Below are 144,179 nucleotides of genomic sequence, written 5' to 3' on the forward strand. Positions count from 1 at the left end.
TACGCCAATATGAAGCCAGGAGCGAGGAGCTTCTTCCGGGTCTCCCATGTAGGGAAGTGGCCCAAGAACTTGGGCCATCTTTACTGCTTTCCCAGGCTATAGCAGAGAGCTGAATTGGAAGTGGAGCAGCCAGGACTCAAATCAGCGCCTATACAGGATGCCAGCACTACAGGCAGTGGCTTTACCTGCTCTACCACAGCTTCAGTCCTCACCAATCATTTTTCAAGGATGTATTTATTTATTTGGAAGGCACACAGACAGGAATAAGCAGAGAGAAAGACATTTTCCATCTGCTGGTTCACTACCCGAAGAGATACAATGACCAGGGCTGGGCTAGGCCCAAGCCAGGGCCCAGAATTTCATCTGGGTCTCCATACGGGTAGCAGGGGTCCAAATTTGTGGGCTTTCTCCTGCTGTTTCCCAAAGGGCATTAATTAGCAAGGAACTGGATTGGAAGAGGAGCAGCAAGGACTCCAACCAGCACTGATGTGGAATGCTGGCATCACAAGTGGTGGTTTAACCTGCTGTGCACAGTGCCAGCCCCTAAAGGAGTCATTTTAAAAGATGGAATGATTTTTTTTTTCACGAGAAGAATAAAAAAGGAAGGTTACATGATCGGCTCAGTACAAATGCGTGTCCCCATGGAAGATCCTCTGCATGCAGTTTCCTGATGATGGGTCTGCAGGACAATTCCAGTGTAAAGCAGCTCTGGAATATAGAGCAGGAACCATGGATGCCTGGATGGTCAGCCTTGTCAAAACCTTCAAGGATGGATGAGTTTCTTTTTTTTTTTTTTAAGATTTATTATTAATTCGAAAGGCAAAGTAGCAGAGATAGAGATTTTCCATCTATTAGTTGCTCAAGAGACTGAGATGAATGGAGCTGTGTGTGGTCAAGGCAAGGAGCCAGGAACTCGATTCAGGTCTCCCACAAGGGTAGCAGAGACTCAAATCCTTGAGCCATCATCTTCTGCTTCCCAGGTACATTAACAGGGAGCTGTACTTGTGCCATCTTCTGCTATTTTCTTAGGCTTATTAGCAGGGAGCTGGATTAGAAATTGAGCAGCCAGGATGATAATGTTATCTAGCTACAACAAAGAGCTAGATTCATAAGAGAACTTATTACCTAAATGTTTTCCTTTTTATCTTGCAACAGGACTTTCTGTGAGTAGCACATCAGAGAGATTGCAAATACTTCTAGAAAAATAATTCTGTATTGATATACTTTTAATGTTTTCAGCTATAATTTAATTCCTGATTATTTTGTTCACTGCTGAATTCAACATGATCATTCAGGGCAGAGAAAAGCAAAGCTTCTGCTGTGACATCCTCCTTGGGACCATCATGCCAACATTTGTGGCAAGCACAAGCTGATTCCAAGCTCTCTTGGAATTCTTTGTGGGACTGTAAAGGGCTCATGCAGACCAGCAGACTGGAATTTCTGGGCAGGCAGGAAATGTGGCAAGCTATAGAATGCTGCTGCACAGTAGGCACATGAAACTACCGAAGAGAAAGATTCGGTTACCATGGTGTTCAAGTTTTGAAGATAAGGTGACAGAAAATAAATATATCAAGTAAAATACAAGTTTTTTTGGCCAGGCAGAGTTAGAGAGAGAGAGACAGAGAGAGAGAAAGAGTTATAGACAGTGACAGAGACAGAGAGAAAGGTCTTCCTTCTGTTGGTTCACTTATGGCCGTTATGGCCGGCATGCTGTGCCAATTCAAAGCCAAGAGCCAGGTTCTTCCTCCCGGTCTCCCATGCGGGTACAGGGACCCAAGCACTTTTTTTACACAGTAAAAGTGAAGCATCTATAGAATTGTCTTTATTCTTGGCTTGTCTGATTTTTTCCTCTGGGCAGAACTTTACTACAGCGGTGATTGTGTTTCTTGCCCACTGCTTCGCAGGAAGGGGTGCATCCAAGTACCTACCACTGATGAATACCGTCTGGATTATCCGGCTACAGGTACACTTGGACTTCTTGGTAAATGCACTTTTTTTCCGCTTTGTCATAAGTAAAGAGCTTCCAAAGCAGTGTAAATATGCTATTTTCCAACTCCTTCCCCACAATGAGTTTAGCAATAAGCTGTTATTCCTCTGTGGGAGAATTGGCAGCATTGGTGGTTTCCACAGGAGATTCCCCCCCCCCCATTTCCTTTTGTTCTGTTTATATTAGCTACTTTCATTTTGTCAAGAAGAATTAGTAATTTTTGACGGCGGCAGATGGTACGATCTGAAATTTTCATCGACCCATTAATATAGAAAATCCTCAGTAGAGGATCGATTGATTTAAAAAAAATCCTCAGTAGAGGTAAGTTAGGTTAATTAGGAAGTAAAATCCTGTGGTTGCTAAGTCATGAAAACGCGACTTTGGTGTACACCTCACCTCTCTTTCGGAGGGCGGAACATACAAGCTAAGGGACATGACTTGATACTGGATTCCTTATTCCCTCTTCCATTCAACTGATCTGTCTTCTCCCTGCTGTTTGTCAACCTTGGCTGTCTGCACTTTCACCGCCTTCACTCCACTACATAGATTCCTCAGGTTTTGTGACGTAGTTGGAAGTGCTTTCAGTAAGACGCAGGCCAAAGCACTGAACTGGGAGAGTAGGATCACGGTTGCTAATGCAGACTCTAACTCTAACTAGCCTTGTGACTGAGATTCCTTCAGGTTTATGTGGGTTTGTCCTAGGACCTGTACCAGCTTTCCACAAGATGAGTTACTGGATTCCTGAGTATTTTCTTCACTCCTATTTATTTGCAAGTCTTTAAAATAATTTTCAAAGTTTGTTTATTTCCCTAAAAGAAATTCCTTGAGATAGGCTACATTGTAAGTGTGATATCTCACATCGTTGTCTTTAGCAGCATTTGTTGAGGGCTTACTGTGTTGCAAAGTTATGCCAACTGCTTTGCATATGTTATCTCATTTAGTCATTATAAACTTCTCTTGCTATGATATGAGAGATCTACTATTTATGTGATAAAATTGCAATTCAAAAAGAGCTCACACAAGATCACTTAGGGGATCTTAGACTCATGGCGCAAACTCAACGTTGTCTTTTTAAAGCTCTCTGATTTATATCCCTGGGCTATATTGCTCCTGTGTGGGCTCAAGAGGAATCATAAATTACTGGGCACCTTTGGATACTTCTTGCTATATAATTAAACTTCCAGGAGGCATGGATTTCTGTTCTCAGATTTCCCTCTACAATACATACTCAGAGACTTGCCAGTAGTAAGGTTCCCTTAAATGTTTCAAATTTCCATTTTTAAAGAAACCACTGGATATCTTCTCTGTTTCTACAGCTAAAGAAGTTTTTTTTTAAAGATTTATTTTATTTATTTGAAAGAGTTACAGAGAGAGGTAGAGACAGAGAGGGAGGTCTTCCATCCGCTGCTTCACTCCCCAGATGGCGGCTAGGGCTAGAGCTGCGCAGATCCGAAGCCAGGAGCCAGGAGTTTCTTCGAGTTTCTTCCGGGTCTCCCACATGGATGCAGGGGCCCAAGTATTTGGGCCATCTTCTACTGCTTTCCCAGGCCACAGCAGAGAGTTGGATCAGAAGAGGAGCAGCCAGGACTAGAACTGGTGCCCATATGGGATCCCGGCGCTTCAGGCCAGGGCTTTAATCCACTGCGCCACAGTGCCAGCCCCAAGAAGTTGTTATTTTTGTTAAATTCAATCACATAATTTTTTTTTCAGGACTATGAGTTTCAATAACTCATGAAAAGATTGAGATAACTAGCCACAGTAATCCATACATAGAAATGTAAGCATAAGATGAAGCTCTGTTTTATATTAAATTACAACATTGGAATAAAACAAATTCACTTTTTTGCCTCTTGAAAGTGGTCTATTTTTTCCTTAGTTGCATTTTTTTTTAACCTAAAGGAGGAACTAGCTATATGTGCTCTGTACCATTCCTAAGGGAAAGACATTGAGTTGCCTGGGCGTCCTAGTCTCCTTGTCACCTCCTTTCTCCTCCCAAACACGTCCTTTCTACTGACATGCAGATTTCAGCTGGTTGCCTGCTGGAATGAAACTGTGCCTTCTGGCTTATAGATGTTAATAGAATGTATATCCATACTTACTAGCTATTGTCACCATGCTATACAATAGATTGCTAAAACTTGTCTTATTTAAATTATGCACCTTTTATAGAACATCTCTCAATTACCCAACCCCACCCTTCAGCCTAAGGGAACCACTATTCTACTCTCAACTTCTATGTATTTTTCTCTTTTTTTAGATCCACATAGGAATGAGGTCACTCCGTACTTGTATTTCTGTGTCTGGCTTATTTTGTTCAGCATGATGTCCTCCGGGTTCATCTATATTGTCTCAAGTGACAGAATTTTCTTCCTTTTTAAGGATGAGTAATATTCTATGCTTATATATGCTACATTTTCTTTATTCATCCATTGATGGATACTTAGGTTGCTTCCATTTCTTGGCTATTATGAATTAACATTGCAATGAACATGGGAAGGCAGACATCTCTTCAACATACTGATTTTCATTCTTTTGGATAAATACTTGGAAGTGGAATTGCTGAATCATGTGATGATTCTGTTTTTAGTTTTTTGAGGAGCCTCCATTTATCATTTCCATGATGGCTGTGCTCATTTATAGCCTCATATCACTCTACCTGATGTTTTCCCTTTTTCTGTACTGTTGCCAATAATGTTGTTCTTTTTTTGCAATACCTGTGGAGTGGATGTGATTGTGATTTTATTTGCATTTCCCTGATGATTAGCAAAGTTGATCATTTTTATGTTAACTTCAGTATTGGCATGCCTACTATTGATAAGCCCTTTTAGGCAATAACTTAATTATTCCTCCAAATAATACAACAGGCAATAAATACAAAGCATTTATATTCTTTAATTGTACACTTATTGTAAACAGTATAAACTTTATGGACAAGGTGATTCAGGAATGGAGGCGGTGGATGGGTTTACTATCTATCTGGAAATAGAAAAGAACTCACATATAGTGGTAGCGAGTAACATGGGATAGTGTGTTATCAAACACAAGGGTAGGTGATACAGAATGTTGTATGAGGTTAAGTGGAGACGGAGTCTCATTGGAGGCAGCCTCTCAGGGTACTGGCAGAGCTCTAGAAAAGGCTGTTACACCCCCCAGTATTTCATATATGGATGTAAAGAGGACAAGAGTGAAACTAAAGGAATTGCTGTGTAGAAAGTAGTCTCCTTGGAGATACTTAAATGGACTTTTCTTATGTGGGTTTGAAGTAGGCAGGCATACAGGTTAAAATTGATCAGATTTGTGAACTGGAAGACCACGCCCCTGTGTGACCTCATGCTCCAACATTAAGAATTCCTGAACAAGCCATTCATAAGAAGATCCTCTTCGGATCAGTTTCAGCTTAAATAAAAGGGACCTTACCAGGTGCCAGTCAACAGGACTACTTCCGTGAAATTAGGACTAAACTTCTACCTCTTAAGTCTTCACAGAATGCGAAAGACATTCCTGACTGTTCCTATAAGCCAATCAGAGACCTTAGAAATCAACTTCTGGGAGTAACTGACTATGCAGGGACACAGACTTTGGCAATGATCGAGACTGCTCCAACCCACAAAGCAAATTTGTTAGACAGGATAGACAGAGACTCACAGACACTGGACAGGCAGGACCTGCACTACCAGGAAGCAGTTACAGAAGAGATGATTCGACAGCCATCAACTCCCCTTAGGATTGAGGGGATAGAGTCTCTGGGGGGGGAATGAATTAGGCAGGTGTACCCTAGTAGGCCAGACCTTCGAGATGAGCCCCTGGAAAATCCAGATGCTGAATGGTTTTCTGATGGCAGCAGCTATCTGAAGGAAGGAGCTAGAAAGGCAGACGACAGAAGCCCAAGCATTACCACACAATACTTTAGCCCAAAAGACAGAGCTTATTGCATTGACTAGGGCTTTACAACTGGGAAAAGGCCAGCGAGTTTATATATATATATATATATATATATATGCAGATAGATAGATAGATAGATTCCAGATATGCTTTCCTTGTGTTGCATGCACACGCAGCAATCTGGAAAGAGAGGGGTTTACTGACTGCAAAGAGTTCCCCTGTTAAATATGGAAAAGAGATACTGGCTCTACTCCAGGCAGCACTGGAGCCTTTAGAAGTGGCCATCATCCACTGCAAGGGATATCAGAAGGGAGATAGTTATGTTAACCAGGCAAATGCGTTAGCAGATAGAGCAGCTACACAGGAAAATTTGGAAATGGCCCTTATACGTCAATCTGTGGAAGTGGTTAAGGAACCTCACTATACGGAGCCTGAGAATGAATGGGCCCAACAGCGAAGTTATACTAAAAACGCAAATGGATAGTGGGTGCTAAATCACAGAATTATGCTACCAATGGCCACTTAATGGAAAATTACACAACTCTACCCACTTGGGAAGAGATGCCTTAGTACAACTGGTTTCCTGATCTTTTGGAAGAAAGGGACTAAATATGGTCATAAAGGAAGTGACTTGCTCTTGGCCTCTATGTTTATAGAATAACCCTCACCACGTAAGGCCACCTGCCCTGTTGACTCCTGTGCAGAGGAGGGGAACATAAACAGGTGTAGATTGGCAGGTTGATTTTACCAATATGCCCCCAACAAGCAATTATAGGTACCTTCTAGTCTTTGTTACTTTTACAGGATGGATAGAGGCCTTTTCGACCCGAACGGAGAAAGCACACAAGGTGCTGAAAGCCTTGTTGAAAGACATCGTGCCACGCTTTGGACTCCCACGGTCACTCCAGAGTGACAATGGACCTTCATTTATATCTAAAAGAACCCAGTAGAACCCAGCAGCTCCTGAGAAAAATGATGACCATGCAGGAGACACTGAGAATGCCAGTGACTGAAAGAGCTCTGGCTCATGAAGTGAACTCTTTAGATGAAATAGGCAGAGACTTCCAGACCGAGAACAGGCAGGGTCTGTGCCCCTAATCAGCAAGAAGTAGCTACAGAAGATGGAGACTCGATGCCCATCAACATCCCCTTAAGATTAAGGTCTGGAGTCTCTGAGGGGGGAATGAAGTAGGCAGGCATACAGGTTAAAATTGGTCAGATTTGTGAACTGGAAGACCACGTCCTTGTGTGACCTCATGCTCCTACCTGATGCCTTTGCCATGCCCCTGTGTGGCCTCATTCCCCTACCTGGCCACACCTGGGTGCCCACCAGCCAATCAGGTTAATTAAACACTCCCCTTTGGAGTGGGTTAAAAGCCTAGGGCCCAGTGTGCCCGGCCCCTGCTCTTCTTCCCTGGCCTCTTGCCAGGACAGAGCTTGCTGTAGCCCTGCGCCTCCAGGGTGCATGGCCTTCGGGCCGTGTGCTCTAGGTTTCCTGGCCTAGATGCTCATCCAAGTGGCTGGTTCCTGGTGCTTGGTATGAACCCCTATTCACCTCTCTCCCCTAAATAAAGCTCTCACTCTCTTATGCACCTTTCTTACTAAATAAAAGCTTAAAACGTACCATACTGCCTCGTTTATCTGTGCCGTTATTTAGAATTCTTCTCTAAATATTGGCAAGAACCCTCTCGGGCTTATTAATATTGGGGATTTGGTGATAAGCCTGTGGTGAAATCGTAAGGCACCGCAAATTCCGGTAGCACATGTGGCACCCCGGATAGCATTTCTAGGGAACTTTAAGGGGCCACATTTCAGGGTAAATTTTAGGGGGTCTTTTCCGATTTCAAGTTCATAAATTTTAAGGACAATTCAGGGCTGAAGCTGGATAAAATGACAATTAGAAATAGAGACTATCTCCGGAGATATCCTTTAGATTTGCTTTTGTTTATTAATCTTAAAATACTCTGAGTTAAACTTTATTTTGTCACTAATAACAAAATTAATATTAGATAACATAAGGGCCCCTCATTATGGAGCAGCAGGTTAAACTGCTACATGCTGGAATTGGAATCCTATATTGTAATGTAGGTTTGAGTCTTAGCTACTCTGCTTCCTTATCCAATTCCCTGTTCTTGCACCTGGAAAGCAGAAGGTGATGGCTTAAGTACTTGATTCTCTGCTACCCATGTGGGAGTCCTGGATGGATTTTCTGGATCCTGGCTTAGGTCTGGCTCAGTCCAGATGTTGCAGATATTTGGGAAGTGAACTAGTTGATAGATATTTGATCTCTCTCCTCTCTCTCTCTCTCTCTCTCTCTCTCTTTCTCTCAATCTGTCTTCCCCTTCCTCTGACACTCAGCCTTTAAGTACAAAAATCAGCAAATCATAAAACAAAAACTAGTTAACATGGCATAGAGGAAAGGAAGGGGTCCTCAGGCAGAGGGGTTGGAAAAATGATAGAGAATGAATCTTCCTAATTTCATCACATTGGTGTAGGAACAACTCCTTTGACTTTAATTGCTCAGTCAATAACATGCTATATTGTTATCTCCATCTGAAAATGTTTAGCCTAGACTGAGTAAACTTTGAGATCACCAGGTAAAAGATAAAGTGGAAGGCTAATATTTATTATCTAACAACAGACACCAGTGTTCTTTCACTTTATTTAGAAATATTAACACTTTTGGCCGGCACCGCAGCTCAATAGGCTAATCCTCCGCCTCGCGGCACCGGCACCCCAGGTTCTAGTCCCGGTTGGGGCGCCGGATTCTGTCCTGGTTGCCCCTCTTCCAGGCCAGCTCTCTGCTGTGGCACGGGAAGGTAGTGGAGGATGGCCCAAGTGCTTGGGCCCTGCACCCCATGGGAGACCAGGAGAAACACTTGGCTCCTGCTTTCAGATCATTGTGGTGCGCCGGCTGCTGCGCGCCGGCCGTGGCGGCCATTGGAGGGTGAACCAACGGCAAAAAGGAAGACCTTTCTGTCTCTCTCTCACTGTCCACTCTGCCTGTCAAAAAAAAAAAAAAAAGAAAAGAAAAGAAAAAATAAATATTAACACTTTCTACATGCTAGACAGAAGTGCATTTTTCAATAACTAAGCATTTATTGAACTAGAACTGACTGTGATATGATTTGTTTTATTTATTTATGATTTGTTTAGCAGCTGTTTTTTGATAGACTCTGCCTCTCTTGTATGCATCATTTCATCTCTCTGTCCATTCATCAGTTAGTGATCTTACATGTTCCTTTCTCTGTCTGTTCCTTTCTCTCCCACTTTTAGAAAGAGATAGAAGAAAAGGGAGAGACAAAGACGGGGGTAGTGGGATGGAGGGAGAGAGGGGAAGAGAGCGATAAATATGAATGTGAACATGTGGAAACTAGGCAAATGACCAACTGATAGGCAACTTGCAAATTATTTTTATAGGAATACTGTGATATTTATTTTGCTGTGCATACATGAAATGCCACATTTTCCATTATTTATTCTACACATAAACTGAAAGCAAGCAATGATTTGTTTGGCATCACATCTTAAATGGCAATAAACTTTTCTATGAAGCTCGGGTTTCTGAAGCTCATATCTTACTCTAATAAAGATGGAGCAAATGAGTGGAAGGGAGGTAAATTTGAGTTTATAGGATGATCCTTTATCACTCCTGACAGATTCTGTGCTCTGAGTAGGCAGTAATGAAATAAGGGCCTGTGGACTCGTAAGAGAAAAAGCATAAGTAAGCTTCTTGGTAACATATCCTCATTTTAACTAATCCAGGGTTAACTCCAGAAAGACCAGTTAGGTTTCTTGTTGCAGTAATTTTGTGGAAATTTCTCGTTTTGTGAGGAATTTGGAAAAGAAATAGTAGTGTCCATTTCAAGGGCATCTCTTTCCTCCAGTATTCTCAGAAATTTTGGAGAGGTATAAAGACAGCTATTGTGCTACAAATGCATTTGCAGACTGGATTATTTAGAAAGGTATGTGACTGGCATGATTTAGAGCCGTGGTGCAGAAGGGAGGTGACTCCACGGAAAGGATCATTATATATAATCAACAAATGGCAAGAGGAATCTGAATGGAAAAAGCTTTATAAAGGACATTTAAGCCATGCATTAAAGAAAAATAACAGCTAGCATTCTCTTCATTATTACCTTTTCTCTCCTTAGTTGCACAAATGAAGTCTTCAGTCATTGTGAGTGAGAAATCTAAAGATTTTATTGGAATAGCTCTGTATTCATGATAGTAAAAGGACTCTGAAGATGTTTGAAGGAATATCAGTCATCTTTTTGGTTATTATCTTCTCTCCTATCTTCACTCTATTCATGTTCTAAAATTCAATGCCTACCCTGAGGTGTGATTCAGAAGACTGACGTCAGACTGAGTTTTCATGAAATGCTGTTAAGTAGATTTCTTCTGGTGTGTTGTAATTGATGACTGCAAATATTGCAAAGGATTCTAAGATTGGTCTGACCTCAGAAAGTGTGCTGGTGACACCCTGAACACGGGTTTGTACCATATATTTCTCAAGCCTGCTGTTTTAAAACAAGATATTTATTTATTTGAGAAGAAAAGTGACAGAGAGAGAGGAAGAGACAGAGAGAGAGATAGAGATGGAGAGAGAGAGGGAAATCTTCCACCCATTGTTCTTTCCTCAAATGGCCACAACAGTCTGGAATGGACCCAGCAGAAGCCAGGAGAACTCCATCCAACTCCCATTTGGGTGGCAGGAACCCAAGAATATGATTCATCATCTGATGCTCCCAAGACACATTACGAGGAAGTGAGGAGTAGCCAGGACTTAAGTCAGGACTCTAAAATGGGATGTGGACATCCCAAGCTGTGGTTTAAATCTCTGTGCCACCATGCCTAGGAATACACCTAGGGAAAAGCATGACTGAATATTGCAAAAACCGTTTGTCATCAAACTTGGTGCAAGAGATTTGGACCCAGCAACCAGACTAGCATTAATCACATGAATGACAGTTGTCCCTGGCCATTATTGTGAGAACCTATTCAGGAAACTTCCAGATCCTCAATCTTGGTAACGGTGGTTAGCATTCATTAAGCATTTACTACATGCCAGCCACTGTTCCAGGTATACTTATTTTCTTTTTTCATCTTTAGAACTCCCTTGTGACCTAAGTGCCTTTATATATGGAAACAGGAATTGAGAAATGAAGTGTTATTGATTAGAAAGCATTGTAAGCTCATATGCTCTCAGATAATAGCACAAATTGAGATAAAGATGCAGAATAGTTAGGCAGGGATAATTATCAGTTCATAAATCACTCTTTCATACCAATGAGTTATACTCAGCACTAACTCATTCAAATTCTGCATAGACATTTTGCATACACTGTGTCATTTTATCTCCACAATGATTCTATTGGGTAGCTGTGAAAATTCCTAAATAGTGACTGTTGGGGGTCAATAGTGGATAGTTAAAACTGAATTTATACACACCAAGGAATACTTTTAGCCCCAATTATATTTCATGACTCTCATACGAAGATTACCTTTTTGAAAGCAGAAAAGCAAGTGGGCAAGGCATCAGATGTCCATGTTCATTCTTGATAATGGAACAATTCAATGAAGCTCTTTCCTGCAATATGGAAGTGATTTGAAAGTAAAGAAGTGCTACATTTTTGGCTTCATTATCAGAAAATGTAAATCATAATTTCAAAGCATATGAATATTTCATAAATCTCACTTGTATGTATAATTCTTCATGTAATATCTCTTTTGAGAAATTCTCTTATGGTTTCTTTTAAGGACCAAACCAGCCATGGAATTAAAACATCAGCTGACAGGAGTATAATCTGCCAACTATGTCTCTGCTCTTTCACATAAATTATCTCTGGAGAATCCAGTTCAGCACAATTTATTTTCATTAAAACTTAAAATCACCATTTCTGTTTTGGTCCAGTGAGGTCAAACTGTGCTATGTTCATCCTCAGTTCATTTACTGGAAAAATATGCATACAGATGGTCAGTAATTCACACGATTAGGCAACAAACCACAGAGATAAGCCCTTAAATTCACACATGATCTTTATGAATGCAATAGAGTCTGGTAGTTTTCACATGCATCCTTTGTGGAAAAGGAAGAATTATAAACTTGAATTCCTGTCATTGTTTTGCCCCTTCATCTGAGAGATGGTAAGAATCCTAGGAAGAAGCTCTCCTGGCATAAGCCTTGACATTTCTGCACAGTGCTTCTATAGATAAAATGTCTTGTAATGAACATGTGGCAGGAAAGAATATAGACTGGTTTACTAAATGGAAATAACCAAAAACTTCTAGGCATAACTATAACTGCAGGTGAGGATAGCAAGTACTGTGGTACAATAAAATAGCATCAGATCCTCACAGGCCCGGGATCCACATCCTGTGAGTGGTTTAATCTGCTTGGTGACTCTGTGCCGGTTAGGTAGACTTTCTAAGACTGTGTACACAGCATAAAATGGAGACAATAACAACTCAAGGTTGCAGTGATAATTAAGTGAAATAATGTGTATGAATATCTGGTACAATTCCTGGCACATAAATGTTTAGTAGAGCAGTCCTTCCCTTCTAACACCCTAGTCCCTCAAAAGGAGATATAGAATTTCCTATTTTTTTCTACAAACCCATAATACTTTAGGAAAGATCCCATTTTTTTCTAAAAAGATGAAAATAAAAACAAAGCACATGCATACACAAACAGAAATAACTTCTTTATACAGGAAGAAGCCATTGTTCTTGGATGAGGGTGTTGGTGTACACAGTAGAATACATTAAGGTTTGTTCAGCTTTTTTAATTTTTCCAAGGTTACCCACAGTCAGTTTAATCCAATTCCTTTAATTGTTTGGCTATCCTCCTTCATTTATAACAACATATAAAAGAACCTTTAAGATTTCCTCTCTTCCTACCTATTCACCCTTCTCTCTGTTCAAAATATTCAACTTGTGGGCTGGCGTCATGGTGTGGTGGGTTAAGCCACCTTTTGCTATGCCAGCATGCATGATACAGGGCTGGCTAAAATTCTGGCTGCTTGACTTCTGATAGAGCTGCCTGCCAGCACACCTGGGAAAGCAGTGGAGGATGACACAAGTGCTTAATCCCCTGCCACCCATGTGTGGGACACATGTCTAGAGCTTTAGGATCCTGACTTCCACCTGGCCCAGACCAAGCTGGTGCAGTCATCTGGGACATGAACCAGCAGGTGGAAGATCTCTCTCTACTTTTCTTCCTCTTTATGTTGTGCTGCCTTTCAAATAAATAAATGCATAATAATTAAAAATAAATAATAATAAATAAATGAAAAAAGATGCAGGTGGGTTGGATTATAAGTCCTGGTTGACAAGTAAAAAGATTGGGCCATTAAAAATTTAAAGAATATCTTATTTGAAACTATTGCAAAGAAATTATCTTAGTTAAGAGACAATATGCTGGAGCTGATGCTGTGGTCTAGTGGGTAAAGCCACCACCAGCGGAACTGGCATCTTCTTATACAGTTCCCTACTAATGGCCTGGGAAAGCAGCAGAATATGGCCCAAGTGCCTGAGCCCCTGCAACCAAATGGGAGTCATGGAAGAAGCTCCTGGCTTCTAACTTAGGATTGGCCCAAGTCTGACCATGGCAGCTGTTTGTGGAGTGAACCAGCAGATGAAAGATTCTCTCTCTCTCTCTCTTCCCAAATGGAAGTGTTTCATCTGAGAAGAAGCCTAATAGAAGCAGGGGCATGTAGCACACATATGTTCACATATATAGAAAAGATACTATGTATGAGCACACACAAAGGGTGTCTGTCGCTCCCCCACTCATGGAGGAACGACACCGTCCCGGGTTTGCTGCCGCCCCCCCCCCCACCCCGACCTCCGCGGAGGAGTGGCACACTGCTGGCCGGCTCTCTCAGGGGTCTCTCAGGGGTTCCTCAGGGGTTCCTCAGATGTTCCTGATGCATGTTGTCTCTCTCCTCCTTTATAGTCCTCTTCCACCAATCCCAACTCTGCTGCCCACACGCGGAGCACGCTGCTTTCCTCCAATCAGGAGCAGGATCAGCTCCTGCAGCTTGTTAGTCGAAATGGTGAGGCAGCCGTGCAGAAGTTGTTTACTCTCTCTCAGTGCCATATGGTGGGAGATCAGATGCATAGAATTAGTCTTAGTTCCAGTAATTTAGTCTAGTCTCGGTTGCTCCCCACAGGTGTCTGGGTGTCTAAGTCAGCCTTCCTTTTCAGGAAATCACGTGATCTTTCCAATAGTAAAGGTGTGACTGAGTTAGGTAGGAAAAACAACAGGTAAATGGGTAAAGCATGACATAGAGAGGAAAAGGCATTTGTGAAGATGTGGTGTGAAAGAGATTGGAAATTTTGGAAGTCGAAAGAAATTAAGAATGGCTGGAGACACAGCTTGTGAGTATGGACTTCACAATCTATAAGATTTTAAATTTAAAAGAAAGTTAATTTCTTTAAATTTAATTTTAAATATTCATGGCTTTGCAAAGGTAAACTGTGATGCCAAGGGCAAATCAGTAAAGCGAATAATGGAGCTCTAATTGCTGAGGAAGGAGAGCTGGGGAATTTGAATGACAAATATTTCAGAGATAAGCTGGGACACAACTCTGAAGAGGTTTGGTTTTGAGAATACACTGCTAGTCAAATGGATCCACATTTCTTGTGGGGAAAGAGAGAAACATGCTTATACTTGTAGAGTTTTGCTTACTCTGTCCTTGTGTGTGTGTGTGTGTGTAAAATGCACTTTATGCTCTGAGTCTATTGCACATCTTTTCATTTCTTTAAGCTTTTTCAAGAAATCTCTTGTACTGAGATATGGGTAGATAGCCCTCTTGGTACCTGGCCCATCATTATGATTTGTGTGTTCCACAAGTGTGTTTTGTAATTTTGTTTAGTCGCACTCATGGAATCTATACAAGAAGAATCTTTCTTAAGAGAAAGAAACTGTGTGGGAATCGCTCTGGCAGAAATCTCCAGTGCTAGATATGCCTTTGGCTCCTAGGATGCCCGTTTTCACTTGATCTGTGATCTGGCCACTACACACTTCTTCCACTGTAATATTTTCCCAACAAATATCTATTGACTTTCAGTTCTACTGTGCATTTCGTAGTGTCAAAGTAATTTAGTTCTAAAGAAAGACAACAGCTACATAATTTCCATGAATATATCTTCTGTCTTATATAGAGTATATCCTTTAATGATATGGTAGTATTTTCATTTGAAACAAATTTTATAGTTAAAATGAACATGGGTTTTATAGACAGGAAGTTCCAGGTTCAAATTTTAGCCTTAATGCTGATACATTCATAGACTTTAAATATTTAACTTTTCCAAATCTGTTTCCTCATTTTAAAAATGGAAATAATAATGTTTGCTTTGTAGCAGATGTTAGAGAAAGAAGACACTAGTTCATCCCTTAGCTAGAAACAATCCACAGATATTGGCTTTACCTTCTTCCAATCCTGAATATTTCTTGTGGCAAGAATGTTTTAGGGTTTATGCAAAATGTCTTTCAAAGTATCCAACTGAGTGCTGAACAAATGTTGAGGTCAATGAGAATGAGATGAATAGCAAAGAAAAAGTAACAGACTCACTGCCACTGTGACCTATACAGAAGGGCTGAGAGCAGGTGTAGGGTGGTGAGAGAGTGTTTCTATGCATGCATCTGTGCATGTGTGCATCTGTGTGCATCTGTGTGCATGCGTGTGTACATATATGTGTCATGGGTGCTGAGAACGAGATGCCAAACTAAATAGAGCTGTGCTATTTCACCAAAGCCTAGTTTTAGCCATCATCCTTCTAAATGAGAGTCTGAGCCGCCTTCTATTGTTCAGTTGAGGAAAGAGGACTGTGTTGCTCTCAGAACTGAAGACCAGCATCTGGTTACACCCCAGGAACCAGATGTGACGGTGACATTTTCAGGATCGTGTGCTGTTCTCAGCTGGGTCAGAGGGCCATGGGAGAGGGTACATAGTAGGGCATGCAAGCACATAGTCTGCCTTTGATCCTCAAATCAGGGACATGTCTCAGAGAATTGGGATGTTCTTTTCTGGGGTGCTATCATCGCCAATCCAATCTCCCTGAGCTAATCTTTATCCCTCGTGCCCCTGATGCTACTGTTAAATGCTTGCAGTGGCTATGGAAATTATATGACACAGTAACTAATTACAGGTTATAAAAATAAAATAGGAACAGGTAAGTGGCCCTGACGTAACTTCTGAGCCGGCAGAGTCAGGGGTGGACCTAAGCTGATTGGCTTCCTGACAGAGTTCTTCAAGGTCCCCAGGCGGCCTTTTATTTTAATGAGTGCTTGCCAAGATTAGAGGCCTCTGGAACCCACAGGTACAGCGTGGACTGTCTGAAGAGCATAAACTCTGTAATAGACCCTGAGGCTTCTGCACTCACACAGGATGGCATCGAAAACAATACAGTGCGGTTGAGTTTTAATTATTTTCCTTCATTTCTCCCACTGCTACGGGCAGCTGGCCTTATTTGTACTTTCCAGGTAGCCTGAAGGTGGTGCTCAGAAATATTTGCTCTTTCATGGATTTCTTAGATTAAAACTTGACTGTCCTAAAGCCTAAACCCAAGAGTCTACCTATGATATTTCAGATCCCTATAATTAATTTATATTGTATTCTGTCCTTTCATTGTTCGAATTAATTTTCTCTGATCTTTTTAATCAATTGATCAAAGCCATATTGTTTTTATATGCATAATACATATGATATATACATACACACACACATATATGTATATATCAGTTCCTACCTTGAGGACCTTCTTATCCTGTTGTTTTAATAATAATGTATATTCAAAATGTCTAACAGTATATTCTGGACTGAACCAGTTATAGAAAGTAGTTATGCAGAGATAATGATAGGATGTAATTCTAAGGGACATTTTCCCAAAGAACATGACTTGTAAGTGGAATCTTTAAATAAATGCAATTTACATAGGTAGAAGAAATGGAATAAGAATATGCAAAGCTGAATAATATGTTTTCTGATTTAGAGTCTTAAATGGTATACTAGAAAGGGTCAGTTTGAGTCCATTAGAGGCTTTGCTGTAGGGAGAAGACATGAGTGGCCAGCATGGTTATGCCACATGAGGAAGGCTTGATGTTGGGCTGAGGGTGTTGGATTTTTATCCCATGGGTGAAGGGGAATCATTATGTGTAGGAGCAACAACTCTGGAAGATAATCCTGGCTTGTTCTTCTAACTGAACTAAATAGAAAAACCAAAACTTGGGGCTTCAGGTTATATGAAATGTCTAGTGATTCACAGATGCACCATGGAAATCTAATTCAAGGAAGGAAACAGAAGGAAAGGGATTCCAGGCTCGTAAGGGACAGTCTCTTAGAATATATCCTCTTCAGTGCTCCATTCTTTTTGTTGTTCCTTTCTGCATGAAATCTATTGCATGTTGAATATCTGGTGAACTAAGCAAATACTGGTATTGCTGAAAGGGAGATACTTTTAGAGAAAAAAAGTGTTGGATAAAGACAGAAGGACTTGGTTCTGTAAAATGTAATACTCTTTTTTTAAGATTTATTTATTTATTTGAAAGGCAGAGTTAGAGAGGCAGAGGCAGAGAGAAGCAGAGAGAGGTCTTGGCATCTGCTGGTTCACTCCCCAGATGGCCCTGTGCTGATTTGAAGCCAGGAGCCAGGAGTTTCTTCCGGGTCTCCCACATGGGTGCAGGGGCCCAAGGACTTGGGCCATCTTCTACTGCTTTCCCAGACCACAGCAGAGAGCTAGAATGGAAGTGAAGCAGCTGGGACACGAACCAATGCCCATATGGGATGCTGGTACCGCAGGTGGCGGCTTTACCAGCTCTGCCATAGCAGTGGCCCCATAATAATCTTTTATAACTAATACTCCTGGATTGAAACTCTTTGATTGGTAGTGTTGTTGGTACTTTACAGCTCCACCTTCTTCCTTGGGAAATTGCGTTTATACCCTGGCTACTGTCACTATCCACATAATAATCATTTCCAAACTAGGTCTTCAGTCTGCATTTATCTCCCAAATTCCAGATCATTGGATTCGCCTGCTTTCCTGGCCTCTCTACACACTTCTCAAAAATAGTAAATAAAATAGGAAAAACAGGATTCATTGTTGTGGTGCAGTGTGAAAACTGGCTCTTGAGATACCATCTTGCCATATCAGAACATTGATTAGAATCTCAGCTTCTCTACTTTTGATCTAGCATCCTGCTGATGTGCCAGGGAATGCAGCAGATGATGGCCAAGTTCTTGGGTCTCTGTCACTCATATGGGAGACCAGGATGGAGTTCTTGGCTCCTGGCTTCAGCCTGGCTCAGTTCTAGCTGTTGCAGCCATCTCGGAGAGTGAACCAATTCTGGCTGTTGTGGCGAATTGAGGAGTGAACAGCAGATAGAAGAACTCACTCATTCTCTCCCTCCCTCCCTCTCCTTCATCTCTCACTCTCACTCCACTTTACCTTTCAAATAAGTAAATAAACAAATCTTTAAAAAAGAAGAAAAGAAAATTTCTCCCCCCTATTCCTGCTGAACACAACCAAAAGCCTACATCCTCTGTACCCTTTTACTGAATAGTAACTTGTCTAAACATTTCCTTTCCCAAAGGAACATGTGCCCTATTTTCCTGGGGAATAAAGAACTCACATTAAAAGCCTAAAAGCTGTTGAAACCTAACAGGTTAACACTTTAAATAGCAGTTTTATGTTACTAGGCAAAATGATGCTGCTATTGTCTGATGGCTTTTTCCCTGCCTCCTCCCGTAGTGATGGTGGTATTAGAAGGTAGGGACTTTCAAGAAGTAACTAGGTCATGAGGGTAGAGCCCTCGCGGAGGGGGTTAGTGCCTTATGAAGATGCCTGTAGAGCTTCCTTGCTCCTTTCATGGAGTGAGCACACCCAGAAGTCACCATCTGTGAGGAAGCATGCCTTCAATAGACTCTGTGGCTGCCTTGATCTTGAACTTTCCTGCCTCTGAACTGTAAGAAATAAAGTTCTGTTGTTCATAAGTTACCCAGTTAACAGTATTTTGTTACAGCAATCTGAATGGAATAAGACAAGTACCTTATACTTTTATGACCCTGTACAATCTATAAAGTGCGTTTCCAAAGATACTATGGTTTAAAGACAAGAGAATCAATTATAGGATTTTTGTTAGAAAAACCACCCAACATCAATTACACTTCAATATTCACATAGCCAGCTGCCTTTTCTAACCCAAAACGTATGGGACGTAATTGTTTTGTAGTTTCAGTATATTGTAGTTGTTTACATTGTGTTGATGTTTTTGTGAAGGTGAATGTTGGCCTAAGAGTCACTGTGTCTATATGTGACTGAAGGATGAAAGGATGCATGTGCATACAGAAGCCACTCCCGTAAGCACAGCTGAAAGCTATTTCCCAAACAAGACTCCAAGATGCCCTATGATGACACAGAACGAGTGTACTGGGCACTGTCACCATCCTGCATATTTTCTTAAGCCATGGTTTCTGTGCCTTTACTTACTTGTATCAAAGGATCACAGGGATACATGATTCTGAAGAATGCCAGGAATCATAAAATGGCAAATCTAATGAGCACTGGAGATAAAGGGAGAAAAACTGGGCTTCCTTCTAAAAATGCATTTTTAGTCAGCTGTTTTAGATCCAGAGTGGAGGATATCATGATAAAAATCTTGTAACAAGAATTGGGTCAAAAAGATTGTTAGCTGTCATTTTATTTTTTGAAAATTTGTTTTAATACTTGTATTAAAGACACAATTCACATACTATAAACTTCATATCTGCTTTAAAGAGTGCAATGCAATGTTTTTAATATGTTCACAAAATTACTCAACTATCTACATGTTGTATTTTATAGCAGAATCTGATTTTGTGACTCCACAAATTCACTATACACATTAATAGTCACATCCACCTACCTCTCCTTCCTCAGCTTTATAAAAATCTACAGGTCCCACTTATATCAAGTCCAACATAACCCTGGGCACTGTTCACGGAACAGAATAGACATTCAATAATAGCAACTGATTTGACGAAAATGAATTAATCCAAACAAATTTTTTAGATAATTCTATCCCATAGTAGGTTACTTTTGCTCTTCCCAGTTTTTGTAGCACCTGCCACTGGTCCTACTCATTATGTACCCGTGTGTACCTCTTTCTGTTAGATCTCATTCTCTCCATATGCGGTATCTCATCAGCTGCCTATGATGCTACTTAAACACAAAGATTTGTTAGAAATATCTTGTATTCCCCATGACTTCTATATAGCAAATCCTCCTGCTTATGACTGGCACTAAAGAAAACGGTTCAGATTGACACAAATAATTATGAACTTGCCACAAGATCCCTATGTACACTTGTATCCTGCAAATGGAAAAGGATCATAGTAAAAACAAGTGTATTTGAATACCTAAAATAGTTATTCACTATGCCAGTGAATACTTCCATTACTTCTTGCAGTCCAGAGACACTGGCATTATTCACTTTGGAAGAAACTTCAGCCAAGGAATTTTATGTAGCATCCTAAGAATATACAATCCACATATGATGAGGCCGACCTCAGAATCCTTCTAAGAAACTAGAGGTCAGTGTTTCCAGGGGTGGGGACCTGCTTCCTTCTCTCAGGCTGCTGCTTTTTCATAATGGAACCAATTCCTTCTCATTTTTCCCAGAGTCTGGGGTCTGGAGGTTGCAGGGCTCCATTCATTCTATGCAGGGAAGAGAATTGCACGCCACATTGCTGAGCAGCACTGGGTCCAGCTAAATATCAGAGAGGGCAACAGAGATCACAAGACGGTCTTGATCTTGCTCTCAGAATTTGCTTACCTGAGCCTCACACAGAAAGAAGCTGCTGTAATTGTTCTTCCAGGTGAAAAGGCCATGACTGATGAAAACAGACCTGCACTCCTGGCGCTCCCCCAGCGAGGGCTGTGTCAGTACTAATACCTGTTGACTAAGTCTTGTTAGCATTCCATTTGCTACAGGAGATTTTATATCTCAGCCTGTGTGTCAGAGAACTGGCCATAACATCACCTCTTAAGACAGTTTTTTTTTTTTCACTATGTTCCTAGACCTGTATATATGAAATACACAAAACTTATATAACTTAAAAATATTTTAAAAAAGAAGCCCCCCCCCCAAAAAAAAAAGACAAGTCACTTGTTTTTCACAGAGGTTTCTTAGCCTCTCAAGGAATCCTAACTTTTTAAGCTAAGAATGTGTTTTATACATTTTGAATTTCAAAAAACTTACATGAATTCATTACTAAATAATCAATTATAACATTTAAAATTTTTTGTAGAGTTCAGTTCAAAGCAATTTTCTCACTTTTAACAATATCACTGTTAAAAGTACGTTTTGTATCACTTTTTTAACAGATTAAAAAGCACAGCCTCAGAGACTGTAATTTGCACAGTATCACATGGTTGAAGGGGCATTCCCAGGACTTTAGTTTAAGCTTAATCTATGTCATTCTGTTATACCAAAGTTTCTATTCGATAACAATGTTTAGCATTTAGTGTTTCATTTTACCTTTATTGAAACTTTGGAAAGTAGGAATGGCTGGCAATATCTACTTTACAGACGTGAACCTAAAGTCAGCATGATTAAATTATTTACCTAAAGAAAAATGAGTTAGTGGCTCTATTACAACAGGAAGTTGTTCTCATGAACATTCTAGTATGACTGTTTATGCTTCCTTATAACATGCCATTGTGGCTAAAGGGTCATTTAGTCTGTGCATCTGTCCTCTCAATGACAGGGAGACACTCTAGTGTCATTTCTCAAGTGAGAATATCGTCAATCGATATTACAAATTAAAGGCCCTGGGTGGCCATAATGTGGCAAGCCCTGGGTTCCCTGAAGCCAGGGCCTAAGGAGCTTCAAGGCCCTATGAGATAGCCTTGGAGGTTCCCTGGTATCAGCTAAGTCTCCATTGGTTTGGCCTGGCTTGGCCAATTGTAAACTAAGTGGCCTTTGGCATTGACTTTCTGATTTGTAAACTGGGACACTGACAGTGCCCACTTTGTGAAAACCCTGTGCTAGTTAACTGTAATACTGCATAGGAGGTATTTAGCACAGTGTCAGCACAAACAGAGATGGATTAGAGAGGTGAGGGAATTTCTAACCCTGGAGGTATTGATAGGGTTGGGGCTAGAAGGGAAATAAAAGGGCAGAGTGTTGACTATCGGATTCAAGTTTTGTTCTCAAAGTTGATTCTCAGATGTTACTATCAAATTTATCTTATTTTCCATACCATTTCCTTGACACAGTCACAGAGAATTCATCAGACCTTTGCAAAAGGAATTAGATCACAGACTCCTTCAAAACCAGGCATGAGAGACTTACTGAAGTCTCTCTTGAACAGCCAGCAGAGATGTGGACACAGATATCCCATTTATCTCTTCATCTCCATTGTGGTAGCACATCTTTGGCTCTCCAGGGGAAACCCAATAAGGTTATGAATGTGGGCATTAGAACATGAAGGTCGGCCAGCGCCATGGCTTACTAGGTTAATCCTCCGCCTGTGGCACCGGCACCCTGGATTCTAGTCCTGGTCGGGGTGCCGGATTCTGTCCCGGTTGCTCCTCTTCCAGGCCAGCTCTCTGCTGTGGCCCGGGAAGGCAGTGGAAGATGACCCAAGTGCTTGGGCCCTGCACCTGCATGGGAGACCAGGAGAAGAACCTGGCTCCTGGCTTCGGATTGGCACGCTGCGCCTGCCGTAGTGGCCATTTGGGGGCTGAACCAATGGAAGGAAGACTCTCTCTCTCTCTCACTGTCTAACTCTGCCTGTCAAACAAAAAAGAACATGAAGGTCATGCGCCAGTCTCACTGCACCCAGTGCAGGGCTTCCCTGTGACAATGTCATTGCTGGGGAGAGCTCTGTGAGACTCAAGGCTGAACTTCAATGGACAATCAATTTTTACACTTTGCTCACACTTGCCTTTAGGTCTTAATTTCACCTTGCATTTCCATCTGCTTTTTCTAAATAAGGGGAATATGCTACATACAAGAAAGTCCACTCATTGTTGCATCAGTAATGTGCCCCTTATAAAACCATATACTTGTTTAGTTCATTTCCTTGGAGTTTAGAATATTATTTCCCTCTATTTTTTTGGTCAAAACAAATTATACCTCCTATTACACACTCACAGCCACACACATGCACATGTACACATTTGTGTATATGTATATATCCCATCCTAAGTCAATATATATTTGATCATCTTGCTCATCCATGAATCTTACTGATTTTCACTGAGCCTTCCTCCTTGAATGCAAAGCATTTATTCTCTATGTCCCAACTGACCATTCAGACTGGTGACATTATTTGCATATTCATACTTTACTTAACTATCTATATTGAGTTCTCTTCAAGGGCGAGAAAGTGCTGTCTTTATGTGTGTGTCATCTCTATTGTCCAACCTTGTACCTAGCACATAGCAAGAAGCTCAATCATATCTTCAAAGCAATTTGATTAGAGTATCACATTCCATGGAAATGTTTAGGATTTCACATTCTTCATATAAATAGTGTCTTTTATTGAGTTACCACCACTGAATAATCTTCACACATACCATGATTGAACACTTGGAAGAATCCAATGTCATCCTATTTTACTTATTTATGACTAAGCTGAGACAAAAAATGGTTCATTTTCATAGATGTATAGACCTGGTAAAACCTATGAGTCCTTCCTAACTTTCACCAACCCCCTCTTCCTTTCACTGTAAACCATTTATTGTCTGGGAGCTAATCTCATAGACAGACCTGTGACATTGCTAGAGTCACACTTTGATCCCAGAAATCTAATGATAAATGCATACTCTTCACTCATACTTTGTACTGTTTCCAGGATTTGGTTGATTTTGTGATTCTCTCCACACAGCAGGAACACAGTAAGAGTATTTTGTTGTTGATAATGATAGCAGCTGCTAATAATGTTAACTAATGAGCTTTTAAGGAGGAAAGCTGTTCGCACCTGAAGTTCCAACAAAGTGAGATGTCCCTAAATACAGGGTTTCTTACACAGGTTAGACTCTGTCAGCCTAGAGTGAAGGGGGAAGAAACTCACAATGGACTTAGTGATTAGAAGTTAGACTTCAGCTCTTGAATTGTTCATCTATAAAACATAGAAAAATATGCAGAACTAAATAAAAATTGTAATGACAGATAAAGAAAAATATAAAATGTACTATTTTGGTCTTACTGCAACATGCAAAATCTGAGAACCCTTTTGAATCTTAAACACTTGCACCTTGCACACATGCAAATATTTAAGACACCTTAGTTCAGTTTCCTGCTCCATAGCAGTTCCTTTTGGAGCATAATTGGCCAGCTGGTGATTTTTTTTTCCCTCAGGGTGAGCCTAAGACACACACACACACACACAAATACACACACTTTATGTCTTTTAATCTCTGATTGGACTGTCACTTGTTATTTTCTATAATGCAGCAGAAGAGATAGCCCAACTTTAAAGAGATAATGAAAGAAAAAGAGAAAATGGAAACACTACTTAGGGTGAACTGTATTTTTAGAATACTTGACACCCCTTTTTTGCCTCAAACAAATGTTTCATGTTGTGGAATTTCTGAGCTGGTAGTTCAGTTTTTGTTTCGAATTTTAAAATTTGTGGTGTTAATTATTTGGAAAGTTTTGTATCATTTTGATGTGTTTGAAACTCAAAGTGCTGTGAAGAAGGAAAAAGAGGCCAATTATGCTTTACTGACACCTTTTGATTTAGATGGTTAATGTTCTTTCTTCCTTGAAATTAATTAGGCTTTGATAGGACAACAATACAGGTAGTTGTAACTCAGCTTTCATAGTGAATATGACATTGCAAGAAAAGTTAATTGACTTACTATAGTGCTATTATCAAGAAAAAGCTTGGAATGATCAGAACAGCAAATGTACTCTTGGCTGCTTTAGCTATGAAGGTCTTTCTTGTATACATATTCTGACACAATAAAGGAAGAGTTACACAAATGAAGTTATGTCCCATGATCTTCAAATTGTTTAGTCTTCTCCACATTTCTCCAATCTTTGTTAAGTTGGATTCATTGGGACATATTTTTAAATTAGAGAGGAATGGATTCCAGGATTCAGATATCACAGGTGTGTGATGGCTGGGACCTGGGATTCTACGGTTTTAAGAAACATCCAGCTGAATCTGACGATTAATCAAGTGTGTGTGTCATGGGTTTAAGTCATGTAGAGCAGTCCAACTCAGCCCACCTGAGAGACGATTGCTAGGGAATAAATAGCTCTGAAGAGACGGCGTGAGAGAGCTCCATCTTAACGCCAGGCCTGGACTCTGACTTGTGGGCTATAGACAGGCACACACTGACTTTTCATCATAAAAAGGTAAGACTTGGGCTAAGTGATCCTAGTGATCTTTTTAGCACAAATTTACTGTGACAAAAAAGTCTGAGTTGGAGAGAGAGCGGTATCATAGCCAATTTTATATTCCCCTTCTGCAACCTTCTTCAGTCCTCTGCCTTTGAGGGGTTCTGAAGCCGAGGAAGGTCCCACAGGTGAGAGCAAAGGAAGGAAAGACCAGTTTTAACAGACTTTCTCTCTACGTTCATGGCTCCAGGAGCAGGAGGAAATATACTGGAATTATAGACAGAAAAGAGATCAACGCTGGAAAAGCTCAGAGTCTATTGTGGAATTTTGAAGATATATCTACCTTGAACCAACCCTTCTGAAAAAAATGAAAAACCTTAGATTTAGGGAGGTCTCTTTGGCCTAGTTTCCACCTATAATGTTTTGAGGTTTTGTTACATACTATGGTTGTGTACTAAAAAGCTAAAGCAACCTGAGGGGGTAGAGGGGTTAAAATAGGAACATTAAAAAAAAATGAGAATAAGTGTTCTGTTTTTTTTCAAGTAGTCCGTAGGAGATAAGGATATTGTGATAGGGCCTATTTTTCCTTTGAAAAATACTTCTCCAAAATTTGTGCCATGGATGTTGTGAAATTCTCTGTCGATTCCCCTAGAAAAATCTGTTTGCATTTTGGCAAAAAGAAAAAAAAAGTGGAGAATATTATCATCCTACATGAAACTCCCCAGCGTTCACTGAAATACTAACGCATCAGTTAAGTCCAGCAGTTTTAATAAATGTATGTTTAACTTAATCATCTCATGCTTTTATTTTCCCAAAAAAGCATTTACCAATTGCTATACAGCTGGTCGTGTTCTGTGGAAAACAGCCTATCACTTCAGATTGGTTTTAGTTGTAAACCACAGCTGCAGATCGCTAGGGGCTATCTCTAACCCTGGAGTCATTGTATGTTTGCAATTAGAACAGTCTATTTTTCTTGGGGAGCAGGGGTGGCAATGAGGCATGCCATACCCAAGGAAAAATGCAGAGTTTTTTCCGAATTCAGTGATTTACCTTATATGGTAGTAGTAGCAGGATGAGGGAAATATTATTTTTTAAATGTTTATTTTATTTGAAAGGTAGACCAGAAGCCAGGAGCTTTGTCTGGGTCTTCCATGGGGAGGTAGGGGCCCAGGGATTTGAGATACTTTCTAGTGCTTTCCCAGGCATATTAGCAGGGAGTGGCATTGGAAGTGGGGCAGCCGGGACTCAAATTGGTGCCCAAATGGGATGCTGACACTGCTGGCAGTGGCTTAACCCACGATGTCATAGCAGCAGCCCCTGGAAATATTATTTTAAACACAATGGAGTACGTACCCATGACGTGGGTTTAGGAAAGGATTATCTCTCGTCTTGGTGATAGTTCTTTAAAGGTATTGAAATGAATTATATTATTCCAGATTTAGTAAAAGAGAAGTTTATTTAGCTTTATTTATTTGAAAGAGAGAGGTAGATATTCTGTTGCATGGTTTACTTCCTAAATGTCCACAACAGCTGGGGCTTGATCACGCCTGAAGCTAGGACGTTGGAATATCCATCCAAGCCTCCCAAGTCAGTGATAGGGACTTAAGTACTTCAGTCATCTGCTCAATCTGGGGGTGTGCAATTGTAGGAAACTGGATAGGAAGAAGTGGACTCATTCCCTGACACCCTGATATGGACGGAGGCAGTCCAAATGGCCCTTTACCCTGCTGCACCTCAATGCCCACCCCTTCCAGGGTTTTTAGTTGATAGCTAATTTTTCAGTGAATATGAGAGTTGACCATCTAGTATCTCCCGTAATTTCAGTGGGATGAACTTGGAACAATTGACTATAATTTGCAACTTGGGGAAGATGAGAATTCCAAAGTTTCCAGTATCATTTCTGTGGAATGGTGAGAGACATGAAATCAAGTAGCGTTAGAGAAGCCTCATTGCCTGTCAGACTTGTTTGCTGTGGCTACCGTGGAGGTGACAGAGTTTCCGTAAGACTGAAATCTGTGTGACTTTGGATGTAGAAGTATCATACCCTCTATCAGCATGGGAAACCTTTTTTCTTCCCAGGCCCGTGTGGATGTTTATAACATCATTTGTGGCCATGCAAAATTATCAACTTAAAAATTAGCCTGCTGTGGATTTATTGCCTTTAAAGTCCTGCTTGCACTTGCCTTGGCAGGGTCACACCAAATGATTATGATTATTATGCAGACTGCAGTCAGAACCCCTCTAAGTCTAACCTAAGTTTTTCACATGGAAAATGTATTATGTTGCCATGTGGAGATCAGTGCACTAAATGACATTTATGAAAGAAACCTGTACACTAAAGCACACCCATGTCTAAATGACAATTTAGGTAACCTGATTATTACTTTCTTATCTCCCAGCTTTGAACTCACCCTTACATATGCTAATTAGTGATGCCAGGGCTGAGAAATACATCACACATTTGGTTTCTGTTAAATTCTGCTAACAGGGCAAACTAATTGGAGATTAGAAAAAAGAAGAGATTTGCTTTGTACTCTTTCTGCATTCATTTTACTGATTTTCTAGCTTCATATCCTTTGAACAACACCCTAGCAAAGTTTCTTCATTTTCGCAGTAGCTATTTATTACAGCACCAGCAGTTGATTCCAGGAATTGCAGAACTAGCCAGAGACTCTGGCATCATCCTGGTAGCACCTTTACTTTAAACTTCTAGGCCCAGGTGAAATGGGACTCCAGTTAGTTAAGTCTTAGTGTCTAACAGTAGCCTCTTCTTTCCATGGGTCTGAATTCCTCTTCAGTAGATGGCTGAGTTTCCAAATTTTACAGTTGAAATGGTTCCAGCCTCTTCCTGTTGTTCTTCCGGTCCTGGGTCATAGCTGCTTTGTGCAGTACCTTGAATCTTACTCCCTTCATGGTACTTTGTTTTCTTTCTGCTTCCGCAGCTCTTCGGCACCTAAGCAGCACTGTTAAAATGGTATTTTTATTCTGTCTCCTGAACCCATAACTGCAGAGGGAATTTGTGAGTCAGGATTGTTGTTATCCACCAGATAATCACACACAGTTTGTATAATTAACCAAATAATCAGACTCGACTTTTGTGAAAAATGGTCTCTTGATTGTTCATTTATTAATTTACAGTTCAAATCCTATTGTCTTAGCTTAGTGATTCCACTTCTGCTAGAGAGATGATACCAATAACTCCTTTGCTTTGATAATTTCATTGGTTATAGGACAACTGCATCAGACTTGAAGTTCTGGAGGGGTTGTAATAATGACTATGTGATTAGATAGTGAACTTTAAAGAGATGTCTCTCCTCAGCTACAGGTTACTCTTTTTTTAAATTAAAATCCAAGTATATTTTGATGCAAATTTTTTATATCCATGCATAGTTTTTTTCCCATTTTTTTATAGGTGGCTCTTAACAAGGGGAAATGTATAGTATTTCTGAGTCCTGATTTCTTTTCCTTATAAGGAGCCAGAAATGCAGATTTTTAGAAGCATTTCCTGATTTTTTAGTACTGTTTTTAAGTACTATTATTTTAATTTATAAAACAGTGCACAGGCTACCTGTGTGCAGAACATATAAAGCACACCTGTGATCCAGAGTTGATCCTCTGGGTATCAGATGACAACTTCTCTTTAACAGAACACAAGACATGTGACTCAATCTGGTTTGGGTGTGTATCTTCATACTACTAAGTGGTGGTGCAAAAAACAGTAAAAGAGGGAGGAAAAATATCCCCTAACCAAGAACACTTAGTTATTAATAGAAACAATTGATCACATAATCTTGATTTCAAAAATACCTATTGACTTAATACATGTTACTTCTAGAACAATTTGGGAAAGAATCACATGAGTCTCTGAGCAATTTGGGGAATTACATTTTTTAAAGAAACCCATATAAAATATTATTTTGTAATTATTTGAAGGCAATTAGTATTTCCTTCCAAATGTAGAACTTGTAATACTAACATGACATTTGAGACAAATGAATGGAGAACGATTTATTTATGGTAAGTCATTGCAGTCCTGCAGAGAGTGCTGGAGGAGCTCTGTTTCATATTGATGAGGCATCGGAGATTGGCCTCTTCAGGAACATGCCTTCAGAACTTACTCTAGGCCACTGAACAGAATCAATGTAAACCAAGAGATTTTTTTGTATATGCTGACTGTAGTATTTATATTGAAAAGACTCATTTTGGAGTGAGTTAACGTTTGATCAATCATTTCGTAGCAAGTTGATCACTTCCTAAGTTCCTGTTTCTGTTAGCTGCTTCAGAATTATCTAATGCACTATGCTGTCTCTCTGCTTTAGCTTAAGTTGCATTTACATGAATGTCTTCCCCCCTCACCGCTGATGTATTTGTGAGCTTTTGAAGTGTTTCTTATGGCAGGGTGTGAGGTGTGTGTGTGAGAGAGAGAGAGAGAGGCAGAGAATAAACATGCGAAATATTTATACTTCACAAATATTTAGCATACAGTAAAATATTGCTAACTATATGTGCATTGTTGTACACACCTTTATTTCTAAATCATTTTGTCTGCATGACTTAAAATGTATAGCATTTGAATGGCAACTTTCCAGATACTCCGCCTCTTAGGCCCTGGATACTGACATTCTGTTTTCTGCTTCTGTGACTTTAACTATGCTAGATCCCATGTAAGGGGAAGCACAGATCGTCTGTCCTCCTGTGACTGGCCTTTTTTCACTTAGCATAGTGTTCTAAAGGTTTGCTCATGTTGTAACATGTGGTAGGTTTCCTTTTGTTTAAGATGGGAATGTTTCATTGTTCATACCATATTTTATTTATCCATTTATTCACTGATGGACATTCAACCTTTTGGTTACTCTGTATAATGCAGTGGAACATGGGAGCAGCAAAACCTCCTGGAGATCTTGATGTCAATTGTTTTGGATAAATACTTACACAAGAGACTGCTGAGGAAGAAGGTGGTTCTGCATTCATGTTCTTTTTTTTTTTCTATAGTAACCACATGATTTTATATCCTCCCGACAGTACTCAGAATTATTTCTCATCATCCTAACAGTTACTTATGCTTTTCTGTATGCCTTCCTGATAGGCAATGTCTTATTGAGGTGATGATTTGCATTTCTTTCTTTCTTTTTTTTTTTTTTGACAGGCAGAGAGGACAGAGAGAGAAAGAGAGAAAGGTCTTCCTTTGCCATAGGTTCACCCTCCAATGGCCACCCCGGCCAACACACAGCACTGATCCGATGGCAGGAGCCAGGTACTTATCCTGGTCTCCCATGGGGTGCAGGGCCCAAGGACTTGGGCCATCCTCCACTGCACTCCCTGGCCACAGCAGAGAGCTGGCCTGGAAGAGGGGCAACCGGGACAGAATCCGGCGCCCCAACAGGGACTAGAACTCAGTGTGCCGGCGCCATAAGGCGGAGGATTAGCCTAGTGAGCCGCGGGGCCGGCCCATTTGCATTTCTGACATTTAGTGGTATTGAATATCTTTTCCTACACCTGTAAACTAACTATTCACATGTCTTTCTTGGTAGCAGTGTCAATTCAAATGTTCTGCTGTATTATTTTTTTTTTAGAGAGTGGGGTTCGTAACTAGATTTTTTTGACTTCCTTATGGAGTTCAGATTTTAACCCCTTCTCAGATGGATGGTTTGTAACATTTTCTCCCACTTCATAGATGACTGTTCTCTCAGTTCATTGTTTCCTTTGCTGTGCAAAGCTTCTTAGTTTGATGTAGTCTACTTATTTGGTTTTTGTTGGCTGTGCCTTGAGTATCATATGCAATAAATTATTGCCAACACTACTGAGATAAAGCTTTACTTCTGTTCCTTCTAGAAGTTTTATAATTTTAGGCTTTTGCTAGTCTTCAATGCAATTTGACTTGATTTGTGTTTATGATGTAAAATAATGGTTGTTTCATTCTTTCACATGTGGGTATTTAGTTTTGGCAAAACTAATCTAATAAAAGGACTATTCTTTTTGCCATCATATTATCTCGATACACTTGAGAAAGATCATTTGACCACAGTTTCACAGGAGTATAAACAAGGGCTAAAAACAGTCATATCACAAGCTAAGCATTTAATTGCTATGCTTTTTTTTTGTATTTTACATTTTCTCTGATATGTAGAAGTTAGACCCCCAAAGACAATTATATTAACTCAATAAGCCTACTGATATCTAGTTGCATCCATTTTGTTGGAAAAGGCAGAGTAACATTCCTTTTAATGGCTGAGTGATACCCCATTCTGTGTATATACTATATTCTTTATCTAGTCATCAGCCAAAGGACATCTGGGTTGATTGCATATCTTAGCTATTGTGACTTGAGCTTCAATAAACATAAATAAGTCTTCCATGTGCTGATTTTGTTTCCTTTGGATAAATTCCCAGGAGTGGAAGGCTGAGTCATATGGTAGATCTGTTTTCAGATGTCTGGGGAAACTCTGCACCATATTCCATAATGGAAGTTTACAATCCCACCACAGTGTATGGGGGTGCCTTTTTCTACACATTCTTAATGGCGTTTACTTGTTTTTGGATGATAGCCTTTCTAACTGGGGTGAGGTCAAACTTCATTGTGGTTTTTATTTGCAATTCTCTAATGGCTAGTTACCCTGCACATTTTTGCAAATGTCTGTTGGCCATTTACATTTCATCATTTAAAAAACACCTGTTCATTTCCTTTGCACATTACTTAACTAGACTGTTTTATTGTTGAGTTTGAGCTCTTTATAGATCCTGAATATTAATCTTTTATCAGTTGCCTAACTTGCAAATATTTTCTCCCATGTTGTTGGTTGCCACCTCTCTTTGAGGGTTTGCTTTGTAGTACAGAACCTTTTTAGCTTGATGTAATCCCATTTGTGCATTTTCGCTTTTATTGCCTTGCTTCTGGTGTCCTTTTCAAGAATTCTTTTCCTATACCAGTATCTTGGTTTCCCTGATATTTCCTCCTAATAATTTGATGGGATCGGGTTGTACATTTAGATCCTTAATGCATTGTGAGTTGATTTTTATATAAGGTGTAAAATACTGTTCTTGCTATCTTTGATAGTACAATGCTATTTTGATTACAGTAGCACTGTAAAGTTTTGCAATTCATTTTATTTTGCTTTTGAAAGGCAGTTAGAGAGAGACAGAGAAAGGTCTTCCTTCTATTGGTTCACCCCCAAATGGCCGCTGCAGCAGGCGCGCTGCTCCGATCTGAAGCCAGAAGCCAGGTGCTTCCTCCTGGTCTCCCATGCAGGTGCAGGGCCCAAGCACTTGGGCCATCCTCCACTGCCTTCCCGGGCCACAGCAGAGAGCTGGCCTGGAAGAGAAACAACCGGGACAGAATCCGGCACCCCGACCGGAACTAGAACCCAGGGTGCCGGTGCCGCAGGCGGAGGATTAGCCCAGTGAGCCACACATCGGCTGCAATTCATTTTTAAATTTCAGATTAACATGTGATACTTGTATATTTTTAAAGAATACAGTGTAACTTTCCAGAAAAATTCATAGCTTAAACCAATCATGCTGGACGGCCAGGCTTTCTACTTTATTGTCTTTTGTTTGTTTTGAAGCCAACAGGCTCATATATTCTAATTTTTTACATATAACTTACGTCATCGTGAAGTGTCATAACACTGTGCTGCAAAGCATCAGAACCTATTAATTTCATCCTAGTGTATTTTAGTTCTCCTTATCCAGCATCCCCACATATTGCACCCTCTAACTTTCTAAGCTTCTAATAATCATTATTACAGATTTGGATTAAATATATATTATCTTCCACATATGAAGGAGAACACGTGGTATTTGTGTTTCTGTGTCTAGCTTAGTTTGCTTAGCATAATCTACAATTCTGTTACTGCATATTAGAATTTCATGTTTTTATGGCAAAATAATGTTCCATTGTGCATGTGTTTATTTTTGTATCCAATTTTGTATCTAAGTCAATGACATATCTTGACTATGGTGAATGGTGCTGCAATGATCATGGACATACAGGAAATGTTTCCATGTGCCTTTTTCATTTCCTTTAGATATATATCAGATTGGGGAAACTGGTCGTATTTTTAGTTGTTAGAGGAACCTCTGTAATATTTTCCATTACAGCTGTACTAATTAACATGTTTATCAAAAATGTGTTAGCATTCCTTTTTTTTTCTACCTCCTTGCCAGAGTTTATTTTCTGTCTTTTTGATAATAGTCATACTAACTGGAGTGAGAATACATCTCATTATGGTTTTGTTTTGCATTTGCAATGTAACTAGTGATACTGAGTGTTTTTATATATTTATTGGCCATTTATATTTCTTCTTAGAAATGTTTATCCTGTTTATCTATTTTTTAAACTAAAATTTTTATTTTTTTCTAGTAACTGTGTATTTTAGGTATTAATGCCTTGCCAGATGGAAGGTTTACAAGTATTTTTTGAGATTCTGTCGGTTGTCTCTTTATTCTGTTGATAGCTTTGTTTCGCAGAGGTTTCTTAGCTTAATGTAATCCCACTTATCTATTGCTTTTGTTGCCTGTGCTTTTGGGGTGTATCCAGAAGGTCAATCCTTCTGTCAGTGTCTTGAAGTGTTTCCCTTACATTTCCTTGTAACGGTTTCATAATTTCAGCCCTTAAATTTAGATCTTTAATTTATTTTGAGTTGATTTTTGTATTGGGTGAGAGGTGGTAGAGGATCTTGTTTTAATGTGCATAGTTAATTTCCTCCATAACATCTACTGAAGAGACTATTTCTCAGAGTATGTTTGTAGCTCCTCTGTTAAAGTTAAATTGGCTGTACATGCACGGATTTATTTCTGGCATTTCTATTCTGTTCCATTTGTTTGCGTGTCTACTTTTACAAAACATTGTTTTTTTGGTCACAAATAGCTTAAATGTAGTATTGTTATGCCTATAGCTTTGTTTTTACTGTTCAAGATAGAGTCAACTATTCGGGGTCTTTGATATGTCCATATTTTAGGATTTTTTTCCTAATCCTGTGAAGAATACAATTGGTATTTTGATGGGGAGTTCGATAAATATGTAAATCACTTTGGATAACTTGGACATTTGAACAATTCTGCCAATGCATGAACAAAAGCTATTTTCTCTGTGTGTCTGTGTCCAATTTCTTTCATAAGTGTTTCGTAATTTTCCTTGTAAAAGTATTTCACATTATTGGTTAAATTTATTCCAAAGCATATCTTATAGTTATTGTAGATGGGATTGTGCTTATAATTTTTCTCTGAGCTCATCATTGTTGTATAAAAATAATACTGTTTAATGGTGGTGACTTCTACATTCTGCAGCTTTACTTTCTTATCAATTGTAATAGTCTCTTGGTGAAGTATTTTTTGGTCTTTCTATACATAGAATCACGTTATTGACAATGACAGTGTGATTTACCCTTTTCCTATTTATCTTTATTTTGTATCTTCATTTCTTTCTATTGTCTGTGTCTAAAAATTCCAGAACTGCGTTGAATGAGGTTTGTGAGAATGGAAATCCTTGTCTTGTTGCATATCTTAGGAGGGAGAGTCTTCCAGCTTTTCCCCATGTAATATTATGTAGGCTGTGAGTATATCATAGGTATGTTCATTCTATATGCAATTTTTTCAAGGTTAGATTATGAATAATTTGAGTGATTCTTCTGAACAAGTTTAGTTGGCCATTATCCTTAATTCTGTTGGTGTGATATATTGAATTTATTGACTCTCTATGTTGGTATCCCTAAGATAAATCCACTTAATTAGGGTGAATTTTTTTTTGTGAATTGTTCAATTCAATTTGACAGTATTTTTTATCTATGTTAATCAGGGATGTCAGTGTGTATTGTTTTTACTATGTTCTTGTCTGCTTTTAGGATAAGAGAATTGCTGGCCTCATTGAATTGATTAGGAAGGGTTCTCTTCTGTTTGAACTTTTAAGAATAATTTGTGGATTACAAGTATTCTTCCTCAAATTTGCTATAATTTGGCAGTTAAGCCATCTGGTCCTGGATTTTTCTTTGAAAACATTTAATTATGATTCAGTCTCAATGCTCATTATTGATCTGTTCAGATTTTCTATGTATTGATGGTTTAATTTTAGTAAGTTATATGCATCTGGAAATCTTTTCCAATTTGTCAGATAGTTGTTTATAGTAGACGCCATTGATTACTTGTATTTTTGAAGCATCAATTATAATATTTCCTTTTCATCTCTGTCCTATAAAAATTGTTTCCATTTGACCAAATTTTAATCAATTTCTATTTTTTCTGATATTTTACTCATTTGAGTGTAATTATCATTACTTACAATAAATGTACTTATAGACACACAATTTATTAAATAACAAAATTTTAAAGTTCTCAAACTTGGATACATGCAGTATTTCACTTAACATATACAGAAATTTATTAAATAACTAGGTGCAACAAAGAGGATTGAGGTGGGCTAATAAGCTCTAGTTTCCTTTAGACTTGATCTCTCTGGCACAGGTCATACAGAATTGATAGGTTAATATGGAGCAACTAAGATTGATAAGACTTTCTGGCTAGAATTCTAGTTTCCTGTGGAGTGTTAATATGCTTACATTGTTGTATGTGTCCACTACCCACATGTGTTTAGGATTCTATTTGCTGTGAAAAGGGAAACAGCCTTTCATGGCTAGTGGCCTCATAACTACTCTTACTGGCTAGCTGTTAAACTAAGTTTCTGTGTTATGGTGGAGTTTAGTATTTTACTTCTAATGTCCTGCCAGCAGAGAATGAATTTTGTTGAAAAAGCTTCACTGAAAATAATTCTCATTGATATTTCCATGAGTATCCCAATATTTATGGTATCTCCCTGATGTGAAATACCCATACCCTTGTGTTACTTGGACCATCTTCTACGGTTGAGAAAGTGTTTCTTAGCATGAGAAAATTAGAAAAATACCATCTGAATTTGGGTTGGCAATGATATTGTCACAAAGGACATAGGTACCTAAAATTGAGAACATAGACTCTCCTGTCTAATTCAGTACAAAGAAGTACCTAAAGATGTTGGGCACTGGTCTAAACAGTTTACTTTTGTAAATCTTTTTGAATGCACTTAATAATATATATTATTCTTGTTAGTAGATGAAGAACAAAAAACAAGAGCAAAGGGAATTAGTATACAGTAATATACATGAGGAAACTAGATACGAGAGAAAAATGTCAGTCTTCAAGTTTTCTATATTGAATCAGTCTGTATCAAACCCCCAGCTAAACACTTATTTTAGGGATTGGTCTCACAGTAAAGTCTTTGGAGTAGAAATTAGAACATCTGGATGTATTGAAAGTTTTGGCAGGTTAGGTTCTCCAAGATGGATCTGTTGAACAGAGTTCGAGTATACAGAAGCACTGGTGAATATTAGTTACACAGAGAACTGGAGAGGGCAACAGGATTTGGTAGAGGGAGATATCGGTCATTGGGTGAGGGCCACTGATGCAAAGCTTGCCTACTACTGCTTTTCTCAGTAATTCATTGAAGTCACTTCATAAATAGAGTAATGTCAATGTAAAGCAAAGATGACCCTTGAAAAAGTTATTTGGAGGTTCCAGCTACTGCATTCATAATAGCTGTCTATCTTATGCTTTCTTGAAGAGAAATAAGAAGGTTACATTTCCACATTGACCAAAGATAGTTAGCATTATAAATGGATATAAGTCTAATTTGCTCTCGTCTCTCTGGTAAAGTAATGCATATATGTTTTACATGATTCTCTCTCAGTAGGAGAAAGGGACAAGGTTTCAGAATGCCTACATTGATCTCCAGTTGTTCTGTCTTCTTTGATAACCCTGAGTGAATCCTTTTCTCCCCTGGAGGCTCTGCTTTTTTATAGAAATTTGTAGCCAAACATCAACCATTCTTGGTGTTTCATTTAAAAATTAAAGTAAGACTTAATAGTTATCTTGGTAGGAATAGTGTTAGGAGGAGGACCTAAGAAGGCTTCCAAAGTTAGGCAGTGTTCATTTGCTTGATCTAGATGTCGAGCACATGGATATATTTATCTTGGTGGAAAATACATCATGTGTCATGTTTATTATTTGTGTATCTTTCTGTACATGCTTTAATTTTTAAAAACTTCATATCTAGTATCCACTGCTGATCCTTATTTGGCGAAAGACCAGATAGCAATATGTATTTATTTTCTGCCTCCTGATTCCTGAATCTGATTTGTGTTTGTGAGGCCTGTTTTTTCCCCAGAGGAAACCGGAGGTGAACAATAACTATTAGAGTCCTGATACTGTTTTCCTTTTTCTACGTGCAAAGTCAGAATGGACTATTGTTGGTAGTAAATCCTTATTTATATGATCACTTAGCATGAGGTTTTCCTTAAAATATGGCCTGACTACATCACTGCCTAGTTTGTTTTATTAAACTCTGCTCCTGGGATTACATATTTAATAAATTCCAGTTACGGGACATTAGCTGAAGCCTATAGTTAGCAAGACCTTAACATCTCAGCAGCTATGTCATCACCCTGCGGAGCTGTTATTCCCCAGTACAATGAAAGGGTATATTAAGCTTGTCAAGACACCAGGAGACAGGAGCATGTGAATCCGATCACTCGTTAACAGGTCACGTGTAGATAAATGAAGTCCTTTATTGCCACTAAATGAAACTTTCAATTATAGTGGAAGCTGTGTTGAAATGAATGAGCTCTAAAAAGTGGAGTTTTTAAAAGAAGGAGTCTTGTACTGTGAACAAGGAACAACCTGGCTCCTTCGGATGAGGAAATAAATGCAAAGATGAAGGAATCCACTCAAATGGAGAACCTGAGTCCCCACCCTCAACTAGATAGAACTAGGAAGTTGGTGATACAGCTCCCTGAGCAAAACTGACAGTGAAGAGAATCTTCACATAAATGTTAGCATGAAAGGGCTTAGGAGTTAGTGTTGGAAAACTAATTTTATAAGATGAAAACTTAGAGAAGTGTAAATTGTATAGAAGTTGGACAACTATTTGGTTAGCTATAATGAAATTGGAAATATTCATAGACTGTGACCTAATATTTCTATTCCTCAACATGCCCTATCCCAACCTGCTTCTACTTGCCCTAATAGACATCTATATAAAGGTTCTGGGCGAATGTCTAACAAATATATAACCTATTTGTATCCACCGTTATATTTATTGTGAGGAATGCCTTCATTGTCCTAAAACTCTTGGCTTTGCTTATTCATTCACCTTTTTCTTTGAACCATGTCAACCAGTGAGTCTGTCTTTGATTCCAGCTGTATGATACTCCAGCACACGCTAGCAAGCCATTTTTTTATTGTTGTAAAAGTGAAAATTGGAAACCACCTAGGTTTCTATCAACATAAGAAACAAAGCAAATTAGTGTGTGTGTGTGTATTTGTTTGAGTAACCAAAAGTAGTCAAAATGAATGTACTAGAATGGTATGAATGATTGCTTCTCGGCCTTTTGGCTAAGATCAAGTGTAGAATGGTATGAATGAGCTGAATTTATTGCACAAACATCCTTAAATTCAGAAGAACAAGTTGCAGAGACTCCTTAATAATTTTTACATTTGAAAAATATATAACAATAGGGCTGGCACTGTGGCTCAGTAGGCTAATCCTCTGCCTGTGGTGACAACCCCCAGGGTTCTAGTCCCGGTTGGGGCGCCGAATTCTGTCCGGGTTGCTCCTCTTCCAGTCCAGCTCTCTGCTGTGGCCCAGGAAGGCAGTGGAGGATGGCCTAGGTGCTTGGGCCCTACACCCGCATGGGAGACCAGGAAAAGCACCTGGCTCCTGGCTTCAGTTAGGTGTAGGTCACCAGCCATAGCAGCCATTTGGGGGGTGAACCAATGGAAGGAAGACCTTTCTCTGTCTCTCTCTCACTGTCTAAATCTTCCTGTTTAAAAAAGAAATATATAACAATAAAGCTGTATGTTGTATGAGAGTTAATACATGTGTAGGAAAGATATAAAGAGGTACATGGGATTGATAAATACCAGGCTCAATATATTAAGTACCCCTGAGAAAAAGGGAGGCAAATATTTAAGAGTGCACAGGTATCAACACGTGACTCAGTTATTCATTGTATTAGCCATGGTAAATTTGTAGGCCAGGCATTATAAAGGCATTAAAAATTTTGTTAAGATCAATTTTGGCTTTACCAACTTAAGCAGTTACTCTCACATCTGTTCAATTAACAAATATTTGTGGTGCTTTAACTTTGAGTGAGGCCCCTTCTTGAGTCTGAGAAAGCATTAACAGATGATAAGCCATCATCACTTTTCTCAACATACATTGCAAGTGAGGGGATTGAAATGATAGAAAAAATAGGCATTCAATATCTAAAACGTTCACTAGATATTTCTGTTTAAAATAGGCACTTTTTAGTACAGTTATAGTTTACAGCAAAATTAAATGAGAAGCAGAGTGCTTACATACCCTGTGCTTAACAGTCTCCCCTACTATTGAAACTCTGAGATTTACATTTGCTTCAATTAAGGAACAAATATTGACACATTACTATCAAAGCTCAGTTTATATTCAGTTCATTTTTGTGCTGTCATATTCTATGGGTTTTGACAAATCCATAGTAATATACACTTGAATTCACCGTAGTAGTATCATACAGAATAGTTTTCTTGCCCTAGGCGTTGTCTGTCTTTATCCATTCATCCCTTTCCGCAAACACTGGCAACCCATGAAACTTTTGCTATCATAGTTTTTGTTTGTTGGATTGCCTTTTCTAGAACGTCATAAATTTGGAACCATATAACAGGAAGTCTTTTTAGATTGGCTTCTTTGACTTGGTAATAAGATTTTAAGGTTTCTCCTTAAAATTTCGCAGCTTTATAGCTCATTTCTTTTTAGTGTTCAATAATATTTGAGTACCTGGATGTACCACAGTTTGCCTTTGGTTGCCTTCAAATTTTGGCAATTATGCATAATGCTACCATAAACATGAATGTTCAGGCTTTTGTGTGGGCATATTTTTTTCAACTCATTTGAGTAAATACCAAGAAGTGTAGTATTCTGTTGACACTACCTTTTAAGAGAAGTAAGTTAAAACAGAAATATTTGAATCTTCCTAAAGTCTTCAGTGACCAATTTCAAGCCAGAGTCTGAACCATGGGTCAAGGTACCTGGTTTCTAACCCCTGTTGTCTGCTATTGGAACCAAATCCACAGAGAGCTATATCTTCATATACATGTTTATATGTATCTGCTTACCATATTAGTCTGTATATTAATCCAGTAAGATAATGGAGGAATAGAGCAGTACATGAGGTATAGATTTACAACTTCAATTCAAAATTCCTAAGTAATATGCTGCAACTTCATCTATACTTTTAATATCAAGAATTGTCCTTCAAGATTTCATAAAACATTTACTCTCAAGGGACATGGAGGTATATATATATATACTTGGAGTTGTCTAAATCACTAAATCAATTGCCTCTTGGGATCTTAATTGTTGCTATTACTCAGGCAAGGAATTTGGTAAACAAAAGTGTCTGGGATATAATGGGTTAATTAGAATGAATCAGTTGTGATCTTCAGGCTCCTCAGAGCCTTTACATTGCTAATGTGATGGCTCCATCTGATGGAGTTCTCACATTTCTTGAATAATTTTGGCCACAGATCATTTTAGTCAATTTTGTTCAAAAATTATTTTTTTTTTTTTTTTTGAAAAGGAAAATACTTTACTGAAGAAAAACTAAGGCAAAGAGAGGTCCAGGGGCTTCTTGGAAGTCAAATAACTTGTCAGTGGCTTAAGCCACAGAACAAGGGAGGAGGCTGGGGTAGTCACAGAGTAGAATTTTACCAAAGAGATGTAAGTAAACGAGTTAATATGCTTTGTAGTCCCTACAGTGATGAAGCTACCACTTAAAGAGATTATCTGGAGACCGTTTATTAAAACTTGTCCTCTATGTCATAGGTGATTAATTTTGTTAACCATTTGGATAAATTCAAATTTGTTCTAGGAAGCCTTTGGTTACTTCTCAGACTAGAACAAAATCAAGAAAAGGGACAGTAAGGCAAACAAAAAGAAAACAGAATTACTTCAGTAAATTGTGTCCTATTTCGGTGAGAAGAGCTGGTTATCAGAAATTTTGTTAGATATTGTTAAAGTATTTCTAAAAGCAGTTGAAAAGTAATGAGTTGCTTGGATCAAGGGTGCATGTCTTCACTTTGTACTGTATGCTTCCAAGATCTGACTATTTGAGTCTCGATTCTCCATACAACATCTGTGTCTCTATTATATACTGAACTTCAGAGAGAAACTGGTGGTTATGGGTAATAAAGTTAACAATTGTGAATAATGGCAACATTTGAGGAAAGACAGTACACATTAAGGGAAATGGGGTTTAGGATAAACTTTTAAGACCTCTTCGGTTACGGAGTCTCTTCATAAAGTAAAGTTGCTGTGTAGAGAAGGAAGCTTGGAAAACAAGTATTCATGTAAAGTAGAAGAGCCTCTATATCCACAGGGATCTCAGCTGCAGGGTGTAGGTTTTGGTCTAGAGCCAGTTTCAAAGCCTTTTTTTAACTGGACGATTTTACCTGAGCCAGAAGTAATAAGATACCAGCAGGAAGAATTCACTGAGGGAAATGGGTTTCTATAGTGATCTGATTCATGCACTCACATCTCTTAGCTAGTTAGAGTAAATTATCTGTGAGATTGTATTATTAGTTGAACAGCAGCTGCAGGTTTTTTTTTTTCAGTATAATTTTAAGCCATGTATGATTATAAGTTGGAAAATATGTGTATAAGAGTATAATTATTTTTGTATATTTTTAAAATTGAGATATCAGAGTAACTGCCTCTTCATTTGTAACCAGTTATATGAGGTAGATCAGATGGCACCCTCTCCTACTGTTACAGTCGAATTAGAGTTGAATTGCTCTTGCCACCCCAAAAACGCTCCAAGAGACCTTCTCTCATGTAATTAACAAAGGGTAAAGTTTACTGATGTTCCGACATGTCGGGGCCCCCGTCCCAGTACAGGCGAGCGGCCTCGAATAGTCTTGGGTTGGGGTTTTTATACACATTGAAACAAAGAAAATCAATCATTGCATAGAGCAGACAGTGGTATAGAGTAAACAATTGATACAAGTTAAGTGATTTTACAACCAATTGATTTATGAATACAGGGAGTGATACCTAGGAATGCAGCCGAATGGCGATAAGGGACACCTGGTGGCGCCAGGGTTCCAGGAGGCAAAGAGATATATGGTGACTTCTTCTATCTCACTTAGGTGAAACTGAGGTTACGCTCACATTGGGGTAATTTACTGACTAATGGCTATGCAGAGCAAGTCTAACAAGGTCAGGAAAGTTCACCAGAGGAGGTTGGGGGGGAGCAGCTTTTAACTTTTTAACCCTTCACTACATGTGATTCTTCCTCCAAGGTCTTTTCTAGAAGGAATGACATTTTGGGCTCCATTTTTATCTGGCCTGAGTGTGGTTAGAGAGAAATATCTTCCCTCAAAGCTTCCATATGTCAGCTGGGTCTCTGAGATCCAGTAAGGCTTTGATTTTCTTCCAAATTCCATGTGAAATTTCTGTCTTCTCACTGTTTTTGCTGAGGTTGAAGCATGAGTGATGTATGTCTACGAGGACTTTGCCTAAAAGCAATGTGCAAATATAAAACGTTGAAAGTAGAAAATTCATACAGGAAATGCTTGAGACAGTGTGTGCCTACTAGTTTGTACGATAGCATGAACAAATACTGGGTGCTCAAAACATAAAGAAGCTAAAGAAGTTAGGTCTTGAAAGAGGATTATTTATAGCTGAGTATGTAGATCAGAAGGTCATAAATATTAAGAGGTCTTCCTTTTGATTCATATCAGCTACAGCAAAATAGAAAGGTGAGTTTATCTTGATCTGTTAAAAATGTGAATTTTCCTGTTCCATAATGTCATGGGATTATAAATGCTACAAGCAAGAAAACCAACAATGCTGGCTGCATCCTAATATAGATTGCTATCTGGCAGTTGTCTGTAGAGATTCCATACAGAATACTAGGAGAGTGTCATGGTCCCCCATTTGGCAGTCTCAGTGTTCTTGGGAATACATATGACAAACAAGCTGGAAAATGAGTGACTTTGTTTCCATAGAGGAAAGTAGCTTTAAAACTCTTCAAGGCCGGCGCCACGGCTCACTAGGCTAATCCTCCACTTGTGGCACTGGCACCCTGGGTTCTAGTCCAGATTGGAGCGCCGGATTCTGTTCCAGTTGCTCCTCTTCCAGGCCAGCTCTCTGCTGTGGCCAGGGAGTGCAGTGGAGGATGGCCCAAGTGCTTGGGCCCTGCACCCACATGGGAGACCAGGAGGAAGCACCTGGCTCCTGCCTTCGGATCAGCACAGCACACCGGCCGTAGCGGCCATTTGTAGGGGGAGTGAACCAACGGAAGGAAGACATATCTCTCTGTCTCTCTAACTCTGCCTATTAAAAAACAAAAACAAAAACAAAAACAAACAAACAAACAAAAAAAAAACTCTTCAAGTTTTTAAAGTTGAATCACGGTTTGCAGAGATTTTGGAATGTGGATGGGAATGGAGAGTTACTGTTTAATGTGTACTGAATATAAGTGAAACCAGGTGAAGAGTTCTAGAGATTGAATGGTGATGATAGTCATACAAAAATACATATTTAATGTCACTGTATACTTGAATGTGATTAAAAATTTTAGGATATATGTGTTTAACATTCAATTTTTTAAAATCAAGTCCAATTCTGATTTTAGAATCACAGTATTACACTACTTAAAAACCATGCTTGTGGGGCCTGTACTGTGGTGCAGCAGGTTAATGCCCTGGCCTGAAATGCAGGCATCCCATATGGGAGCTGGTTCAAGACCCGGCTACTCCACTTCCTTTCCAGCTCTCTGGCCTGGGAAAGCAGTGGAACATGGACCAAGGCCTTGGGCCCCTGCATCCACATGGGAGGCGTGGAAGAAGCTCCTGGCTCCTGGCTTCGGATATCGGCACAGCTCCGGCCGTTGCAGCCAACTGGGGAATGAACCAGCGGATGGAAGACCTCTGCCTCTCTGCCTCTCCTCTCTCCTCTCTGTGTAACTCTGACTTTCAAATAAATAAATAATCTTTAAAAAAAATTTCTAAAAAAACCCGATGCTTGCTACAATTGCCTGAGAAGATTGCAGGTATTTTTTTAGGGAAGAATGTTTTTTAATCACTTATGATTACTCTCAGTTAATGTTTTTGTTCATTAAACAGATATTAAACATCTAACATGCTTGTCACTGTCACTTGTCAGAAATATATTTGCTGTATGTAAAGTGTTCCTTTAGATTAATTTAAAAATACTTTGTTAAAGTGGCTGTAATGATGCCTACTCCTTTTGCTTACTGTAAGTCAGGGTCTGTACCTTATTTTGTTGCTTTTATGCCATTTGTTTTTCAAGGGCAGCATTTATCAGTGTGCTGTCTGACAGATTTTGCATCTTCATCTTCATTATTGTTTTATCTTACAGTGAAGAAGCCAAAATTTTGTCAATTTTATTTGTAAACTTCTGCCACATCAATGCTGCTAGATGGTAATACCTGTGTTCTGAATTACTGTGTTCCCCAGTGGTATTTTGTTATGCCACTTGTATACTTTCCTTATCTTCTTCTACTAGCTTTTTTTCTCCTTCTGGATTTATCTATTTTTCTACTTATTGTATACACTTAGGATTCCTAAAATTTTGGGGGAACTTATTTTAATATTCTAATTTTTTTCACCCTGATTATCATTTTTCTCCCACTATCCTCATGATTTTTATGTTGTCTTCCTGTTTCATGCCCATGAGAACTTTGTAGCTTGAATTTTGTGAGAAGGCTGTCCTTGTTCCCTGATCCATGTCTATTTTTATGATAATTCCTTATCACTTTGTCCATTTAAGGGAGCATTTATATACGTAGCACTCATTCTGACTGCTACTTTATACATGATAAAACTAAGGCAGTAACCAACTTTCTTGAGGTAACAGACAATAAACACTGAGCCATAGAGTTAGCAGTGTTAAGAAACCCAGATAATATGTCTTCATAGTCCATCGCATAAACCATGGCACAGGTTTTCTGATACTTGCACTTTATGTTGATGTGTGCATGAATGGAGATAAATACACATATCATATGTTTCCAGCTTGATGAGTATTTATAAACATAATACATCCATTCAACTAGCCCCCAATCTTCCATAGCCCAAGCTTAGCACTGTTAATACTTCCTAACAGTAAAGAATAGCTTCATATGTTTTCATATCTCATGCGAATAGAAACATACAGTTTCTCATATATGTATTCTATTGTTTTAAATGTTTTTCTTAGCCTTTGAATAATTATGTTAGGAAGGAATAACATGTGAGACTCTCCATCCATACATTCATTCTAATGTTCAAAGATATGGGGATAGTTTCCATTTTGCTTCTGATAAAATTGCTACATTCAAATGTTGGCATTTTGGTTAACATTTTGGATATGTGTATGTTTACAGGTAAACTTGTTGGCTTTTAGGATACGCCATAGTCTAACATTGATAAATAATCCTGAATAATGATTTGATGTGGCTCTGTCAGTTTAACTCAGTGGTAGCATATACAAGGGCTCTGGTTTATTTATTCTTAGTTCATACTAATAACTTATATATAATATATATATATTATAATAACTAATAACTTAGTTCATACTAATAACACCACTAGCTGGTGTTTATATTTTCATTTTAACTATGTTCTTAATGCATATAGATTATGTCTGAAGACCTTGAACATCTCCTTACATATTTATTGGCTATATTGTTTTGCTTTTTGAAGAGTGTTGCTTATTGTGTATTTCCTATCAGATTTGTGAGCTTTTCTTTTTAATTTGTAGTCTGAGGTGAAATAAGGACCCATTTTTTTTAAATTAAGTTTATATCCTTTCCTCTATTGCATTGCAGTTTTTATCTTCAGTGACTCCAGTTGCACTTACAGGTATGGGCACTTTGTAGATGCCAGGTTCTTGACTGTTTGTCCTTGTGTTAAGGACATAAATACCACAACATTGAAGTAAGTACCACTGTTTGCTCTTGTACCTTTTCCACTTTTCTCCTTCTGCCTCAACATTGTCTCTGGCCATCTTGGACCCTTCCATTTCCATTTGAGTTTTAGAACTGTTAATTTCCACAGTGACAACAATGGCAACTAGTAATATGTAATATGCTGGATCAATTTGGGGATCATTTTATCTGTACCAAATTGAGTTTTGAAACTTTTTATAGAAGTGAAAATTTTATAGTCATTTTCTTCTGACCTTTTAACTCCTAGTTTTTTTTTTTCTTTTTAGTTTTTAGCATAGGTGTCTTTATAAATGTCAGCACTTAGAATTTCTTTGCTTTTATAAAGGGTAACATTTACAAGCTCATTTTCCAGTTGTGTACAGAATTAATTGTGAAATACTTAGTTCACCATATACCTTTTAGTTAACCTTTGATACATAAACCTCTTAATGCTTTGCTTAAAAATTATTTGATTTCCCAGATAAACATGTCTTCTACAAATTATTTTCTTTTCTACGTAGTAGGGCATTGCTTTTGTAAGTGTCTTAATTTATTTGCTGGTACCACCGGTACAGGAATTTCAAAAAGCAGATTGTTTTCTGTTGCCTGGTTGCAAGGGGAAATCTTCTGATAATTCAATATTGTGAGTAATCATAGATCACATAAAAAGTGGTGGAACCATGGTTGTATGTTTGGACAAATGTAGTCTACTCATTTATTCTGTGTTTTCTCCAACCACTCAACTTTCCCTTACTGTCTTATTTTTCACCGCTCTGTGGTTGGACCATTAACTTGCTCACCATTGCAACTCAGGTGAGTTTTCCCTGTGATGAATTCACCAAGCCAAGTACCATGAAGAGGGTGTGAAGTCTTCCCTTTAAAAAGATATTAACCCACAATGAATACCTTACGGTGGAGTTCAAAAGTCTGTTTGTAGACAAATTGATATCCTAGGTACAACATAATTACTTCCTAAAGTCTTGTGGCTCTCATTAGCAAATACCTACCCCCAAAAATGCATCATCACCCAGTGCCAGTAGCTCAATGTTCTCTATTATCCGTGATTCAATGCGGTTCTACTGTCTATATGGTGTGAAATTTGTGATGCGTAAATTTCTCATAAGATTTCAGGATGTCTTTTAAAAGGAATATTTATTCTAGTTATTAGAAAGTAGAGTAACAGAGGTGGGAGGGGCTGGAGGGTGGCAGTCTTCATTCTGCTAGTTCATCCCGTAATGGCTGCAACAGCTGGGACTGAGCCAGGCCAAAGCCAGGAAACTAGAACTCCATCTGGATCTCCTGTGTGGGTGGCAGGGACTCAAATATTCAGACCATCTCCCCTTGCTTTCCCATGTGCATAGCGAGGAACAAGTACAGGGGCAGAAAAGCCACAACTCTAATGAGCACTCGCATAGGAAATGCCAGTGTTTCAAATGGTGGCTTTCATCTGCTGCAGCATAACATTGGCCCCTTCAGCATCTGTTTTCATTTTTATTTTTGGAACAAGAATAATACATTAAACCTTTGCTATCTTCTGGATTTTTTTGGTTTAAGATAGAATTCCTGACTCAAACTCCCACATTTTTTTTTTTTACTCTTTGATTGTTAGACAGAAATTCTTAATCTGATCCATTGTGCAATATCGCCGAGTCCAGTGTTTGCCTCATTGAGGCCCATAGTTGCTCTCAATGACAGAATTAAAGTAACATGGAAAAATGAAAAGAAAAATACTTTACAACATTTGTATGACTTGTGTGCTAAGTGGAGGAAGATTAGCTGGCAATTTTTTAAATTCAGCTTCTTCACATTTTGCCATTCTTCAGCTCAGAAGGCAACGCTATAAGATCTCTTAATAGTGTGGTAATTAATACTCCATGTGCGATGTCTCATTTTGGTCAATTTATACTTAGGATGCCCTGCCAAAATGCAATAAAAAGAAAATTTAAAAAGCCAAGAAGGCCTAAATTATTAAAGTTTTCTTCCCCCCTGAAGCAGGATTTTAAATTTTCAGCTAGTGCAATGTCATGCAGGGTATTTGGAAATTATGCAGTTTATTATTAACAAATATTTTAGCTGAGAGTCATTGTTCCAGCAGAAGAAAGCAAGTTAGATTTATCTAGCTTTGAGTGTTAATAGAAGATAGATGCACAAGGAACATGGTTGGGTGCCATCCATCTGTCATGATCTGGACCCAAAGGAACTTGGTTGGTAAGACACCTGAAAAGCAGTGGAGATGGGGACCAAGAGACATCCAATTCAATCAGCCTTTTCCCATGGACTCCCTGTAGGTAGAACCATGGAAAATCAAGTGGTTGTCTCGGGCTTCCAATTCACTGGAGCTCCTAGGAGGGAGACATGTCTAACCGGTGAATCAATCTTCTGTCTCTGAGAATATGTGTGTACTTCTGTGTATCCTTATCAATGTCAAAGATGTAATTTTAATGGTCTTGTTAAGTATATTTCATGTTGTACCCCGTTTACCTATGGAGAAAGAAAACACAGGACAAAGACACCAGAATGAAAGCAGGAGAGAAAAGTACAGAAAACAATGAGAATGCATCTATTTAAAGATTTATTTATTTAATTTGAAAGGCAGAGTTAGAGGGAGAGAGATCAAGGTCTTCCATCTGCTGGTTCACTCTACAAATGGCTACAATAGCTGGAGCTGGGCCAATCTGGAGCCAGGAACTTCTTCAAAGTCTCCCACGTGGGTGCAGGGGCCCAAGTCTTTGGGCCATCTTCTGCTTTGCCAAGTGATACCAGAGAGTTGGATCGGAAGTGCAACAGCCAGGACTTGAACCGACACCTATATGGGATGCCAGCGCTGCAGGCAGTAGCTTTACGTTCTACGCCACAGTGCTGGCCCCCAAGAGAACACATCTATTTTAAAGGTCTCTGTAGATAATAGATGATGTGCACAGTCTTGGAGAGACAGAGTGTAGGGTAACAGACTCTGTGGAGGTCATATGCTGTAAAGACACAGAAAAACAGTTGGTGTTTTTCATATGGTGAGAATACTGAATGCATACAGGGAACAGGAAAAGTGATCTTACCCTGCCTGAGACAGGGATAGTATAAAATTTAAAGCTGGATTTTGATATTTGTATGTTTTTTTTCCCTGATTTCTGCTCTGCACTGGTATAGAGGGGAGAACCTGACCTGAGAAAGAAAATTAGTGAGATCAACTTAGTGATATCTTTTCAGAAGATGGACTGGCTTCTCTACTGTGTAAATGAAAGCTTTCAGTCTGTTAACTTTGTCTTCATATGTCCTGACACTTTGATATGTAGTTAAAGACCAGCTAAGGAAAGCTGCTTCCTGATGATGTCACTCTGACATAGCTAATTTCTGGACAGTGATTTCTTTCTCATTTTCTTGTCTCCTCTCCTTACCCCACACCATATATGTGGTTCGGAGATGTAAGACATAGTTATTTTCCCATAAAACTTGAAAAATTGTATACATAAAACAAGGGCTTTATGACCCAAAACTGAAGTCTTGGTAGATCATCCTTGTTAAGATCCTTGTTAATTAGGAGTTACATTAATTAAATGAATTTGGGGGTTGAGCCTTAACAGAGTTGAAGGACTTGGGCAGGTGAAGGGAAGTAAGGAGGGATGAGGGCATGAGTAAAGCCCCAGTACCTAGGGGTACACGCTATCTATAGAGCCCAGGCTGGCTCAAAGAGGATATTAATAGACACCTTTTCTGCTTATTGGACTCCTATACTCCCTCCTGCTCCTGTAGACTCCAATAGCTATCAAATTTTTATATTATGTTCTCACCAGTTTTCAAATTACTTGAAACCATGGATCTTGGATTTTTATAAAGAGTAGTACTTTGACTTTCAAATTAATACATCTTCAAATAAGTATAGTTTCAGAGAGAGAAGTTTGATCAGCTGGTTCACTTACCCAAATGGCTACAATGGCTAGCTCTGGGCAGGCTGAAGCCAGGAGTTTCATCTGGATCTACCAAATGGGCGGCAGGGGCCCAAACGGACACCTTCTATTGCTTTTTCCAGGCCATATCCAGTCAGGAGTTGGATCCTAAGAGGAGCAGGTAAGATGTGAACCAGACAGCATGTAATAGGCTGGTGTTGCAGGCTACTGTAGCTTTACCTGCTACACCACAGTGCCAGATCTGATCCTAACTTTTTAATGGAAATGTTATCCTTAGCTGTGGATAAGTAAAAGACTTTCTCAGCAGTAGGCTGTGACTTGGCTGAGTGAGTCAAATCAACTACTCCATACCTCTCGTACTTTCCTGGCTTAAAAAAATGAAAAATATAGTTTCAGTAATTATGGGACAGCAAAGTATCACTTTACAATAAATATGCATGTCCTATTATTGACACAATTCCAGAGGTTCTAATTATAATTCATGTACAATGGCAACAGGGTAAACATCAAGGTTGGAATGAGATTCCTAACCCTTATGTGAGAAAGCATCCAGGATGTAACTGTTCTTACAGACTATAAGGTTGTCCTGCTACTGACTGGAAATAGAGTTCTCCTTTGGAGACAATTCCAAGGAAATGGCACCCCTCTGCTCAGAGCAAATGTTCTTGTTCTTTATTCAACCCTTTATGCTTCTTTATTCAATCTTTTTATATTTTATTTTAGTTATATATTTAATATTTATATTTCTATTTTTATTTAAAAAAGATTTATTTAAAGGGCAGAGTGACAATGAGAGGGAGAGACAGAGATGTTGCATCTGTTGATTCATCTTCAAATGGCTGCAATGGCTTGGCCTGGGCCAGGCGTATGCCTCAGGTCTTGCACGTGGGTGTCACAGGCCCAGATGCTCAGGCCATCTTCTTTTCCCCCAGGCACATTAGCAGGGAGCTGGATCAGAAGCAGAGCAGGCAGGATTCAAACCAGTGCTCTGAGGAGGCATTTGGGGGTTGTGTGTGGCAGTCTATCCTGATGTGTTACACCTCTAGCCCACAAGTGTTCTTTTTTGTTTTCTAATTGCCTTCTGGAAATATACTAGTCATGCCCAAATGTGACTTCATGGTTGGCAGGATTACTAGTAGAGAAAATTCCATTCAAAAACAATCTTACAAACAAAAATCTCTAGAATATCAAACTTTACTTAAAAATTAACAGGTCAGATTTAATACCTTACTTTTTATTCAGTTACTCACCTGCCTATCCTATAGGGAACTAAATCTCTGTTTATCTTGTCCCTTATGGTGATTCTGCCAGGAAGTTTCCATCCCAAATCATTTTCAAATATGTAATACAATGTACATTACACCTAAATATTCTGGTGATATCAAGTTGTTATTCATGGCAAGGGTATTGAATCGGTTCTCACTGATAATGCAGCATCTCTTTTTGTATCTTCAAGAAATCAGGACGACTCAGAAGTGACCCAGAAAATATTTGCATTCTAACATTTCCTGTAATAGGAAAGAGTGGGTGATGACTGAAATTAGGAAAGAAAAAGGCTACATAAATGGTGGTGTAGCCAACTTGTAGAATATTACACAACCATCACACATGAGAGGCTGGTGTTGTGGCACAGTGGGCTATGCCACCACCAGCAATGCCTCTGTCCTATATCAGAGCACCAGTTCAAGACCCAGGCACCCTGCTTTCAATCCATATCCCTGCTAATGCATCTGGGAAATCAGATAACACCCCAAGCACTTGGGTCCTTGCTACCCATGTAGGAGACATATGGAGTTCTAGACTCTAGATTAGTCCTGACCACTGACACCATTTAGAAACTACACTAGCAGTTGGAAAATCTCTGTATCTCTATCACTTGGCTTCTCAAAGAAATAAGTCAATCTTTACAAAAAAAATGAGAATTTTTCATATTAGGCGATTATAAGACAGTACTAAGTAAAAATTGAAAGTTAGACATACAAAAACTATTAAGCAAATATTTAAATAATACTGGGCACACATGCCTGTGTACATTCTTATGCATAGATATATATCTGAAAATATAACATCAGAATAATTAAAAATGTGTACCTCTGGGAAAGTGCAAAGATTGTGGATAGAGAGACATGAGAATTTACTAATGGAAATCTTGTCTATTTCTGTTTTTTTTTTGGTTTAAAATTTGCATATTGATTACAAAGATTTTAAACTGATTATAGTACAAAAATGAAATTTAAAAATTGAGATCAAATAGGTATGGGCTTTTGGCATAGTGGTTAAGTTGTTGCTTGGTGTGCCCATAGCCAAAACCCTTACTGCCTGCTTCAAATCTTGGCTACACTGCTTCATGCTTAGTACCTGCAATACCTGTGGCTGGGCCAGACTGAAGCCAGAAAGCTGGAACTTATTCTAGGTCTCCCCTTGTGGGCACCAGGGGCCCAAGTACTTTAGCCATTTCCTGCTGCCTCCCTGGGAGTGCGCAGTAAGTGAAGCTGAAACATAGCTCATGTAGAATGAGAACCCGGCGCTCTGAGATTTGAACTTTCCAGTTCTTAACTAGTACACCAATGCCTGCCCCACTGACAAGTCTTTCAATGTTTTGTGTGACAACCTCACTTCACAGTTTAATAAAGAATCTGCATTGGAAAGGGTTCACTTCCCAGCACCAGTTTTTAGATTGATTTTGTCAATCCGTTTCTTTGACTAACTGTAGATGATAGTGCTTTTAGTTTTTAATTTTTTACTGAAATGAATTTGTGAACCTTTTTACTCACTATAGCATTTGTGATTAAGCCTATTTGTACACATGATGTGGATGTCCATCTTTCAGACCATTGTAGATACTAATCTGTAAGTTTTATAACATTCAATTTTAAGGTAATAAAGTTTGAGCCTAAAGAATGTTAGAATATTTTTCTTTCTCTGCCTTCATGAAAGAAAATTGTTTCCATATTCTTGCACAATGTATGAGTTAGTATTAAATGTTGTAGATCAAACTTTTATGATATACTATATGTTGCTTTTAATATTTAGGTTCTAAAGCTTTATTTTAGAAAAATGTCTTACATTTTTAAATACATCTTCCACTGCTTGAATTAATTTCTTCACAGATACCAGATTATCTTTTTTTTTTTGAGTGCAGATATTTCCAAGAAAGAATCTATTATAAACTTAACCTAATGTGGCTGTGTTTCAATGAATCTAACTTCACATTTTGATCTATGCAGGCTTTTTAAAAATTAAGATGTATTTTGAGAGGCAGAGTTACAGACAGAAGGAGAGACATACAGGGAGAGAGAGAGAGGGGTCTTTGATCTGCTGGTTCACTCAACAAATGCCTGGAGCTGGACCCATCCAAAGCCAGGAGCTTCTGCCAGGTCTCCCACATGGGTCTAGGGGTCCAAGTATATGGGACCATCTTCTGCTTTTCCAGGTGCATTAGCAGAGGGATGGATTGGGAGTCAAGCAGCTAGGACTTAACTGGTGCCCATATGGGAGGCTGGCTCTATAGGTGGAGACAACTTACTGCGCCATGGCACTAGCCCCTGGTTTACCAAATCTTCTTCGCTGTGATTATTGTTTACAAATACCTTCCCTCTAATTTTATGATCTCTTTTTATTTACTCAGATTTATTCTTTGGGCTTTCTCTATATATTAATAAATCAGGTTTTTAGTGTAAACTATTCTGCTTCATGATTTTTCTAATCCCTTTGTTACTTTTGCCTTGGTAGTGAGTTTCTCTCTTTTTTTTTTTTTTCTTTAAAACTATTTCTCTTTAGTTACTTCAGTCATCATTTCCTCTTTTTCTTTTTTTTTCTTTTTTTAACTTTTATTTAATGAACATAAATTTCCAAAGTACAGCTTATGGATTACAATGACTTCCCCCCCATAATGTCCCTCCCACCCGCAACCCTCCCCTTTCCCACTCCCTCTCCCCTTCCATTCACATCAAGATTCATTTTCGATTCTCTTTATCTACAGAAGATCAGTTTAGCATACATTAAGTAAAGATTTCAACAGTTTGCTCCCATACAGAAACATAAAGTGAAAAATACTGTTTCAGTACTAGTTATAGCATTAAATCTCAATGTACAGCACATTAAGGACAGAGATCCTACATGAAGAGTAAGTACACAGTGACTCCTGTTGTTGACTTAACAAATTGACACTCTTGTTTATGGCACCAGTAATCACCCTAGGCTCTTGTCATGAGCTGCCAAGGCTATGGAAGCCCCCTGAGTTCACCGACTCTGATCATATTTAGACAAGGCCATGGTCAAAGTGAAGTTCTCTCCTCCCTTCAGAGAAAGGTACCTCCTTCTTTGATGACCCGTTCTTTCCACTGGGATCTCACTCGCAGAGATCTTTCATTTAGGTTTGTGTTTTTGTTTGTTTGTTTGTTTGTTTTTTCCCAGAGTGTCTTGGCTTTCCATGCCTGAAATATTCTCATGGGCGTTTCAGCCAGATCTGCATGCCTTAAGGGCTGATTCTGAGACCAGAGTGCTGTTTAGGACATCTGCCATTCTATGGGTCTGCTGTGTATCTCACTTCCCATGTTGGATCATTCTCTCCTTTTTTTATTCTATCAGCTAGTATTTGCAGACACTATTCTTGTTTATGTGATCCCTTTGGTTCTTAGTCCTATCATTATGATCAATTGTGAACAGAAATTGATCACTGGGACTAGTGAGATGGCATTGGTACATGCCACCTTGATGGGATTGAATTGGAATCCCCTGGTATGTTTCTAACTCTACCATTTGAGGTAAGTCAGCTTGCATCTCCTCTTTTAAAAAAAAAAAAAAATTAAAGGTTTATTTCTTCGAATGGCAGAGTTACAGAGGGAGGCGAGAGAGATTTTTCTTCTGCTGGATCACCCTCCAAATGGCCACAACAACTCAATGCAGGCCCACCTGATGCCAGGAGCTTCTTCTAGGTCTCCAACCTGGGTAGCAGGGACCCAGGGACTTGTGCCATCTCCTGCTTTCCCAGGCACATTAGCAGGATGCTGGATTGGAAGTGGAACAACTAGGACACCTATGGATGTCAGCAGTGCAGGCAGTGGCTTAATCCACTGTGTCACAGTGTTAGCCCACTCCTCCCATCTTTAAGCTCCTCTTCAAGGTTTTTGTTACTCCGTGGTAGTAAATTTTAAGGAAATGGAATTAAAAACAAAACATCCTTGCATACAAGAAAACCTCTCAAATGTTGAAGTGGAGAGAACAATTTTACTATTGAATAAACAGTAAAACAATGCACAGCAAGGCAATTCAGAGGTTACAAAGAGGGGAAAAAATCTATCTTTTAAAATTATAACCGATGCAGATATAATCAAGCATATATAACTCATTGCATTATATTCCTAAGATATAAAGTAACCAGTCTTTACATTTTAAGTTTTATGTATTGGAAAGACAGACACACACTTATACCCCTCTCACCTGCTGGTTCAACCCCCAAAAGCCTGCAGAAGTCAGGGCTGAGTCAGCAGCCAGATACGCAATGTGGGTCTCTATATAGCAGCAGGGACCCAACTACTAGAACCGTCATCTGATGCCTCCCAGGAAGTACCTAAGTAGTAAGATAGAATTGGGAGTGGAGCCAGGACTCAAATCCAGGCACCTCAAGTATGGGCTGCAGACATCACAAGTAGTATCTTAAATACTGGGCCAAATGCTCTCCCCAGTAATAAGTCTTGAATGGAGAGGATTTGACAGCACTGTTGGTCACACATAGTTAATCTGATAATTGTGGTGACCATTTGTGTTTGCTTATTAATTTTATCCAGAGGAAAAACTATATTTTTATGACAGAAGGTAGTTCTGTAGCTTAGGGCAAGGCAGCCACGGAAGGTCAACTGCTACCATCCTACAGAAGTGGAGAGAGGGGAGCTTTCTTGCTTGATGATTCCTTTCAAAGACATGGTTTTTGGATCCATGAGAAAGATAGTACTGAGTCTTAAACCTAACAAGAGTCTTATTTAGCTTTTAAGAAGATTTAAACAAGTGTTCTCTAAAATAGAGGCTACAATAAATCCAAGATAGAAAGTCTTTTTCTTTCTATTTGGAATAGAGAATTAAACCCCCATTTGTGTGTTCCTTTGCATATGCACTTGTAGAAAATATCCCTATCTCTTGAGTTACATTTTCTTCTAAGTCTGAAGCTTTGCCTTTCTTAATTTCCTTCATTTCTTCACTTAGACTTATTTAAGATAGGGTTGGGGTAAGCTTGGGACATTTTATCACTAATGGAGTTAATCGTACAGTCCTAGAACCTGGAGTCTCATAGTATATTCGATGTATTTTTATTTTTACCACATTCTTATACCTCACAATTGCCATTTCTATAAATTTGCAGTCAAAAGAAGAAAACCAGGAATGCATTTCTAATATACATGTACTAGTATGATTATATACAGATTTATTCATCTGCAAGCTATGGTAATTTCAGTCTTGTGGGAACATATTTTCTAATCAATATGCCAGAGGGATTTTCTTTTTTCCTAATTACACAGAGCCCACATTAAGAGATACCTTGTCCTGCCTCAAGTTGCATTTAATTCACACTGACGGAGACAACTTTTAAATCCAGATTTCTCTAACTCAAAAGTTCTTTTTTACCACTCTGCCATATTGCTGGTGCCACAGTCCTCATGATATACTAGCGAGGCAGCATATGTGATACTTGGTACATGTGAAGATAGTGGGTCATTATAAATTTTCTTCTATTTCAGTTCTAATGCTACCACTTACTATTCGGTGTTAAGCCTGTCACTGAAGGTTCTGTGAGTCCTGGGTACTTCGTTACTAAACCAGGGCTTTCAGTCTCTACAAGAGTTCTTTATCATGTTTCCTTAAAACCATATCCATTCCTGTGATCATTGTACACTTACTCAACAATTTTTTTTTTGAAATCCTTTCTTGTTTAAGGTACATTTCTAGGTGATGAGAAAGTAATTGTGAACTAGAAAGACAAGGATACATCCCTCAAATTCCACTAGGAGTAATCTATTGATGAAAAATGAAAAAAAAAAACATTCAAGATAAGGAATATAAAGTATGGATGTTGCTTAAGGAAAAAGAGGTAGTGGTATTAAAGAGGTGTTAAGTTAGCAGAAACCTGAATAACATCAGGAGGAAGGCATAAGGCCTAGCAAGGTAATTTTTTTCCTTTCCAGGTAAAGATGCATTTCAGTTTTCTGAACTGAGTCCATGGATCTAGACATTCTTGACAACACATAATAAAATGTGTCTTTGATAAGGATTTTTCCTATTTTATTTTGTTCCATTTTACTGGACAATTTGTGGTGCTTCCTGAAGTCAGCACGTCAGAGTGACCCAGGATACTCCTCTTCCTACTTCCTGCTGAGTCGTACTGCTCCTCAAAGGGATTCAGTAATGGCCTCTTCCAGAAGCAGATGGACGTGAGGGTGGCTGTTACTTGGAGGTGAGCAGAGGCGCACGAAGGGCTGCGTGTATGGAGCTGCATTGCCTTCTATTGTACAGGGGGAAAGATGCAGTCTCCACCTGTGCTTCAAGTTACTGAAAACGAAAACAAAACAACTTGGAAAGGGAATTGGATGAAATTTCCAAGAAAGCATAACATAATGAAGGAGAATAAATAAGTCATTATGTGAGCAAATACACAGTAATTTTGATAGTAGGGTGGAATAGTTTTCTTGAGGGTTTTGAATAAAGCACAAAGCTCTTGAACTTTGTCTTCTTATGCTACCTGGGAATGGGCATAAGAGAACACTGTAATGAAGCAAATATAAAGAGGTGACCATAGGCAGCGATATAAAGAAAGCACTGCTTAGGGGTATTTAACCCCAATCCTGTTCCTGAAGTCTGTTTCCCTGTATTTGAATAACTTGAGACAGCACTTTAATATCTATTACTCCTCTCTTTGGGCAAAGGTACTTAAGATTGACTTCACTGTAATCAAATTGTACTACTAGTATTTTCCAAAGTACAGCTGAATTTGATTATTAAAGAATTAAAAAGACATTTTTTGGTAGAGGAGGAACCTAGAAATCAAAGTTTAACTTACGTATACTGTGTTAAATAGTTGAACAAATTCTTTTGATCTCTTGCATAGGAAATACTGTAGCAGGAATTGATAAGAGTGTAATGTTTGAGACTTGAATTTATAATTTCTTTGGCTTTTTTTTGAAGATTTAATTATTTGAAAGTTGGAGTAATAAACAGAGGAGAAGCAGAGAGAGAGAACGGTCTTCCATCCATTGGTTCACTTTCCAATTGGTCACAAAGTCCGGAGCTGCCCCTAGCCGAAGCCAGGAGCCAGGAGCCTCTTCCAGGTTTCCCATGTGGGTGCAGGGGCCTCAACTTGGACCATTTCTATCAGGCCATTTCTAACTTCATAATTCCCTGTAGCACTAGTAGAGATCCTGTAGTTCAATATCTGCTTCTGCCCAAGCCTGCTTCCCTTATGCAGGTTATACAACAAACTATATTATTATTACTCTCTTCATTGGAATCTGTTGTGAAATCAAGCTCTTATTATTCATGTTTACAGCACTGTAATCTCTGCCTGTCTTTCTGGCTCCATTCTTGATCATCTAGTACATTCTCCACATCTTTAGTGATCCTTAATCAAATGATACTTGATATTATCAATACCTTGATAAAGCAAATGCATATCCACATAGCTGATTAGTGTTCCATGTTTTATGTTATAAGTAAAATGGAGTCAGATTATTATTGGCTTTATAAATATCTGCATCTCAAGTGCCTGAGATAAAGTAGGCTTTTTTTTTTTAACGATTTATTGATTTTGAAAAGCAGAGATACAGAGAGGGAGAGACAGATCTCTCATGTTCTGGTTCACACCCCACATGGTTGCGATGGCGAAAACTGGGCCAGGCTGAAGCCAGGAGCTTCACACAAGTCTCCCACGTAGGCAGCAGAGACCCAAACACACCATCTTCTGCATCGTCTGCTGCCTGTGTCAGGTCAATAGCAGGGAGTTGGATTAAAAATGGAACATCCGGGACATGAACTAGCACCCATTTGGGGAGCCAGCACTGCAGGCAGTGGTTTGCTCACTATGCCACAATGCTGGCCCAAATATCATTCATATAAGTACATGATTCATGAATTACTCTATCAATAATTAATAGTAAAAATAAGTACTGTTAAGAGAATTGAATCTTAATTTCCACTCCGCCTTTGATTAGTTGCATTCCCTTGAGAAGCTCTGAACAAATTTTGCTGCAAGTAGAAAAAGGAGATTTCTCAACCAGCTAACCTCCAAGGGGCCTAAAATCCTGAAATTTTGCCAAGCTGAATGTCTACAAAGTTAAAAATCTCTGTCAGAACTTAACCATAAACAAATGAAGGATATAAGGGCAGAATATCTACTAATTAATAAATATAACTGATTCAAGTACAGTTGATCTAAGTAGTACCTTTAAAAATAAACCTGTATTAAAGTTGTAAAAAATGAGAAAATACTCCCACATTTTGTCCCAGTTGATCCTTATGCATTTAATTAGATCCATGTGCCAATCATGTATTACAGGTATAAGTTGATTAATGTTTCTAAAAGGAAAAGGAAACACTCTTTACTATTTAATGTGGGTTGTCTTATATGTACTAAGATATACTGTATTTTCTGTTAGGGGTCACAGTGGTCATCTCATATATTGCTTCAAAATATTTTTTCCAAGGAAGTCAATCAAAATATAAATGTTAAAGTGTTTGAGAAAATGTATGTCAATTTTGTGCTACAAAAAGTGTCACTTGGCCTTACCTGTGTATAATTTGACAAAATAATAGACTAGCAGTACAATTTCTGAGCCCCTTCTGTTATGTCCTAAATGTTGATTAGTGAACTCTTTTGCCATTTAAAAAAAAAAAAAAAAACCTAAAAAGTAGTCATTCAACCAGGAAAATCAACTTTTTACATTCAAAGTAATTACCCTTTGCCAATTTAATGTTTAACACAATACACACTCCTGGACAATAATTCATTTTTAAGCTTAATAATTTTTATTGACACACAAACAACAAAATTCCAGGGAGTGACGTATTACCTTTGGGTATCTTCCTTCAGTGGAGACAAACATATTAACACTGCTGTGATGAATGGCTTAGGAATTGTTAATGATCCAAATAAATGCTCACTGCCTGCTATGACAGATGTGTTAGTCTCTGTACACTGTGGTAACTAAATGTAGTTCGCTGCTGTGAAAAATAAATACAATCATAGCAGCTGGAGGTGTTACTCTTGATCGTACAATGTAATCTTTCTTGTCTGCTTTCCACGTGGGGGTTGGACACCTCTGCTGAGATTGGAGTGGAAAAAAAGTGACCTTCTGTGTCTTCTAATCTCATTTTCAGAGCCTTTGCCCCAGTGCAAAATATGAAGCATAATGTGAGTGGGAATCTAACTTTTGTAGATACTTTGTTTATAGAAGATGTTAAATATGGAGGGAAATGAAATGAGGTTATATAGGTATCCTTTGATTAAAAATAAATTCACATTCTGCTGAGTTCAGCTGTCCTATCACAGAGCAGAACAAAGAAAGCTAGGATAAGAGCTGACAGGTAAAATATTGATAACTGTCCCAGTTACTCCCAGGAGTATTGAGCTGCCACCACATGCCAGCTTGTCATCCAGGACACCCTAACCTATTAGAGGTGAGTGTCGGGACTTCAAAACTGCAGTTGCTGGCCTACCTAGGTCTCCGACAGTGGCTTCAGCAAGTATAACTGCATTTTAGAAAAGGGTTTTGCCTCTGTAAAGAGCAATCTTCAATTTCTCTATGAACCTGAACACTGCCATTACTGCCCAGAGAATGGGAAGAGGGAGGATTTATGGCTTGAAAGTCCTCTTAATAAATCATTAGCCTCAGCAGAAATGTGTTTCCCTAATTTATAGAGGAAGTGATGAATCACTAGAAAATACATTCTGCCTATTAAAGTGAATCTTTGGCTTCTTGCCCAGTGTCTCCTGGTAAACTGAATGGCCTAGGCCAAGGACACTGGGAACTTTATTGTCTGCTTAGAAGCTCTAAAAAACTGGAGTCCTGAAAGCAGGGGTGTGTGTGTGTGTGTGTGTGTGTGTGTTTGTGTGTGCACATGCATTTCAGAGACGGAAGGAGATGGGTTGAAGAGGTTCCCATTTCATGGAACATGGATCAGAGAACTTTATTTGGAAGTCAGTATTACAGTATTAGTGCCTTATGATAGATACCTGAGAAAGAGATAGAGATCTTCCCTCCAGTGGTTCACTCCCTACATAGCCACAACATCTGTAGCTGGGCCAGGCCAAAGCTAGGAGCCAGAAGCTTCTTTTGGGACTCCCATTTGGGAGCAGGGAACGAAGCAGTTGGGCCATCTGCTGCTGCTTTCCCAGGTGCATTAGCAGGAAGCTGGATTGGAACTGGAGCAGCTGGGACCCATAGTGGATGCCTGTACTGCAGACAGTGGCTTAACTTGCTATGTCACAGTGCCAGGCAGAAGTTTAGAGAACTTCCAAACTTTGGGTGATGACGCAAGTCAGTCCTCTATCTGTGGCCTGGTTATTCATTCCTCTGGAAAATTCCCATATGTGAAGTTGATAGATACACAGGGATCTGTAGGACACAAGTTCACTTTGGCTTTAAAACATGTATTGTTCTTACAGAATAAGGGAGAAGATTAGAAGGGACAGTGAAAAAGGAAAAAACAAACTTACAACAGGAAAGACAGGATGAGTCAAAGGGCGAAAGAATTGTTGCTTAAAATGGTTTGGACATGCAGAATTGAAAAATACAGGATTACACTGTTCCTGTAACTACTCAGTTATGTACAAATTGGGCTGAGAGGTAATGTGATTCTGCTTTTTAAAATGTTCAGGATTTATCAGAAATAATGCATCTGTCTATTTTATGGAAATGAAAAAACCCAGACATGACAGCTTGACACACGTCCTCCATCATATTGGCCTGAACTCTTACTGATGCCTCTAATCTTGCAGAGACAGCATTGGGGAATCTCAGATTGCCTGACCCACATGCTTTGTAAAAAGTCAGTTTTTTGTCCATTGGATAAGAGAAAGGCTAACCAGACTAATGTAAGCCATTGGAAAGTATTCCTCAATTCTGTTCAAAGATACTGCTTTACAGACTTTCTCTAGAGTGTGTTGTTAAGTAACTCCTCTTACTAATAATGGTTTAACTTGGGGGGTTTCAATAATGACCTTCTCTGGGAAGCCTTTGCTTTGTGCTTATGAATGACATTTATTTTAATTCCAAGTTCTTTGATGCTAGTGGTCACTATCAACTCTAGATGGTTATCTCTATCTAGGAGTGTTGTTCTGCACCCCACTTGGACTGGAGTGTTGATCCGCTGTGTTAGAGCTCAGTGGAGGGCTGGCAGAGGCCACCTGGATATAGAATCTACAAATAGTCTGCAGATAAAGACATGTGGGCAGATGGGCCTGTTTGGTTCCAAATATTTTGTAGCAGCAAAATTTAAATTCAAATTTCAGGACTGGACTTTATTCCCTCTTCCTTCTCCAAGTTGGAAGCCACTTTCTCTAATTTGTGCTACTTGGAGCTGGTTAAGCGGTTACATGTTCAACTCTTCACTTCCTTATACCAAAAGCAAGCAACATGATCTCTTACCTGGTTTCTGTAGCTCAACTGAAAGTGACTTGGTATGTGAATTGCTGTTTAAATTATCATTTCACTAGGTAAGTGGTCGTGGCAGGATTATACTTGGTCATCAGCTTGCTTACAGGGTCTAAATTATTTTCAAGGAAATCTGCTTTGGGGCCAGTGTTGTGGCACAGCAGGTGAAGTTACCACTTGGAATGTAAGCATCTTACATTGGAGTGGCAGTGTGTCCTGGCTCCTCTGCATTCAGTCCAGCTTCTTGCTAATGTGCCTGGGAGGGTAGCAGATGATGGCTCAAATACCTGGACCCCTTGCCATTCAGCCTGCCTCAAGCCTGGATGTTGCAAGTATTTGGGAAGTAAACCAGCAGATAGAAGATCTCTCTTTCTCTCTTTGCCACCCCCCCACACCTTTTAAATGAAATGAAATTTTTAAAAAATATGATTTAACAATTTGGTAGTACTTGGTACGTGGGTACTTCAGCTAAAGTTAACTGAGGTTGGAGCGGTTAATTTCATGTGTCCACTTGGCTTCGAGGTGCTCAGATGGCTGTTAAAATATATTTCTGGGGGCTGGCATTGTGGTACAGTGGGTAAAGGCACCATCTGCGATGCAGGCATCCCTTTGGGTACTGGCTCATGTTCCAGCTGATCCACTTCTGATCCAGCTCCCTGCAAATGTGACTGGGAAAGCAGCAGAAGGTGGCTTGAGTACTTGCGTCCCTGCACTCACCTGGAAGACTCAAATGAAGCTCTTGACTTCTGCCTGGCCATCCCAAGCTATTGCAGCCATTAAGAGTGAACCAGTGGATGAGACACCTCTCTGAATGTCTCTTTCTGTGAACCTCTGCTTTTCAAAATACATAAATTCTTTTTTAAAAAAATGCATTTTCTTAGCTTTTTTTGTTGAAGAGATCGGCATTTGAATCATGAGATGGAATAAAGGTATATGCTGTCATAGATAGGAGCAGAATTCAACCAGTCTATTGAGCGTTCAGGTGGAATTCCAAGGTGCTGTAGCTAGAACATCCAGTGGCTCCTGCTCTTGGACATCAGTACTCCTGGATTTGCTTCTCATGCCTTCAGTCTCTGAATAATGCCGCTGGCTTTCGCAGGTTTTCAGTTTTCAGGTGACAGATCATGGGACTCTTAAGCCTTCATAAAACTGGGAGTCAATTTTCATCTGAATCTCATGTTTCTATGTGCCGCTGGTTCCGTTTGTTGGGAAAACCCTAACATAGGGTAAATGTAGGAATGGGGTGAGATGGCGGTTGACTGACAGGCTCGTAATTTCAAAATTTGGCCTCCAACAGATACCTGTTTTGAGTTTGCAGGCACATATTTTCACAAGTTTCAGTAGTTTTGAAAATGCTCTGCTCCGGGCATTCGCAATCAAGTGTCTCAATGGGCACTTAGGAAGCTATTTGTTCTCATCTCAACTCTTCACTTTAAACAAATTGTTTTTCCCTTCAGTTTACTATTTGTGAGCTCTCAGGGATTTCATACATTTTGTTAGCTCTTTTATCAACTGGATATTTGAAATACAAATCAAACAATGAAAAATCATCTTCTCTTTTAGCTTGTGCTGACAAGTAAGCTTGAGGTCATTAATGTAGTATTTGACTTTATTATCAATTTAAAACATCCCAGTAATCTTGGTTGGTAGATCATGATTGTTCTTCTACCAGCTTTCAGAATCTCCCCATTTTCTAGTTTCTGTACTTAACTTTTCAGTCTAACAGTAGGGTCTACACTGTCCTTACTCAATTTATGAGATTTCAAGTACATTAAACCTTTATGCTATCCACAAGGAGTTTCAGCACTCACGCTTCTCATTCAAATAGAAAACAAAAACCACTCAAGAATTAGAAGAGTCTACCATGTAGTTTTCTCTTGGTGTCCTCTCCAAGGGCATTAGTAGGGGGAGCCCAGAGGTACAGCAGGAAGCCCTAACATCACTTTATTTTGTAGGTTAACACAATCCCTGCACTGCCCTGAGAAAAGCTCTTATGTGGGAATGATGTAGAAGGGATCCTGGTTTGGTGAAGCCTGAATCTTGGGTAGCTTAGAAGCTCCTCTTTTAAACAAAGGGATTATGATATTATAAATACAAATTTAAGAGCATTTCTGCTGCCGGCGCCGCGGCTCACTAGGCTAATCCTCCGCCTTGCGGCGCCTGCACACCGGGTTCTAGTCCCGGTCAGGGCGCCGGATTCTGTCCTGGTTGCCCCTCTTCCAGGCCAGCTCTCTGCTGTGGCCAGGGAGTGCAGTGGAGGATGGCCCAAGTGCTTGGGCCCTGCACCCCATGGGAGACCAGGATAAGTACCTGGCTCCTGCCATCGGATAAGCGCGGTGCGCCGGCTGCAGCGTGCCGGCCATGGCAGCCATTGGAGGGTGAACCAATGGCAAAAAGGAAGACCTTCCTCTCTGTCTCTCTCACTGTCCACTCTGCCTGTCAAAATAAATAAATAAATAAATAAATAAATAAATAAATGCATTTCTGCCTTGTTGATTCCTGGTGTAACCATTTCATATACAGTTTTGACATCCAAAGCTATAAAACCTCAAGTTCCAGTGAGTGAAATTAACAGAGTAGTTAAAAGCTCAAGAAAGAAGAGACCAAAGGCACCTGGGAATGAAGTGGTATCATGGGAGGAGAATCACGGTTAAATTCTCAGACTGCTGTTTCAATCTGAATCTGTTGTTTCAATCTGAATCTCCCCTCTGCTCAGGTTGAGCCTGAAGGTTTTGAACTGGGCAGCTGATTTTAGATCCTTGTGCTATCACACAGTGTTATGATTATGTTAAAGTCAGAAGACTTAGGAAACTTGTAAACCTAAGCTCTGGTTTCTGATTCTGCTTCCTTGTATCTTTACCTGTCTACCCTAGTTCCTATGTGAAACTCTTTACACAAAGATAATAGTTACATTCCTGTATGTATTTTCAAAACCCCTGTGCTTTCCTCTTAGGGTGTCATTATCCTTCCTGTGCTTTCATTTCCCCCATTGTTTTTATACCCTTTCCCTGTAGCTACCTCAGTAACAGTCCCCTTCACTCAAATCTAGTACATTGTTCATTCATCACAGTGACACACGCAGCAAGTGGGTTCTCTATTCAACAGTTCCATTTATTCATGATGTTGAAGGATATAGCTCCTGAATGATGACTTCCACCTACTTATGCAATACTTCAGAAATATCTTGACTCTAGGAATCCAAAAGCAAGTATAAGTTTAAATAGTTGAGTTTGAAACTGTAAGGGAAAAATGTAATCTGAGGACATCTTAATTTGCTATGATTATAAATTAAGTGTTCATGTAGGCAGTATTTAACAATATACCAGCTATAGGAAAAGAAATATAAATGAAGATGTACATCTCTGCTCTGTGAGTTTACAACTTGAATAGTTGTGTATACATCTCAAAATAAGCTTATGTGCATGAACTCTTATTTGCAATCAAAACAAAGACACTGAGAAGCTTATTAATATTAGCTGCATTTCAGTAATGAAAAACTATAGCTTTGAAAGAGGAAAATTGTCTCCTTGGCACACAGCTACTAAGTAAGCAGACTGCAACAGAAACTTGACTCTGCTAATTCCAGAGACCGATGCTTGTTCTACCCTCCAACTGAATTCTTCTCTAACCCTTTGCGGAGTCTCAGCTCTTAAAACACCCAGATGGTTAATTTTATTTGCTAAATGCTTACGGGAGTATGTACATCCTATTCCTCCTCTATACATGCCAGCCCAAATGAACACAAACTTATCACACAAAGCTGCTTTCATTCACAGGGATATTTTATGACTCTGACTTGAGGGAAGGAACCCTTTTTCACCTGATCACTCTAGGGGCATAGACAGTTTCCCTATTCACTTGTCAGGGCCCTCTGTCCCTAGCAGTAGTCAACGTTGTCTGCCTCTCCTGCCTCAGACCAGTGAGTCCTAGGATGTGCATATGTGAATAAAGCACTGTATATAAGATGTAACAGGAAAAGTAAGATGACATCAACGCTGGTCTGTTCTCAAAGATCTCAAAACATTGATAATAGGATAATAGGACTAATAAGTTAAAGTGGGTTAAAGGATTTTTCTGAGTCTGGCATACAAGACAGTGTTTCCCAGGAGACCATAACACATCCTTCTCTCAGTATCCATTTAAGGCTCAGATTCTTGGAGTTTACTTTGTGTGCTGCTCTGACAGACCCAATTCTGTCCTTGTCACCTCTAAAGTCTTCATGTGTCACTAGTATCTTATCTTAAATTTCCTTGGTGATATCCCTTTAGAAAGGCATTGGTGTCTGTCTTATTGATTCTACTTGTTGAGTTGCAGGTCCCTACTAACAAAGTTCAGCTTAAAAAAAAAAAAAACTCTTTTTTACCCTTGTAGTTTTTAAAATATTCATGCTGACATTGTGAATGAGAAAAAGGTTATCATTTTACTAAAATACAAAGAAAAATTTCCCATCTAAACGCACAGCCATTAAATGCATATCTCAGATTTGATCAGAGGGTGAGGCAGAGCCAGTAGCAGGTAACAGCTTTAGGTATTCAAGAAGGCATTAAGACAAAAATTTGAATGAGTTTAATTACTGTGATCTAGTTATAAAAGCAATGTGCAGAATAATGCACCTTAATAACAGCACCCACTTCTATGAATTAGTTATTTCCTGTAGGTTAGTGCTATAATAGCAAGCATATTACCACATTCGATCAATTCTATCTCACCTAAACCTAATCATGCAGGAACTGAAGTCTTCAGTGTTTCAGATGATGCATATTCAACCACTGTATCTTTCTGACAATAAGTTTTTATGCATTTGAGTTCAATTTAATTTCTTTCTTGAGCTTAATTTATTTGATGAAGGAAAAGACAATGTTCTCATCTGTTGTTCACTCCTCAAATACTTGCAACAGTGAGGTGTCCCACATGGGTGATAGGAGACCAATTACTTCATATCACTGATGCCTACTAGAATGTGAATTAGCAGGAAGCTGGTGTTGGGAGCAGAGCCACGTATGAAACTCAACAAAACCTACCAGGTACTCCAATATGGAATGTGGGCATCTGGAGTATAATTTTTTTTGTTGAAAGATTTATTTGAATGGCAGAGAGAGAGAGGGAGCGAGCACACTAGAAAGAGAGTGCTTTAATCTGCTGGTTTGCTCCCCAAATAACTGCGGCATTCAGGTCTGGTGGAGGCCAAAGCTGGAACCTGGAAACTCCATCCTGGTCTCCCACGTGGATGTCAGGGGCACAAGTACTTGGGCCATCTTCTCCTGCGTTCCCAAGGGCATTAGAAGGAAGCAGGGGAGCCAGCGCTGTGGTGCAGTGGGTTAAAGCGCTGGCCTGAAGTGCCGGCATCCCATGTGGGTGCCAGTTCTAGTCCCGGCGTCTCCTCTTCTGATCCAGCTCTTTGCTGTGGCCTGGGATATCAGTGGAGGATGGCCCAAGTCCTTGGGTCCCTGCACCCTCATGGGAGACCCGTAGGAGGCTCCTGGCTCCTGGCTTTGGATCAGTGCAGCTCTGGCAGTTACAGCCATCTGGGGGGTGAACCAGCAGATGGAGGACTTCTCTGTCTCTTCCTATCTCTGTAACTTTCATTCAAATAAATAAAATGGATATTAAAAAAAAAAAAATGGAGCAGGGCCAGCGCTGTGGCTCACTTGGCTAATCCTCCGCCTGCGGCACCAGCACCCCGGGTTCTAGTCCCAGTTTGGGCGCCGGAATCTGTCCTGCTTGCTCCTCTTCCAGTCCAGCTCTCTGCTGTGGCCTGAGAGTGCAGTGGAGGATGGCCCAGGTGCTTGGGTCTCTGTACCTGTATGGGAGACCAGGAGAAGCACCTGGCTCCTGGCTTTTTGGCCGTTGCGGCCACTGGGGGAGTGAACCAGCGGAGGGAAGACCTTTCTCCCTGTCTCTCTCTCACTGTCTGTAACTCTACCTGTCAGGAAAAAAAAAAAATGAAGCAGGATCATAATTGGAGCAGCCAAGAATTGAATCAGCACTCTGATAATGGATGTCAGTGTCACAGGCAGGTAGCTTAACCTATTGTACTACAGTGCTCTGGCCAGTCCTAACTGCTAGGCCAAATGCCTTCCTTCCTTCTATCAACATTTTTTAATTTAATTATGGTTAAGTCCAGTTTTAAGCTCTATCTAATGTTGCCATGATATTTTGAGCACCTGAGCACTTTGATTGGTAGTAACATGTGTGAGCTATATATATTTGATTATCTTCCATTTTCACAACTGTAATGAGCAACATCTAGGAATAAAATGAATGGAGGGGCCAGCACTGTGGCACAGCAGATTAAAGCCCTGGCCTTAGGCACTGGCATCTCATATGGGTGGCAGTTTGAGTCTCGGCTGCTTCTTTTCTGATCCAGCTCTCTGCCATGGCCTGGGATAGCAGCAGACGATGGCCTATAGTCCTTGGGCTCCTATACCCACGTGGGAGCCCAGAAGTAGCTCCTGGCTTCGGATTGGTGCAGCTCCAACTGTTGCGGCTATCTGGGGAGTGAACCAGCAGATGGAAGACCTCTCTCTGTCTCTACCTCTCTCTGTAACTCTCTTTCAAATAAATAAAATAAATCTTTAAAAAAAAATGAATGGACCTCATGGTTATGATAAGAGGTAGGAATAAACACCTCAGCATACTGATCAAGAAGTCATCAGCCAGTAGGTATGAAGCAGTGAGAATGAGGCTAAATATAGACTCACTTATGTGAAATTAGCCCTGATCAGGCAGAACCACTAACAGAATAAGAGTGAGGAGCAGAGTGTGAAGTTATCTAAAATGTTGACTAGCACTGTTTCTTTCTATTGTTATATTGTGAGTATGATGTAAGATGTTTAAGACAAAACAGAACCAATGCTGGTGTTTGCCCAGTATGGAGAGAGAATCTCTGGTGACATATATAAGGAGATTTTGGTTATTATGTGTAATTTCATGTTGAGAAATGAATTCAGAGTTATTAAGAAAAAAAGCTAGCAATACAGGTTCAAGCCTAAGACTTCTGGGGTAAAACATTGCTAAAATATGAACTATAGATATTTTGAATCAAATTAACATTCAGGAGGTAAATGGATATACCAGCAATTATGATAGTAGCCCTATAATACTGTCTAAGGTTTAGCAGGTACTTTGTTACAGAACTTAAATGAAGGATTTCTCATCATGATATACTCATTAGGTTGCCAGATAGAAATAAAGGGAAAATTAAAAATATTTTCTACTCCATTTAATCAAGTAGTTTAAAGATTTCTCTGTTCTGATGTATCATTAACTGACCTTACTGTTTGAGGTTAGCAGATCTCCATATCATAGTGCAATGGGAAAACACAAACCTGGAACCAAAAACACTAGGTACAAATTTAGTTGAGAGACGCTAGCTAAGTAACTTTAGCGCTGTACACCTCTGTTTCCGTATCAAGAATGGAGCTAACCATCCATTTTCCACCAGGTTTTCATGAGGGTAACATAAAATGACATGCAGATCAGAGTAAGGTGTTGTGGGCACTATCCACAATCAGGTTTTCTGACTTTGAAGTGCCATACCTGCAAGTTGAGTTTGCTTCATTACCAAGTGAAACTCTTGTTAACTGAGACCAAATTAAATAAAACTTTTAGCTATTTGACTCATCTGCCTCAAAAATCAGATACGGGGAAAGAATCAATGATTAGATATTTTATGCCCTTTAATACTACAACTGAAATTGTTGGATTAGGAAGGAAGCTGATGAGAAGTGTAGACTTTCTGAAACACATTTACAAGTACTATTATTATTTTACTATTTTCTTGGAGATGTGGCAAAAGCTACATTTCATATGTATTACAAGGAACATCTTGGTAGGTTAGCACCATCATATTTGTAGCACTTGGGTACATACTAACTTTGCTTCCTAACCTTATGCACAAATGTCAATTTGCATGGATATAAGATCTATGCATCTTCCAGTCCCTGGCTGTTACATCTTACAGCGTGTCATTTGCTTATGGACATGAACTGGGTATTCCTATCCTCCTCATTATCCCTTCAATGAGAATACTTTTTAATTTAAATGTATATATTTTTCTGAAGCAAAGTGCCACCCCAGGTTCATGATTACAAACATTAGGACATTAAATGTACATCCCACAGGCTGGTCTTACCAGAACCTGGCTTTGTCCCCAAAGTCCATTGTTACTTGCATAAAGAGGGTAGAAATTTAATCCCATTGTGTTTAGAGATAAAACCTTCGAAAGCGATTGGATTGAGGTATCCCAAGTGGAGCTCCCATGTTTAAGACTTGGTGGATTTACAAATAGACCACATAATTATAAACAGACATACCCACTCCCTGTGGTGGTCTGTGTCTTCCTAGGACTCTGAAAGCAAGGGGGGCTCACCGGAGGTTAAGCAATAGAACCTAACAGATTTTGGATTGAGACCTTCCAGAATGATGAGTCAAAATAATTGTTTTTCCCTATGGTCATTAGCCTCAGATATTTTGACGAAGTATTGAGAAACTGGCTGATACATTGATTATTCCTCGAGGTTACGATCCTTGGGTCTTCGCCTGACAAAGCTAAAATCAAAGTCCCATGAACCTGATTCTTGAGCACAGTCTGTCTCTTACAATCCATTTCTTCTAGGGAGTTTTCTAGGGAGTTTTCCTCTTTTATTACTAAGCATTACTGTTACTTTTTTTGAGACATATAGAAAAGAGAATTCTAATCTGCTGGTTCTCCCCCCAAATGCCAACAATGGCCAGAATTTCCAGGGTGGAAGCCAGACATGAGGAACTCATTCCAGATGCCTTCTGTGGGTGACAGAACCCAACTGAGCCATCACTGCTGCCTCCTAGAATTTGAACTTGCATGAAACTGGAGTTAAGAATGAAGCTAGAAATACAACTTGGGCTCTCCCATGTGGAATGTGAGCATTTAATCACTATGATAAATGCTCACACTCTCAACACCGAGTTACAGATAACAAGCCACCATGGTGGCCAGAAATCTCAGGCTAACTGAGGCTTGTTCCTTTTTCTCTTCCGAATTTAATTTAGATTTCTTAGCTGTCAAATGTCTGAGTATGTAATCTTCCTCAGGATCAGAGTCTTTGTCTTGTGCTGACAGAACAGGGATGAAAACATTGCTTTCCACAAACTAACAATCCAGTGAGCCTTACTTGGAGCTTTTATAACTTGAAGATGCAGCTTAATTACTCTCCCTCTTTTAAACATTTCCTTCACTAATAGAATCATTTAATCTAAATCATTGCTGCCATGAAAATTATGATTCTAGTTTTTTTTTAAGGTTTATTTGGAAGCAGAGTAACAGAAGTCTTCCATCTTTGGTTTATTCCCCTGGTAGCCACAGCAGCTAGGGCTGGGCCAGGTCAAAGCTAGGAACCAGGGACTTTGTCTAGGTCTCCCACATGGTGGCAGGGAACCAAACACTTGGGCCATCTTCAGCTGTTTTTCTCAAGCCATTACCAGGAAGCTTGATTGAAAGTGGAGCAGCCTGGACATGAACTGGTGCCCATATGGGATGCCCCAGCATCACAGGCAGTGGCTTTACACACTGTGCCACAAGGTAGATCCCTTATTCTAGTATTCTTTGTGCTTTATGAATCTACTGGGTGCTTGGCTTCATGGATTTTTATGGAATGTAAATGACCCAAATTGAGGATCCCTAAACATATTAAAGCATAGTTGATCAGGACAAAGGAAGAAAGATGAGATTGTGTGACTCTGGAAAATTCTTCAGAGAGCAAGTGCAGAGAGATCAGAGTTGGTTAGGATGTTCCCCAGTTAGGTTTGTATTAAAAATAAAACTTCTTTTCAAAACCAAAAATAGGCATTACCTGTGGTATCGACGTTTGCTAGCATCCCTTCTTCCTCAAAGATGTAAGTAATTCTTTCCATGTTTTTTAAAAGGCTAAATTATTCATTTTTTTGGGGTGGTTTACTTTATTCTAGCATATTCTTCTGACTGATAAGAAGACCAGCTGTGAGATATGTTTAATGTCCTAATGTATAAAATCATGAACCTGGGGAGGCACTTTGCTTCAGAAAAGTGCATACATTGAAATTAAAAGGCATTCTCCTTGAAGGGATAATGAGGAGGATAGGAGTTTACAGACACAGAAAACTGAGAGGAGTCGTAAAGGCACACCTGGGAGTAAACATCTTTTAAATCATCTGCTATCTAGTATAGGGCCTGTAACTTCTTAGGAGCAAATGAGAATTGATCAAGCCCATATGGGCTGCTGGCACCGCAGGTAGAGGCTTAGCCTACTATGCCACAGCACCGGCTCCAGCATTAACCTTAATCACATGACAGGTCTTGTATAGCATATGGATGGCCATTTGGCTTACACGCTGGCATCACCTGGAAAAACTTGAATGCTAAAACAGGGGAAGGAGAGCTCATGTTTATTTTTGCTCCAATACTTATTTCTTTCCTTATTATCTGAATTTAAATTTCTTTGCCTACTTTTTCAAAAGAGAATGTTATAAACATTTTTTTTAAAAAATTATTTCAAAGTTCATTACACACATAGAGGGAAGGAGAGAGAAAGAGGAGAGAGAGCTTCCATCGGCTTGTTCCCTCCCCAAATGGCCACAACAGCTAGGGCTGGTGCAGGCTGAAGCTAGGATCCAGAGCTGCTTCTGGGTCTCCTATGTGGGTGCAGGGGCCTAAGCACTTGGGACATCTGATGCTTTCCCAGGCACATCAGCAGGGAGTGGGATCAGAAGTGGAGCTTCCACAACTTGAACAGGCACCCATATGTGATGCTGGAGTTGCCACAATTCCAACCCCTATCTTAACGTTTTTTTAAAAAGCTATTTTTTTTATTTGAAAGGCAATGAAATAGTGTAAAACAGACACACATCTCCCATCCATTGGTTCAGTCCCCAAATACCTGCAACAACCAGGCCTGGGGAGTTTAACTCAATCTGGGTCTCCTGTGTGGGTGCCAGGAACCAAAATGTTTGAGCCATCATCTGTTGCCTCTCAGAATGTACATCACTGGGAAAACGGGATCAGAAGCAGAGCCAGAATGTGAACCCAGGCACTCTGGGATTCAGGTTTGCTGTTTTGTATCTTTTAAAAAAATGGTGTTTTTAATAAATTGGTGTCTTCTGATTAAAAAAAAAAACTTAGTTTGAAAGGCAGAGTTAGAGACAGGCGACAGATCTGACAGATCTTTTATCTGTTGGTTTACTACCCAAATGGCTGCAATGGCCAGGGTTGGGCAAAACTGGAAATTTGCAACCTCACCCAGGTCTCCCATTATGTCCGAGGGTCCAAGTACTCGGGCATCTTCTGTTGCTTCACAGGTGCATTAGCAGGGAGCTGGTTTGGAAGTGGATCAGCCAGGGCTTGAAAAGGTACTCACATGGGATGTTGTCATTGCAGGTGGCTGCTTAACACGCTGACCCCTACGCTGGCCACCCATCTTCTTTTTGGAATGACAGAGTTGCAGAGAAAGGCAGACAGAGATTGAAATACAAATTTGAAAAATAACAGTTTCTGTCAAGAACATGTACAGACTAAATAAAATATAGCAATTATTTGCATAGCATCGATGATGTGTTAGATAGTATAAGTACTCTAGCAATGATTGAATTATATGTGGATTATTTGCAAAAAGCTGTGCCACCTTAAGTGATTTGAACAGTCATGAATTTTGATATCCCAGTGGGATCCTTCAACCAATTTGGTGGAGGCTGAGGGACAGCAGTATTTCTGCTATTTTGCTTCACTGTGTGTGTGTGTGTGTGCGTGTGTGTGTGTGTGAGAGAGAGAGAGAGAGAGTTTTATTCCTCATTCCTCTTTATTGCTGAGATTATTATAAGTACGTATTTGCTAGTGTGTTATTTTAATTCTCTTGTGTTTTTGTTTACCATAGTTTTTTTTTTTCATTTTTAAAATCAGTGCTTGCTCTAGAATTTCAATTAACTTCTTTATTTAAAACAACCTAGGTTGCATTATAAGCAATGTAATCATGGTTGTATATATTTTTTTTCTCTACTAAGGCTTTATTCTTTGTGCTATTATTATTGTCATTCAAATTACATTTTTTTGTGTTCTAAGTCACGCAACATAACATCTTAAGTGTTCTGTATTTAGCTGCCTTTTAAATCAGACAGAATAATTAAAAATATCTCATCCCTTTTATTTTCTCTCTCTCTATATATGTATATTTCAGATATATTTATCTGAAAGTCAATTACAGACAAAGAAAGGGAGAGACAGAGAAAGAAAGATCTTCCATCAGCTGGTTCACCCCTGAGAAGGCCACAAGGGCCAGTACTGGGCCAGGCCAAAACCAGGAGCCTCCTCTTGGTCATCCACATGGGTGGCAGGGGACAAAGCACTGGGGCCATCTTCCACCGCTTTTCCTAGGTTGTTAGCAGGGAACTGGCTTGGGAGTGGGACATAAATTGTACCCATTAGCTGCTACACCAAAATGCCAACTCCTGTTTCCTAAAATAGTAAACTTTTACCAATGGTTTTCACTTTGTCATGTGCATTTAAGTTTCTACCTAGTGTTCCTTCATTTCAATCTAAAGGATTTTGAAAAGATGGTTAAGTATAGATCAAGTCTATAGTGACAAATTTTCTGTTTTGGTTTACCTGTGGAATTTTTCTGCTCTGTCATAATGTTTTGTTTTCTTAAAAATGAAATTCTTGATTCACACTCATTTTCTTTCACACTGACTGTATAGTTTTCTGCCTTCTGATCCTCCTGATCTCTAATTACCCACAGTATTTATTTAAAGAGCATCCCTAGTACGTAATGGGTTGTCTTTACCTTGTTGTTTTTAACATTGCCTCTTTGGAGGAAATCCAAATGGCCAACAGGCACATGAAAAAATGTTCAAGGTCACTAGCAATCAGGGGAATGCAAATCAAAACCACAATGAGGTTTCACCTCACCCCAGTTAGAATGGCTCACATACAGAAATCTACCAACAACAGATGCTGGCGAGGATGTGGGGAAAAAGGGACACTAACCCACTGTTGGTGGGAATGCAAACTGGTCAAGCCACTGTGGAAGTCAGTTTGGAGATTCCTCAGAAACCTGAATATAACCCTACCGTTCGACCCAGTCATCCCACTCCTTGGAATTTACCCAAAGGAAATTAAATTGGCAAACAAACAAGCTGTCTGCACCCTAATGTTTATCGCAGCACAATTCACAATAGCCAAGACCTGGAACCAACCTAAATGCCCATCAACAGTAGACTGGATAAAGAAATTATGGGATATGTACTCTTTAGAATACTATACCGCAGTAAGAAACAACGAAATACGGTCATTTGCAACAAAATGGAGGAATCTGGAACACATCATGCTGAGTGAAGTAAGCCAGTCCCAAAGGGACAAATACCATATGTTCGCCCTGATCGGTGACAACTGACTGAACACCAGAAAGGAAACCTCCTGAAGTGAAATGGACACTATGAGAAACGGTGACTTGAATCAGCATAGCCCTGACTGTTAATGAACAACTTAATACATTATCCCTCTTAGTAGTTTTTTTTTTTTTTTGTCTGTTCTACTTAATATGACTGGTTTAATTCTGTAATTAATACACAGTTATTCTTAAGTGTTGAAAATTAACTGAAATGTGATCCCTGTTAAACATAAGAGTGGGAATAAGAGAGGGAAGAGATGTACAATTTGGGACATGCTCAAGCTGACTTGCCCCAAATGGTAGAGTTAGAAACATACCAGGGGATTCCAATTCAATCCCATCAAGGTGGCATGTACCAATGCCATCTCACTATTCCAAGTGATCAATTTCAGTTGACAATTGATCATAATGAAAGGACTAAGAGTCAAAGGGAGCACATAAACAAGTCTAGTACCTGCTAACACTAACCGATAGAATAAATAAAGGGGAGAGTGATCCAACATGGGAAGTGAGATACTCAGCAGACTCATAGAATGGCAGATGTCCTAAATAGCACTCTGGCCTCAGAATCAGCCCTAAAGGCATGCAGATCTGGCTGAAATGCCCATGAGAGTATTTCAGGCATGGAAAGCCAAGACACTCTGGCAAAAGATCTCTGCGAGTGAGATCCCAGTGGAAAGAACATGTCTTCAAAGAAGGAGGTACCTTTCTCTGAAGGGAGGAGAGAACTTCCACTTTGAATATGACCTTGTCTAAACAAGATAAGAGTCGGAGAACTCAGAGGGCTTCCATAGCCTTGGAAACACATGACTGGAGCATAGGGAGATTACTGATGCCATAGACAGGAGTGTCAATTGGTAAAGTCAACAACAGGAGTCACTGTGCACTTACTCCTCATGTAGGATCTTTGTCCTTAATGTGCTGTACATTGAGATTTAATGCTATAACGATACTCAAACAGTAAATTTCACTTTGTGTTTCTATGTGGGTGCAAACTGTTGAAATCTTTACTTAATGCATACTAAACTGATCTTCTGTAAAAAAAAAAAAAAAAAAGAAAAAAAAAAAGAAATTATCAATTCCCAACTTGACTCTCACTGGGATTAAACATGACAATAGGTCTGATCTGATTTCATCATCATTTAAAAAAATCATCTATTATTTTTCACTTTATGTTTCTGTGTGGGAGCAAACTGTTGAAATCCTTACTTAATGTATACTAAGCTGATCTGTATATTAAGATAATCGAAAATGAATCTTGAGGTGAATGGAAGGGGAGAGGGAGTGGGAAAGGGGAGGGTTGTGGGTGGGAGGGACGTTATGGGGGGGAAGCCATTGTAATCCATAAGTCGTACTTTGGAAATTTATATTCATTAAATAAAAGTTAAAAAAAAAAAAACAAATATTGCCTCTTTGGTGCCACAGCTCACCTAGGCTAATCCTCCACCTGCAGTGCCAGCACCCCAGGGTTCTAGTCCCAGTTGGGGAGTCAGATTCTGTCCTGGTTGCTCCTCTTCCAGTCCAGCTCTCTGCTATGGCCCGGGAGTGCAGTGGAGGATGGCCCAAGTGCTTGGGCCCTGCACCCGCATGGGAGACCAGGAAGAAGCACCTGGCTCCTGGCTTCAGATCGGCGCAGTGCACTGCATCGCACTGGATGTAGCGGCCATTTTGGGGGTGAACCAATGGAAAAAGGAACACCTTTCTCTCTTTCTCTCTCTCACACTGTCTAACTCTGCCTGTCAATGTATATATATATATATATATATGGCCTCTTTTTCCTTTTCTTTTGATATTTCCATCATATGTCTCTATCGTGGATACTTCTAGGGTTTTTTAACCCTGGAGTTTGCGGAGCTTCTCTGATGTATAGATCAATATTTTTTTCTTAGCTTTGGAAATATTCATCTATTTCCTCTATTATGTTTCATTTTTCTCTTCTCGTATTCCCTTTATGCAGATGTTGGAATCCTTGGTGTCCTACAGGTTTCTAGATTTACATTCATTTTTTACTTATCAAACTTAATAACTTGAATTGACATGTCTTCAAATTTAACAACTTTTTATTCTACCAGGTTAAGTTGTCTTTTATTAAAAAAAAAAGTTTAGTTGTTAAATCTTTTACCTCCAAAATCTAGCTGGTGGTCTTGAACAATTTATCTTTATTCTGTTTGGTGAAACACCTTTCTCATGTTTTCCTTTAATTTTTAGGCATGTATTCCTTCAGTTCTTAGCACAGCCAATTTATGATATAATCTAGTAACTCCTACGTACGTGATTCCTAGGAGTTAGTTTCTATTGAGTTATTTTATTCCCTATATATAGGACACATTGTCTTCTTTGTAGATATTGTAATACTGAAAATGGAATAGACATTTTTTCTTTAATAAAGACTCATAAGCTTTTTGAAAGCCTAGAGGTAATTTTTAGAGTTCTGTACAAAAACTGCCTAATTTTTTTTCAAAGTTCCTACAATTTTTAAGTTGCTGCAAATTTTTGGATGTTCTTATTCCATCAGTTTAGAAATGGTTTTTCATATCCCCACTAATCATTTTTTAGCACAATGGTGTAGTGCTATGATGACAGCATTATGTGAAATTCTCCTTTTGAATAATTTTTTTCTTATACCCCCTGAAGTATTTATATTAATTCGTTAATGCTTTCTGGTCTTCAAGGAAGAATCTATTAATATGGTTTGAAATATTAGACAACCATTTGGTTATCAGTATAAACTAAAGTTATATTTGATGAAAGCTACATGTATTAACTTGACTTGTAATGCCAAAAATGTAGAAATTATTAGTTTAGGGGCCAATGCTGTGGCATATGAAGCCAAGCTTCTGCCTGGCCTGTGGCATCAGCATCCCATATGGACACCAATTTGAATCCTACCTGCTCCACTTCTGATCCAGCTCTTGGCTAATGCACCTGGGAAAGCAGTGGAGGATGGCTCAGGTGCTTGGGGCCCCTGTACCAGTGTAGGGGATCCAGAGGAAGCTCCTGGCTTTGGATCAGCCCAGCTCCGGCCATTGCCACCTTCTGGGGAGTGAATCAATGATGGAAGACCTTTCTTTCTGTCTCTCCCTCTGTCTGTGACTCTGTCTCTGAAATAAATAAATAAATAAAAATCTTTTTTTTTAAAAAAAAGTCAGATTAAGGGATAAAGATACATGTCCCTCCTTCAGATTAAATCCTTTTTTGCTAATGAATTTTTTCTCTTAAATGCAATGTGTTGATGAGGTGGTATTCTGTTATCAGCATCTTGTTTTCCATAAAGATCAGTTTTTACATGTAATTAGTAGGAGATATTTGGCTTTGAAATGTTTTGAAATCATTATTCCATTGGGAATTTTTGGCTATACTTTTAATAATGTTTAGCTGAGTTTAATTTTCTAAAATTGCAACTCATTATAAAGCCATGGATGATTTCTGGTTTTTCAAGCATACAGATAAATGAGTTTTGGTCATCCAATCACACTCATAACCAGTATCCACATTAATAACAAAATATTACTAGTACCCCAGCAGCAATAAAGCTGTCCTATTGGCTTCCACCAAAAGAGACTTTTTCGTAGACTCCTAGAAGTTATCCAGGTCACTCTTAAATTTGGGGAGAAGGAATGAGAAATTCCAGCTAATTATTTCAAAGCTCTTCACAACTGAGAGTGGTGCTTTGTAATCTAGAACAAGGCAATTTCAGTATAATATCTGTTATAAAATATCACCTAAATCATTAAATATAAAGCACTGTTTAAACAGTGGAAAAATTAGTTCATGTTTTGAAAGCAGTCTAGTGATTACATAACTCTAATTAGTATAATCAAGAGAATTAAAATCATGAGTGAATATCCTAGCCCCAATTTCTTTTTTCTACAATTTACTATACAGAACAATTAGATTAACTTATGTGAATGTTGAGATAAATTTTATGGTGCACATTGTGAAAAGAAAAACATGAGGAATTATTTTAAATTTTAGGATAATTTTTTTTTATTTTATTTTTATTTTTAAACTTTTATTTAACAAATATAAATTTCCAAAGTACAGCTTTTGGATTACATTGGTCTCCCCCACTCCCCCATAACTTCCCTCCCAACCGCAACCCTGCCATCTCCCGCTCCCTCTCCCATTCCATTCACATCAAGATTCATTTTCAATTCTCTTTATATACAGAAGATCAATTTAGTGTATATTAAGTTTAGAGTTCAACAGTTTGCACCCACATGGAAACACAAAGTGTAAAATACTGTTTGAGTACTAGTTATAGCATTAATTCACATTGGACAACACATGAAGGACAGAGAGCCCACATGGAGAGTTAAGAGCACAGTGACTCCTGTTGTTGGCTTAACAATTTGACATTCTTGTTTATGGTGTCAGTAATCTTCCTAAGCTCTTGTCATGAGTTGCCAAGGCTATGGAAGCCTTTTTTTTTTTTTTACTATTATTTAATGAATATAAATTTCCAAAGTACAGAATATGGATTACAATGGCTTCCCCCACATAGCGTCCCTCCAACCCGCAACCCTCCCCTTATCCACTCCCTCTCCCCTTCCATTCACATCAAGATTCATTTTCATTTCTCTTTATATACAGAAGATCAGTTTAGCATACATTAAGTAAAGATTTCAACAGTTTGCTCCCACACAGAAACAAAGTGAAAAATACTGTTTGAGTACTAGTTATAGCATTAAATCTCAATGTACAGCACACTAAGGACAAAGATCCTACATGAGGAGTAAGTGCACAGTGACTCCTGTTGTTGACTTAACAAATTGACACTCTTGTTTATGGCATCAGTAATCACCCTAGGCTCTTGTCATGAGCTGCCAAGGCTATGGAAGCCTTTTGAGTTCACCGACTCTGATCATATTTAGACAAGGCCATGGTCAAAGTGGAAGTTCTCTCCTCCCTTCAGAGAAAGGTACCTCCTTCTTTGATGACTCACGGTCCCTGAACATTTTTAGACCACACATATAGATCAAATAGCCAAAACTTGCAATTCTCTTTTCAAATAAAATGTAATATTTTTGAGGTGTATAGATTAAAAATATTAAAGGAATAAAAAACCTGAGGAATAGATTAGGTATCAGCAAGGAAGTGTGCATAATGTCCTACAGTTGATGCTTAGGTGTCTTTGCAGTCTGAAATATTGGTGATGGAAGGATTTTACTAATTATCAAATGTAGCTTTCTTAAGGAAAAGAGGTCCTGGGGCATTGTATTAATGTATTTGACTTGTAAAGCTCTCTTCTTATCTCAAAGTAATCCCCAATTTGGTTATGTGCCCAGTCTTCCAATCTAGAAAAATATACTCACATAATGGAACATCCTTTAGAGGATTTAGATGATCTTCTAATTTGTTATGAATGTCACTGATAATAATGACACATCCCTTAAATTTTGTGAATCAGATTTACTATTGATCCTTGATTGATCAAGAATGCAGCTAGATTATTATTAACTGGCATAAAATGATACCAATTTGAAATATCTTCAAATTTTCACATCAATTTTCTAAGAAAAAGGAAGACAGGTATATATGGAAGAACTGTTATGTGATAATACTTAACTATTGGACATTTAGGACATTTGTTTCATTTTTTCACAGTGACTTTATGGAAATGTAAATATTTTATCTTTTTTTATAATCTATCCATAACAAAAATACTTCAGGTAGTCTGCTGTGAGGATCAATTTCTTGGCGGTTAACACTAGGCTATCCTTTACATAGTAAGTGGCATTTAAATTCAAGTTAATGAGTCAGAAGATAAACAGAATTGATAAAAATTCAGAATGTTTGAAGATGAAAATAGTCATTTACTTTTGAGTTATAATTCAAGAGAAATGATGCTTTTTGATGAAACCACCAGAGACCATTTAAGCAACCTTGATTCAGACTCATTTTAGGGTAAGACTTGAGTGTGATGAAGTTGGTTGGAGTCATTAGATTTCAGACTCTCAAACTGATAGGCTTAAGTGATTGCATACAGAAGAACAAAAAAATCTGATGTAGATAGAAGTATTAATAGAAACACGAGAATTTAAGAAAATAATTCTATGAAAATGTAGGATTCTTGGAAAATGTACATGTAATATTTTCACTGACAAAAGATAGTTGGATGGGCATTTTAAGATGTCATTAGTGACACCTGCGTCCCATATTTTAGGGCCTGGCTTCAAGTCCAGGCTCGGCTCTAAAATCTAATCAGCTTTAAAATCCAATCTTCACTTTGAGGGATAGCAGGTGATGACTCAAGTATTTGGGTCCCTACTACCATATGGGAGACCCAGAATGGATTTCTGGCTTCAGCCTGGTATAACCCTGGCCATTATGGGCATTTTGTGAGTAATCTAGGACATTGATGGGAGTTACCTCTCTACCGTTCAAATAAATATTTTTAAAAACAATAATTGCGATTAAACAGAAAAAGAAGAAAATTCCAGACAATAGGAAGAGCATATACAAGTTCTAGAGGCATCATTAAGAAGGCCTATGACAATAATAGCTGAATATGTTGATATATGGTACATTGAAGGTTAAGAATGATTACAAATGGAAGTTTTTAGATTAGATAGGAAGACTGCATTGGAGATATGAATAATATGTAGAGGACATTGAAGACTTTTGTATAGAAGAAAGAAAAATAATATAGTATATGGGGTTACCTACCTATATAAGAGTGATTTAAATAGAATAGGTATTTATTCATTGTCCAAAAATAATTGGAAACTAAGTAGCCAAGCAGCTCAAGATAATTCTGACATTTTCAATGTGTTGGTTCATCAAGTGGATCAACTGGTTGTTCCAAGTTGATGATTAGTTACGATTCACCTTCTATGTCCATGTCAAAGTCTGTTTACTCCACCAGTATTAGGTGTCACTTATGGAGAATTTATTGACTTCTAAGCACCATAACTCTAGATATTATATCTCCTTTAATTTTAATGGTTAGGGATTTATTCAAAGCCATTTTTAGGTGAGAAAAGAAAGACCCAGGAAAGTTTTGTGCCTTGCCTCCGGTCTCTTTGAGGTGATTAGTTTAAGCACAGCTCCAGCTATAACCTCTCCAATATGGAGAAGGGTCTTACTGGAAAAAACAGATGTTTGCCCAGTCACATCAGAAACTACAGTCATTATCCACATGGTACTTTCTCCTTGCTAACGTAAGTTGATTTCAAGCCCTTGGTTTCTGCTGGAAGTGGTCATGTGAATTAAGTGTTATCAAGGTAATGTGAACAAAGATAATGTAAGACTTTTGAAAGTGACACATAATATATAGCCCCTGAATTATATTCTTACCATCCTGTGGCTGAGGGAATTTAGACAATCAGTAAGAAAATGTTGAAAGTCATGTGTTAAAGATGGTAGAGCATCTATCAACTTGGGCTCCTAAGCAACTCTATGAAGGGAGTTTATTGCACTAATTTATTCAGCTGCCCAATGATGTTATGTGAATGCAAAACAAATATTAATTGTGTTTGAGGGCCTAGTAAAGTGGCTATGCATGCTATATGGGTTATCTCTTTCAGTCTCACCCACAATCTTAGAAAATCCTGAGTCATAAGTACACACAAGTAGAGAGGTGTGATGTAAGTCTAAAAGGTTTTGATTTGAAAGGCTGTGATCATAACATCCATGCTTTTTTCCTGTCAACAGCAACATGGACAGTCCAGGACTAGAGAAAATATCCATTCCACACACATTTTCATTTTTGAAAGAAACACATTTTTTATCCCACAGCTGTAAATATGTGTGGCATTCCTCACTTACAAACTTATCGGAGAATAGACTTAAACTGGTACTTACAGACTGGGAGACCCCCTGAAGAGGGCTTTGAAACCACCTGGGTTTTATCTCCCTCTCAGCTTACTATAGGAATAATGTCTCACTTTCAAACTAGTGTCAGGGGCTAAGGAAGATTTTACGTTGCTGAATGTCTGAGTTCTTTCTTCTTAGACTCAGGACAAAAGGTAGATCTTTATCTGGCTTTCAGAGCCGTCATTCGTCTGGCCTACTCTAACCTTTCCAAATGAATTCTCAGGACTTCTCTTCATACACTGCACACCACAGCTTTATCTGGGTAGCCTAGGGCATAAGGCCTCAGATGACATTCTGAAGAATTAGGCATGTTTGGGACTTAAAGGGACTAACAGGAAGGGGACAAACATATTTGTTGAATGTAATTATTTAATTGGGAGTCCAACTCTTTCACAACTCACTAACATATTTAAAATTTTGAATACTGGTTTATTATCTAACATAAAAACTAATTTGGGTCTTGAACTAGGAGATTTGATCAGCATTTTAATGTGTGAGAAATGTGAGGTTCAAGGCTAATGCTGTTTTTATTGTCATAGGAGTATTTTCTCTTGGTTCTATTGTATGAGAAATAGAATTGACTTAAGTGTCATTTTTATTTTGTTGATCTAAAATACTAAGCCATATTCTAACATGTATGTATATAGTCACAGTAAAATTGTGAAGTTATGAAATATTCACAATGCCATGTATAAGGCAGTTGATATAATGGAAGTTACTCTATTGGTCAGTAAATTATAATTACAAAAACTCAAACTGATGCTTTCTAGTGATCTGGCCAGTGGAAGCACACCTTTCCTTAACAATAATAGTCTTTTATCTGGAGACTTTTTATTTGTACTCTGAAAGGTGTTGCTTTGTACACACCTTTTAGAAGGCAGAAATCCATCTAAGTTGTAGTACTTTCTGACAACCATTCAGATATATTCTCTTTTGTTGTATCATGTCTCTACATTCTTGCTGTTTCTTACAAAATATGGATGCCTCATGAAAGGAAATTTAAAGAAGTTATTTGTTAAATAAATGAAATATTCTCTCAGGTAAATTTTATAAAATTCTAAGCAACTCCCCTACTATTTTGGTATCTCAGTGAAAGGGTTGACTACATCAATAAATTCTTAGCTCAAGAGAAATATTAGGATATAGTCATGCACTGCTTAAATTGGAACATTCCAGGTGCCTTTCCTTTGTAGATTGCTGAAACTGTGTTTACTTACTTTTAGATGATTCCTTTTTCTCTCTAAATCACATTGACTCTATTACTTTTCCCCTTATTTCAGAAATATGATCCTTTTCTCCTCACAATATCTATAGTTATCAAATTGTTTTTAAAGGTTTTACAGATATTGTACTAAAAAATTCAAGACTCATGAAAATGATTTATGAAACTTTATAATCTGGGTATTATACTAAGAGCTAGATATATAATAATAAGTTAACAAAAAACAAGTTGACTACCATAAAGTTCATCGTATTATTGGAAAGACACCTTCTTGGTCAAATTATTAAGCAAAATCAGTGGGCAAGTATTGAATACTATGGCATAAAATGCAGAAGTCCACAAACTTTTCCTATAAACTACAAGACAATAAATATTCTAGGCTTTGGCATCCAGTTTTTATCGTGACTGTTTAATTGCAAGTATAGCTTAAAAGCAGTCATCAGCAATGTAAAGATTTTAAAACACTGCCATGGAAATGAACTGTATGTACAAAAACAGGACAAATTGACCCATAGCTGTAGTTTGTTGACCCTCTGATGTGAAGGGCATAAGGCAGCATTGTCCATGGTTAGAGGAGTAAAACAATGAGTGGAATGTAAAGTTCTGATTTACCGACCATGACTCTATTTCAGTTACCACAAAATTGACTCAACTATTCTCAAAGAGAGGTCCATTTCAAATTGGTTCCAAGTATATACATGAGAACCAATGTCATTAACTGACCTCTGGTCTCAAAGATGCTGTCTTTATTGTTCAAATAATAGGAATCAAATAATGGAGAAATTTTTTTATAAATTTCTAAACATGCATTGGTTTGTTTTGTATCCCTGTGGTCAGTTCACATTACTGCCTGTTCAGGTACTGTGTGGATCTCTGGAAATGTCCTGGTGATCAACTTCAGTGTCACCTGGACTTAACAGCTCTATACTCTCTACAGTTACCAGTTATGATCCTGACCCCAGGTGTTATCATAGGACTATTATCATAAGCAAAGATACCTGTTCATGTAATTTATTGATTCTTGGCCAATAGAATTATGTTTTCAAGGTAACAGAAGCTTATTCTCCATGGTTTTCAGTGACACATCCATCACTAGAGCATGGCCTCCATAGTGCTATGGAATCATACAGTATAGGAGGCAATTTCATGCATAATGATCTTGCCTGTTTACATATTAATCATCATTGCACTCATATAAGATTAATATTTAGACTATCTATTTGCCTCTTCTATAGGTACCTAAAGCATTCTCATAAGTCCCTTAATCTACTAATCTTACTTTTATGTACCCCACTTAACTGAATAAATGACCTTTCTTTTTGCCAGATACATCAGTCTATTAAACATCAAACCAATTTATAAGCTTCTTGTCATTATCTCTTAGAAGTGAAACTAATCCTGTTTTTCTTTATACCCATTGGGAGTTTTCTCATTTCTCAAGTAACTGTGAATTTTTGTTTCTATGGATCTCTTCAGTCTTTGCTTATATCCTATGGGCATAGGAATTTTGGTGCAGAGGATTAAGCTGTAGCTTGAGATACCCCATCCTATATGTAGTGTGTGGGATCAAGTCCCACTTCTGATCCAGCTTCCTGCCAGTACACCTGGGACCCAACAGATGATGGTCCAAGTACTTGCAATTCCATGGAAGACATGGATGGAGTTCCTGGCTTTGGCTTCAGCTTGGCCCAGCCCTGTTATTTCAGCCATTTGGGGAATGAACTAGGGGATGGAAAATTTCTTTGTCTCAACATTCTTTGTGTTACTCTGCCTTGAAAATAAGTTTTTTATTTATGCCAAGGGAAAAATTCATACTTTCCACTTAAATTCTTCTGTTTTGAGTGTTTTAGAATATAGCATAGTGTTTTGTCATATAATCAAACTTTATTAGTTTGGTGAAATCTCAATTCTTTTCCATTGTCAGATTTTTCCTTACTTGATGGGTACAGAAATTTAGCACTCAGTACTATACTAGTTTACTCTTACAATTAGAATAATGATTCTGAGATCTGAAAATACTAACCCCTTGGAGTATAATATGGAAATATGCCTTCTCCTTTAGTTCAAGTTGGTGAAGAAACTGAGGAAGCCAGGTTAACAGCAAAGCTGTTTGCTCTTCTCATATCCTACCTGGGAAATGATGGGACTGTCCTTCAAAATACTGTCAATCATTAACAAATTCTGGTATAGGTCTGAAACAATTAATTAGATCTCTGGTTATAAACTAATTTAATGTTTAAGAAAAAAGACAAGTCTTTCTGTCTGTAAACATCACACTATGATTCTTGAACCAAATTATAAGGAAGTTGCCAAAGGTAAGTCTGCTTAATGAATAACTTGACAATAAAAATATTTCCCTGAATTATGTAACTATCTAATCATAAAGCTAAACTTTTAAAAATCATACAAGTATTCTGAAAGGCATTTGGGAAAAGGAATTACCTGCATCTTACAGAATAAAAACTAAAGAAATAACAAAAAGGATTTTACCTTGGGAAATCAAGACAGAACGAATGTTGATGTGAATACTATTTTACCACCTTGTAATGGAGGCCAGGTTGCCTCCATTCTTTCCACCAATGAAGTAGTGAATTAGAGTTTAGTGACACAAAAGTAGGATAGTAAAGCAAAGTTTATTAAAGTACATTCCAAGGGAAGAACAGGGCCAGTAGAGAGAAAATATGGCACCATTTCTTGATGATTTGAGGTTTTTATCACTAAAGCTTAAGGATGTTAATTAGTGATATGTCCATGACAGTCACCATTGGCTTTTTTTTTTTTAACTTATTTGAGAGGTAGAGTTATAGACAGTGAGAGGGAGAGACAGAAAGGTCTTCCTTCTGTTGGTTCACTCCCCAAATGGCTGCAATGCTCGGAGCTGTGCTGATCCAAAGCCAGGAGCTTCTTCCACTTCTCCCATGTGGGTGCAGGGGCCCAAGAGCTTGGGCCATCTTTTACTGTTTTTCCCAGGCCATAGCAGAGAGCTGGATTGGAAGGGGAACAGCCAGGACTAGAACCAGTGCCCATATGGGATGCCGGTGCTGCAGGTGGAGGATTAACCCAGTGCGCCACAGCACCGGCCCCACCATTGGCTTTTGTGATTGACATCTGGGATGTCACAAGCAGCTTCCCATGTGCATCAGGAAGTGGGATGGGGGAGCAATTAAATGATAATGCTAATTATAGTGATTTTATAATGATGAAGGATCACTCTGATATCAAACTGAGTCTCACTGTGTGGGTTCCATGAACTGAACTGTTTTGGTTTGGCTGAGTTTACTTTACTCACAAGTTAAAACACAAAGTTGGCGGTCTTGGATTGGCCAGAAGAATAGGGTCCTTGGTTCTACTGCTGGAGGAGAGTCTTGCATCCCTTCTCCCAGTTGCTCGAGTCTTACACTCTGTCTACCAAGCCCTCTCAATACAATTTCTTTCTCTGCTTACTTTACAGGTATTAAAACTTCTTGCATGATCATTTTAGTTTTATTTTATTAAGTGCTGGTTTTGTAGCATAGTGGGCAAAGCCTCTTCCTCTGATGCCTGCATCCCAAATAGGTACCAGTTCCTGTCCCAGCTGCTCCATTCGTGATCCAGTTCTCTGCTAACAGCCTGGAAAAAGTGGCAGAAAATGGCCCAAGTGATTGGGCACCTGCATGCAAGATGAAGCTCTTGGCTTACCCCTGGCTGTTGTGGCCATCTGGAGGAATGAACCAGTGGATGGAAGATTTCTATTTCTCTCTGTCCTTCCTTTTTCCTCTCTCTCATTCTACCTTTCAAATAAATAAATCTTTTAAAAACTTATGTATTTGAAAAAGGCAAAATGGCAGAGTATCTAAGAGATCTTCCACCTGCTGGATCACTATTTGCTGGCATCTGGCTGAAGCAAGAAGCCAGATCTCCAAATCCCCTGTTGACTTCCCAGGAGCTTTAGCAGGGAGCTGGATTGGAAGCAGAGCAGTCAGGATTGGAATTGGAACTTAGATATGAGATGCTCGAATGGAAAGTGGTGCTTAACCAGCTTTGCTGCATAGCTGGACCCCTAACTCAGCTTTTTTTTTTTTTTTTATCAATTTGTAGAATTGCCTTTTCAAGTAAATTATCCAATGTGCTTATAAGAATGCCTACATCTGAGCTGGTTTGCAGTGTATGTAGATATTATGAATTGATTAAATATTTTACATTACTTAGCCGGGAAACACTGGCTGATTCTAAACCTGAATTATCCACTAACTAGCTGCAACCTCATGGATCATAAAGAGATGATGATCTTTACCTTGGCTAATCTGTTGAGCTTGTTAATTCTGTATGTACACACACATGCAGTGATTCAACATTGTTCCTGTTTCTCTAGCATTTCCCCTGTAGGCTAGAACATGGTGCACAATGTAAATGTTTGGTCAAGGTGTCTAGAGTTAGGACTGCAGAGTAGACCCCTACTGCAGGTAGGCCACCCCCATAGAGGAGTTGGCAGGTGCTCTGCTCTGGAGGCTGGGGCAGAGTCGGGTAGTGGAAGGTTGGTAGGTACACATCCAGTCCAGCTGAGTAGTAGGGTGGGATTTGTAGTTCTGGCAGTGCCACCCTCCTGGAAAGCCCACCAGTGCCCCCTCGGTCTGTGACTTCAATTCTACGTGGCAGCGTCTCCTGCCACTCCGGCAGTCCTGGTCCCTGGGCTACTACCTGTCTGATGCTGCCTTTATACTGCCAACTGTCACCCTATTTGGCTAGAGTTGATGTCCTGAGTGCCAGCCTCCCACTGCTGCCTGTGGAGGTGCGCACAGTGCCACTTTTGGTCTGGGATTCTCTCTCTACTCCAGAGACTAGAGAAGTTAGCAGGGGCAGCTGCTTGGCAGCCAGGCTGAGCAGGCTCCTCACCTGGGAGGTGCTCTTGGTCCTCTGCATGTGGAAAGCCTCTGGTGGTGGCTCCTGCTGATTTCCTATGCACTTGGGCTCCAACCATGGAGGTTTTCTCTCTTGCTATTCTCTTGTAGTCTCAGCTTGACCTATTTGCAGGCATGGTCCAAGATAGCCATAGGAGACTAAAGGTGGCGCAGATCTGAGGAGGGTGAGCCTGGCCAGAAGTGAGGAGCAGCCCTACTTGGAGCATTATTGAAGGGAGGTCACAGGATTCTGAGTTCCTGGTGAGATATGGTCATAACAAACCACATCCAGATGCCAGAGTTGAGATACCTTCACACAGGATCAAGCCATAGTGCACTGGTCTGGGCAGCATAGCAGGAATTGTGGAATTCTGGGGGCTGTGTTATGTGTCCAGGGGGGAGTCCATGGGCCTTGTGGACTTGGGTCGTGCTGTAAGGTAATGCTGTAAGGTCTCTCATCAGCAATCTTGCTTCACAATAAATCCTTGTATAGTGCCCCACCCCCCAACAAAGAATCTCTAATTTGTGATTCATTGCCACAGTATATGGAACTGAAACAAAACCAAAGTGAAATGTCTGGGATTTGGGGATGATAGTTGTAGATTTTCAGATCATCTGCAACATGTGCCTTTCATTTTATTTGTGATTTATTTTTATTTCGGAGAATCTTAATGTATCAGGACAAGACACTCTAACATCTCCTAGAAGACCCTGTGGATGCATGCATATCTGAATGAGCTGTGACGCATCATAGGTAGACCAGATACCCCTCTGGTAAGCCTCTGTTCTCCCTAGTGCCTTTCTTGAAAGGAGGTCTTACTCTTTGCTTTATGGAGTAGAAAATAAATCGGGAGATTACAGCAGACTGACCTTCCAGTGTGAGCAAGGGATTGTGCTGCAAACAAATCAGGCATTTGAGAGTGAAATTTAGATCCTTTGATCTTCTCTTCAGTGAGGTTTTAGGGTTTCCAGAACATTCTGCATGTCTGGGATCTAAGGAAGCTTGTCTAGGTTAAGCTAAACTTGGGAATTGCCCACAAAATAAAGAAGCTGCTTTGACCATTTAAAATGCAGCTCAAGACTGTCTAAAAGTGTGAAGTTTCCAGACTGTTCTTAAGCAGGCAAGAGACCATGCAAACTGTGGATGGCTAAAAATAAGATAAAATACAAATTGGAAACAGCTAAGAAATTGAGAATTTTATTGTTTTTAATATGCAATGATTATTCAGCCTAGCAATTTTCACAACGTTTGCATGTAAAATTTAATTGCCAGAAATCTTCCCAGAGATGCATATATATATGCATATATAATTAGAGATTGTGTTCATTTCTAGATATTTAATGTTACACTCATGAACATTTAAAAATAACAGACTACAACTTACGAATTCACTTGGTTCACAAATGTAGACTGCATTAAGACAAGTCATGATCAGGAGTTTAGTATTGATGTTTATGTCATGGGAACATACTCAGAATTGCTCCTCCCATCCAGCCTTCATTATGTGGGCTATGATTTTTGGAGTGGTGATCAACACAATCAAATAAATAGATCACAAATTTGTTCCCTCTATGTGTTAAGAACTCGCCCTCATTTCCCAACTTACCTTTGTAGTTCTCATGCCCTACACACTGTAATTAACCAATGCTGCATTCTAATCTGAATCTTAACAAACTGATACAATATTTCTACCTTAAATAGCTGTTTCTGATGTTAATGGAAAGTATTCAAAATGAACACATATCTATTGTCTAAGAAGCAAAGGTCATAAAAATGTTTTTTGCTGTGAAATACCATTCATGCATTAAAACTCCTTTATCTAGCTCATCTAGAGTGAAAAGGAGTGAGGGGTGTTTGGCACAGAGGCTAAAATGCTACTTGTGACTTCCAATTTTCATAACAGAGTGCATGGATTCAAGTCCCAGCTCCTTCTGATACCAGTTTCCTATTAATGTGCATCTTGGGAGGTGATGGCTCAAGTACTTGGAGTCCCTGAAACCCATGTGGGAGACCTGTGTTGTGTTCTAGGCTCATGGCTTCAGCCGGTCCTAGCCCCATTTCTTTCTCTCTCTCTCTCTCTCAATATAAAAAATTAAGAAAATAAAAAATATCTTTGGCTAATCAATTATACTAAGAACTGGTTCAAATAATTTCTACCCTCTTTGCCCATCTGTGGCTAGTTATAAATATAATTGAGATTATTGAGGGTAAAGCATAAAGAATGGCAGGCATAGAATCCAGGATAATGCAAAAGTACAGAAATGGTGGTTGCTAAGTGTTTTAGTTCCCTAACACATTTCACTCTACTCTGTAACCACCCTTCCCTAATACCAGAAACTGTTGCCTTACAACTTCTATACCCAAACACAAACAAAAACACACATGAACAGGTTACTGCAGTATAGAGTACTTCAAAAAGTTTGTGGGCAATACAATTAAAAGATAAGTTTACTTTGGTGCAATGATTTTTGCAGTTTATGCATAGTGTTTTCCTCAATCAGTACTTCTCCATGCACTCCTGTCCATTTCTCATATCTACATCCAGACTGAGGGGAGAGAAATCCAGTCATTGTTCAGGTCTTCAAAAACAAAGGTGTTCAGTTTCCCCCAGCTCTTTTTATCTGCTCTAGTTTCTCGGGAAGGGTCTTCAAATAGTACATAGAAATGCACACTATATTTTAATTGTTTCCATGAATTTTTGAAGTACCCTTTGGTGTTTATATAATATGTGTGTTTAAATGGGTTTGTATGAAGGAAATTTGACAGAATGAAAACCAAAATACAGGCCAGTGCCGCAGCTCACTAGGCTAATCCTCAGCCTGCGGCACCGGCACACCGGGTTCTAGTCCCGGTTGGGGCGCCAGATTCTGTCCCGGTTGCCCCTCTTCCAGGCCAGCTCTTTGCTATGGCCCGGGAGTGCAGTGGAGGATGGCCCAAGTCCTTGGGCCCTGCACCCGCATGGGAGACCAGGAGAAGCACCTGGCTCCTGCCATCGGATCAGCTCGCTGCGCCGGTCGCAGTGTGCTGGCCGCGGTGGCCATGAGAGGGTGAACCAATGGCAAAGGAAGACCTTTCTCTCTGTCTCTCTCTCACTGTCTGCTCTGCCTGTCAAAAAAAAAAAAAAATACATATGTCAATTCTGTGTCAGCTTCCTACATTGTGTAATGTTGGTAATTTGCTTATAATCCAAATATGATAATTTTTGTCTTTGGCTGCTTTTGATGCAGCTTCCTGCTAATGTGCATGGGAAGGCAGCAGAAGATGGCCCAATGAGCACTTGGATTGATTTGTTACATGAGTCTAGAGAGTATCTTCTCTTTCAGGCTTTAATGTACGACATAGAAGCAATTAATTTTTTAAGAAGTTATATTTTCAATAATTTAAGGTAGGAGCAGAGTAGACCTTTGGCTTGGAAACTCCATCTTCTTATGTAAAAGACTTTAACATGTGCTTATAGGTGCTGCTTTAGCGCTTCTCTCACCTTCTCATCTCTCCATTGGTAGTGTTGGAGTCTGCACTTGGTCATTCAGTGAGCAGAGATCCTGCAATCATTTAAGTTGTCCAGTGGACCATTTAATAGAGCCACTGGTCTTCTGTTAGAGAGTATACTTCTTTTAAAAAGGAGACTAGATTCTGTTGAAAGTTTGGACAGGAATACTTGGATTGATGCTTTTGATAGCTTTCATTTTTAAATGAGTTTGTTTATTTGAAAGAATTAACAGACACAGATAAAATTATATCTTCAGTCTGCTGGGGCACTCATGAAGTGGCCTCAACAGACAGGGCTGAGCCAGGCCAAAAGCAGGAGCTTCATCTGGGTCTCTGACTTATGGCAGGGGCGCAAGCACTTAGGTCATCTCAGCTGCTTTCCCAGGCACATTAGCAGGAAGCTGGAGGGAAGTGGAGCATCTGGGATACAAACCCATTTGCATATGGAATGCCAGTGTCAGAGGTGGCAATTTCACCCACTACACCAGAACGCTGACCCCAATAAGGTTTTTTACCTGATTTTTTAGACAAAACAATGGAAACAAAGTGATTTTTGTTTCTTGAGCTAGAAATTTTAAAAATTTCTATTTAAGATTTGTTTTTAGGCTATGTTTATAATTGAAATAAAATGTGTCAACCAAGGCAGGATATTTGATAAAATATACAGAGTGATAGCAGACAGCTCTAGTTTTGAATATCAGATTTCCTGTTTCTTTGGTATATAGTATTCAAAGGCCAGTTAACTTCTGTAGGTGGTGCCTGCCCAGCTATTGAAATATTTAAGAGGATACAAGATATGTCTTTAATGTGCTAACAAATAAAACATACTTTATTTTTGCTGTTTGTTTTTGTTAGACTAAAGAGTTTCTGGGGGCCAACACTGTAACATAGCTAGTAAAGCCTCGGCCTGCAACACGAGCATCCTATATGGGGGCTGGTTGGAGTCCCAGCTGCTCCACTTCCGATCTAGCTCTCTGTTATTGTGCCTGGGAAAGCAGTAGAAGATGGCCCCAGTGCTTGTTCCCTCCCATCCATGTGGGAGACCCAGAAGAAGCTCCTGACTTTGGTTTGGCCATCGAGGCCATTTGGGGACTAAGCCAGCAGATCTCTCTTTTTTTCCCTCTGTCTCTGTAATTTTGCTTTTCAAATAAATGAAGCAAATCTTTTTTAAAAAGTTTCTGGTATTGACTGAGCACATGTGAGAGTTAAGTAACTGAGTATGTTCAGCATACAAAGATGACACATAGATCTATTCCATTAGTGTAGCTCCAATATTAGACTATGTGTCATATGCAGGGTTCTGGTTATGTGGTTTATTACTCATTATCAAAACACACTGACCTTTATTAATACATACGTGTATCAATAGAAGTTCTTGAAATTTAAAATTTAAAAACATTCATTTATATCAAAGTGAAAAACTGATGTCTCTTTGAAAAGCAAGTTATAATATCTTCTTACATGTGATAGATTTATAGGAACAGTCTACAGAACTATGTTTATTGACTTGGTATAACCAGCATCTACTAGGAAGCTAAAACTGGAAAGAAAAAGCACATTCATGCTCTATCAGGACAGGTATCTGAATCTACGTTGTTAATGTTGTCTGTAGTATGAGGGATAATTAGTCTCTGAGAAAGGGCCTGGTGATTCCCTGTTCTGACACCTCTAGAAGAGGCAAATAATAATGCAAATGCTATTGCACTTTGCAGATACATCTACCTTTACATATCTATGTGTAAATGTATGTGCCTGTGTAGACCACATATTAGTATGATTTTTAGGAGAAGTAGGAAACAGACAAAGCTTTTAGTAGGAAAACATTTGGTTAGCACTTCCAGAACCATCTACAAGTATATGCCGATCACACTCAGCTCCCTCTTTATCATGTCTGAACCTACTTTGCTAACAAATATAAATAGGTTATTTCAAGTTGTGGAAAAGAGTGGGAAAGAAGAAAATGATTGCTTGAATTTTCCCCTAGATCTACTTTTTTCTTAAAAAAAGATTTATTTACTTATTTGAGATGCAGAGTTATAGACAGAGGGAGAGGCAGAGAGAGATAGATCTTCATCCACTGGTTCACTCCCCAGATGGCCACAAATGCCAGAGCTGGGCCAATCCACAGACAGGAGCCAGGAGATTCTTCTAGATCTGCCACGTGGGTACAGGGACCCAAGCACTTGGGCCATCTTCCACTGCTTTCCCAGGCCATAAGCAGCAAGCTGGATCAGAAGAGGGACAGCTGGGACACCAACTTGTGCCCATATGGGATGTTGGCACCACAGGTGGAAGCTTAGCCTACTATGCCAAAGCACTGGCCACTAGATCTGCTTTTCTTAACATAGAGAAGATGAGATCTCAGACTACAGAAGTTATGTGTGTATATGGTTGTGCATCCACACAAGTACACATGCAGTTTTGCCTGGAATACTCCTTGCGTGACTATTCTCTCTCAATCCATCGTTTCTCTACAGACTGTTTATCCACAGGGACTATGGAACAGACTTCTCCAATATAAGTTTCTTCAGTGAAAGAAGTATAGTGTTCCTTCATTCTACCAATACAATAGCATCTCTCATGAGGCTATGGATTACTTGAAATCTGGTGAGTGCAACAGAGGAGTTGCATTTTTAGTTTTATTTAACTTCACCTAGTTAGAATTTAAGTATTGATAGCTGCATTAGACCATGGTTAGCCTGTTGGTCAGTCTAATTACATAGTATTCCCGTTGTATGCCTTCGTCTGACTACCTTATACAAAGAGCATGTGAGCTTCACAAGTGCTGTGCTGAGTGATTCTAAATGGTGACGTGCTCATTTCATCCTGAAGGAAAAGTGCAAATGTGAATTAACCCATGAGTGAGGCCATCCTCAAATTATCGCCTCTCTCGGCCACCTCTCTATTCCCTGATAATGCTACCATGGGAATTTTAGCTCTGGGATCAAATCAGTTTCTCTCTCTCTCTCTCTCTCTCTTTCTCTCTCTCTCTCTCTCCTTATGAGAAAATAATTAACATATTTTATATCTGATGGCCTAGAAAACAGAATTAGATGCATCTAATGAAGTCAAAGCTGAAGGAATGAACTAGAGGTTTGGTTGGAGGCTGGGACTGCAAAAACATGTGGATGCTGTTTGCAATTCCAGCTTCTTTTCCCTGTTCCCATGAGAGTCTGTATCATGGCTCTGTTTTGTTTGTTTTATTTTATTACATAAGTTTAGCAGTTATTTCTTGTCTCTGATTTGATCTAGGCATGTACTGATAGAGACATGGAGAAATACATGTTTGCAGTCTTTCCCTCAAGCTTACCATCTGCCTGGGAAGATAAGTTAGCTAGCTCTTCACAAAGTAAAAGAGTAGGAATAGGTGAATTTATTTAACTATTTTTGTTAGGCCAGTCTTTGAAACTTACTTCCTGTAGGAAGTAGAACTTACGACTTTGTTGCCCGAATCAAGGAAGTAAACTGGAGCTGATGTAAATGCCTGGCATCTTGTTAGAATGCTGCTGGTGTGTTTCTGTTTCTCACATGACTTTTTGATGTAAATATTTATTTCCTTATAAGGTTTTGCTTTGTGGTATTAAAAAAAAAAAGCTTATAGGAGATAGCTTATAGGAGATATGCTAAAGGCTTCTACTTTGGTTTATCAAATGTCAATCTCTTTTCTATTCCTATTACTATCCTGGGCTTTTGTAAAGGATTGATTTATTCAAATTTGATTAAATAAATGAAAGGACATGAAAGTATAGCAGCTGTATTAGTCCAATTTTGTTGCTTTAACTCAAATAACTGAGAGGAGTTTCTTGGGTACAAAAAGGTTTATTTCATCTGTGGTTGGGGGTTAAAGGATTGAACAGCCCCTTAATGCTGTGTCTGGTGGAGCTGGTTATGGTGGATACAGAGGTAGGATCACACAGTGGGCCAGGCCAGGAAGCCAAGAGCACCTAGGCAGAATTTCAACTGAAACTCTGAAACCTCTCACAAGGACCACCCTCTGCAGGCACACCCTCAGTGACTCAATGACCCCTCCCTGTCTCCACTTTTCTGATGCCATCATTAGATCAGGTCTCTACCCTTAATCTGCCAAGCATTAACATGAGAACATTAGGATTTAAGCAGCTACACAGGTTTTGGGGAGACAGAACCTGCTGCACTTATAACAGATGCTCCTTAATTACTTGATTTACTTGACTGTCTTCCTTTTTGGAGCTGTCTTCCTGATAGGGTCTTGCATAAAGTTTACGGTTGGAAGTAGGTCTTGATACGAAAACCAATCAGAGACAGAGATAAAGCAAGAAGGTGGGAAAACAGAAAACATGTGACTGTAAGTGCTCTGAAAGATGGCCTAGAGTTACCTGACAATGTTAGCACCATGGCTGATGGAGAAAGTATTGACCACAGCCAGTTATGTGGAAACTGCAACCTAGTGACTGAATAGATGGACAGTCTTCTATTAATGTCAGCTTTAATTAAAAATGTTAAAATCATTCAGATAATTATACAAACTTTTAAAAATAAGTCTAACTACTACAATGTTTCCCTTGCAAGGAGTGTGGGTGATATTAAAAGTGATGACAAAGCAATCTTCCCAGCATTTCTTCCAACAAATCCCTCTTCTCTACAGAACTGGGATTTGGGTTGTAGTTCTAGAACTCTTTACCTAAACCAGAGTTCTGTTTTACTCTGAACTGGAGCTACAAGTGCCTATCTAAGGGATAGTATCTTCCAAGAAATAAATTACCCATTGAAGTAAGAATCCATGTCAGAGGCTGGCTCAATTCATTTCTTACTGGATTGCCATGTGTGGTTTCCTTTCTATTTCATTAAAGTTTTTAACAGAAGCTTATTTTTATTTGAAAATAATCCCATTTTGTAAAGGGTTAGCATATCTTATATGATCCTTCGTGCATTTCTGGGACACCCTCTCCTCTGTCTCCAAAGTCTACAGAAACCAAAGGAGAGGCTAAACTCATAGTTCACTCTGCTTTCTTAAGGAGAGTGTTACTATTATAAAACAGAATTGTAGGCATCAGTAAAATTATATGAAGTGCAGTAAAGCAGCTTGTTAGTGTGGAGTCAGAATCACCCAGTTTATGATTGCTGTGTAATTAATTATTAAAGGGTAAGACATTTGTGGAAATTATAAAATGTATTCTGTTAAGGTCAAGGTGGTTATGATTTAAGTTTAAATAACTTCTGCCTCTTTCTTGATCTTAGGATGCTCTGTTCCATTAGGAAAGTGAAGTTAAGAAATATTCACTATATAGGATCTAGTGAAGATCTTTAAAAAGCTAGTATTTCAAACCCTGTTTACTAATGATAGATCCTACTGGCATGCATTGATTCTGACATGATCTCCCTTGAATGGCAGCTTCCTATCAAGATAGAAGCCCTGGCTCCAGGTCATAGCTGCCGTTCACCACCTCTGTAAGATGGACTTAGTCACTTGGCTTCTGCGACCTGCTCTTCCCAGCTGTCAAAAAGCAACATCCTATTACCCACTTCCTCTAAGGACTGGAGCTAATGGCACAGGAAATTCTTGGCCCATACTGTGTGCACAGTGCTTCTACATCAACAATCTATTTTTTATAAAAAAAAAAAATTCTACAAGACAGCTTTTTGTGTACAAGCAAGGAGTCCTCGTGTTTACCAAAGGGGCAGATCTGTGATTGTTGGCCCATCTCTGACTTGCCCTGCATCTGTGAGCCAGTGCTTGAGACAGTCTTGGACTTTGTGTGAGAGTTGCTTGTTGTTGTTGTTTTTAAGTGCTGGGCTCTTTTCCATGGTAGCAAATGGGACAATTCTCCTTTTGGGCACTAATTCCTTATTTGTCAAATAATCATACAAACTTGAGTGTGGTATGACTGTACTTTGAATTAATGAAGTTTAAATCCTTGTTCTTAAGCTAAATGTGCTTCATTGTCCTTCATGAAGTGAGTTTATAATGCACTGACTTTATAAGGTTGTTATAAAGAAAACATTAACAGGAGTCAAATATTTAGCAGATGCTTTAGCATATATAGTACTGAAAACATTTTTAAATCATATGATTTCACTTTCCTCAAGTTATATTCATACCAAAATCTTCTGTATGCTTTAACATTCAGGGCCATATCCAAAACACCTCTTCCTCCCTATACCCAAGTCTCTTTTCAAATAACAGGGAAATGTTTCGTGATGTTTTAATTTTCCCCTCAATTATCATTATACAGAAAAACACTCTAAAATGGCTTATAAATATTCTGAATAAGGAAGATGAATTTACACAAATCATAAAGGAAGCAAAGGAGGAAAAGGAGAATGAGGAGTAGGAGACTGAGCAGGAGGTGATAAGAAATCCATCCCCTGCTATGCAGCTGAGGCCCCAGACACTTTCTGGTAGGAACGCTGTGTGTGTGTCCTCAGACTCTGCATGGCTTGAGTGAAGCAGACTTCTCCCCACCTGGAGAGTGGTGAGTTCTGTACCAGGTTCATTTTAGGAGTCATAGAATACATACTTTAATGCCGTGGGGTACCATAGCAGGTCATTTCTCTTCTGTGTCAGTCCACAGACTGCTCAGACCTAACAACTAGAAGAAGAGGTAATTCATGGAGTAAATGAACTAAGGAAGATCAAGGGCTCAGGACTCTGGGGTTGTGATGTGTCTGGAGCTGTGTCATCTTCCTGAGAAGCTGCGGTGCTGGATGAAACATGAGGTCATGCTCCTAGAGAGAGAAGTTCAGGCATGGAGTCCCAGGGACTAGTGGAAGCTGCTGTCAGTCCTCCCCATCTGTCATGGTGAACCATATTTTATGGATTCTTGTGTATACCTATCCTCTGTGTAGCAGTAGCCAAGGATAATTAAATGCTGTAAAGAACAAGATACCTGGCTTCTCCATTTTCCTTTAGCATATTTAATATAAACAGAAAAATTGTGTTGCTGTAATCTCCAACTTTGGTGCCAATAGAAAATAATAAAGGTGGTTCTATAAAGAAGAAATGTATGAGGGAGAACGATCATAGTGGGTAAGGAATGCATCCTAAATTTTCCATTCCTTTTTTTAAAAAAATAGCTATTCAAATAAATCAATTAAAAGCTCTACATCACATGATGAAGAGTAGCTTCTATTGGTTGGACTATCAACCAGAAGCTAGTATTTTTCCTCCAGCCATTATATGCTCAAATTTTGTAACTTGGAGTGGTAAGTGAAAAGTGTAGTCAAATAGGCACCTGTGGGCAGCTTCAATGAAACATGTAGCAAGAATAGCCAGGTACTAGCTTTGTAGAACCTGCCAGATGGACACGTAAAGCCTCCTAACATTGTATGTAACAGAGTATCTGAGGGCCAGCACCGTGGTGCAGCAGGTTAAAGTCCTGGCCTGAAGTGCTGGCATCCCACATGGGCACCAGTTCTAGTCCCAGCTGCTCCTCTTCCAATCCAGCTGCCTGCTGTGGCTTGGGAAGGCAGTAGAGGATGGCCCTAGTCCTTGGGCCCCTGCACCTGTGTGGGAGACCCAGAGGAGGCTCCTGGCTCCTGGCTTTGAATCAGCACAGCTCCGGCCACTGTGGCCAATTGGGGAGTAAGCCAGTGGATGGAAGACCTCTCTCTCTGTCTCATCCTCTCTCTGTAACTCTTTCAAATAAATAAAAATAAATACTTTAAAAAAGGTAATTTATAAAAAAACAGTATCTGAATTTCCTGTGTCCTCTGCAGCATTGAGGGTCTGAGAAGTTGAGTGCTGCCCTGTGTGTACTTCTACAGAAGAGGACAAAGGTGGGGTTGGTATTCCCTGAGTATCTCTAATCAAGAAGTGTCGCCTGATATTGACAAACTCACCTGATATTGACAAACTGGATGTTGCAGCAATGACAGAATGCCATTCAAAGCATTTTTATTTGCCTTCTTCATGGAATTCCAAAATTCCAATTGGCTGGAATTTTGGAGTAGCATCTCTAATAGTGCTGGGAGCAGAGTGGAAAAGCTCATTTTGACTTTGGAAGAGTCTTAGATTTATAATTGTATTGCAAATTAAGAAGTGGATTTTCACCTAATGTGTTTTTTGACTTAAACTTGTATGCTGCTTTGCCATTTAACAGGTTAGAAATGCTATTAAACTTCCTTAGTGGTGGCTTTTGTTTTGCATTTGTTTTATGACTCCTACTCAGAGAAATTTTCTTCCCTGAGTAGGCTACCAGACAAGTTGCTAAGGTCAAACGCTATCATACCAAAGCTAACTATCAGCTTGGTGCTTATCTGTGCAAACTATTTCTACAAAAGCCAGACTACAGTTTTGTTCTTCTAGATCACTAACCATTTTCTTTGCTAATGTGGAAATGACACTGAATTTGGAAACAAAGATTGTCATTAAAGAGCCTTGATGGTTTTGCCAACAAAAAGGGGGGGGGGGAGTTGGAGTTGGAGTGGAGCCTTTGCAAAAGCCAGTGGAAGAGCAAACAAATCTTAACTTGGTAAGAATGAGATTACAGTGGTGTATTTGTACAATTCCCGAGCACCAGAGGGGATGTGGAGAGGCAGGGACCTGGGAGGGTTATATGTTTGTGCAGATTATCAAGGTTAGATCAGAGCCTTGGGTCACAGCTGGAGACACATGAAGTTCAGAACAGACAAGCCAAGTCCCAAATCAGACAGGTGGAAGCCATGTCATCACAGATTCTAAATGAGTGAGGAAAGCAAGCAATGAAAACTCCTGGCAAAACCCAAATATCATACAGAATGTGAAGGAGCAGGTCCAAGTCAACAGTTAATCCTGTGAAATTAAAATGCAATTTGCTTATATGAGAAAGCCACTTGCTTCCTCCTAGAAATATTTGTGAACCTCTTAAGGTAGGGGTTTATCTTTGTTTGGGGACTGACTGAGCCTTGGATGATAACAAACAGAACAGCCACGAGGAATGAAGGGACAGAGGAATATTCCATGGGCTTTGTTCTACAGGAACTTTGGCATGGTCTACCCATCTGGAAACTGTGCCAGCCTCATAGATCTTTGGTGGTGGGATGGTGGGATAGCCTGGAATCTATTCTTTGAGCCTTGTGATTTCAGTGCCAGCATGTCACCTGCAGTGACCTTTCAAAAATAAAGGTGTGATAGTGAATACTGTGTGTTCTCTGGCCTGTTGACCCTGTCAATAGCTTAACAAATAGTGTCTGTCCTGTAGAGATGTGTTCAGGAAGATGTGTGCAGGAGCAAGCCACCTGGAGGCTATTGGTGTCTCATTAGAGAGATCAAACTTATTTCTAAACATCCCTGATCTTTTTTGTGCTCTTTAATAAGCTCTGAGGAAAGAAAAAGGTGCAGGTAGACCATAAATATCTTTTATATTCCTTTCTCTTCGTTCATACCTACCTTTCTGTTGTTGCTGCTGTTTTCAGTATCTGAGAACCTTTAAATGTGCATGATATATTTTTGCAACCATTTGCCAGCACTTTGTATTTTTTTTTGTTGGGAACACTCCAATAGCCATGTTGCTGCTCCAGAGGTATGTACCTCATGGAACTGAAAACTGTGGCGTGGGTATTTTCCCTACCAGAAGCCATGGTTCTTTGGACCATGAGGGCGAGACGATCAGTCTCTTGCTGGATCAAATTCCAGCTGTGAGTATAGAATTAAAGACATCTTTGTTGTTATGAGAATACCTATGATAGGGAAATTCAGATTTCCAACCCAGTAACTTTGCCAGGCATCTCTGCCCCATGGGGCTGTCCCTATGTGCATTAGGAGAGCTGTCTCTAGGCGTGAGGGCTGAGGGTGCTGGAGCAACTGATACTGGTGGGGCCTCTGGAAGAAGCCTCACTGCCTCAGTGCCACCAATGTTCTGGACGAACTTATTCTTGAGCCAAGAAGCCAAGAATTCCTGAAATTGATCTCATTGATACTAACATTTTTCTTTTCATTAATATATAATATTTTTCATTATAAATATATTTTGGTGGCTGCTTTTTATTTTTGTAGTAATGGCTATATGAATTTATCCATGGGTTGAAATTCATATAACTATCCAACAAAATTTTTTGACACAGGGCTAGGCATTTAGAACAGTGGTTAAGATGCCACTTGGAGGGCCGGCGCCGTGGCTCACTAGGCTAATCCTCCGCCTTGCAGCGCCGGCACACCGGGTTCTAGTCCTGGTCGGGGCGCCGGATTCTGTCCCGGTTTCCCCTCTTCCAGGCCAGCTCTCTGGTGTGGCCAGGGAGTGCAGTGGAGGATGGCCCAAGTCCTTGGGCCCTGCACCCCATGGGAGACCAGGAGAAGTACCTGGCTCCTGCCATTGGATCAGCGCAGCGCGCCGGCCGCGGCGGCTGTTGGAGGGTGAACCAACGGCAAAGGAAGACCTTTCTCTCTGTCTCTCTCTCTCACTGTCCACTCTGCCTGTCAAAAAAAAAAAAAGATGCCACTTGGAAAGCCTGTATCCCATAGTGGAATGGCTGGATTCAAGCCCCAGCTTCACTTCTGATCCCAGAATCCTGGTAATGTGCAACCTGGGAGGCAGCCTATGGTGGCCCAGTCAGGTGGGTCCAAGCCCTCCCATGGAAGACCCAGAATGAAATCTGGTTTTGGGCTTCAGGTTGGCATAGCCCAGGCTGTTGTGGGCATTTGGGAATAAACCAGTGTATAGAAGATTTTTGCCTATCTATGTCAGACTCTTGGTCTCTCTGCCTTTCAAACAAAATAATAAACAATAAAAACAAAAAGGACATAATTTAAAAAATAAGAAAAATATGTGCATGATATAAAATGGCAAACTATATACAAATATATTATGAAAACTGTTAATACAAGTGTCATATAACATGTTCCTTCATGACTATTTCTGTGCATGAATAGATCCATTGCATAGAGGTACATATATTTAAAATTACATCTCTCTGTAATTATGCATATTGAGACATGATTTGTGAGTACCCTTAAAATGTTCATGGAAAAATGCATTTTTTTTTGAAATATACATGTGTGAGTTAAAATGTTTTGCACTAAAATGATCTTATCTTTTTAAAATATTTTATTTATTCGAAAGACAGAGTTACAGAAAGAGAAGGAGAGACAGATATCTTCCATCTGGTGGTTTATCCTCCAAATAACTGCAAATGCCAGGGCTGAGACAGAGCAAAGCTAGGAACTTCTTCCAGGTCTCTCATGTTGGTACAGGGGCCCATGCACATGGGCCGTTCTCTGCTGCTTTCCCAAGCACATTAGCAGGGAGCTGAGTTGAATGTAGAACAGCCAAGACTTGAATCACACCCATATGGGTGCCAGTGTTGCAGGAGGCAACTTCACCTGCTACACCACCACATCAGCCTCGAAATGTATCTTTTAGTTCCATTTCCATATACTTTTGAAATTCCCTCCTGTATATTTATACAACCTGATTTTTTACTTAATATTATTTTAGCCATCTTTCCATGTCCATAAATAATCTTCCTTATTCTGCTAAATGACCAGTATAATTCCATCCTATAAACACACTTATGTATCTTCATTAAATCTTGAGCTCTATCTTTAAATTCAATTTTAAAACACAAATAAACCAAAACTGGCTTTTGGTCATTCACCAAATAAAGTGGGCCATGTCTTTTACTTTCTTTAGCTGAAGGTGAATAAATGATATGTGCTAATGTGCTTGAAGTTCAGAAATGAGAAAACGTGGAATACACCAATTTTTAAGTAGAAGGTTATGCTTTTAAGTTCTGTGTTTGATACAGTTTTCTTCAACCCCTACCTTATAGATATCTCTAAATTTAATACAAGATGGAGGCTGGTGCTGTGGCATAGCAGGTAAGGCCCTGCCTGCAGTGCTTGCTTCCCATATGGGCGCCGGTTCTAGTCCCAGTTGCTCCACTTCAGATCCAGCTCTCTGTTATGGCCTGCGAAAGCAGTACAAGATGGCCCAAGACCTTGGGCCCCTACACCCATGTGGAAGACTCCTGGCTCCCGGCTCCTGGCTCTGGATCAGCACAGCTCTGCCATTGTACTCAACTGGGGAGTAAACCAGCGATTGGAAGACTTCTCTCTCTTTCTCTGCCTCTCCTTCTCTATCTGTGCAACTCTGACTTTCAAATAAATAAATATTTAAAAAATACAAGATGGATAATCTGGAGAAAAAAGTAGTAATAAATACCCTAAAGATTATCCAACTCTCTGGAAAAACAGGGAACATAGTCTTTGTAGTGCAGGTCTTTTTTATTATCTAGAACTAATTATAATGGCAGTTCTGTCAATTATCTTAGTAGTGTGAGTTTAATCTGATGTAAGTGCTTAAACAGCTATGATCCTTCTTCTCTTTTTTCCTCTCCTTCCAAAAGTCTGATTCCAGTCTGCTCTGTGGTTAGAATGGAGGTTCAAAGCCAGTTCTGTTATGCTGGTAGCTTGGACAGGGAAGAACAGGAATTCTACTTCACGCTTGCAGTATATGTTTGGTTCACTGGAGAGCATTCTTGGATGCTTTTGGTTCACAATTACTTGTACATTTCATATGTTCCAGTAGAGTGGACATACAGAAGGGTTTCTCTTTGCATGATTAGACACGTAGCAATCGTGTCATTCATTTGTCCCTTCCCTCCACCCTGAGAAGGCACCTCCTCTCAGGGACTCAGCAGTTACTTCCTCTGTGGTTTGAAGGTTTCCCTTTCCCAGGAAATGGAAATTGTGAATTGTAGTCGATTTGTTGCTTAAACAGATAGTAAGTCAACTGTGACAGTAACTCTGCTGTTTGTTCACCAAGCTGTTAAGCTTGTCACTTTTCAAACCAGCCTCGGACCAAAGTTTGATTTAATTGACCTAACTCAAGAAGCAAAAAATTCCAGGTGCGGGATGCCTGAAGCTTCTTGATTTGGCTGTCCGTAGCTTAACACTTACAGAGAAATAAACTAGACAAAAGGGTCCAATAAAGATTGCAAATACCAAATGAAAAAGCAATTTTGCAAGACCACAGAGAGAACATTGAGTAATAAAACTGTGAGCCACAATAGTCTTTCTTTATTTTATATAAATGATACAAATTTTTTGGAGAGAAAAATAGGTACTAGCATAAAGTTGGAGAGTAATCCCCAGAGGTTGATCTTATTGATTGGATTTGCATCCTTTATCCTGTGAAGCTTTATGGCCAATTAAGTAAGTTTTCACAAAGGGGTTCAGATGTGGGGATGCACTCCTTCAATATACCAGTTGCTGATTTCCCCTTTGCAAAAAGCTACCATCCATGGAATATAAGCCAGTAAGAGATTTCCCTAGCCTCTTCTCAATCATTGCTTTTTAAGCTGGAGATAAGTCGTTTTCTTATCATGAGAAACTGCTCAACTTTTAAATTTGGGCTCGTGCCACATTATAAGTCATAACCTGAATTTGACCCCCAGCCTCTAGTTCTGCCCTCTAGGATTGTGTACATCTTCAACGAGATTGAGATCACAACTACTGCCCATTCCTTGAAGCTTGTTACACATGATGCTGGGTGCCTGCTTTCCAAATGAGTAGATTATAGTCAAAAAGTAGCCACAGCAACAAATGAAATGGTCACTGCTGACAGCTAAGTGTTAGTGGTTCCTGTGACAGTGCCTTTGTAAGGATATGCTGACCGTAATATAAGTTGTCTCAGAGCAGAGGAATTCTTTTCAAGCAGAATGATCTATGTTCTGACTGTAGTGTTGGTTTCCAAAGTTGGAAGAGATGTACATGTCATATAACCAACTTCCCCATGTGACAGATGAGACAATTGAAGATAGGACTAGAGATGTAGCCTAGTGTTATAGTGATTCCTGTCCTCTTGGATCTGCCCACAGGATACCTGTAGGTAGGTAATGCTCTCCTAGCCCTAAAGTTCTACAGAGTTTACTTTATACACAGGTACATTTCCTGCCTCTATTCCTACTTATTAAAGCCCATATACTTGCATTTTTTTTTCCAAGTCTTTCTTGTTGTGTCTAGGTTCAAGTCTCATATGTATGCTTAAGTTTTTTTTCCTGATTGTTCCAGTTGGAGATCCATACTGTATTTCAGCTTTTACTTTCTTTTTGAATCTTAACCAAAGATTTAATTTCATTATCTTGTCATATATGCCAAGTCTCCCCAAGGAGCTTATTGTGCACCCAGACAAGAACTTCTCCAGGATTTGGCAAGGAAGTGATACTTAATAACAATTTATTAAAACTGGTCTACAAAATATCCTACTTACTAATAGTATAATAGTTAAAATGAAGAAATGCCAATAATTCCTAACAGTATGATTTTGGGTATGTCATTTAACTTCTCTGAACTCCAATTCCTTCATTGTGGAAATGCAGGTATGAATGGAACCTACCTCAGGAAGTTGTTATAAGGATTAAATAAGGTGTGCAGTATCAGGCCTGACTTCTTTGGGTAAGCTAGGTTGGACGAGCATAGAAGGCACTTGTGTCTCCGCCAAGCTTTGCAAGTGCAAAAACTCCCATCTCTGGGCTTCTTTTCACAGTGGCAGGTGCCATTTGATAAGATGGAAAGTAGCCTCCAGAGACCTCTGATGCTGAAATAGCTTAGTGTTTAACTCAGCAGCCCATAAATGATCCTGGGTCAGCCAGGAAATATTTTAATACTGCAATTATAGTCACTCACTGTATTTTTGCATTTTATGCTCCTTTAGGGCTTAAAAATTCTCTGGAGGAAAATTTACATTTTGCTCAGATTCTCAGTTGTTCTGTATCCCCAAAACTGTTGAATGAAATGGGTTTAATCTTTTACTAGAAACTTATAATAAATTCATGAGCAGTGGTGTGGTTTTTGCTTAGTTAAAAATTTTATTTGGAAGAAGATCAGCATCCCCAAGCTTCAATCTCTAAATTGGCTGGGAAAGAATTTTAAATGTTTTTTTTGAAAAAAGAAAAAAAAAAAGCTAAATTCTTACCTTTAAATGGGAAAGGACTTCTAAATGAGGAAGGAGAAAATTTTATCCTGTTGAGGGCTTCAAATGTCTTGAGATTTGAGTAATATGGAAAGTGAGAATCTCTGTGATGAAAACATGCAACGGGACAGCTGAAGAGCCTAGTATGCGATCTCGATCTCACCTGTTTTATTCTGTATCTTCCCACAATCCTACCTCTGTGATCAAGTGTTTGTCTCTTCTGCCCCCTAAGATTCCTGTAAGATGAGTCTTTGAATGCAGGAAACCTCTTAGCCTTCCTCGTGGAGCAAGACCTCCTAGTACTGTGAGGATCCCTTGAGACAGAGGGTCATGAAACCCCGTGTACAACGGATACAGAACAGAATCTGAATGTCACTTGACCCAGTCATGAGAGCATCAGCAACAGTGAAGACAGAGCTTCTGATAAAGTATAGTGGATGTGGGAAGGCAGTTTATGGCTCTAGGGAGGATTCCCTTTTCTCTTTTTAACTTTTATTTAATGAATAAATGAATATAAATTTCCAAAGTACAGCTTATGGATTGCTGTGGCTCCCCCCCCCCATAACTTCCCTCCCACCCACAACCCTCCCCTTCCCACTCCCTCTCCCCTTCCATTCACATCAAGATTCATTTTCAATTCTCTTTATATACAGAAGATCAGTTTAGTATATATTAAGTAAAGATTTCAACAGTTTGCACCCACATAGAAACACAAAGTGAAAAATACTGTTTGAGTACTAGTTATAGCATTAACTCACAATGTACAGCACATTAAGGACAGAGATCCTACATGAGGAGTAAGCTGGTCAATAATAATGGATAGTAACATTGCCGGAGAATAGAAAGGTATAGTCCTTGATCTCTGGAATCTTGGAATCTTAAATCATATACTACTCATTATAACCTTCAGTGAATACTTTTTGTCTCAGGTTACTTATCTGTGAAGTGGGATAAGAATACTACACATATGAGATAACACAAAGTGGGAAAATATCAAATGTGTTGTGGCTGGCATTGCAGTAGATTAATCCTCTGCCTGCAGCACCGGCATCCCATATGGGCGCTGGTTCTAGTCCCAGATGCTCCTCTCCTTATCCAACTCTGCTGTGGCCTGGGAAAAGCAGTGGAATATGGCCCAAGTGCTTGGGACTCTGCAGCCACATGTGAGACCCACAAGAGACTCTTGGCTCCTGGCTTTGGATCAACCCAGCTCTAGCTGTTACAGCCATCTGGGGAGTGAACCAGCAAATGAAGACCTTTCTCTCTGTCTTTCCCTCTCATTGTCTGTAACTCTGCCTTGCAAATAAGTAAAATCCTTTTAAAAATATCTAATGTGGAGTTAGCATCACATGAAATCAGATATATTATGCTTCCTGAAACACTAGAACAGTCACCTTGTATCCTAGTTTTTTTTTCCTGGTGTGTTCATTTTTCTCTTGAAGTAATCGTAAGGAACTGTTTACAGGCATTTATAATACTTACTGAAGCTGAAGAGGGAGGTTGTGGAAGAATAGGCACTACACATTACCATATGTAGGAGCCTGTTTCAAAAAGCATCTTAGAAAAGTGGTTCACTAGCTTCATCACGTACCAAAGCCACAAAGAGCACCCTCACCAGAAACCAAATCAGCCGGAACCTTTATCCTGGACTTCTAGCTTCCAAAACTGAGAACATAAATGTCTATCATTTGAGCTGCCACTCTGGAATTTTCTTGTGGCTATAGAGTCAGAGGTAAATACCTTGTGTCACATTGCAAAAGTGCAAGGAAAACTGTCCACTTAAAGGAGAATAATTGTATCTTTTTATAAGCTTTTCATGTAAAAAAGCCTCAAGTTCACACTTTTCAACCCATTGAAGTACAAAGATGACTTCCTTCAAAGGGGACTTTGTTGCATAGGTAACTGAGTTCTGAGGAAGATAATTCGGAATATGAGAATCTTTGTTTTTGAATGGCTCTTAATGGGAGATCTCATTATGCTTTTCACTTACTCATCTAACAGGCATCTCTTAAGAATGAAGTATACTGGGAAATGTTCCATACTGGATTCTGTTTTACCAGGGCTCCTTCAGCATGGGAAAAGAATGCTTACTATAACATATAATGGATCATGGATAAAATACATTGACTTGGTTTGGTTTTACAATTACTAAAGCTGGAGCCCATTGCACTTGGTCTCTGTCATCACCAAGCTCACAGTTAAGCAGGGCCTGGTACCCTCTTCAGCTGCCTTTCAGGGCCATTCTTCTGTCCTCTTGAAATTTTTTTTAAAAATATGGTACGATCTGTTCTCATATGCAGTTCTTTATCTCCTATCTCTTTGCTCCATTGCTATCTGCTTCCCAACTCAGTGCCTACTATCTACTTGAAAAAGATAATTGATTTGCAACTTTTTAAATAGACCATAAGTGCCACCTTATTATGGAGACTGTGCATCTCCTTTTACATCTGTTACCTTGGCATATTAAGAGCACTTTTCTTAAAAATGCCCATATATGGATAATAACTTCCACCATTAGCACTGTCCATAGCTTAATCACAGTAGTGTAGGCCTTTACTCAGTCTTCCATATCACTAACCCAACTGTCCTATTGGCAATAGTGGAGAACACTGATATAGAAAACATATAGTGATGATAGAGCAATATGCATTTAAATCTGGACTCCTTCATCCTAGCGCCTAAGTCTCAGTATGGGTGACGTCAGTGTTTCTGATGTAACTGGCACCATGCCCAGCACAAACTATCCCTCGATATCTCATGCTTCTGCAGACTCTTATCCCCTGTGTCTGATGGCTTCCCACAGTCATCTGTCACTGTGATAAATCTTTGTCTCCTTTTCTGTCATCTGCCACTTTTTCTCTGCCTATCTCCCTGTCCTCTGTTGTCCTTGGCCGTGGGCATTTGCTATAGCTGGATTCGCATATGTGGCATGTGCACACAACCCTACAGACACACAGGAATGTGACTGAGGAGCATTGCCAGAACGGCATATGTAAGTGCAGATGAATGTGGTGCCCCATTGGTAGCAAAAGCTGAGGGGATGCAGAGTGGAGAGTTCCTGACCATGTGCTTGAGTGGAAAAAGGCTGCACAAGTGAGGAGGTCTTAGAGGCTGGGAGTCAGACTGGCAAAGGGGAGGTGAACAAGAGCACTGTAGGTAAAAGGCAGTTGGCAACGATGCCCATTTTCTATCTTCATGAGAGAGATTGTTTCCTTTTGGAGATGTTCAGGGCTTGGGTGTTAATAAGAATTTCTGCATGTAGTTTGCGACTTGGAGGAGATTAGTCTCTAATGGATAAGAGGAGGAACATGGATTTGGTCCCAGATGAGTCTGAGTTCCTATCTTCTTCCATAGATGGATCATAAGGCGACTTCTCATATTCTTAGACTTAGGATTTCATCTGTGCTTAAGGACAGACTTCAGAGATAGCCTGACTTGGGTTTTTATTCTGGATCTCCTAAATGATAGCTTTATGACCTTAAGAGAGTTGCTAGACTAAGGAATTCTGTTCATCAAATGCAAAACGTGGATAATAATAGTGCTTTGTCACATTGTCATGAGATTGCACAAAATGGTGTGAGTAAATGCTTGGCATATCTTACATACTCAATGCATCCTAGATTCTGTTGATATTATAAATATGGTCTCATATTAAACAGGAACAGTGACCACTTCTTAAAGAGGTTGCATATATCTTTTGATTTAATCACTTGTGAGTATCAGGTGCATAACTGACAATACATAAATCTCAAATTTAAAAAAATCCTAAAGAGATGACTAGGGTTTCTGAATAAATATTGTTATCAATTACACAATTGTTTGCATTCTTCTCCCTCCTACTTCTTCTTCCTTCTGTTTTAATGTCTTTCTTCTCTTCACTTATTCCTCTAAAATATAAACTCCAAAAGTCTAAGGACTGTGGGTTTCTTCCTACCACTCTGCCCTAGCACTTGGCACAATTCCTGGAATATAATCAATGTCTAACACCCATAAGTTGAATTAGCACAAAAATGAAAAGAGACATGGGTAAAGCTCAGTGGAAATTAGGGGACAAGAACAAGACTTTGTGGCTAATAAAAATTTTCAGGTAAATGAATATTGCCAATTATTTTTCAGTCATCAAAATCAAGGCTTATCTGGGTACTTTCTGAGTCATATTCCAGATGTCTTTTGTCAAGTAAAGGCAGATATGGAGACAACATCTACACGAAAAGTCCATGGCCATTGAAATGATTTGCATTGGACAATAGCTGGCTTTGGTAATTATGAGTCCTGGGAAAGATTTGAACTTGGAAAAGGCCATGAGTAACTAGCACAGGGTTAGTTTAAAGGTTAATGTATTAGAGGCTTTAACTCTTTAATACCTTAGCACTGCATCAGAAACTTAATTGTCCAATTGACATGAGTGATTGTAAATTCAGGGTTTCCTGTTCTCATACTGAAGAGATCCAAGCAAGGAAAAACATGAGATAACTAATAAAACAAAATCCTTTTTGGCCTGTAGGACATACTAGGTAGGGGTGAACTGAGTTTAGTATTCACTTTTGTGCATATTAATTTCAAATGACTTCAATGTGCAGCCAACTGTGACTAGTTCCTTCTAAATCCTTTTGCTCCTCAGAATTCCTCTTTGTGCTTTAAAAGCACAGCAAATAAAAACAATACAGAAAATTTACTACATTTATTTTTCACAGGAAAACCACAAGGAAATGTCAGGTCTTCGGACCCTGGTAGAGGCTTATCTCCTTGGAGAAGAGGGTTTATTGGAAAAGACATACTCAGAGGACAAAAATATAACTGGGATTATGTCTTTTCCATTTTCTTTTTTCTGTATTGGGTACAGTCCTGCCTGCCTATTGACAGGGTGTGCCTGTCTAAAATCTTAGAACATTTACAAGAAAAGGAAAAAATAGCATGTAATATTCATAATTAACTAAAAATAGGCTAGTGCACTGAGATGGCTTTTGTTTAATCTCTGATAGTGCCTTGTTCCTAATTTTTTGTGTTCAACAACAGATATCTGTCAGAAGATGTTCTAGGAACTAAGCAGATGAATTGGGCTAATATATGTGATTCTTTACTTGATTGAACTCTTTGAGGATGATGGTTGTGGTTGTATCATTTCTGGGCATTTCAGTATCCCTCCCCCACCTCCCTACTATGTCTTTCTGGTTTTCCTTATTTTCTACTTCATTGACTTAGTGCCTCTGCATTTCTCCTTCCTTTCTCTGACATCCAGTTAGAAGTGAAAATGTTCCTATGAATCACACATCTGTGATATTGAGGAAAAAAATAGGTTGTATCTACTTGCATTCTGTTCAAAGGTCTAACTCTCTACAAAATAGCTAAAGTGAGAAATCCCTAGAAGAACCAGAAATGTGGTCATGGATACAAATAGAATGGAGGATTGAAAAAGTCCCAGGAGTGCTAATAACTTCCACATGGTAGCTTCAAAATACATGAATCATGTGAGGAAGTTAGTTCAGAAAGCAAGAGCAAAGTCAGTTGCTGTTTCATAGAAAGTATCTCTGGGGTGTGCTAGATTGGAAATTGATGTCACAAAGCAAGCTGTTCTTTGTTAAACCATGTCTGAGACAACAGAACTAAAGTGGCCTTTGCAATGACCCTGCTTGTCATTCATCATTTTCCAGGTTAAAAAAAAAAAATGATAGAAAGTCATGCACTTTGGTATCAAGCTAACTCACCGAGTTGGAGAATTCATACCTCTTATTCAATGTTGAGTCCCTTCTTGAAAGAAAATCTTAAAAAGCTGCTTCATCTCAGGGGTTGTAATGAAAAAGATGAGCTACAAGTGTGGAAATGCTTTGGGGAAAATATTAAATGTATGTACAGTCTCCAAGAGAAGACACTTCATAGGCAAGCTTACAGTATTAAACACACCAAACATCTAACAAAACACTTGAATTTGAGTAGGAATATTATCATTCCAAACTTGATATTTTTGCAAAATCTTGAAATCAAAATCAGATTTCTTTTGTACCTTCTGTATTGCACCATCTCTTCCTTCAAATTCCTTAAATTCTTTCATACCTTAGTTTTATTTCTAGTTGTGCTGTTATCCCTTCCTTAAAGCCCCTGTGGGCAATGCATCACCAATAGTATTCCTTTGGGAAGAGCATGTTACTTGGTCATTAGAAGCACCATCATCAACAGTCTGCAGCTATTCATAGCTTGCTGCAGTTGCAGGGAGTCCAAGGCTGGCCCTATGATACTGACATATCATGATAACTGCAGCAAAGCCTTGCCCTGTTAGATCTCTGTGGGACATACTCAAATACACTATATATACTAAGAGTTCTCTGTGGGGTGACTGAGTTTGTGAAGGCTGAATCACTGTTCAACTGTTCTCTCTGTCCCATCCACTTTTCTATTCCCCTCTTGCATAGGTGTTGATTCCCAAAAGTACTCCTCATCCCCAATTCCATATTGGCATCTACTTTCAAAGATGTCAACACTCACCATCACTGTTAACTTTTTTTTTGCTAGACTCTATTGTCATTATACATTCTAACATCTGTGCCCAACCTCAGTATACAGCTCTTTTTTACTTAAAGTGAAATTTTGTTGCTTTTATGTTGTCTACTAGAATGCATGAATTAACCATTAATGTCCCAAGAGAAATGGTTGTCATTTACAGCCTGGATTCAGAAGTAAATGCTAAAACAGAAGAAGTGGTCAGGGAATTCTTAAAGATCACATATTCTCTGTGTTCAGTGTTTGTCATAAGCTCAGAGTCTATTATGCCATAAATGTCAAGAACATATTCTTCAATGTAAAAAAGAACAAATTCAAAGAAAAATACAGAACCATTTTAATTTTTCCTATCAACCGAAGTCTTTATAAAGAGGCATGTGGTTCTGATGAAGGGCTCATTAGGGGGAGGATTATATGTATTACTCTCAGCTCTTTCATTGGGGTTCCAAACTTATTTTTTAAAGGTCATTTATTTTTAATAACTTCTATTTATATAAGATGAGCAAACTTCATGTATTTCATATATGCAAGATTTAGGAGGATAGTGATACTTCCCACTGTACACTTCCTCTCTCCCACATTCATACTCTGTCCTACTTCATTTCTTAGTCTTTTAATTTTTATAATGATATACTTAGTTGAAGATTAAATTTAGGATTATAAAATAAACAAAGTAAAGAATTCAATAAATATTAAGAAGAAAACAATGTTCCTCAACAATAGAGACAAGGAAAGTGAACAGTAGTCATATCTGAGAATGTAAATTTCATTCATATATACTACATACTTTGTACTCCATTAGTTCCTGCAGATCAGTGGAAACATACTTGCCTTGGGGGTCTGGCTTATTTCACTAAGTTTAATGGTTTCTTGCTGTATTCATTTTGTTACAAAATACAGGATTTCATTCCTTTTCACAGTAGTATTCCATAGTGTATATAATCCACATTTTCTTTATCCAGTCATCAGTTGATGGACATCTGGGTTGATTCCATATCTTAGTTATTGTGAATTGAGCTGCAATAAACATGGTACAGATAACTCTTTAATATGATGATTTTATTTTCTGTGGATAAATTTCCAGGAGAGCGATGGCTGGGTCATATGGTAGGTCTATTTTTAGCTTTCTGAGAAATCTCCCTACTGTTTTCTATAATGGCTGTACTAATTTACATTCCTGCCAACAGTGGATTAGGGTACCTTTTTCCCCACATCCTCACCAGAATTTAGGTTGTTGATTTCTGTATAAAAGCCATTCCAACTGGAATGAGGAGAAACACAATGTGGTTTTCATTTTCATTTTCCTAATGACTAGTGATCTGAGCCTTTTTCATGTGTCTGTTGACCAACTGAATTTCATCTTTTGAGAAATGCCTGTTCCCATTCTTTGCCCATTTCTTAACTGGATTGTTATTTTGTTGTTGTTGAGTTCCCTGAGCTCTTTATAGATTCTGGATATTAATCCTTTAACAGTTTCATAGTTTGGAACTATTTTTTCCCATTCTGTCAGTTGCCTCTTCACTTTAAATAATTCTTTGTACTGTAAAAGTTTCTTAGCTCGATGCAATCTCATTTGTCTATTTTGGCTATGATCCCCTGTGCTTCTGGATTCTTTCTTAAGAAATCTTAGCCTATGCCAATGTCTTGCAACGTTAGTACCATGTTTTCCTCTAGTAATTTGATGGTTTCAGGTGATAGATTTAGATCCTGGATCCATTTGGAGTTGATTTTTGTGTAACATCTAATGTAGGGGTCTTGTTTCATATTTCACATGGAGATCCAATTTTCCCACCACAATTTGTTTAAGAAACTGCCTTTCTATAAGTATTGATTTGAGTTTCTTTGTCAAAGATTATTTGATTTTAGATGTGTGCATTGATTTCTAGAGTTTCTATTCTGTTCCATTGGTCTACATGTCTGTTTTTGTGGGAATATGAGGCTGTTTTTATTCCAACTGGCATGTAGTATATCTTGAAATCTGGTATTGTCATGCCTCCAGCTTTGTTTTTGTTGTTTAATAATGTTTTTGCTGTTTGGGGTCTCTTGTGTTTCCATATATAGTTTAGCATCATTTCTTCTAGATCTAAGAGGAATATCATTGATATTTTGATTAGGATCACACTGAATCTGTAAATTGCTTTGGGTAATATGGACATTTTGATATTCTTTGAATTTATGAACTGGAATATTAATTTTTGTGTCATTTCTTTAATTTTTTGTAATTTTTTGACTTTTTAAAAAGATTTATTTTATGTTTTTGAGGGCAGAGAGGGAGAAACTATATGAAAGAGAAAGAGAGGGAGGTCTTCCATTCTATGGTTCACTCCCCAAATGGCTGTAATGGCCAGAGTTGGGCCAGGCCAAAGCAGGGATTTGGAAACTACATCTGGGTCTCCAACATAGGCACAGGGGCCTAAGCATTTGGGCCATCTTCCCCTTTTTTCCTGATGAATTAGCAGGGGGCTTAATTGGAAGTGGATCAGCTGTTCTGAAACTGGCACACCTATGGGATGCAGTGTTCCTGGCAGCAGCTTAACTTGTTATTCCACACTGCGGGCCCTGTAGCATGTCTTGAAATCTGGCATTATGGTACATCTAGCATTATTTTTGTTATTTAATATTACATTGGCTATTCTGGGTCTCTTGTGTTTTCATATGAATATTAGCATCATTTTTTTCTAGATTTGAGAAAATTGCCATGAGTATTTTAATTGGGATTGCATTGAATCTGTAAATTACTTCAGTAGTATGGACATTTGGAAAATATTAATTCGTCTAATCCATGAACATTGAAGATTTTCCCATTTTTCATGTCTTCTACTTATTTCCTCAATATTCTGTAGTATTCATTGTATAGATCTTTCACCTCCTTGGTTAAATTTACTCCAAGGTATTTAAATCATTTTTGTAGTTTTTGTGAGTGGAACTGATCTAAGAATTTCTCAGCCATTTCATTACCTGTGAATACAAGAGCTATGTATATTTGTGTGATGATTTTATATACTGCAACTTTGCTAAACTCTCATATAAGTTATAATAATCTCTTAGTGGAATCTTTTGATCCCCATATATATAATTATGTCAACTGATAACAAGGATAATTTGACCTCTTCCTTTCTAATTTGTTTCTATTTGAATTTTTTTCTTACCTAGTGACTCTGGCTAAAATTTTGAGGGCTATATGGAATAGCAATGGTGAAAGTAGACATCATTGTCTGGTTCCAGATCTTAGTGGAAAATACTTCCAACTTTTGCCATGCAATAGAATGCCAACTGTGGGTGTTTCATATATTGCCTTGATTGTGTCAAGGAATGTTCCTTTTTTTTTCCTTCTGTATCCAATAAGCTTAAGGTTTTTATGATGAAAAATGTTGTATTTCATCAAATGCTTTCTCTGCATTTATTGAGAAAATCATGTGGTTTTTGTTCAATTTATTAGTGTCATGTATCATATTTATTACTTTATATGTTGAACCAACCCTGCACACCAGGGATAAATTCCATTTGGTTCTGGTTAATGATCTTTCTGATGTGCTGTTGGATTTGATTAGCTAGTATTTTGTTGAGGATTTTTGCATCTATGCTCATCAGTGATATTGGTCTATAGTTTTCTTTCTTTGTTGTATTGTTTTGGAGTTTTGGAATTAAGGTAATGCTGATCTCATAGAATGAGTTGGGAGAATTCCCTCCTTTTCAATTGTTTTGAATAGTTTGGGAAGAATTAGAATTATTCTTTAAAAGGCTGGTAGAGGGCTGGTGCCGAGGCTCAATAGGCTAATCCTCTGCCTGCAGCACCGGCACCCCGGGTTCTAGTCCCGTTGGGGTGCCGGTTCTGTCCCAGTTGCTCCTCTTCCAGTCCAGCTCTCTGCTGTGGCCCGGGAGTACAGAGGAGGATGGCCCAGGTCTTTGGGCCCTGCACCTGCATGGGAGACCAGGAGGAAGCACCTGGCTCCAGGCTTCAGGTCAGTGCAGCATGCCAGCCACAACACACCAGCCTTAGCGGCCACTTGGGTGGTAAACCAACGGAAAAAGGAAGACCTTTCTCTCTGTCTGTCTCTCTCTCTCTCACTGTCTAATTCTGCCTGTCAAAAAAATAAAAAAAAAATAAAATAAAATGCTGGTAGAATTCAGCAGTGAAACTGTCTGGTCCTGGGCTTTTCTTTGTTTGGAGATTCTTTACCACTGATTCAATCTCCATCTTGGTCATTGGTTTATGTAGGTTTTCTATATCTTCATGATTCAGCTTATTCTATCAAAAAGCTAGTTCCTCATTTCACAGATCTTTTGTATTATATTTCTATTTCTATTTCTTTAATTTTAATTCTTTTCTCCTACTAATTTTGGGTTTGTTTTTTCATTTCTAGGTCCTTGAGTTGTATTTATAACTCATTTATTTGCTGCCTTTCCAGATTCTTGATGTAGGTACTAATTGCTATAAATTTATCTCTTAACTGATTTTGCTGTATTCCTATAAGTTTATTATATTGTACTGTCATCTTCATTCATTTCCAGAATTTTTTTATTTCCCTTTTTATTCTATGAAACACAATTTATTCAGGAGTGTGTTTTTCAGTCTCCATATTTTCTACAGATTCTTAAGTTGCTAATTTCCAGCTTCATTTCATTGTGTTCAGAAAAGATACATGGTATGATTTCAATTTCTTTGAATTTGCTGAGATTTGCTTTATTGCATATCATATGCATATGGTATGGTTTATACTAGAGGAAATTCCATGCACTGATGACAAAATGTATACTCAGGTATGGGATGAAATTTTCTGTAGATAACCATTAGGTCATTTGGTCTACAGTGTAAACTAGCTCTGTTGTTGATTTTCTGTCTGATTGATCTGACCATTGATGAAACTCGGGTGTTGAAGTCTCTCATTAGTATTGTATAAGAGTCTGTGTCTCTATTTAGATCTATTAATATTTGTTTTAAATAGCCAGGTACTGTGGCATTGGGTGCATATATGCTTATTATAGTCATATCTTCCTATTGAATTAATCCCTTAATCATTGCATACTGCCCTTCTTTGTCTTTTAACATCTTTCATGTTAAAGTGCATTTTGTCTGATATTAGGATGACTATACCTGCTCATTTTTGCTTTGCATTCAGTATGGACTGTCTTTTTCCATTCTTTCACTTTAAGTCTGCATCTATCTTTGCGACCTGTTTTTCTTGTAGGCAGCAAATAGATGGATCTTATTTTTTAATCCATTCAGCCACACTGGATCCTTTTATTGGATGGTTCACACCATTTGTATTCAAGGTTATTATTGATAAATAATGAATTGGTCCTACCATTTTTCCATAAATATTCCAATTGTTTTAATTTCCTTTATACTTTTAGTAGGTTTTCTGACTTCACATTGTTGCATAATCATGACTATCATTTTGTGTTTCTGTGTGTAGCACATGCTTAAGCATTATTTTCAAGGCTGAACAAGTTATGAAAAATTCTTTCATCTTCTGTTTGCTTTGCAAGTTCTTTATTTCACCTTCACTTATAAATGAGAGATTTTCTGGGTTTAGTATTCTGGGTTGACAATTTCATTGTTTTAGTATTTGGACTATGTCTCTCCGTTCTCTCCTAGTCTGTAGGATCTCTGATGAGAAGTCAGCTGTGAGTCTAATTGGAGATCTCCTAAAAGTAATCTGGTGTTTGTCTCATGCACATTTTAGAATATTTTCTTTATGTATTACTGTTGAAAGTTTGACTCTAATGTGTTTAATATCTTTTCTGATCATGTTTGTTAGGAGTTATATGTGTTTGTATTTGGATGTCCCTTTCTTTCTCCAAATTAGGGAGTTACTATTTCGCTGAATAGGCCTTCTAATCCATTCTCACTTTCCACGCCTTCAAGAACTCCTGAGACATGTATGTTTATCATTTGATTCTATCCCCATAAATCTTGAGCAATACTTTCAAGTTTTTTTTTCTTTTTTTGTCTGAAATATCTCCAAATATTTATCTTCTAACTCAGATATTATTTCTTCTCCCTCATTAAGTCTGTTGTTGAGGTTTGCAACTGTATTATCTATTTGATGTGTGAATTCTTCATATCTAACATTTCACTTTGAGTTTTCTTCAGTATTTAAATCTCTCAGAAAAATTTTTATCCATATTATATATCAATTTCTTTATCAATAATTTGTGTCTCTGTTTCTGAATAATTTTATGATTATTATTTTGAATTTATTTTCTGGCATTCCATCAATCTCTGCCTTCACATTCTGATATTGAAGTGTTGTGTTCCTTTTGGGGAGTCGTGTTGTCTTTTTCTTCTTTCTTATATTTCTGCATTTACTTTTAGGCATTTGTAGAACCACTTGTTTGTTTTCTGCTTTGAATGGAGTTATCTCTGAACTGTCTCTGTTGCCTAGCGGAGCATCTTGAGGAGATGTTCAAAAGCATGTGCTGGTGGGGACAGGGAGCTCTGGTGCATGTTCAGTGGGGCTGGGGGTGAGTATTCAGGGTGACACGCAAGTTGGGCATGAAAGATCTACTTTATTGTCATCAGTGGTGAGGGTAGATAACATCTGTTGGTGTAATCACAAATTCACCTTGTCTCTTCCAAGGTGATCAGTGCCTTTGGTTAGGCCACAGTGGTTACAACCCCTACCCATGCAGGTGCATTAACCACACAATGGCTCTGTGCAGTCCTCGGTGTAAGCACAGAATCTCTACAATGACCCACCCCAGGCAGTCAGGGAGCTGTGAGCCTCTAACACCAGATACAGTCATTAGCCAGAGACCCAGATACACCCACATCCTATTGTGTGGTCACAGAATCCCCACAGTTCCCGTGTGCAGGGTTCAGAGGCCCCTCTTTCAACCCCAAAAGATTACCCTGTCCACAAAAAGAGCAGATGTTGCCAGATCTAGTGCTCACAGGTGCTCCACCTGGCAGCTTGAGCCCTGGAGCCTGTGTTAGGTTGAAGGGATGGGAGCACCTCATATTTCTATGTGGATATCCTGCCAAGTGCCAACCCTCCCAGCCAGACTCAGTGTCAGTGGGGAACAAAGCTTTTAGATCCTGGTAAAACCCCCTGGTTGCACATGCATGAGAGTTGCCGCAGACTCTACTGGTATCAAGATGACCCTTCTGGGGCCGGCATGTGGTGTAGTGAGTAGAGATAGTACCTGAGGCACCCACATCCAATTTGGGTGCCAATTCAACTCTCGGATGCTCCACTTCCAACCAAGCTCCCTGCTAATGCTCCTAGGAAAGCAGCAGAGCATGATAGGAGTGCTTAGGCCCCTGTCACCAATGTGGGAGACTCAGAAGAAACTCTTGGTTCCTGGCTTTAGATTGACCCAGCTATGGCCATTGTGGCCATTTGGGGAGTGACCCAGTAGATGGAAGATCTCTGTCTCTCCCTCTCTCTCTTATCTCTGCCTTTCAAATAAAATAAAAATAAATCTAAAAAAAAAATAAAAGATGGCTCTTACTTGCTGCCCGTCACTGCGTGCCCTTGTAGGGAGATGGGTAGAAAGAAATGTGCTTTTATCTCACTGGATTAGGTATCTAATCCCCCTTAGGATGGTAACCTACCCCCCATTAGGGCTCCAGGCCAGACTCAAAATCAGTGTGACCTGCTAGGTTCTCCCTCCGGTAATATCACCAATGGCACAGGCAGGCACAGTCTGCTCTTACCTTGCTCTCAGAAGCTGGCGTCTCCTCCAGCCCCCAGCTGTGGGAGTCATGGGTCGTGTCCCATTCTTTCCTGTGCATCTGTACTTTCTGCACTGCTCCTCAGTGACCTTCCTCTTTCTATAGTTTCCACTACCAACTTCGCTTCAACTCTACCCTGGGAATGCACTTCCTCTACTTTTTCTTCTGCTATCTTCATCTGGTCAAACTCAGCATGTCTTTTCCCTCTTCAGCTATCTTAAACTGCAAACTTCTTAACAAAAGGGTAAATGATTTTAGGGCAAGACAATCAGGAGAAAGTCAACTGGTCTTACTGTCCTAGGAAACCATTGCCCCTCTTGAACACAATTTCTTCGCCTGTGTAAGTAATAGGAAAGTTAAAGTCAGTAAGAAATACTGTCTTCAACTCTCTCACATCTAGTTTATCTGACTCTGAATTGAATTACTAATTGTGGAAATTTCTATACTGTAATCAGTCCTCTACTGTACAAATGGATGATTTTGTTAGTTGCTGCCTCAAATTATGCTGTGATACAACTTCTTAAAGCTATTTTTCTCTATCATTTTTTGTATTTATTCTTTGGGGATAAAAATTATGGAAATTAATGTGCCAATGAATATTCACTATTTTGGCTATTTTTCAAATCTCTTGTTGAATTCTGTGAAATTTTATGTTTTTGTCTTTACACAATAAGATCTATATTTCCTTTTGTATCATCATTAAATAAGATAAAACCAAGCTTCTCTGGGTTATTAAAAACATGATGTTCTGAGGAATTCCAAAGCAAGAATGTAGTAACATCACCCTAGAAACAACCTGGAAGGCTGAAATAATGGAAAATTGAGATCTTGTTCAATCAAATGTGAATCTGGCCAATGGTATCTTCTCCTTGTTTGTCTGAGGCACCATGTCCTTCACACTCATAAATTGAAAACATTCACACTCTGCTTGTTTCTTCTATTTCTGGAAGCCAGGGAACAGTGTTTTTTTTTTTTTCAATTATAATAGGTCTTTTATACATACAAGAGTATTTCCAAATGTAGAATAAAAATAAACTCTGGTATGATTTTTTTAAATCTGTAATAACATTTTAGACTACACAGATTTCATGAATTTTTTGAGGACCTCTTGTATGTGACAGTTTCTCTGTGTGTATGTATGCGTGTGTGTGTACTTATGGGAAGACAATTGAATGATTTTTTTTTCTTTTCCTCCACTTTCTTCTACATATTCCATGCCTGTTTTTTAACTACAGGACTTACCAGAAGCTTCAATATGCTAATATGTATTGAGTAACTTCAACTTTATTTAATAGGAATTCTTTCTACTGAGCCATCATTGAGGTCAAGTTCTCTCTAGGGCTGTTTTCAAGAAAAAGCTTCTCCATGTTTTGATATTCTTATTGTTATCAGATTGATAAAATGTGACACCCTTACATTTTAAAATTATTTATGTATTATTTAAAAGGCAGAAAGACAGATGGAGTTGGAAATGGAGTGAGAGACAGATACAGACAGACAGCTATCTTTGATTTGTTAGGTTGTTCTGCAAAGGCCTCTATGTACAGCCACGAATTGGCTAGACTGAAACTAGGAGCCTGGAACTCATGTTGGGGTTTCCATGTGGGCGGAAGTGACCCAAGTACTCGAGGCACCATCTGCTGCCTCCCAGGGTGTGCATCAGCAGGAATCTGGATCAGAAGCACAGTCAGGCCTTGAACCCATGAATGCTGATATGGAATGCAGGTGTCCTGGTAGCTTTTTAATTACTGTGCCAAATGTCATCTCCCTTCTTTAGAGTTTGATGGACTTAATCATGGGACATCTTTGCTGAATCCTAAAATGTTCTGCAAGTGTCTTTGTCAGAATCCTACTTATTTGAATGGAGAGAGGCATGGACCCATGTTCTATCCCCCATTCCTTTGCAATGTAAATTTTGCATCAGTTCTATCATCTCCTTGTTAATGCACAACGGTTTTGGAATGGGGGAGAGGTAAATGTGGGATGGAGGGTTAACAATCCTCTATTCTTTACCAATAGATGTGCATATTCAGCTCCCTTTGCCACTAGGGGAGCCAAGTGAGCCATTTTGGGCCAGTGCAGCAGAGGGAAGCATCCACTGTGGAGGCAGGTTTGGATAAAACTGGCTCTGGTGGATAGCGGATAGTCATGACAATAATTACGCATTTGCATTATTTCCTACAGGAAGCAAATACTGATTCTGTTCCTGAAATGTTTAGAGCTGGTATGAGAAGAACACAATTTCAGTAAGATAAGCTGACACTGATTGTCAGAGAAGGGCAGAGAGAATTTGCCAGTTATAGCTGGTTTAGGCTACTGTATGAAAGCTGGGAGCATCGTTATCCACACTCCTTTTTAACTAGGAAGGCTCTAATGATTTAATCCCCAGTTTGTCAAGTTTCAGTTACTGATAACTAAAAACATCCTAGTTGATGATTACTTAAGTTTGCTTGTTATTTTAAATTTTCTTTAAAAAATGTATTTATTTGAAAGGTAGAGAGAGAGATGATTGTGGCCAGTGGGAGAGGGAAATCTCCCATCTGCTGTTTCATTTCCCAAATGCTTACAACAGCTGAGCTGTGCCTGGCTGAAGCTGCAAGCCAGGAACTCAGTCTAGATGCCACAGATGGCAGGGACCCAACTATTGAGGCCATCACCTGCTGCTTCCCAAAGTACATATAGCAGGTAGCTGAAATCAGGACTAGGTCCAGAACTGGGAACTAGGTACTCTTAAAGGATGTGGGTGTCTCTGCTCTTCTCTGAAGGGAGAAGAGCACATCCTCTTTGTTTATGGCCATGTCCAAATACCGACGGAGTCTACGGTCACAAAAGGCCTCCATAGCCTTGGCAGCCCATGACAAGAGCCTCGGATGATCACTGATGTCATAAAAAACAGTGTTAATTGTTAAAGGAACAACAGTAGTCACTGTGCACTTGCTCTCCAGGTAGGACCTCTGTCCCTATTGAATTGCAATATGAGAATTGACTGCAAATTCTCTCCCCAAACTCTACTCTATATGTTGTGTGTGGGCGTGGGGGCAAATTGTTGAAATCTATGATTAGCATAGAGTTGATCCTCTGTCTATAAAGTCATACTAAAAATGATCCATTATGACGAAGGAGATGGGAGAGGGAATGGGAGGTGGGATGGGAGCAGGGTGGGGGGCATGGGGAAAAGAACCACTGTATTCCTAAAGTTGCATCTATGTAAAAATGCATTCATTATAAAAAAGGATATGGGTGTCTCCGGCAGGCAGTATCATTGCACCAAATACCTGCCCTAGTTGTTTTTCTTTTTAATATTTAATTATTTTAACGTACTTGAAAGGCAGAGTCTTAGGGAGAGGGAGAGGGAGGCAGGGAGTGAGGGATGGAGAGAGAGAAAGAGAGGGAGAGAGAGAAGGAGATAATAAACTAAAAGAGAAAACTATTCCTTCTGTTTCACTCTCCAAATGCCTTCACCAGCTAAAGCTGAGTCAGCCGGGACAGGAGCCTGGAGCTCCATCCAGATCTCCCAGTAGGAAGCAGAGACCCAAGCACTTGGCTTCCCAGGATGCATTAGCAGGATGCTGAGTAGGACACCAAGGAATCAGGACTTGAATTGGCACTGTGATACGGCCTGCAGATATCCCCTTAACTGCTGTGCAAAATGCTTGCATGCACCACCTTGCTTTTAATATGTGGAATTTCTATCTTAACTTTTATTCCTCTAATCCCTTTCTTATTAGACTTTAAATACCTGAATTAAAGAAAATAGCAGTCTTTGAGTATTGTGAATAGTATCTGAACATGTAGATACCTTGTTACTAATATTGTAAAGCTATTAATTTGATGTGTTTGCACTTACCACTTTCTTCTTTTGGCTTACTCAAGTATGAGATGCAACAAAGATTTCTAAGAAAATTTCAATGATCTGTGCAAAAAATAAATAAACTGGGGCTGGTGCTGCGGCTCAATAGGCTAATCCTCTGCCTGCGGCGCCAGCACCCCGGGTTCTAGTCCTGGTCTGGGTGCTGGATTCTGTCCCAGTTGCTCCTCTTCCAGTCCAGCTCTCTGCTGTGGCCCAGGAGTGCAGTGGAGGATGGCCCAAGTGCTTGGGCCCTGCACCCACATGGGAGACCAGGAGAAGCACCTGGCTCCTGCCTTCGGATCAGTGCAGTGCGCCGGCTGCTGCGCGCTGGCCACAGAGGCCATTGGAGGGTGAACCAACGGTAAAGGAAGACCTTTCTCCCTGTCTCTCTCAGTGTCTCCCTGTCTCTCAGTGTCCACTCTGCCTGTAAAAAATAAATAAATAAACAAACTGTAAACAATCACATATATGCACATGCATCACACAAACATTTAAATCAATTTTCAAAAGTAATTAATACTTAGTTAAACTGCAAGCTTCTGGGACTGTTTGAATCAGAGTTTAATCTGGGAGAGTAATGCATTAGCAGTGCCTTTGAAGAATACAAAGTTAGCCTCATCCCTAGGGTTCTGTGCTTCAAAACCTGTGGCAGTTTAGGAAGGAGGCATCTAAAGGTTGGGTTGATGGTATCTAGGAGATAAGAGTATTACTAAAAGGAGTCGTTACAGGGTGATTCAGAAGTTGCACAACTATGATGTGCAGTGGGAAGAGGACATGCTGTTCAGTGTGGTTTTCATTTATAGACTGCACACAGCAGCTTATGTTCTCTGACATTTAGTAGACCATCCAACACTCAGGATCACAAACCTCAGCCATGCACACTGCAGCCCCTTTTCACTTTGTGCTCTTGGCCTTGGGGAGATAATATCTGTTTCATTGGTGTTTGGGAGACTAGGAAAACAATGACCTTTTGGATAATTGTATCAGTCTGTGAGTTCTTACTTTGTTGACCTGCTTTTATACCTACCTGAACTCACCTATATATGTGTGTGTGTGTGTGTGTGTGTATACACATATATACATATATAAATATTTTAAAAAGCAGGTGATTCATTAACTAAATTGATAAAATACTTTCTCAAAAATGTGACATTGCTTAATGTTACTTTGTCTTTGATGACAGAGATAATTTACTCAGGTTCATTGATTTCTCTGTGGGTGATTTTTATAATTAATAAAGTAGCATAAGTGCAATGTCCATTAAGAAGACAAGGAGCTTTACTGTGGTAGACACTTTATTTAATAGATGATATTGATAAAATGATGAAGTGAGGAAGAAAGTGGCTCTGATCTTGTGATAGATTTCTATTAGTTCCAGATAGGGTCATTACCTCATTGAGTTATCCATTTGCTTATCTACTCATTTCTTCCTTCTTGTCTTCATGTTGTCTACCTTTCCATCATTTTTTCTGGATTTCTCTAAATAGCTGTCACTTTCCAAATAGCCCTACATGAGGTGCTCTAAGGAAGGGCATATTTGGAGTGTAAAGAGAGGAAAAGGTATGCTGTCTGACATCACACACTCTAGTTTTAACTCAGCAGAAAGAAGACACTTGAAAAGATTTGTTTTCAGTAATATGTCTAAGTCTGTCTGTGATGTTGTAATAGAATACCTAAGACTGAGTAATTTATAATAAAGGGAGATTTATATGAATAGTTCTCAACCTCGTAATTCTGGAGGCAGAAAACTCCAAGACAAGGAATTTGCAACTGATAAGGACCTTCCTTTCAGGACATTGTCTGTCTGAGGGCACAGAGGCAAATGGGAATCCCTTCCCATTTATAATATTAATCCAGTCACGAGGGTACAGTCCTCATGATTGAAACACCTCCCACTGGAAGTGCTCTGACACCGTTACCCTGGGGAATACAGGTGGAGAAACATTCAAACTACAGCAGCATGCAACACAAGACATAAGAGAAATCAGAATATCCTGACAGCTTAAGTGTCAACTCATTCGCCGTTAACTGTTGTCTTTCAACTTATATTCATTCAAGGTGTTTTGCTTCCTTACAGTCATGGTGTAATTTGTTTCTGTGCCGTTAGTAGGCACATGCCATAATTTTTGACTAATCTGTGTCTGAACTTTCTTAGTGGCTTTGGAGAAGCCCTGAAAAGAGAGCAATGCCTCCTAGTCCATAAGTAGGCAATGCAAGCCAGGGTGCTGCCTGAGCACAATCAGCCGCTCACGCTTCAAAGCTGCTTATGTGAATACGCAGGGTCTGCCCAGCATCCTTCCCAGTGCGGGAGTGGTGGTGGCTGCTTCAGGGTTTCTGAGGTTTTGGTTACCATAATGATCCAAGAGTAGCCCTCAGGCTCTGGACTCGGAGCCATTCGGCAGGGCAAGCTGAGGGCTTTGGGCCAAAGACTCACCAATGACATCAACCGGTTCTATGCTGTATTTTACGGTATTTTTTCCTGGCTGTTAACTTCAATCCTAGTAGTGATGCTCCCCATGTATTCCTCTTTATGATTATTTTAATTGTTCAATTTTTTTTTATTTTTAAGAGATGTGTGGTAGTGATGTTGCTAAAATCAGTCACATTTGGTTTTTGCTATTGGCAGCCCCAAACTCTGGCTGCTAAAGGATTGCATTCTGTACAAAAACAGAAGATGTCATGATGAAATGGCATGCTACTGTGTTGCATTTTAGCATATTTAAAAATTTCTGCATAGTATTTGAATGGATATATCTTAATGTAGAAAACAATTATTTCATGTGAAAAAAGTAGAAAGTTTATAACAACCCTAAGGTAGTATCATGGTATATGTGTTTTCTCTCTAGTTTTAATTTTGATCTGATAACCACCAGAGATTCCTTTACTGGGTCAAAGGGTAGAGACACATTTTTTTCAACATGCAATATGTTATCAAACTTTTTTTTTTTTAGATTTTATTGATTTATTTGAAAGACAGAGTTACAAAGAGAGAGAGGTAGAGACAGAGAGAGAGGTCTTCCACCCGTTGGTTCACTCCCCAGATGGTCACAACAGCCAGAGCTGCACCGATCCGAAGTCAGGAGCTTCTTCAGGGTCTCCCACATGGCTGCAGGGGCCCAAGGACTTGGGCCATCCTCTACTGCTTTCCCAGGCCATAGCATAGAGCTAGATTGGAAGAGGAGCAGCCGAGACTAGAAAAGTAGTCCATATGGAATGCCGGCACTTCAAGCCAGGGCTTTTAAGCTGCTGCGCCACAGCGACGGCCCTGTTATCAAACATTTTTTACAAAAAGTGGATTTTAATTTTAATACTTATTTCTTCCATATTTACATTGACTGTTATGTAATTACAAATACATATGTTTGCAGAAAGCACCTTGCTGTTCTGGTTTGTATGGTGTATATGAGGAAGAATGACATCCCATATATTTGTTTATTGAAGCAACAACTGTTAATACAGGCATCTAATGAAGAGATTACTAGCTTAGGCTTGTGGCATTTTCAACATTGTGGATACCTCTTTTTTATGGTTTTGGAAGGCAGCATATGAAAGAGAGGGAGAGGGAGTGAGAGAGGGAGGGAGAGGGAGAGGGAGAAGGAGAGGGAGAGGGAGAGCGAGAGAGAGAGAGAGATTGATTTTACATTGTTTGTTTCACTTCCAAAATGCCTACAATATCCAATACCGGGCCAGGCCAAAGCTGGGGGTCCAGAACTCAGGCCAGGTCTCCCATGCATGTAGCAGGGACCCAAGTACTTCTCTTGTTGCCTCCCAGGGTATGTATTAGAAACCTGGAATCGGGAGCAGAGTGAGGACCTGAACCCAGATGCACCAGTGTGGGATGCAGACAGCTTAAGTGGAGTCCACTGCTGTACCAGATACCTAGCCCGTGGATTTCTTTAACCTTAGGCTGGGCAGCAGTTTAAGGGGATATAGTAGGGAGGGAATTCAAGTTGACAAGTTGAAATAAATGGCCCTCGAGTCCTTTTCAGTCTTGATAGCACAACAGTCTTGGTGAGAAAAGGCTGCACAGTAGTGCACTGCCTCTAAAGGTACAAAATACAGAGTGGAAGAACTTCCAAGGTGACTCTTTTCTCCTTTTATATGTTGCCCTTGTGACCTAATTATCTCTCTTTTCCACTTTACTGCTTCCTAGAGAATGTAATCATGATAACATTTCTCTAATGGTCACTTTCTGATTAGCTCTTTTAAGCTGGGCCAAGTTATAACCAGTCATTGACTTAGCTCCATCTCCAGGGTCTGGAGATCTTACATTGTTGTTCAAAAAGCGGAATTTCTATCAGTAAGTAGCCTTTTCAAAGAAGGTAGCAATAAGTAGAGATAAGTATGAAGGGAAATGTGGTATGTAAGAGATAACTAAAAAAAAATTGGTCAGATAAAAGGCTGCTGGATCTCTTTGATAGCTGGGCCAATTTCACAGTTTGCTTTGCTTACATGCAATGATAACACAATTTAAAGGCACACAGTCGGCACTGACACATAAACGTTTGCTATTTTTTTTTTTTTTTTTTTTTGACAGGCAGAGTGGACAGTGAGAGAGAGAGACAGAGAGAAAGGTCTTCCTTTGCCGCTGGTTCACCCTCCAGTGGCCGCCGCTGCAGCCGGCGCACCGCGCTGATCCTGGCAGGAGCCAGGAGCCAGGTGCTTTTTCCTGGTCTCCCATGGGGTGCAGGGCCCAAGCACCTGGGCCATCCTCCACTGCACTCCCTGGCCATAGCAGAGAGCTGGCCTGGAAGAGGGGCAACCGGGACAGAATCCGGCGCCCCAACCGGGACTAGAACCCGGTTTGCCGGCGCCGCAAGGTGGAGGATTAGCCTATTGAGCCACGGCGCCGGCTCAAACGTTTGCTATTATATATGCTCTTTGGCATGCAGGGGTTATGTCCTGATACACATACTATAAATTGTGAAAATTGTAAACTGAAAATGCATTTAATATACTTAACCTACCAAACAGCATAGCTTAACCTAGCCTAACTTAAATATACTCAGAATATTTACATTAGCAGAAAATGGGCAAAATCCCCCAGCACAAAACCTGTTTTATAATAAAGTGTTAGATATCTTATATTATTTAGTGATGTACTGAAAGTGAAAAGGAATTGTTGCATAGGTATCTTTTCCTGCTATGCTAAAGCCGAAAATCAGATATCACCATTGTTCATTGAAGCCTCTCTATATTTTGAACAGTTTTATTATGTCTCTATGGTATGAAAATGCTTCACCTGGTTTCCTTTTACTTCTAACTTTCATGGAAAGATGAAAATGAAAAGATCACCAGGGTACCTGACATGTCTTCCTTTTCCCACAGGGTTTTGTCATGCTGAATGGCTGTTCAAAGCAGTGCAGACTGACCGAGGTCAAGAGAGAAGATGTCCCTATGGCAGATACAGCATCTGCAAGCATGTACGCTTCTTCTCCATAGTGTAAGGAGTGGCGGAGTGGGAAAGAGTCCTTTTTTGTTTCTCAAGGAAAAGAATTTCCTTTTAATTGAAAAACAAAAAAGTGTGGCTTATCAGAATCTTTTAAAACTACAGTGGCTAAAGAATAGTAAAGCCAACATATCAAACTTTTAAATCCTAAGTCATGTGCTTCATTCTTTTATCAGGACTATAAAGCAACATAACATACCAGTGGAATCAGCATCAGATGAGGGGGATGTAAATTTCTTCCTGATTCTTTCTCTGAATTGCAGAGTGACTGGACACATGTACATTTCTGGGCTGCACTGTCACCTGTCATTAACCGATAGGTCTAGACTGAGTGTGTAAAAACTTGGGAAGTAGCCATCTTTCATGGCAAGAAACCAGTAAACAATTCAGTCCTGTGTTTTCACTGCTGTGTCAGTATTCAAACTTGTGGGATCAGCATATAGTTCACCTTGGTTCTAAGTAGATTAGTCTGGGATAAAAAAAGAAAGTGTCAGATTTTCAAGCTGATCCTATCTTTCCTCTTCATTTATTGATTGCTCTGTTACAAGCTGAAGATAATACCTAACTCTTGTGTAGTTAAGCAAATAAACACTCTCCTGAGCAATCATTTGCATTCTGAAGTCCCATGGCTTGAGTTGGAATGCTGCCTTGCTCAGTTCTCGGTCATGCAAGCCTGGTTACTTCTCTAACCTCCGACCTGGGCTTCTCAGCTGCGAAACTGGAAAAACATTTACAACTGTTTCTCGAGGTAGCAGACAAAATAAAATGAGATAATCATGTGAAGCACTATTCATGGTATATATTGATAATTCAATAAATAGCAATAAATATTAGCTTGTTATTTTTACTCATCAATTTTGGTTATCTTTCTTGCATACAAATGGCTTGAGTACAACATTGTTGAAATTGCTCCCAGTTTCTTTTGATTGGTGTGAGCTGGTCATTTCATTTTCCATCTCTTTAATTTGATGTAACTAAGGTTTGATATTTGTATAGCACTTGCTAATCCGATCTGATTGCTTTATGATTGATCTTTTAGACCATTTTTATTTAAACTGATTACTAATATAGCTCATTTACAATTGACATTCTGCTGTTTTCTTTGTGTTTGCATTTATTCTTTGTCTTTATTCTACCTTTTTCTTCCTTAGTTAAAGAAAATCCTGAATTCTTACTTTCTGAAGTCTGTTATTTCTTTATTATTTTTTACTTTATTTTCTAGAATACCATCAAGACACCATAAATACATTTTTTGTGTGTCTGCGTATATTCCTTTTACTTATAACCATGATATATTTTGTTATTATGTTTCCTTATAGACTTTTGGTTGTGAGGATCTTGATGGTTTTGAAGACTACTCCACAGATATTTTATAGAATGTCTCTCATTTTGGATTTGTGTGCTATCTTTCTCATATTTAGAACAATAGATCATGAGTTTGGGGAAGACAGAGCTCAGAGATAAAAAGTTTCATCTTAATAACATCATATAATGTACAGAAATTATTGACCTGACATCACTGTTAACATAAACCTTGATTACATAGCTAAGGTAATGTTTAACAGATTTCTCGTAAAATTACTCTTCTTTATATGGCCCCAATTTTCATACTGTACTTTAGGAAGGAAGTGGATATGCATAGCCTGTGCTTCAATAGTGGTAAGGTATACCACATTTCCTTGAAGGTTAAGGGTTTGTTGTCTGTCTATCTATTTTTCTATCTATCTAACATTTGAAATTCTTGTGCATGTGCATGGAAGATTAGTCTCTTCTCCATTCATTTTTAAATGTATTTTATTAGTGTAGACCTAGTTTTTAATTGTTGATAAGTATTACATTGTATAGATGTACCACTGCGATTTTTTTTTTTTTACCCCTTAGCCTGTATATTTTGGTTGATGTTAGTTTTTGACAAATATGACTAAAGATGCTAAAAATATTTGTATGCAGATTATGTGTGGACTTTAAATTTAAAGTTAATTAAATAGCTGAAAACTGATCTGTTTTATACTAAGACTATGTTTAGTTTCATAAGGAGCTCTGCATCTATCCACAATGGTTGTGCTGTTTGACATTCTCATTATCAATGAAAGAAGATCCCTGTTGCTCTGCAGCCTTATGAAAAATTGGTTTTTAAAGTTGTCATTCTAATGGATACATTATAGTTAATAAGCAATCTAAAATATCTCTTATGATGACATGGTTTATATTCTATTTAAATTTTTAGTGTTGATACTACTGTTAACAATATACATTTTGAAATAAACCTACCTTCAAATATTATTCTATTATTTTAAACATAGTAAAGATATAGCACAACATACCCTGAGTTGTCTTTCCTGCCCTGTGACATTCTTATCATACTTTAATGACCCGATACATTTTTTGTGTGCTTTAAACATTAATTTTTAATGTAAGTTAAAATAAGAAATATAAAAGATTATATTTATCTTCAAAGATTACTTTCTGGATGTTCTTTAAATTTCTGGCACTTAATATTTTCCTTCTAACTGAAGAACTTCTTTTAAAGCTTCTTATAGAGCAGGTTTACTGAAAATTAATCTTCTCACTTTGCCTGAGAAAGTCTGTATTTCTCCTTTACTTTGGAAGACATTTGTTCACTACGTTTAGAATTTTGACTTGGGAGTTTCCTTTTACTGTTGTTGTTTTTTGTTTCCTTATTTAGCACATCAAAGATTTCATTCTTTTCGTGTGCAAGGTCTCTAATGATGTCTGCTGTAACTGTTTTCCTAAGAGTACATCTCCCAGTATATTGTTCTTACAGCTTATGCCTGGTCACCAGCAATTCATCAATATTTCACGTTTGAAGTTTCTTCAATGTTATGACATCTAGTGACCTCTGCTCAGATAAGCAACTCTCATGTTCTGTGTCTCCTTTGGTGTTTTCTCTACAAATTTGGAGATGTTGGCTTGGCCTGATATCTCAGTAGTCATGGAACAGAGAAAAGTCTTTGATTTTCCAGTTCTCCCGTTTCTCTCTTACTGTAGGATGTGAATCATTATTGTAAGTTCTTGGTAAATCTGAGCTGAACCCAGATGCCCCTCATTAAGCTTTTCTCTAGTTTACCAGGGCAGGCATGACATTTAGAATTCATTGCATCCCATATTGAGGTCAGATTGTATTCAGCTAAGAAAGCAAATTATTAGTGTCCTTCTAACCTCATTTGAGTAACATTGAATTCAAAATGTCTTATTAGTTAGCCCAAATTTGTTTTCCAACATTGTATTTCTTCAGTATTACTCTGACTTGTGTATTTCTCAAGTATTTTTCAGTAAATTCACAAAATAATGGAGTACATTTTATGGGTATAGATCTTCCTGGAGATCACTCTTTGTACTTCACTCTTATTCTTTGTAAAGATTTATTTATTTACTTGAAATTCCAGAAAAAGATATCACTCACTCCCCAAATGATTACAATGTCCCTGGCTGCACCATGTGGAGGTAGAAGCCTGGAACTGCATCCTGGTTTCACATGAAAGTGACAGATGCCCAATCATTTGAGCCACCCCTTGTTGATTTCCCTGGTATTTAACAGGGAACTGGATTGGAAGTGGAGCAATCAATACTCAAACCAGTGTCCATATGGATTGCAGGCATCATTGTCAGCAGCTTAACCTGCTCTGCCACATCACTTTGTGCATTGGCTAAGACTTGTATCATCTGGTAGGTCTTAAAGTAGTAGGACATAGTCGGCCGGTGCAGCGGTTCACTAGGCTAATCCTCCGCCTTGCGGCGCCAGCACACCGGGTTCTAGTCCCGGCCGGGGTACCGGATTCTGTCCCGGTTGCCCCTCTTCCAGGCCAGCTCTCTGCTGTGCCCTGGGAGTGCAGTGGAGGATGGCCCAAGCCCTTGGGCCCTGCACCCCATGGGAGACCAGGAGAAGCACCTGGCTCCTGCCTTTGGATCAACGCGGTGTGCCGGCCGCAGCGGCCATTGGGGGGTGAACCGGCGGCAAGGGAAGACCTTTCTCTCTGTCTGTCTCTCTCACTGTCCACTCTGCCTGTCAAAAAAAAAAAAAAAAAAAAAAAAGTAATAGGATGTAGTATGTAGAGATGTTGCAAAGGATCACCATTTCCTTGTAACACTCCCACTAATTGGAAGCCTTTCCCAGCTTTTCAGGCAATAAACAGACTGTTCTGCTTAGAGAGGTCTAAGGCAGGGTTTACAAGTCAAATTGCCTTCATCTAAATCTTCTTACAAGCTCGCATCCCAAATACCTGGGTCTTACTCTTTTCAGTGAAATGCCCTAATTTTGACAAAAAGGACTTTGCAAACAGGCTTGAGAGTTTAATTTGTGTTATAATCTAGTTATCTATATAAACTTTGAATTTTAATTTTCAAAAATCTCAACATTATAGTTACAGGTGGTAGTTTTGTCTTTTAAAGAATCATAGAAGCTTTGAGTCCTTTAAGCAGTCCTGTAACTCAGAATTTAAAGTTCTGAACTCATAATTTTATTTCAGAATTATAAATGAATTTAAAAACAAGCTAATAATACCAAATAGTGTATGGCAAATAGTGCTGGCAAATAGTGTATGCCAGCTCCATGTCTTGATTACAAGTGTCAACAGGTGATCATTTAAGTGTCTGGTCATTGTATGCTATAAAATAATGGTGCTTCTTTTTCTACTGGACCTTAAAGACTATAAATCTAATTGTATTAGATAATCATTTCCACATAACCCATAATCAATTCTGAGAACACATCCTTAAAATTCTTGTCCTCTGAAACTAATTCCAGACTCATCTTCTGCAGAGTCCACATAGAGGAGGAAAATCCTTTGGAATAATGTAGTGTAATATATTCGTTCTAATAACTTCTGCATGCACAGTTGCAGGAGTTGGTAACACGGTCTTAATCTGTCTGTTCTTTCTACCCTGATTACAAATCTAAAGCTACAGGATGAGTGGTCAGGCCTGATAGATGTGTTTGAAGTATAGGAGAATGCATACAATGGGATCTTACAAAGGAGGAAATGAAACCTGCCCCCCCCCTTCCCTGTGCCTCTCACGCTGCCTTGCTCTCTCCCTCTGTCTCTCTGAACTGCTGCTCTCTTACCATCCACAAGCTTCCAAACTTGATGCTGTAGATGCTTTTCAAAAGAAGCTTGAAACTTTCTACAGAACTACCCTAGTTTCTAGATGTAGAGAAGGTGAAGGAAGAGATTCCATGTGTGTGTAACAGTGTGGATGCTTCCTACAGCAACAAGATAAACAAAAAATCTACAAAACTGTACATAATCCACCCTACTTACATTGACTTTCTTAGAGTATACATGTGTAGCTGTTTTACTCCCACTTTCTGAAGCTCTCATACAGATTATTTTTGTAACAAGCTGAACATATGTGGATGAGGATCCTGGGAAATATATTTTAATATAGTTAATTTGGCATGTTACAAAGTCAGACACCATACTAATCAAGGACTCACAACATATTGTAAGCCACTGAATAGAAATATCTGGAAAATAACAATATTAACAGTTTGTTTAATATATATTTCCTCTCTACTAGGTTAAATGTCAGCAAGTAATGCAGATGAACACGGTCGTTCCTATGTTCCCTGCCTCTAGCCCCTTTGGTGATTTTCCAAGAACACTTTCTTCCACAGAATGTTTCTTTGCTAACAAATTTGGAGACAAAGAAAGCTTTCCCATTGACTCTCTGGGGTTTTTACACATTAGGAGAAAGCATACCCTCTTTCACATTCATAAACAAATTTTCATTGAACAATAAAACATGTATCATTGAGCACTCACTATGTTGATAAAACCAAAGAATATTTGAAAATCTAGTGTTTTTCTTTCCTAATAAAGATGAGTAACAGTCCAAGCCCTCTGACCTCTCACCATTCCTTTAAGGGTGCAAGCAGAAGTTGAGAGTGACAAATGCTGCATGGCCGCTCCCCCAACCTGCCCCTTCATCACACACCTCCAGCAGGGCTGTCAGGGGAATTGGAACCGAAAGTCACTCAGCCACTGAGACAGCAGGAACTGAATCACAATGTCTAAACATTTTCCTCATTTTCTCAAAGCTGTATCACAAACTAGAGTCTTGCTTCCCACATTGTAAGTATCTGAGGTTTCTGTTTTTCATTTAGATTCTTGCTCTCCAAAGTTAGCCATTTTGTCTCGTTGGCTTTTCTTCCTCTGCTTATTCCCAAATGCTCCAGCACACACATTCACCCTTTTATGAAGTACTTGGTTTATCCCACCCACAGATTTTCTTTTTGTTTGTCACATGCATGCAGTGGATTTGAAGACTTTATATGGACATTAAAGGAGGGCTACAGCTTATTAATTAGACAGCCGGTAAATGAAAAGGAGACACACGTGTTAGCTGAAATGAAGGGAGGTGGGCTGGGAGGGGACTTTGTCCTATGTTGTTTCTAGGGGTTAATCAGGAGGCTTTCAATTTACAGACTCTTCTAATGGATTATCTTCTCTTTCAGTAGGAAAGGGGAGGGTCAGACTCTGCTGCACCAGATAAATTAATTAAATTCTCCTCCCTCCTGAATTGTAATATTATTAAAGTCGCACACAAGTGAAATAAGTGACATGTTTCTAGGGAAATTAGCAGAGGCCCAGCTGTTTACCTGGCACACCACTTCCACATGCACATTTGGCTTGCATAGGAAGAAATGTAATGAATGCTGATCTGATGTTTGAGGCACTACCTCATGCCATTTTCTAGTATCTCAGAATATTTCTGGAATCTGGGATGTGGTATTTTCTAAAGCTGCTAAGAATTTGTCTTTCCTGCAGCCAGAACAAAGCTACTAATTTGTGTTTTCCAAGGAGATTAATAGTAGTAGAGAATAATTTAGGAGCCTTGCTGAGCCATACTGAAGCTTCTTTAGCCTGTTTTTTCATCAGGTAAATAACAAAGACTTGCCTATAGCCCAGAGCAAGGATGTGCTTGGGTGGGCATAATTCCTTGCACACATTACTTACACACATTTCACAGTCACAGAAATTCTGATAAACCCCAGAGGTACACATATATACTCAGAAATAGATAACAGAAAAACACACTCAATAATGTGCTCTTTGAAGCTTTTCCTGTGTTGGAGTGCCTTTCCTGCTAGCTCTCAGTAGAAGCAGATTGTAAGTGAGGGCAGTGTCACATGCCCTGCCCCTCACCCATAGAAGTTGGCATGGGAGATACACCCCAAAAGACAGAGCTATGTGATATTTCAGCGGGAAAGAAGAGTATACCATGGTTTTCTCCCTCACATGAACTTCCTGCTTTGGAAAAAAAGGGGGAAAATCACCAGATTGTGCATGCTAGTCAGCAAATCAAAAAGGAATGCCACAATGCTAATTCACAATAATACCTGTGTTGAACCATTTATAGTCACAAAGTGGCAAGCTTATTCAACTCAGCTAAGCACATCTATCATTTATACAGACCTTTACAGCTTTACAGCTGGTTAGGTAAATACTATGATTGTACCTTTTAGAAAGGTGTCATCCCTAAGGATTAGAGAGGTTGGGTATATTTCTTTTTAAAACATTGCACTCATTTTTATTTAAAGGCAGAATAAAAGAGAGAGAGAGAGGGAGGGAGGAGGAGAGAGAGAGAATATGAATATATTTCACTTGGTGATTTACTCCCTAAACACCATCAACAGGCAGGACTGAAACATGACAGAACCAGGAATGAGGAATTCAGTGCAGATCTCTCAGAGGGGTGGCAGGGACCTGTGTTCCCGGGCTCTCACCTGCTGCTCCCCAGGTCCATTAGCAGGAAGCTGGGTCAGAACCTGACTGCATTCACTCCTACAGGGATGCAGGCGTCCCAGGCAGGTGCTCAACCTGCTTCATCACATTGCCTCAGGAGGCTCCTGGGAAGAACCTGCCTTGCTCTCGCAGCTTCTCATGACTGCCAGCATTCCTTGGCTTCCTCAGCAGAGGCTGCATCATTCCCTCCAATCCCTGCCTCCGTGTGCAATCGCCTTCTCCTCTAGGTGTGTGTCTCATCCTTATCTGTCTGTCACAGGATACAGAAGGTGCACTTGCTTGCTATATCACAGGTAATCAGCCCTTAAGTAGAAATTACTCAAAGGGGAGCTTTATTTGCTTATGGCAAGTAAAGAAGATAGTGGGCAAATATCGTTCTCTAAAGAAACTGTCTCTGTCAGATGCAGTTTGCCAGGCCATTTAGAGCAAAGGTAGCAAAGGTTAGTGGAGTGTCCAGGATGTAGAAAGAGGGGAGTGGCAGCTCAAGCAGTACACCTCTGCTCAAGCAGCACACATCTTCATACAGTGCATTCCAAAAATCTGATTCTATCTGGTTGCTTGTAGTTTGCCTTGTTGTTGTCTGGCCCTTCTGAGTCCAATGTTGTAAAATCAACTTTCCTAGAACATTTATGGATAACAAGCTTGAGAGTAAAAACTGTTTCAGATTCTCTGTGCCATTGCTTTGCCTCCCTTGTGCCTCAATCCTTTATTCTTGGTTACAAGAGCCACTGGGATACTTGAGAATGATCTCTTCATCTCAGAATCCTTAGCTTAATGCATGTGCAAACATTCTGTTTCTGAATACATTACCATTCACCAATTTGGGGGATTAAAATGTGGACACACATTAGTAGGAGCCACCACTCCATCCACTCCATTCAGGTAGAAAGTGGAGCAAAGGATCCATTTGTTCCACAGAACAAATGTGTGATGGTGAGTGACTTGCACCGGGTAGTCTGGGAAGTCTCCCATGAGAAAGTGACATTTGGGCTGGAATCACAGATGAGAAAATGTTGGTGATGAGGACATCTATGGGAAGATGCTTGTCTCCAGTGGTGTGGTCGGATCAGGCTCTGCCCCGCCTACCTTCTGTTCCTTCTTGCTGCCTTGCTTTCATCTGTGCTGTGTCTTCTGAGGTGACTATGCCTCCTCTCATTTCTCCTATGAGAACTCTGCCTGCGTTAAATGCCACCCCCTCGGAGCCAGGGATGTGGCGTAGAGGGTAAGCTGCCATCTGCAGTGCTGATATCCCATACGGGTTCCTATCCCAGTCCTGGTTGTTCCACGTCCAATCTGGCTCCCAGCTAATAATGCCTTGGAAAGCAGTGGAAAATGGCCCAGTGCTTGGGCCCCTGCACTCACGTGGGGGACACGGAGAAAGATCTTGGCGTCAGCCTGGCCCAGGCCTGACTGGGACAGCCATTTGCAGAGTGAACCAGTGGATGGAAGATCTCTCTCTGTCTCTCCCTCTCTAACTGTAATTTAGAATAAATAATAAATAAACAAATAATAAATAAATATTTTCTAAATCGCCTCCTCCTCCAGAAGCATCACTTGATTTCCTCAGCTGCTATTTCCGCCCTCACCTCTCCTCTTGAGCACATTATTTTCCCTTCTGGGTACTGACTTCCTCTTTCAGAATGCTGTCTCTGCCTTCATGGAACTACAGCTGCAAGTGCCTCTGCGTTTATATTTAGTCCTTCAGAACAAAGAGATAACTTGCCCCCACTGCTCAAGTGAGGGAAACCTCAGGGAATGACACTTAGTCCAGCTTACTTTAAGTTGCTTGGCTATGCCTGGGAGCAGAGAGATGAGAGAAAAAGACGGGGCCCTCAGCAGTCACATGTCACCCCCCCCCCATATTAAGGGCACGGTATCCTCATAAGCAACCATTTGTCTTGAGTAGAGGGGAAAGCAGTACCCCAAAAAGTAGAGGAGTGGCATTCTGGATTTAAACAAAAAGGATTCCTTCAGTCTTTTGGAAATACTTATGATAGAGGAATACTCCATCTCTGGATAGAGGTAATGCAGAGGCTCAGAGCATGTGTACTAAGCCCTGCCTTGCTGTTCATTGCTAAAGGAGCGTCTCTGAGCCTGGCCGGGGTTGGATACACAGTGTACCCCAAGTCTCCCACCGTTCCTTCAAAGCCATGGCATCAGCCACCTTTCTTATTCTATTTCTACAAACTCAACTTTACCTACACAAATGCAGTGTTTCCATCCTATTTCTGTGGCTGACTTGTTCTGGAAGGCAAACAGGAGTGACTATTCATGCTTCTCTAGATAAGTTTGTTTGCATTCTATGGTACCATGCATCTCTCTGTGGCTGGCTGTTAATTTATAGACAATTTCCATTTATGTTATCATTGGTTTCTCTCTTAGCCTAGTTTTTTTTTTTGTTTGTTTGTTTTTTTGTTTTTTTTTTTTTTTTTTGATAGGCAGAGTGGACGGTGAGAGAGAGAGACAGAGAGAAAGGTCTTCCTTTGCCGTTGGTTCACCCTCCAATGGCTGGTGCAGCCAGCGCACTGCGGCCGGCGCATCGCGCTGATCCGATGGCAGGAGCCAGGTGCTTCTCCTGGTCTCCCATGGGGTGCAGGACCCAAGGACTTGGGTCATCCTCCACTGCACTCCTGGGGCACAGCAGAGAGCTGGCCTGGAAGAGGGGCAACTGGGACAGAATCTGGCGCCCCGACTGGGACTAGAACCCGGTGTGCCGGCGCTGCAAGGCGGAGGATTAGTCTAGTGAGCCGCGGCGCCAGCTACTTTTTATGTCATTTATGTTGTCCAAATGTCATTTACTTTGTAACTACAAAATATGGCCTTCCCTGAAGTCCATGTCCTCCTTCTTAATTGTGGGGACAAAAGATAAACCTCACGATCCTGTCTTACCCATCCCTTCCACATGATCCAAGAATGCTAGGTGCCACAGTACAGCCTCAGCATAGGAGCTTGTTTGTCCTTTTTGCTTTGTACCTGCTCTGTAATGTTCATGTATTTACAAGTGTTGAAAACCTTTCCCTTTCTCCACTTCTTGTTTGCTTCTTTGAAGGAGCAATTATTGATTCCTGTGTTAGATCCTAGATTTTTTTTTTATAGTATAGAATTTGGGATTTTAGAAAAAGCTATGGGGTTGCTAGTGATAAATTGTTGAGCAAGAGATGGGAGACGTAGTGAAAAAACAAATGAAGTTGTTTATCTGGTGCTGATATTTAATGATTTTAAGAATAATAGTATGGGGGCTGACGTAGTGCAGTGGATGAAGTAGTCACTTGTGACACTGGCATTCCATACGGGCATCAGTTCATGTCTTGGCTGCTCCACCTCTGATTAAGCTCCCTGCTAATGGCCTGGGAAAAGCAGCACAACATGGCCCAAATGTTTGGACCCCTGACACCCATGTGGGAGACCCAAAGAAAGCTCCTGACTTCTGCCTGGCCTACCCCTGGCCATTGTAGCCATCAGGAGAGTGAACCAGTGGATAGAAGACCCCTCTATCTCTCCCTTTCTCTCTGTAACTCTGCCTTTCAGCGAAATAAATAAGTCTTTAGAAACAATATGAAATGCAAGAAGAGAAGCATTTAGATATGCTGCAGCAAGTATGGAAACTTCATTATGAGAGTGATGTAAAAAAATTGTTTTTTTGTGATTTTAGGTTTTTTTTTAATTTCTATTTTATTTGACAGAAAGAGCAAGCTATTCATCTGTTGATTTACTTCCCAAACACTGAGAAAAGCAGGACTGGGCTGTGCTAAACCTGGGGTCCATCTGGGTCTCCCGTGTGGGTGGCAGGGATTCAAGTCCTTGAGCCGTCACGGCTACCTCCCAGGATGTGCAAGAGCAGAAGCTGGCTTGGAAGTGTATTAGTGGAAACTACAACCGGCGCTCTGATACAGAACACAGGAGTGCAGAGCAATGACTTAAGTTTCTGCCACAAAAGTCTGCCACTTCTTTGTGGTTTAAATGGGAACCCACTACCGTTTATATTTCTTTTTATTTCTTTGTTTGGGATCAGAGAAATGATTCTTTCTCCAATTTCTTGAAACAGTCAGGGCATGCCAGTTCAAGGCTAGGAGTCAAACTCAACCTGGGTCTCCTGTAAGGGTGGCAGGGACCCAATTACTTGGGCAATCACCTGCTACCTCCCAGAGTGCATGTGTGCAGGAAGCTGGAATTGGCAGTGGAACTAGTGCTTCAATCCAGGCACTCTGATATGAGGTGTCTGGTTTTCAACTGGCATCTTAACTATTAGGTCAAACAGATGCCCTTTATATTGATATTTATAAAGAGGCTAAAATTGATATGAACTAATTCTCAATCATTTTTGTATGCCATCCTGACATTTCATAAAATGTGACTCAATGTCAGCTCTTGAGGAAAAATCCGTTTGGTTTGCAATGATTAAGTTAATTGTTTTAAATGTTTTCTGGATGCTCCTATACCCCTCCTCAAGTACAGCATGTTTCTAAACAAATGCTCAGTGTTTCTCATATTATCTCCTTCATGCCTTAAATAAAACACACTGTTTGCTGAGTAAT

The 144,179-nt window shown here is 39.3% G+C and overlaps 1 long non-coding RNA gene and 1 pseudogene across 2 annotated transcripts; both read left to right on the top strand.

The window, feature by feature from the left end:
* The first annotated feature begins 25,044 nt into the window (after positions 1–25,044).
* LOC149121929 (uncharacterized) lies at positions 25,045–99,405 on the top strand. Of its 2 annotated transcripts, XR_016221174.1 has the most exons (4): positions 25,045–25,223; positions 90,711–90,820; positions 96,014–96,143; positions 98,908–99,405. It is a non-coding gene; the product is annotated as an uncharacterized LOC149121929 (long non-coding RNA). The 2 variants fall into 2 exon arrangements; XR_016221173.1 differs by lacking the exon at positions 90,711–90,820.
* On the top strand, positions 38,602–38,678 carry LOC149121930 (U2 spliceosomal RNA; annotated as a pseudogene).
* Positions 99,406–144,179: the final 44,774 nt, after the last annotated feature.

The sequence above is a fragment of the Oryctolagus cuniculus genome, chromosome 15 (genome assembly GCF_051225735.1).
Source record: "Oryctolagus cuniculus isolate XC-2025 breed Fujian yellow rabbit chromosome 15, ASM5122573v1, whole genome shotgun sequence".
NCBI lineage: Eukaryota > Metazoa > Chordata > Mammalia > Lagomorpha > Leporidae > Oryctolagus > Oryctolagus cuniculus.